Source organism: Typopeltis vanoorti, chromosome 3, assembly GCF_054136105.1.
Source record: "Typopeltis vanoorti isolate ZY-2024b chromosome 3, IOZ_Tvanoo_1.0, whole genome shotgun sequence".
Lineage (NCBI taxonomy): Eukaryota > Metazoa > Arthropoda > Arachnida > Uropygi > Thelyphonidae > Typopeltis > Typopeltis vanoorti.
Genome location: NC_143551.1, coordinates 166964646 through 167084307, shown reverse-complemented (window position 1 = coordinate 167084307; position 119662 = coordinate 166964646). Strand labels below are relative to the sequence as shown.

At 35.8% G+C, this 119662-nt stretch overlaps 1 protein-coding gene across 1 annotated transcript; it reads left to right on the top strand.

The window, feature by feature from the left end:
- The first annotated feature begins 5841 nt into the window (after window positions 1-5841).
- Window positions 5842-117619, top strand: LOC150108731 (protein CNPPD1). Its single transcript, XM_090416185.1, has 8 exons — window positions 5842-6049; window positions 8752-8848; window positions 34705-34789; window positions 65299-65419; window positions 82675-82803; window positions 92821-92882; window positions 101130-101247; window positions 116133-117619. Exons 1-8 carry the CDS (start codon window positions 5894-5896, stop codon window positions 116739-116741), a joined length of 1377 nt encoding a protein of 458 aa, XP_090272311.1. The 5' UTR covers window positions 5842-5893; the 3' UTR covers window positions 116742-117619.
- Window positions 117620-119662: the final 2043 nt, after the last annotated feature.

The following is a 119662-nucleotide window of genomic DNA, read 5'->3' as shown; positions in this document are numbered from 1 at the left end:
CATAAAAGAAATTAGAATTTCTCTCTGTAATACATCAAATAAATCCAAACAAATGAATTGATGGTATAAGACCTAAGAATATCAAGCAACACGCAACTAGCTTATGCCCTATCCTACTAAAATTAGTAAATAAAATATTTAAAACAGGACAGATACCAAGTATGCTAAAGACTGCCATAATCACACCCATATACAAGCATGGAAAAAGAAATTTAATCAGCAATTACAGACCCATAGCAACATTACCAATTATCAATCAAATTATGGAGCGGATCATACTGAATAAACTCACAGCATACACTGAGATCATTCATATTATCCCCAAAACACAATATGGTTTTCAGAAAAATAAGGGAACAACATCTCTCTTGGAAGACTTTACAGATAATTAATACTGCATTAGACAAAAACAAAATTGCCATGGTAGTCTTTATTGATCTAACTAAAGCATTTTATACACTCATACATCAAATCTTATTAGAAAACCTGAGACATGTTGGAATAGATGGGCCTCTGCACAGGTGGTTTACAAACTGCCTTCAAAATAGAAGGTATATCACAGGTGTCGGGTCAAATCGAAGTAGAGAGCTACCAGTAACCTGTGGAGTGCCACAGGGAGCTCTACTCTCCCCAACTCTATTCAGCATTTATACGCACGATATTAATCAACTTCCTCTCAAAGGTAAGATCTTCCAATACGCAGATGATACAGCTATAATATCCATCCATAATAACGCAAGCATAGCCCAAACAGATGTGCAACATTACATAAATCTGCTCATAGACTGGCTCACCAAAAACTCCATACACAGATAAGACAAAATTAATTATATTCAGAAATCCACTGACTCGACCAGTTGATAACATACACCATCCAACATCCACTCTCCAACATAAAAAACACACAGTACAATAAAACCACTAGACTCACTCAGGTTGACACAAAACGATACCTTGGAATTTACTTCAATGCAGATATGAACTGAAATAGCCACATAAACCATCTACAGAACAAACTCTGAACAATAACTGGCAAACTTTACAGGTTAAAAAACATAGGTCCCACATGCCTAAAAACACTAACATAAAAAATAAATAGATTAATGTCGTTACTGTACAAAATGATAAAATTGATCTTTTGGGAACAAAGAGACAATATCGACCTTAAATTACACTGCAATGTCAGAACACAAAATAGTGACAGTAAAATACTATGCAGCTTTGCTAAAACATTATTTCGATGCCAACTACAGGACAGTCAGAAATACATACCGTATAACAAGACTGTGTGTGTGTGTGTGTGTGCGCGTGCGTGCGCGCGCGCGCGCGCGCGAATTTCTCAATCAACGGCTGCAGTGGAAATCAAATCTATTAAACATCAGCCTACTTCCCTACTTCCCAATAAATTGCTCACCAATTTATTGGTCAGCAAACTGACCAATAAATAATAACTAACTGGTGTCATCCTCAGATAAGTTTAACAAATAAACTTCAAGGATAAAAGCTGAGAAATTACATCTCATCCACGATCAATAAAAAAAAGGGAGGGAGAGGAATCCATATATCACATTTACGTACTGTAGTTACAGCGCTTAAATACATTAAAATCAAAATTGTAAACATATATAACTCATAGTTAAATGAATAAATGCTGTATTATTATTATTATTAATACATTATGCATAAAAAAAAGAAAAGAAAGAAAAAAAGAATTAAATCTGTTCTAAATATGTAATCACAATATGTAATCATAATTTTAATAATAAAAAAAGATTGAATTTAAAAAAATGTAATCAATATATGTATCATATGTATTCAAATGCATGTAATGTATGTATCATATTATTACTATTATGTAAGGTGCCTCCATGGAGTCAAAAGACTCATCGCGGGAGACCCAACATTGACATACTAACCGTTATTCACACAATACCTGCCATACTTCCCCTTAAACTCATTCACAGATGAAGCATTCACAACCACCTCTGGCAACGCATTCCACCCATTTACAACCCTCCAAGCAAAAAATCTAGTCCTAACACCCTTGTTAACCACACTCTTACACAATCTCTAGGGATGACTCCTCGTCTCTCCTTTCCTTCACTGGTCTTAAAAAGGTTATCAGTATCAATCCTATAAAACCCTTTTAATAATTTATATGCATCTATCATACTCCTCTTATACGTCTATCAACTAGTTTTTAAAGCCCACAGACCTTCAATCTATCCTCGTAGGAGACATCCCACCGTCCTGCAACAATTTTCGTAACCCGCCTCTGAATTCTCTCCACCATTTCCACATCACCAAGAAATCCAGGTGACCAGATTTGTGCATAATAGTCCAAATAAGGTCTTATTAATGCTTTATAAAGTGGGACAATCACTTCCTTATCCCTGCTTGTCGGTGTGTTCCTCAATAATCATATAATCTGATGTGAAATTTTCGCAACCTTTGCACTGTGCCCTCGAAACGTAAGTTCTCTGTCCACAATTACTCCCAAGTCCCTAAACTCATCAACCTCCTGCAGTTCATTCCATTAATATAGTAAACAGCATGTGATCTCATCCTTCCGAACTGCATCATCTTACACTTGGCCACATTAAACTGGCAGCGATTTAGTTTAGCCCAAACCACCAGCCTATTTAAGTCATCCTGTAAGACATCCACAACTCTTCTCAGTTTTGCATCATCAGCAAACAAGTGGATATCACCTTTCAAACTATTCCCATTGTCATTGATGTACAAATTAAATAACAGAGAACCAAGCACTGAGCCCTGAGGCACACCACTAGTCACCTGCCTTCTACTGGACTGCGGTCCACCATGAACCACTCTTTGATATCTATCCATAAGCCACCCTCTAATCCAAATCACTAGTCTGGGATCCATACTCATTTGTTCCAATTTATGCAACAGAGTTCCATCTGGAATCTTGTGGAATGCCTTTGCAAAGTCCAAGATGATCACTGAAAAAGGATTTCCTTTATCCAACTCCATTGTTACTTCATTATAGAAAGTGAGCATAACCAAATATATGTGAGTATCACATGTAATTTAAATACGTTATCATAAATTTTAAGAAAAAAAAATTATTGTTATTTACTACCATCTGCTACAATCTGATGCAAAAGTATTGTCTGTATCCCTTGAAAAAATGAATAAAACTGAGTATGGTGCGGTTATAAAATTCTTTGTAAAAGAAGGTTTAATGATGCCAAAAGGCCAGACAGCCTTAAAGATGATTCACGTGAAGGATGTCCAAAAAGTGTAATAGCACCAGAAATCATTGATCAAGTGCACGATATGATATTGGAAGGCTGGCGAGTCAAAGTTATGCTTGAGTTGTCGATAGAGAAAAAAATCAAGAAATTAAATTAAATAAGAGAAATATATAATTATTGTTTACTTAAGTTAAATATATCATGAAGATTAGACAACACATTCACCCATGTTTCTGTCTGTTGCATATCAGATGCTGTTAAAAGTATCAGATATTTTTACTGGCATTATGAATCTATTTATTTAATTATGCAGTGAGCTACTGTAGTGTGCATACTTTTTTGTATTATTATTATTGTTGTTGTTGATGTTGTTATTATTATTATTATTATCACTACAGGCAACTCCAAGGAGTGAGTCCTTTGATTCATTGTTTTGCACCCACAACAGACTCTGTCAGCTTATTCCACTCATCCACCACTCTCCCAGTAAATGACCTAGTTCTAACACCCTTATCAACTACTCTTGCTCAGTTTCCATGGATGGCCCCTAGTTGTCCCACCACCACCAGCAGGCTTGTTCTGAAAAATTTCCTCTGAATTAATCTAGTAAAAACCCCTCAGTTATTTGAATGTCTCAGTCATATCACCCCTTTTCTTCCTCTCAACCAATTTCTGTAACCCACAGGTCTTCAACCTGTTCTTATGAGATTCATTCCATAGACCAGCTATCATCTTTGTCACTCGCCTCTGGATCCTTTCTACCTCCTCCCCATCAAGAAGAAACCCTGGCGCCCAGATCTGGGCACAGTAGTCAAGATGGGGTCTTATCAAGGCTCGATAATGAGTCACAATATCTACTAGTCTCTGCTCGTCAACGTATTCTTCAAACCAAGTGATCTGATGAGCTGATTTATCCACTTTTGCTATGCACCACTTAAACTTCAACTCCCTCTTCACCAATACTCCCAAATCTCTGCTTTGTCAATTTCGTGGAGTACAGTTCCACCAATGTGATATACTGCAACTAATCTTTTCACCCCAAAATGCATAACCTTACATTTTGTTACATTAAACTGACATCCATTTTCCTTAGCCAAGTCTGCCAATCTATCCAAATCATCCTCCAAAATTTTGACACGATGTGTATTCACTATTGCTCTACCCAACTTTGCATCATCGGCAAATAAATGAAAAGTTCCTCTCAGATCCTTTCCTATATCATTAATGAACAAATTAAACACCAGTAGTCCAAGAACTCTCTGGCACACCACTAATCACAGGCCTTCTTTTGGTCTCTACTCCTGAATTAACTACTCTCTGATATCTCTCCATCAACACCTTCCTATCCATCTCACCAACCCTATATCCATCCCCACGTGCTGCAGTTTACTGATTAGAATTCCATGTGTATCCTGTGAAAGGCCTTTGCAAAGTCCTTTTTGCTAAGGCCTTTGACAGTATACTTTTTCTAAGGTCTTCCGGCAGAATCACTGTAAAACCAATTTATAACACGAGCAACCTCTGCCTGATATCCATTTTCTGTTCACCTGCTAGCCTGCTACTCCGAATCATCTTTTATTTCTTCTATCTCTGTTCTCTGGAATTACCTTCTCCATAAAGTATGAGTTGTCGATAGAGAAAAAAAAATCGAGAAATAAAATTAAATGAGAGAAATGTGTAATTATTGTATACGTGATGGTTGCAAATTATACTTGAAAAACTGGTCCGCACTATGTAAAATTTAAGAAACGGTGTTGTAGTTCAGTCCAAATTGGAATGCTCATAAAGAGTTAGTCAACTTTCTGGAAGATCTTGAGTAGTATCAATATCATGAGTGTTGTAAATGGATATCCCTCCTTTGCCCAAGATAATGCATAAGGCGACAACATTTTTAGTAAAGAGCCCTGATCTTTAGTAGCACTTTTACGACGGCCCTCACGAATATATCCTTTCTCCTCGTCTTACCAGATTAGTGGTAGGATTCAAAGCCGCACGAGATTCTAGCTGATGCCCTGAAAAATAAGGCCAGTTTAAGGACTACAAACAATAATGAAGAGGCCTCGGAGCTTTCTATCCCTTGGGCTCGTCCTCCTCCGGAAAAGTGTACGTACGGCCATGGTAGTAGTAGTCAAACCACAACCAAGATATATGAAGAATGTAACAAGTAGTTTTTCCTTTGTCTGCGAAAATCTTATAATTCTTAAGAACATTAAGAATTATAAGAGTCGATTAATTACCTAAATGGTGTCTAAATTTGATGAACTATATTTTTCCTCTTGTCGCTTTCAGATTTGTGATGGTATTATCCAAGTTGATGCTCTCCTATAATCATTGGAAGAACTCTTGGCGGGGAACAATGGAATGTTCTATTTCCTTCTCTATTTATTTAGTTAGTTATTTGAAAGCAGGACGGAGCTTTTAATTATCAAATAAATAGGCTTACGGAAAATGACGTTTTAAAAAACAGTGTACTCTCGAAGAGAAGGGAATTTGTATGTTTTGTGCTTTTATGTGTTATAGGCTTTTGGTTTTTTTTTTCGTGTGTCGAGTATATAGGAACGTAGGTTGTAAGGTATTCGAATTGGTGGGATGTTTGTTGAAAGCATACCGTTAAATAGCATTTTATGTGTATGAAATAGGCGTAACACGTTTTTTTTTTTCCGTGACAGAATATGGATGTCTATAAATTTACTGAAATCAACGGCACTGATAACGAAAGTGATTCTTTAAGCGTTGAAAGTATTTGCGCAGAAACTTCAGACAAGTTGTCTAACTATAAACTTCAAACTTTTGATCCTGATAATTGCAATATACTAACAGATTTTCAAGTAAGTAACGACATTTTAATAAATATATATATATATCGAGAAAGATATGTATTGCCCCTCAATGAATGCTGTACAAGAATAATTGGACCATTAACATAAATGTCACGAATAATAATAATAAATCCGTAAACTATTTACATTTAATGTCTGTGTACTTCATTGGTTAGAAAACTAGCAATTGCATGCCCAAACTTGCAATTTTATGATTAATAAGCCTTTTCACACAGGGCGAAGCACGCATTGTGGGAGGTCTTGCCTTTTGGTCCTGCTTAAATTAGTATTGCCGGATGACTTTTTTGAGACATCGCAACGGCAATCTGAGTGCACTTTCATACATCAGTGAGTCATCGAGTATCGGGATTTAAACCTGTTGATTCCTATCTTATGAGAATTTCGCTAAATTCATCTAGTCCCTGTCATTTGTAAATTATGGACATTTATGAAATTTCAAGAAAACTTACGTAAAACCTATTATGATTATTGACTTTAAATAAACTGGCAGTATATACAGAAGATAATGTATGTCAGCTCAATGTGGAAAAGTGTAAAGTTATGCATTTTGGGATTAAAAGATTACAAGCAGTGTACCACATTGATGGAATTGAGCTGCAGATTGGTGAGGCTAAGGACTTGGGTTGTTGGTGGATAGAGAGTTGAAGTTCAGAGGGCATATTTTGAAGGTGTTCAAGATAGCTCATAGGATTACTTAGTTATTGAAGAACACACCAACATGCAGAGATAAAGAAGTTATTATTTCTCTTTATAAGGTGTTGATGCATCCACATCTGGATTACTGTGCTCAGGTCTGGTCACCTGGATTCCTTGGAGATGAAGTGGTAGAAATGATTCAGAGTTGAGTGACCAAATTGTTTAGTAGTGTAAGATATGCACCCTGCATTGATAGATGAAGAGTTTGTGGGTTACAGAAGTTAGTTGATAGGCTGAAAAAAGGGAATATGATCGAAACATTTAAGTTACTAAAAGGATTTTATAGGATTGATGCAGAGGAAATATTTCAGCAGTGAGCTAGTGGTAGAAGAACAAGAGGTCATCCCTGGAAATTAAGTGTGTAGTTAACAAGGGTGTGAGGACTAGATTTTTTTGTTTGGAGAATGGTGAATGAATGGAATGTGTTGCCTGACTCAGTTGTGTGTGCTTCATTTGTCAATGAGTTCAAGAAGAGGTATGATAGTTTAACTTGTGTGGATAGTTTGGGTTTCCTACAATGGAGATAGATGCCTTTATAATAATTATAAAATTTATATGAAACTCATTATGCGAGCAGTGTTTAAGTTAATTTGATGCCACTTAACATAATGAATTATTTTCTCTCATCTTTGTGATCATAAAAAAAAATATTAGTTTAGTTAATTAGTTGATGTACCTGTGTCATGACTGACATTGCTGAAAGTCTTGTCACCAAACACTATACACATAAGAAAAGAGTATTGGGCTTCAGAAGACACTAAAATAAATAAAATACATTATTTGAAAGTAAAAAAAAAAAAAAAAAAAAGAAGATAACTTGTCAGTCATGTCTATCCACAAATGTCAGGAGCAAAATATTTAAAGAAAATGCATAATGTTATGCACGTCTAGAAGGAAGTGTGCTTTACATTATGGTCTACTAAGGCAATTGATGTAAATTCAATAGTTTCTATATACAAGTAGCCTAGTTGTGAAGATACTTCACTCACAAATTTTGCTTTCATGGTTGTGAGGCCTGGACTTTATTGAAGGAAGATGAGAGGAGACTCCTGTCTTTCGAAATGAAAACTTACAGAAGACTTTTGAGAATTCCCTATACCGCTCACGAAACCAATGAAAATGTCCGAAAACTGATTGACTCAATAGATGGGAGAAAAAGGGAAAATATTCTGACAGTCATCAGAAGAAGACAGATGAAATGGTTCGGACATGTGGAGAGGGCTAATGGCATTCCAAAGCAAACCTTAGAAGGAATCATTCTGGGATCAAGGGTTAGAGGCCGACCTCGATTAAAATGGACTGATAACATCAAAAAATGGACAAATTCCTCCCTTTCTCAACTGACATCAAGAACGAGACCAAGACGACTGGAGGAGGAGGCTAGCAAAGAGTATCACCTACCAGCCATGAATGACCCAATGGTTCATTTAGGACTATGGGAGAAGAAGAACACTTAGATTATACAATTACAACACTGCATTACCAAATTATCCTGATGAGTACTAAACTAGTAATCATTATGGGTGAGTTGAATTATCCAAACATGGATTAGGTAGAAGAGAAAAACTCATGACAAGAATGAAAGAGAATCTATAGAGCAACCATGAGACATCTTTCTCTAATAGTGTGTGAAAGAAAAAATTCAATGTTAAGGAGTGTCATATTTGATGATAGTGTCAGGAGTATCTTTATTAAGAATGTGACTTTTGCGACCAGTTGGTGACTGTTATCATGCCATTCTAAGAGGGGGAAGTAGCTAAGTATATGGATACTCCATTTTTGGAAAGTTGCTTGCTGAGCTACAAAGCTGGAAATTATGACATTCTAACTCAAGCTTTGGTTGGCTCTGTAGTATCAGTGGTATGTCATGCTTGAATTTACAGAAGTAATTTATGCTTCACCATAGTAAATGATATGCTTGGTTCACTGTTCTTTATAGCATAAAAAGTAGATGTATTTATGCTTGTAATTAATTCAGCCTATTTTAATTTCAGATTTTTAAAGATCATTTGGAATTGACAGATCGCTTGACAAAAACTTTATACTATGGAAAATTGCCAAACACTGAACGTCCATCACTTCCTCTAACGGGTAATTTTTTTATTGCTTTGTCTATTTATTTTAATGGAAACTTATTATTAATTTATATATTCATATTAAAAATTAAGATCCATTAAAAGTTTGAATGTTAATTTGATGTTGCAGATTGTCTTATTTTAAATTATATAAAATTAGGAAACAATAATGAGAAATACTGGCTCCTTTAAAAAGTTGCAGATAATACATTAAACACTTTGTTTATTCAGCTTTTATGGTATCTGAAGTTATCAGTTCACTGCTGTTTCATAGATTTTGATTAACCATTCTGTGTTAACAAAAAGAAAAGCTTAGGTGATTATTCATAATAATGCTTCACGGTATATGCAACATTAAGAAAGGAAAAAAACACTTATTAAGCTCACTGTTATTTTGCTGTTTTTTTTACCCAGCATCATCAGATCACAATTATAACTGTGATAGGCACACAGCATTCAAGTAAGTAATTGTGGAAAACAATTTAAATTGTAACTGAAAACAGAACTAAGGTTCATACATGTCACCTCTATCGGGTGGATATAAAGCTAATTTAGAGAATTCAGTCCGTCAGGTCTTAAAATGATGATTTCCCAGATCTTTGATAAATTAATTCAACTATACCTGAGGTTTGGAGAGGGCTTCATAGCTGATGCTAATTTGAAAAACTGTCTCTCAGACTTCTGTGTAATATAGATGTTTTCCTCCATCCAATCTATGTGAGGGATTGCCCAGGAATGTCTGCCAATTTCAACTTGCCATACAGATGATCACAGATGTAATTTTTGTGTTCCTTCAAGGCAGATGTTAATTAATCTACTAGTCCAAAAGTTAAAATTTAAATTGTTTTCCACAAGTACTTAGTTCAATGCTGTGTGTGCACCTATCGCAGTAATAATTGTGCTTTGATTGTGTTGGGTAGAAAATCAGCAAACTGTTAGTGAGTTTAATAAATGTACTTTTTCCTCTTAGTGTTGTGTATGCCACGAAGCATTATTATGAACATTCTTTGTTAAACAGTCATTCACATAAGTGCAGTTTTCTTTTATGATTCTGAAAGCATCTAGCAGGTATAGTTAAATTAATATTACTCTTTCATTCTAAAAAATTCTAATTATCATTCTAGAGGATGAAATATCCTCCAGAATGTTACCATGAAAGATGCAGACTAGAAAAGTTAAACCTGTTCTATTAACTTAAGAATACAAACTTGAAATAATTAAAACATAAATATTAAATAATTCCTTTTTATCATTTTTTTTATTATTTTTGCGTTATTTATAACTTGTGATTGTTTAAGGGTCAAGGGATCTGTGTGGAGATCTCTACCATAGTAATGCAGAGAATTGGCTGGGACTTGTGATATATCTGGTTTCTAGATATCTCTGCTTAGATGCCAAATGTGTGTGTAGACAACATTATTAAGGAAAGTGACTTAATCCTTTGATCTTTGATAAAATTGATATAACTGATATGAAAATAAAAAAAATATATAAAAAATTGTGAAAACAGCTGCATTCTCATTAAGAATAAGAATTCAGGCTAAATTCTTAGAGAATCTTTAAAAAAAAATATGGAAAAAAATAATAGAAGTAAAGATGTAGTATGTTTAGGAAGTCAAGGGAGAGAGAGAGTTGAGTTAGAAATAACGTCAAAGTAGCTGTGCATTGAAGAACATGCTGAAAGAATGTGCTCTTTAAAGTTAGAGTAATAAAAGAGATATGATTGAAACATATACACTAGTTAGGGGAAGGGCGATCTTAATAGTATAAACATAAGTGAGATTTTTAATACTCATGGAATCTGAGTAAGGGTGTTGAGAAGTATGTAAGTTCCAGGTTCTTATGTTCTCTGATGATAGTGTGCAACAGGCTTCCAGTGAATGTTTTGAAAGGATCTTCAGTGAAGGTTTCAGAGAAAGATATGATAGGTTTTGGGCATTTTATAACCTGTTAGATGCCCTCCCTCTGACTCATGGATGAACCTATATAATATATCATCATTATCAAATTCCTGACATGTACCCTCAAGGAGTGCACAGGATATGATAGTACTACATGAAAAATTTACATCATTACTAACTTCCTATCTACAATTTTCCTCCAAATCAGTCTGTTACTTGTCAAGACTCCAACATTATCAGATCTTATATTTCTATATCGTCTAAGGCACTTTGTACCATATCAATCCACCTATATCTTGGTCTTCCTTTGGGTTGTTTTCTTGCCAACATGGCAGAGAACACTTGTTTTCCTAATCTTTCCTTGCATATTCTGTTTAAGTGACCATACCACCTCAGATTAGCTCTGCTAACACATTCCTGGATGCTGACAATGTCTAGTTCTTTCCTAATATCCTTGTTTTTAATATGATATTGCCATTGATGTCATCTGTTCATGCCTATAATCTTTCTCAGGACTCTCGTATCTGCGGACTCTAGTCTTTGGTCAAGTGTTTTACTTCTGACCCACCCAGCTCTCAGATCCATAAGTTAAAACTGGTTTGAACACTGTCTTGTATAGAGTTAATTTAGTGTTCTGACTAATTTCTCTCTTATTCCATATATGAATTTATTCAGTTGACTTCCTATTGTTACCAGCTTTGTTGATTCTGTTGTCTATTTCCATATTTAATTTACCATCTTCACTAAAAATCGTGCCTAAGTAGTTGAAATGTTTTACTTGTTCCACAGGTTTTCCATTCACAACACAGTTACATTTTCAATGATTCTGCCTATTTTCATTGTCTTTGTCTTTTTATTGCTGACCTTCTAACCATATCTATTACAAGAGTTATTTAATTTAGTCAGAGAATCATGCAGACTTGTAGCGGATTTATTTAGAAGTATGACATTGTCCGCATAAAGCAAAGAACATACATTAACATCTCCAATTTTGATATCATGTTTAATACCACTTTCCTTCATAATGTGATCCATATAGATAATGAATAACAGAGGGGATAATGTACATCCTTGTCTCACATCAGATTTAACATTAAAACATCTTCCTGTACTTCCTTCAAATCTAACTGCTGACTTGCAACTCAAATAAAGACTAAGTAATGCTTGATATAATGCCCCATTGACACCATATAACATTTCTCAAGTATACTTGCATAGATCTTGCCAGGAACACTCAGTAGGAAAATACCTCTAATTCTCACATTCAGTTTTATTTCCCTTTTTATATATGGGTACTATTAGAGCTCTACTCCAATCATCAGGAATTCGTGTCTCTGTCCAGGCCTTCTGAACTATGCAGTGCAGCCACTGTAAGACTTTTATACCTCCATGCTTTAGCATTTCTGTCGAATATCATCTACTCCTGCTGCCTTTCCTCATTTCAACCCTTTGATAGCTTTTTCTACTTCAAGTATGGATATGTATTCCTGACTGTATGCCTATTGAGTGTGTTTTACCACTGTGCTCTCACTGCTTGTTTCATTTAGCAATTTTTCGAAGTAATTACTCCATACTTCAATGATATCTTTTTCTCCTGTTTTCATGTCACCTTTATCATTCTAACTCCTTTTACAGCACTCTTTCCTCCATTTCTAAGCTTCTTCAACAACCTCCATAATGTCTTACCTCTATTTATTTTCTGTGTTCTTGCCAAAGTCCTCCCATGACTTTTGTTTAGCTAGTTTTACATAGTGTTTAGCTTTCTTACATTCGTCTCTGTATTCTCTAAGAGCACAAGCTGACTTATTTGCCAGAAACTTTTGATATGCTTTCTTCTTTTCCTTCATTGCCTCTTTAACTTCCTGTGTCCACTATGCAGTTCTAATTTTTATATCCTTGCAGACTACTTCACCACATGCCTCTCTAGCTGAATCAATCAGGGCTTTCTTCAAGGCTTGCCACTGAATCTCCAAGGTTTGAATCCTGTTCTCAAACTCTTTCATTTTTCCTTCAATAATCTTTGTGTACGTTAGTCTACAGTTCACATGAAAGCTGCTCATCTTTAATTTGCTTTAAAACTTTCTTACATGTTATTCTTTTCAATATGAAATTCAATTTTTATCCTGCTCAAGACTAAAATAGTGATCACTTCCAATTTCAGATCCTCTGTACACTCTGGTGTCCTGCACCAGGGAGAAAACATCACTATCAACAATAACATAGTTAATGAGACTTTTCTTATTCTTTGCCTCTTCTCTCCATGTGAATTTGTGCACATTTTTATGTTGGAACATGGTGTTAGTAATAACCAGTCCATGTCCTGAGCATAAATCCAATAGATATATGCCATTATTATTAGCTTTGCTCTTTTCTCCAAATTTTCCCAAAATATATTTGTATGTCTGATAATCATTTCCTACTCTGCTATTTAGATCCCCAACAAGGAACAACTTTTCCTTTTTGATTGTGTCAGTTACTTTTTGTAAAGCCTCAAAAAATTCCTCCACTTCTACCTTAGTAGAACCTTCTGTGGTACCATAGGTAAAAATAAGTCTCATTGTCCAGTTCTCCATTCTCATATTTGCCCACATTACTCTACTTGAGACTGCCTGCCATTCAAGAAGATTAGCCGTATGGTATTTGGTTGTTGATATTTGGATGATAAACTATCCAAATATTAACAACAAAGAAGGCATGAAAATTCCAAGGATCTGGATCGCACCCATCAGCCTACCTAATATATAAGATCCAGCATAAGTCAGGACTCTAGCCAATCTACAACTATTATTAGAAGCCATTCCATACCAACTGGCTGGAATGTACAGGTATAACATGTTGTTATTATATGTTTATAGATAGTTACTTGTTGTTGCATCCAATGTAATTCTGCAACCAACAGATAACATCAATAATAGGACTCTAAACGTTGATGTATAATTTTTTATTTTATTTTATTTATTTATATATATATTTTATTTTATAATAATTATTATTTTTTATTTATTTTTTTAAATTTTTTATTTTTATTTTTATTTTTTTCACCAGAGGTCAGGCCAACAATTGTTGTAGCAGTTGGTCGGTATCTTTAACAAACCCGTTTGATTGTAGTGTAGCTTGTTTTCTGTGTATAGTTGTATGCTCCAGAAGATGACCTTGAAATAAAGGTTGAAACGTCGAATTGTAGATTTTAGTTATATTAAACTACAGTTTTCATTCAAACGGTAGTTGTCTCCATAATTTCAAAAATACATGCAAGATTAGCCTTGTATTTTATGTTGAATGCTATGGCTACTCCTTTTCTTTGATTGTTATTCCCTGAATATAACATTTTCTATTTATTGCTCAGAAAGATCTCACCAGCTTTTGTCTTGTTTGTTTCAGTCACCCCTATTATGTCGATCTGGTACTTATCTAATTCCTCAGCTAGCTTCATTTCTTTGCCATTCGGGCTTCTTATGTTGATGGTACCGATCTTTAACTCTGGTGATATTGAGTTGGGGTGTGCTTTCAGATATATATATATACACATACACACAGGTAACCCTCATGTAATGCAGTATTTATACAACGCGGTTTCGATATAACGCGATCTACAAATTGTAGTAACCCTTGTTCAATTCTGTACTTATATAACTTGGTAGGAACCCTTTAACTTTTCATATATTTTTCACCGCGTGACTTAAAAATCAAATTTATCTTCTTTAAATTTGTGTCTGTCCGTATCGCCTATGTAGTTATAAGTAGCGAATATATATTAGGGGAAAATACCTTTTAGCACGCATGTATGTCAATTGTTTACCATATAAAGTGTTTATTGTTGAAAATTGTCTTTGTTTTGCCTGGAAAGCACATTGAAAATCATAAGTCTTAATCTCAAGCTGAGCACTTTATTTTCTAGTGAGTTACATAGATATAATTAATATGTATCTCACAAATATTTTTATGTAAAAAATTTATTTTTATAGTAATAGCCACTAAATCTGCAAAGAAAAGGGAAAAAACCTTGAAATGAATATTAATTTCTCTCAAAGATAAAATTAAAATCTTGCATCTGTTGAATGATGGAGAAAACATAGGAGTTGTTGCAAGAACTTTGGAATTTAAGCGAATCAGTATGACTCGGCTCGGCATCCACTGCAGGTGGATGCCGAGATGAGTCATATAATAAACATCGCACACATTTTTGCGATATGGTTGAAAATGAAATTAGTGAATTAATTGATGGGGAACAGATTTAAATGAAGAAGAACTGATACACTTAATAGATGACTTCAAATCAAGTGGCGGGGAAAGTTCTGCCGAAAATTCTGATTGTGATGAATCCGTTTAAAGAAATTCGCAGAAAGATTGGACTTGGCAAGAAAGTTAGCGAAGTTATTTTACGGATAATGATCCCTCAATGGAGCACTCCGGAAAATTAACGAGACAATTGGATATTTGTCCCCCTCCATATTATGAACTTAATAAAAAAAAAGTGCATCATAGTGGTAAGCAAGGTCTTATTACTTACTTCTTGACAACTAAACCAGCCAAAGTATGCAGTGAAAATTATACAAATGATATCCAACAGATTTTAAGTGATTGACGACGTCCAGCCACTTGTAAATAAAGAACATCTACGAAATGTTATTTTTGAGAGGGTGGTGATGATTAAAATATGCACTTCATTTTATTTTGCATAAAACATTTATGCATTATGTGCAATGAAGTTTACATACAATTTGTAATTTTATAGTTTTTTTATACTATGTATTTGTTTCATAGTTTATTTGTGTTCTTAACTTACACCTTCTGTCCAAAAAGAAACTGAACTTTTGATAGATAATAAAACCCAGGTCAATTATAATTATTCAAATTATTTATGAGAATCAATATACTCTCCCTCAGCTTCGATACAGCGTTTGGCGTAGTCAATTAATTCGTTAAGTGAGTTTTTTTATATCGGTTTTTGAGATACTGTTGAGGGTCTTGGTTACTGCCGCTTGAATGTTTTCAGTGGTGTTGTATCGCTTTCCTTTCATCGGCAGATGAAGTCGGGGGGAATAGAAAGAAGTGACAGGGTGCTAAATCAGGTGAATACGGCAAGTGATCCAACACACAAACTTGGTTTTCACTCAAAAACTTTCTCACAATGTTCGAATGATGAGATGGTGCATTATTGTACAAAAGTGACCGGCTGCCTGCATCATGATATTCATGCCATATGCAACGAATTCTTCCTTTCAGTTGCTTCAAAACTTTGAGATAAAACTCACCATTGACCGTTTGGCCAGGCGGAACAAATTCTTTGTGGATAATGCACTTTGTTTCAGGCTCATACTCAAAACATTACGTTTCATAACCAGTAACGATTGTTTCAAGGAAGTTTGAGTCCTTATGAGCTGTTTTAATGTGGTCCTTACGGTGTTCAAGTGATACATTTTTTGGTCGTCGGTCAACTTGTGGGGAACAAATCGTGAATTCAATTTACGAAGGCCCAAACTCTTGGTAAAAATGTTGTGCACAATTGATTTTGGAATCCCCAATTCATCTTCAATCAATCTCACAGACAATTTCGGGTTTTCTTTGATGAAATCATTCCTTTTTGAATGTTAACTTTGCTCAGTCCAGTTTTTGGACGACCCTGCTTTTCATAATTTTCAAACGTCTCATGACCACTTTTGAAATCGCTTACACCACTCGTAAACTTGAGTGTGGGATAAACATTCATCACTGTATGCTTTTTTAAGCATTTGATTTATGCATTTCATTAAAACTTTTACCAAGTTTAACACAAAAGTTGATCGCTGCTCTCTGTTTGAAACTCATTTTCTGACCGTTCGTCAAAACACTGTCACTCTTGGCACTATAACTCGGCTTCTAATGAAACAAATGTCATAAACAGTTGACACAACATAGGAAGTATTTTTACCTTGGGTATAAATATGTTAAAGATACCAAGTAATTTTAAACCTGGTTTTACTCCATTTCCCAAGTAAACAAACAGACTAAAAGTCAAGTTTGCACCTGCAATTGATGCAAGTCTAACTGATCCCACAGGTAGTGCAGGACCAGGGCAACTCGTGGCAAAGGTGGAACAAGCTCCGATCACTAATCTTAATATTTACACTTAATGCCAAAACACATCTCCAAGAAGGGGATATATGATGTTTTGTATTAAAGGCAAGGGGCCACTACCCAGACCGGTTTCGACCTTTATTGAGGTCTCGTCAGTGGGAGCTAGGCTAGAAATACCAAGATTTAGTCATACCGAGCTTGTAAGTATTTCGCCAAAACAAGTTAAAATAAGGTGTTTTAACCTTATTAAATAAAAATCTCTGGAGGAGATATAAATGTAGGAAGTATTTTTACCTTGGGTATAAATATGTTAAAGATACCAAGTAATTTTAAACCTGGTTTTACTCCATTTCCCAAGTAAACAAACAGACTAAAAGTCAAGTTTGCGCCTGCAATTGATGCAAGTCTAACTGATCCCACAGGTAGTGCAGGACCAGGGCAACTCGTGGCAAAGGTGGAACAAGCTCCGATCACTAATCTTAATATTTACCCTTAATGCCAAAACACATCTCCAAGAAGGGGATATATGATGTTTTGTATTAAAGGCAAGGGGCCACTACCCACACCGGTTTCGACCTTTATTGAGGTCTCGTCAGTGGGAGCTAGGCTAGAAATACCAAGATTTAGTCATACCGAGCTTCTAAGTATTTTGCCAAAACAAGTTACCATAAGGTGTTTTAACCTTATTAAATAAAAATCTCTGGAGGAGATATAAATGTAGGAAGTATTTTTACCTTGGGTATAAATATGTTAAAGATACCAAGTAATTTTAAACCTGGTTTTACTCCATTTCCCAAGTAAACAAACAGACTAAAAGTCAAGTTTGCGCCTGCAATTGATGCAAGTCTAACTGATCCCACAAGTAGTGCAGGACCAGGGCAACTCGTGGCAAAGGTGGAACAAGCTCCGATCACTAATCTTAATATTTACCCTTAATGCCAAAACACATCTCCAAGAAGGGGATATATGATGTTTTGTATTAAAGGCAAGGGGCCACTACCCAGGAGTAAAACCAGGTTTAAAATTACTTGGTATCTTTAACATATTTATACCCAAGGTAAAAATACTTCCTACATTTATATCTCCTCCAGAGATTTTTATTTAATAAGGTTAAAACACCTTATGGTAACTTGTTTTGGCGAAATACTTACAAGCTCGGTATGACTAAATCTTGGTATTTCTAGCCTAGCTCCCACTGACGAGACCTTAAACTCCAACCACATTTCTGGCCTACTAATTAGATATTTTATAGGACTTTTCCTCCCCCTCTTTGGGATCACGGATTATGCTGGACCCCGCGCAAGAGGGGTGCCCAAGTGGTACCGTACAGTAGTGAAATCGATCACAACACTCAGAGACAGAGGAATAGCAATCCTCACACACAAACCCAAAGCAGTATACTGGGATTTCTTCCAACTTTCCAGGCGTGATACACCCAATCTTAGTACAAATAATGAAATTCTCTTCAGAAACATCAAAAATAGTTGGGGACAGCCTTTTCATCGGGATCTAGCCTGGAGAATAGCCTACGGGCGGCTCCCGGTGAAACAGGTGAAATCCCGGTATGTACCTAACCCATGCGACCCATTCTGCGATGTCTGCCGGGACGTGGAAACGGTGGACCACTTCTTTTATTTTTGCCCACCAGCCCAACGCATCTGGCGGAGACTCAGCACAGCATTGGGAATCCCCATGCTGACAGTAGAAGAGGTAGTACGACTACAATTCCCGCCACCAGTCCAAAAAACCCAAAAGTTCACTATCTTCCTAATCAATGTACTAAAATATCACATCTGGAAAGTACGGAAAAAATCCCAGGTACGAGACGCAAATTTAATGTATGCAAGAATAAGAAAAGGTTTCTTTTTCTACTTACACAAATTTCTTGCACAAGAAAGGCACTTACTAGGAGACTTTAAATTTGTGAATCAATACTGCAAACCACCGATAATATGCTTTCTTATACAGGGACGCATCAAGCCCTGTATATCTCTTTAGAACCCAAAAAAAACCCACCATCCCCCCCCACCCCAGGAAAAAGAATAACCACTCTGTTTCCCCTAGCCAGAAAGCTTTCGCTGGCACGGTTTCTTTACTCCAAACAAGGGGGGGAGAGCTGAGAACCCAGGCGGCGAAGGCTTACTGCGAGGCGGTGCCGCTCCTCGTGAGCGGCATCTCCCGGGCCAGTCTCTTCCCCATTCTAAGTCCCAGTGGTACCAGGTATACAAGTTCCTCAGTAAGTTCCTATTCATTCCTACTTACCGGACCTTAAGTCCCGTTATTTTAGATTTAAAATAAATATTTAAACAAGTCCTATTATTTATATCCTGTTTTAAAAAAAAAAAAAAAAAAAAAAAAAAAAATTATATATATTATTTACCTGGAATAAAAATAAGGATATTATATCTAGTAACATAAAAAGAACCTCCATTAATACTGGAGTAAATCATTACTTTAGATAAAATAATATGAGAACTAGAGACAAAAGTCTATGTTTAACTTTCTGAACAGGTAAATTGAGATTATATGTTACAGACCAATTAGCCAATAAGGCTAAACAGGTTGACTGAGGCCTCTTTTTACCTCCTACTATCCTACTCTATCTTATATCATACTCCTCTTTTACTGTCTGCTGATCCTCAGCATGCTTTATTCTCCAAAGGCCAATGATGAGAGACATGAACTCCCATTCTACCTCAATAAAGGTCGAAACCGGTGTGGGTAGTGGCCCCTTGCCTTTAATACAAAACATCATATATCCCCTTCTTGGAGATGTGTTTTGGCATTAAGGGTAAATATTAAGATTAGTGATCGGAGCTTGTTCCACCTTTGCCACGAGTTGCCCTGGTCCTGCACTACCTGTGGGATCAGTTAGACTTGCATCAATTGCAGGCGCAAACTTGACTTTTAGTCTGTTTGTTTACTTGGGAAATGGAGTAAAACCAGGTTTAAAATTACTTGGTATCTTTAACATAGTTGACACAACACTAATAAAGGTTGCCGCTTTTGACAACAAAAAAGATACGACAGGTGGCGCCACTAGTTTCTTCTATTTTCGAAAAGTTCGGTTTCTTTTTGGACAGAGGGTATACATGAATTGAAATAAAAATATTTTTTTGTTGGATATGTCATTGTTGTTTATATAATTTGTAAAATAAACGATTTTCTAACCTAACCCTACTTTTTTCTGTATGATCTGAGTGTCGCATAACATGATTTATATAAAGCCCCATTTCTATGGAACCTAAACATTCACATTATATGAGGGTTACCTGTGTATATATATATATATATTATATAAGAGTTCTGAGAAAATTAGGGAAGTGAGCAGATGACCTCATTGGCTGAACCATAAATGACATTTATCAGAAAAGAACGTAATTACTAATATTTGATATTGTGTGGGATATTTGATCTAGGAGTACATTGCAATTTTATAATACAGATTTAATCTAAGATTATAACTAACACACCATTTAAATATAATTGGAAATATTATCAAATTAGATGTTTGAAGCAAAAATACTCAACCCATCCTAATTATCTAATTCTTCCTAATCTAATGGCTGGTGGTTTTGCAGGGCATCTGATGGTTTTCATACCGAATTTGTTATAGCATTTGATGCAGTTAGCCATGACTTTAGAAGAAAGAAAGAAAAGAAGGGATCATAACAGGTGGTGACTAATAATAGACCAGTTTGGAAGAAAATTGTTAATAGGAAACTAGTAATATTATTTTGGATTATCATAGTATCTAGTTAAATTGTGTATCATATACAGTATTTAACTCCTTTTGACCCAAGGGTGGCATCTGTGCATATATCTGTTCTGACATACCTTGCCAGAGAGCACCTAACCTTGAATTGCGCAACTTCGACCTTCTTTGGCTGAAGATATCCCTCCCCCACTCAGTCAAATTCATCTACTGTCTCTATTGCTCTCCTAATACCATCAGTCACTCTAAGCTCTTTCATTTCCTCTCCTTAAAAGTTGATTTTCTCCAGTCCCACTTTTCTAATAGTGAAATCATCCTTCTGGGTGATTTTAATGTCCATAACACCAATTGGCTTTCCTCTTTCAGTTATACAGCTGCAGGCAGAGATGCTGGAACATTTGCCATTGCTAACAACCTTACACAAATTGTTCATAAACCGACCAGAATACCAGATAACTCCAGCCAATCCCTAAATACCCTAGATCTTCCTTACTAATGACTCCTCCTAATATGCAATGAATGTAGTGAGCACCCTGGGTAATTCTTACCACAACCTAGTGCTCATCTCCTCCCCCATGCTACAATGCTTACACAGTCTCTCCCACAAGAGTAGCTTGAAATTATAACAGTACCAAATGGGACAGTCTCCGAGACTACTATGCTTCATTCCCATGGTTGGGAATGAAGCATAGTAGGGAACCACCACTGCCCAGTTCAAACATATGCATTGAATGTATCACCAAAGTAATCCTTACTGGCATGAAAACATACATTCCTCACATTACTCGCAACTGCCATCCTCTAACTAAACCCTGGTTCTCCAAAAGATGTGCCAAGGCTGTACAAATGAAAAATCAGGCATACCACAACTATCTCAAATCAAGAACCCCATCCTCCTTTAATGCCTATACTGAAGCCCGAAACAGATGCAAGAAAATTATCAATGCTTCTAAAACAGAATTTGAACTGGCAAATAAGCAGGAACCTTGAAGCCTGTCCTACAAATGACAGCCATGCCTTTTGGTCTCTTGCTAAGGCAATTGGCCATAACTTTTTCTCTACGCTATTCCCACTTCCCTCATACCCAGATGGCTTAACTGCATCATCACCCATAGAAAAAGCTAACTTCCTGGCTTCACACTTTGCCTCCAATGCACACATAACTGACAACACAAATGCCCTCCAGTCATTCCAACTGCCCAACATACAATGCCCCCTATATCCTTTTGCTAAAAAGATATCATAAACCTGTTGTCTAAATTAGACACAAAAAAATCTCCTGACCCTGATGGCATTCCTCCAATTGTCCTGAAGGTCTGTGCCAGAACTGACGCCTATCCTATGCCATCTGTACACACTTTCTTACTCCACTGATATATATCCCAAAGCCTGGAAACTGACCTATATTCAACCCATTCCTAAAAAGGGTGACAAATCATTGCCATCTAACTATCGCCCTATCTCACTCACTTCAATCCTATCTAAAGTGATGGAGGAAACCATCAACTCGTAATCTACCTCAAAGGTACTCGGCTATTAAGCTACCACCAGTACGGATTCCATGGAAGCCGATCAACAGGAGATCTACTCTCATGCATCACCTATCGCTGGATAAATGCCATGGAGAAATTCGGCGAATCCTAAGTAGTTGCACTTTATCTCTAAAGCCTTTTGACTGAGTCTGGCACAAAGGCTTACTAAGCAAACACCCATCATTTGGACTGTCTCAGGACTTCTGGATTGCCAGCTTCTTGACTGGACACACACTATGTATGATGGTAGATGGCTCCCTATCCTCTCACCACCCAACTAATGCTGGAGTCCCACAAGGTTCAGTTCTCTCACTGACCCTCTTCCTTCTATATCAATGACCTTCTTCAGTTGACCTTTAATGCAATACACAGTTTTGCACATTACACTCCTCCCTTTCATTTGACAAACCCTACTCTACACAAATCACTTCAACCCACAGAACATCAACCACCACTGCCCCTTAATTCCAACCTCCAAGCCATCCTCCAATGGGGCTCAGATAACCTCATCAACTTCAACGCTAGTAAAACCCAGTTCTGTTTTATTTCTCACAAAAAAGAACCATTTTCCCCCCACCATTGTTTTTGATGACACTCAAATTTCCAGACAAAATGAGATTTCTCTTCTTGGAATTTCCCTGACATCAAGCCTCTCCTGGCATAAACACATCACAACCATGCATCCTCAGCTTCCAAAAAACTAGGTTTTCTCTTTCGCTCAAGACACTGCTTCACCTCTAAACAGCTGTTAACATTATACAAATCATAAATCTGCCCAGCTATTGAGTGCTGCTCCCATGTTTGGAGTGGGACTCCTAAACGCTGCCTCAAAATGCTTGACTCAATACAGAGGAGAGCAATTAGACTGATAAATGACCCATCTCACTAGCTCGCTCCTCTGACTTTCACATAGACTTGGTCTCTGATATTCTATAAATATTTCCATGGGAAAAGCCCATTGGAACACGTTATAGCTGCCGCCCAACATCCTTTCATAGTACACCTTGAAACCCACAGAACAAGTTTCTTTTCCTCCTCCTTCATCCCTGCTACTGCAGTACTGTGGAATAGTCTTTCCCCTGATGTATTTCCCAAGGAATACAACATACAGGCTTTTAAATCAAATGTAAACAAGTTTCTCCTTTCCCAACCCACCACCCATATATGGTACTAACATACTATATTTTGACCAGCCAACCTCTTGTATATGGTCCCAACATTAAAAAAAATCTGGTGCAGCCCTTGAATGTTGATGATGATGATATCTGGATAATAAAGATGTAAAGAAAGAATTTTAAAATCAGAATGTATATTCTGATATATGGGATTCATATGAGTATTTATCACCTTTATAAGCATACTCATCATCATCATCAAATTCCTGCCATGTACCCTCAAGGGGTGTACAGGATATGACAGTACTACATGAAAAAATTACATCATTACTAACTACAAATATAACATTACTACAAATAAAAAATGATGGTACAACATGACAAAAAAATTATAAGCATACTTACTTTCTCTATTTGTAAGAAATACAAACTAGACTCCTAGGTGGTAAAGGACTTGTCAGTTTATGAGAGGTCAGCAGTGCTTATTGCTTCCTGTGGTTTCTAGTGCAGGATCTCTTGGTTTTGTATCCCATCACCTCTTGTTATGTATTCAGTATGCATCACACCATGTATAGGCATACTCAACACATCTTGTATAATTTATCACATCCTAATCTAATTCATCCTGATTTCAGGATAGCATTAGTAGTTTTGGATGCAAGCTGCTGATTTTCATACCAAATTTTTTACAGCAGTAATTCAATTTATTTATGGAATCCTACAGACTGGCTTTATGCAGATGCTATATTCTTAAATAAAGTAAATAGTCAAGATGAATATCTCCAATTTTGATATCATACCTAATATTTCCTTCATAATGTTGAGGAACTACTATTCATCTATATGTGCATTCATATGGATGAATAGTAGTATGCATCCTTTCCTCACACGTGATTCAACATCAAACTCTCTTCCTGTACCTCCCCCATTCTAACTGCTGACTTACAATCCAGTTTCATTTAGCAATCTTTCATCATCAATTTTCTGATATGTACCCTCAAGGATTGTTCACGCTACTAATGACAGTATCAGACAGTATCAGAATCACAACAGAAACTAGGAGACCACACCTGTGCACAATATTCCAAGTGAGGTCTAATCAAGGCCTTGTAAAGAGGCAAAACGACATCCTTATCTTTACATGTGAAAGTTCTTTTTTTGGCATTGCAATTATCTTTTCAGTTTTATTTGCAATCTTTGCTACATGGCCCCTGAACTTCAACTTGATATCTACTAACACTCTTAAGATCCCTGGCCTGATCAGTTTCTTCTAGCATAATCCCACCAATATAATATGACATTGGTTATCTATGTGGGCATACTTTTTCATGCCCACAATTCCAGCCTGTTCAAATCATTCTGCATGTACTACATATCAGCAGTATTCCTGATTACCCAACTTATCTTTGCATCATTAGCAAATAGCTGTATGTTGAGTGACAGATCCTTCCCAGTATCATTAATGTACAGATTGAATCACAGCGGACCAAGGACTGATCCCTGTGGTACATCACTGGTCACCTTAAATCTTGCAGACTCACATTCCCCGTATACCCCTTTTTGATATCTGTCAGTCAGCCCCCCTCTTATCCATGCTAATATTTTATTATCTAAACCTATGTTCTCCAATTTATGTAACAGTCTTCCATACTGTGTTGTCAAAAGTTTTAGCAAAATCGAAAAGAATCCTGGTGTATTCATTCTTCTTGTCTAGTTCAATGGTAACATTATTATAGAATGTGAGCAAGTTGCTGAAACATGACCTACCCTTAGTAAATTCATGCTATTCATTGCAAAGTAGAGATTCACTGTCAACCCATTTCTGAATGCAAGCCCTAACCAGTTTTTCTAAAATCTTCACCACCACTCCTGAGATACTGATTGTTTGATAGTTGGATACATTGGTCTTTGCACCACCCTTGTGCAATGGGATGGAATCTTCCCTGTTCTGAGACTCGAATTATATAGCCTGGTCAAAGGAATAGCCAATTCAGCTGAACATTCTTTTAGCACCTGTGCTGATATCCCATCAGTGTGTATTGCTGAATTCTTATTCAGTTTGTACAGCAGTTATAATAACTTCTCATACACCTGAGGTTCTTCATTCAGTGAGGAGGTAGCAGTGAACTCAATGTTGCATGTACCAGGTTGATAGCTTTTAGCAAATTGGGCACTAATTTGTTGAACAACCTCTTATGCATCTGTCACCTGTACATCTTCTGCATTCAGAAGAGTTATTCTTTCATATTCATTCTTTCTTTTACTTGTAGCTTGTCGATAGAATTCTTATGGGTTGTCTTTAGCATGCAGAGCCAGTTTCTTTTCATTCTCAGACTTTTGCTTCCCATACAACAATTGACTAGCCTGTTGCTTATAATTTTCATAACAGACATCATCCTTATGCTCATGGTATTCCTCCCACATCATCAGCTTCTTATGTGGATATGCGTCCATTTAACTCATACTCTATTTATCCTTGCACTCTTGGGACATATTCTGATATTTCATCATTTATGTATTTTTTTAAATGCTTCCCATGCACTGTCGGTATTCTTCCCACCCAGCAACTAATACCATTTCACCAAATTCTGGTTACTTCTCAGTTGGTCATAATTTCCTACTTTGTAGTTCAGCATGTAACTTTTTTTGAATGAAACATTCATAAACTTAGTCACTTCTCAAGTCAGTACCTCATGATCACTGTCACCAACCAGAGGCAGAATAGTTAAATCCTTAACTGAAACATCCTCTATGTAATCAAATCTAACACTCTCTGACCTCTAGTTCCTTCTATCACATGCTGCTTGAAGAAGTTGTCTTTTTAATTAAAATAAATTATAATACCTGAATAAACTCACTTAAAATATTATTTTATTAGTATAATTTTTGCCTAAGTATCAAAGGCATCTTCAGTACATGTAAAAAGCTAAATGCTATCAACACTAGACATAGAGTTCATTGGAACAAGATAAAAGTCCTTCACTCACATAACTTAAACAGATCCGATGGGATGGTCTATGTCTGTCCCCTTTGTGGGAGATAGGAATGATTAGCTGATTTAAGAACCACTATCTCCCACAAAGGGGACAGACATAGACTATCCCATCGGATCTGTTTAAGTTATGTGAGTGAAGGACTTTTATCTTGTTCCAATGAACTCTATGTCTAGTGTTGATAGCATTTAGCTTTTTACATGTACTGAAGATGCCTTTGATACTTAGGTGCAAATTATACTAATAAAATAATATTTTATGCAAGTTTATTCCAGTATAATAATTTATTTAAATATGCCTACTCATGTTATTTCCTTATTGTAACAAAAGAAATTGTCTCGCAACAGCCCAATAAATTCAGTTTCATTCTTCTCATGAGATTTTACTGATACCCAATCAATATTTGGATAATTAAAGTCTCTCATTATGATTACTCTTTTTGCACCCATTGTCTCTATTTGGTGATTCATTTCACTAGCAACCAATCCACAAGGTCTCTAACAACACTCCACTATGTAATTGATCTTGTTAGATTAGATTCCACTTAACACCATATGGCTTCATATTCATTGTCACGTGAAATACTGTTACTAGTAGTACAATCATATCTCAACACTAACTGGATTCAAGTCATCTAATATCATTAGCAGCATGCCCGCTCATGTCCAGGCAGACATGTCCTGTCTGCCCTTCCTAAAAAAAACTGTATCCTTTACACTCAATACCACTTAGTATGTCTGATTCTGATAGCCAGTTGTCATTAATGCCTACAATCTGAAGTCCCAACATATTGACCAAGGCAACAACTTGCAGATCTCTATTCTTCTCTATTGCCTTATACGTGTAAACATCTTTGCACACGTTTGATGGGTCCAAACTGGATGAACACAAAGCCAAAATCATTCCCTCCTGATAACCATTTCCATGATAACGCACATTCCTTATTAGCACAATTATATAACACTATTGCTCTTACACTCATATTCTCATTATTCCTTTATAATTTATTTTCCCTGACTCCGTGTTAGGTCTCATACCAATTATTAATTTTTCAAGACTCTTTTACCAAGTGTTTTCAAGACTCTTTTACTTTTTCAAGACTTATTACTAAGCTCATTCAGGTGCAGGGCATCCCTGTTATATAAATCTAATCTTCCCTCAAAATCATTCCACACATTCAAAGACTCGCATCCGTTCCTTCTACACAGTCTACGCATTGAATCTTTTGCCATTATAGTCCTTCATCTTAATTAATTTTTATCATATCGAGGTAATATACTTACTAATTTTATTTTCTCACTCTTCACTCTCGTCTCTTCCAACAACCTTTCATGTTCTCTCTCATACTGAACTTATCACTAGTTATGTTGTTAGTACTTATTACAATTACGATCTCGTTTACTTTAGTTTTCTGTTTTTGTATTGCTTGCAGATAATTTTGGAGGTAATTAATTTTTGCTCCTGGAAAACTCGAAGTTATAACCTGCTCATCAACAGCCACCACACCAAATAACATCCTTCTTTTTACAAAGAAGGATGTTTTTTACTGACTTACTTGATTCTGTGCTAGGTTGTTTCTTATTTTGAAGCTTAATTTTCTTTTCCTCCCTATTTTCATTAAAAGCCTCTAGACTTTCTGTAATTCCTGCATTGTCTCTCTGATAATTGGCTTTAATTTTTCTATTTTGGAGGTTAATTAATTTTCAATAACCTCCTTAGTGGGGCCTTCTTGTTCTTGATTTTACTGCTTTTCTTAGCGTTATGTTTCTCGTGCGTTTTTGTTGCCACTTTAAACTATATATATTACTGTAATATCTTAACAAAAATATGTTATAAAACACTAAATACACTATAAACAAATCTACACTAGTATCCAAAAAAACATTAATTTTCTAAGAGAAAAAAATAATACAACAGATAAAGATCACCAATTTTACATGAGCTCTAAATTCATTGACCAATCATAAGAGTTCAAGTATAAGGATATAAGGCCCAATCCTACAATATTATTTCGAATTTTTACCCGATTTTCATGATCACAGCTTTGCATTTTCACAACAATGATGCAAAACACAGGTACACAGAAACTGTATTCACAACTAAGCATGCAAAGCGATCAACTTGACACTCATTACATGACTGACAGATATGAGATTGTGATTCACTCATCTTTGCTTTCTTTCTCTTTCTCTCTCTCTCTCTCTCTCTCTCTCTCTCTCTGATAGATTGAGCACTGTGGCTACATTCACTGTACTTTTTGATCACGCTTTGTAGGATGACATGCAGTTTGTTCCACCTCACATAATACTATGCGTAATACCACAAATGTAATCATTTGTCTCTAATGAAGTTATTTCTATTCACATGTGTTCTTTCCCTCTCTTATGTGCCAGTCATTCTCATATGGTTCATGTCATTTCACATATTTACACCTCTCAGTAATTTAAATATATTTAAATTATTTATACCAACCAAATAGAAGATATAACTCACCTTTCAGGATTTATAGCATATCCTGAAACAAATGCATTCTTTTTACCCCTCTATGTAGTTTTGCTTTTAATCGAAGCATATGTTATAATTTTGGGCACATCCATCTGATATGCAAACAGGAAATAAGACAACAGATTTTTGTAATATCATTCTCTGAAGTCAAGTACAGCATGGCTTGAGCATTAAGAAATGATCCATAGAAAAATTGATGCAAGTTGCTAGTTAAATGTGGGATGTGAAAGTGGGTTATATCTGTTGGGAACCTTGGCTATGTTTTCTTATGTACCCTGAATATAAAGGATGGAAATAGTTTTGCTGTGTTCTTGTGTGCTTGTTGAAGGAGGGGTCCAGGACAAGGTATGCAGTATTTTATATACAAGGTAACCAAAAAAGTTTTTCATAATAAAAAATTAAACAACTGCAGAAATTTTCATAAAATGCTTTATTCGTTAAAATAAGCACCTTCACAATCCACAACTCTTTCCCGATGATATACAAGCTTGTAAATTCTGCTTTTATAAAATGTTTTGCCTTTAGACATAATAAACCTAGCAGCCTCTGCTTCAACCTTTGTTTTATTACAGAACTGTATTTTGTATGTGATTGTCTAGCACCAAAAAAGATAATTGCTTGGAGAAATGTCAGGAAAATATGGAGAATGAGGGAGTATTTCCCATCCTAAAGCACATCTTTTCACAGGCAAGTTTTCCGTTGTCCTCTAAGAATAGCACTTTCTTCCAGTTAACTAGTCTTGGCTGTTTCTGAAGTTACGCATCCTACACACGCTCGAGTTGCATGAGTAGATCTCAGCCACAATTGTTTGATCTGCAGTGAGAAACTCATAGTGGACAATACTGGCTCCAGTCTGCATAGTCTTCTGGGGAGGAAGTGGTGCCTTTGAAGTGTGCTGTACTGGACTGTTGGCTGACAACTAATGATAACTTCACTTCTTGTTAGAATACAAGATCCATTTTTCATCACGAGTGAGCAAGTAATCCAAAAATGGCTTGTTTTTTTATCTTGAAAGAAGTGAAGAACAAATTGATAGCCTTTGAAGTTTGTCATCTGATAATGCATGTGGGACCTATTTGCTTAGCTTCCATGATTTTCCCAGTTGATGCAATCATCTAAAGACATCTAAAGGTCTGTAAATATTGTTTCACCAGTCATGTTAAACATTTGTGAAAGTTTTTGGCATGTTAATGTAGAATTATTTTCAATAATGGCACGTAATTTTTCATTATCAGTGATGGAGAGTCTTCCTAAACGTGGTGCATCTTCAAGTGATTCATAACCAGAAACAAATTTTTTAACCATTTCTTTACAGTACGTTCTGCTACCATATGTTTTCCAAATGCCACACATGTTATTGGACACTTCTGAAGCCTTTGAACAGAGTTTAAGTTCATAAAGCAAACAAGCCTGAATTGCACCAGGTTCAACTGACATTTTAAAAGAGTTCAAAATAAATCACAGAAAAAGAATACCCATCAAGTTACAGTGCATCGATTGACTGCCACATATCTGTTTTTATGATGCACATAAAAAATTGCACTCTGCAAACCACTACAAAATTAAACAAGTCATTGCACTGAACTCGACCAAAAACCATACTACATTAGCTTTTTGGGTTACCTCATATTTTATAGAGGTTGTAGCCATCGGCTAAAATACTGTTGCAAAGATACATAAGTTCAGTAGCGCAAGGGCTTCATTTTGGAACAGACAAATTGCACTTACTTTTTGTTCCAATGGTTCAGCACTGTGTGTGTGTGTGTGTGTGTGTGTGTGTGTACACACTCGTGAGTGAATTGAGGATATTTTCCCTTTAAGATGGGTAATGGTCTGATTGCTTATGTCCAGTATGTGGACATAAGCAATCACGTCCAGTGAGTAAGAGTTTCTTAGAAACAAAGTGATAATGAACCACCATTTGGTAGTTGTATCTAGGTAGGAGAAAGTTAATTTCTTCCTCTATATTTTAGGACTACAAGGCCAGATAGCCAAACCCATGTAAATAATTATCTAAAACTGTTGGTTTATGAGCCTCTATAGCTCAGCCAGTTTAGATGAAGCCCTTTGGTTGGAAAGTCCTGGGTTCAATTCCTGTCCATGATATAAGGAATATTTATCTGGTCTCATATAGTAGGGTTTTTTTTTTTCACCCAGAAACTCGGGTTTTTCGTCCCCCAGAACAGGCAAACTGGCCCCATGAAGACACATGGATTTACAGTCATGAATATTCACGACAGTATGTGGAAGAGAAAGGATCCTCACCACGTGTCATAATGCCCATAGTTAACCATGAGTCAAATCATGGTAGTGAACCTCCTGGATAGGAGATGGCACTTGAATGGGTTGGTTTGTGTGTAGTTATGTTGTGTTCGATTTCTAGAAATATGCAGTAGCTCCAGTATCTCTTCCTCATACACCCGAGTTTCTTCATCCAATGAAGAGGGTAGCAGTGAGCTGAATGTTGCATACATCAGGTTGCTAGCTTTTAGCAAAATGAGCACGCTCGTTAGTTGAACAATTTCTACTGCATCTGTTTCTCTCCTACCATCTGCGTTCAGTAGTTACTCTGTCATCCACACTTTATTTCCAGCATAACAATAGAATTTTTTTGGGCTGTCTTTAGATTACAGAGCCTTTTTTTTTTCTTTTCATACTCAGACTTGTCTTTACTTATAGTAATTGCAAACTCTTTTGACCTGTTCCTTTTAATTTTCATAATTGATATCATCCTTATGCACATAGCATTCTTCCCATGTCATCTTTTTCACATCAGTTTAATAGGACTGCACATCCATCTCTCTCCTGCTCTATTTATTCTTCAAATTTGGACACGTTCCACCATTGTATCATTTAGATATTTAAGTGCTTTTCATGCTTCCCATTTAGCAACATACCATTAGACAGAACCTAGCATACTCTGCAGTTGGTCTTAGTTTCCTGCATTGTAGTTCACTATGTAACCTTTTTCTGAATAGAACATCCATAAACTGAGCCACTTCTCAAATCAGTACATCATAATCACTGTCACAAATTGTAATTAGAACAGTCACGTCTTTAACTGAGACCCCCCCCTGCACTGTAATCAGATCTAATGCTCTTTGACCTCCACTTTCTTCTGTCACATGCTGCCTGAAGAAGTTATCTCACATCAGCTCAATAAATTCAGTTTCATTCTTCTTGTGAGATATCCCCACTTCCCAATTAGTGTTTGGTTAAAGTCAGTCATGATGATTACTTGTTTTGCACCGATCATCTTTATTTGATAATGCATTTTTTGTCACTAGCAACTGATCCACTAGGTCTGTAACAACACTTCATTATTATGTATTTGATCTTGTTGGACTGCATACACCTGATGGCTGTAAACTGATAAACTCACTCACATGGAAAATTGTTACTGGTTATTGCAATCATAACTTTTCACCCTAACAACTGGTGAGAAAAGATGATGCCAACATCATTAGCAGCACTTCCCCTCCCCCCTTTACTCTTTACATTCAATACCAGTTAATTATCTGCACTGATAGCTAGTTCTCACTAATGCCCATAATCTGAGTACCAAAGTATTCACCAAGGCAACAAACTCTATCCCTTTTGTTTCTGGTACTCTTGGCATTCATGTACAGATGTAATAAGTTACCTGGATGCTTTTTTTTGTATACTCACTTCTGTAGTCTATATGACCTTGTTTGGACCACTTGCAGATCTCTATTCTTATGTAATGACTTATGATACATACATCCTTGTACATGCTTAAGTCTGAACTGGATAAACACAATTCTTTCCTTATAATAATCGAAGATAATCTTGAAAACAATATGGTTGCTTTAATGTATATTCTCATCATTTTCTCCCATCATTATCTAGTTTTCCTCCTACCAAATGCATTGAAGTATAGGCTGTCCCTCTTATATAAAGCCATTTTCCCTTCAAACCCACACAACCATCCAAAAATGTGCATCCATTCTGCACAGCCTACACATCAAATTGCTGGCCTTTCTCCTTAATTCATTTTTCTGTCATATTTAGATATACTAATAATTTTCACTTCTTCACTCTTGCTTCTGCCAGCAATCCTTTCATGTCTTCTCTTATGCTGAATTATTGCTAGTTAAATCATGCATGCCTTGGAGAACAGCCATCTCTTCTTTTCGGCTCTTCGACTGAGTTTTGTTATATTTTTCTTTTTTTTTCCTCTGGGAAAACTTTGTATTTCCTATGTTCCTTTTAAATGCCTTTTTGATTTTTTGTAATTCTTGTCATATGCCTAATAATCTGTTTTAATTTGGAAGGTTTATTCATTTTTATTAAACTCAAGTTTCTTTTCTGGAAAGCATGCTTTCTTCTTAACTTCACTATTTTTGTTAGTATTCTATTTTTTATGTATTTTTGGTGCCATTTTTCAACACTTTAATATTGCAATATCTCAAAATATATGTTATGAAAATGCCAGATACTATAAAAACAAAAAAAATGAGCACTGTTGTACTATGAAACACTAATTTTCTAATGATAAAAAAAAACACGATGAAAATTGCCAATTTTACAAGAATGCTAAATACACTGTCTCACAATGTAGCCTTGAACCCCATCATTTCATTTTATTTAATTGCATTAAAATTTGCATATCTACTGCCAGTCTGATTTATTTGTTAGTGACCATTATTTTGCTTTCTAATTCTTATTGTATAATTAAAATTATTTAAATTTGCTGTAGTTTAAAATAAACAAATTTATTTTAAACACTTGTTATTGCTTTATTCTTTTCAATATTTTACTTTGTATCAATTTTTTTCTATAATTTTTGATAATTTCTTCATTGAATCTACTATTAGTACTAAATATCATGTTTTAAATTCATACTTTTTTTCATTTGGTATTGATAAGTTTATGGATGGTAAGTGTATATTAAAAACATAAGGAGATGATGTAACCTCATTACACCATCATCTGGACCAGCTCTCTTTCTGTCTCTTTATTTGCTGTACCACTTTTATGTTGTTGTAGATTTTTTTCTTCTTTTTTTTCTCCCATCTTTTGGTAAGATTTGTATAATCTTTAATAGTTTTTGTCTGCTTATTGAATGCATTTTGAAATTTATAAAACAGTGTAATATTCTGTTTAAGTGTGAAAATTGGGTCAGTTTGCTTAGCCATCCAGGCTGCTTGTAAAAATTGTCATCCCCAGAGTGATGGCTCTGGAAGATATTCAGAACGAGGAACAGGCTGGATTTTATTATTATTATTATTAATATCTGACGTCCGTGGAGTCAGAGACTCATCATAGGAGGAGTTATACACTATTACACACAAAGCCCATCCATCTGTGCCTTAAACTGATTCAATATGTCTACATTCACAACTTTCTATGCAAAGAACCTGCTCCTCACACCTCTGCTCACAACCTCCTTATACAGTTTCTAGGGATGTCCTCTTGTTTATCCCCCCCCTCTCATTCTATGAAAAATGTCTTCCATGTTAACCCAATAACAATCCCCTGACTTGCTTATATGTCTCAATCATATCCCCTTTCCCACCTCCTCCTATTCCTGAGGCTTTACAATTTATCCATGATAATGCACATTCCTATCCTGAACACAATGTGGTTGTACGAAGGCATCACCGATGTGATGTCTTCGCAACTTGTGCAATGTGGCCCCTGAATTTCAGGTCCTTGTTCACCACCACTTCCAGATCCCTCATCTCCTCTACCTCCTTTAAAGTTTTCCCACCAGGTGTATACTTTGCATCCTATCGTTGCTTACCAAATTTCAAAGACTTGCACTTCGCAACCTTGAACTGATAGTTCCACTTATCTGCTAATTCATGCAATCTATTCAAGTCCTTCTTTAAGGCCATCGTTATCTTATTTTTATTGTTATTATCTCATCATTATCTTATTGGATTTATTATATTAAATTGTTTTGACATGTTTTGCATTGTACTTTTATAAACATTCTCAAGTACCTATTATTTCAAGCATTAATATGCAGTTACCTTTTTTTTTTTTTTCTGGTATGTATAATTTTTTTTTTTATTTGATGTATTTCAGGAGTCACAATTGAACTCTTTTCAAAAGCAGTGCCAAAAGGAGGTCTTGGTGTATTAGATGTACACTATGCTGCTTCTGTATCAAGGTGTGCAATTTCTATTATTTATTTATACAAAAATGATACTTTTTTAATTCATTTATAACTAGAATAAAAAAAAAAAGTTGACAGATATACAGTTTTGGTAATTATACAAAATTTTGTGTTTGCAAATACTTGAATATAATTTTAATAAAGTTTTTTATATGTGAATTCCATCCATGAAAGGTTGTAAATCTATAGTACATTACTGAAGTGGATGGGTTAGCTGATCTACAAACCTAAAGAACTTCCACTGCCCAGTAAGTATTTATGGTGCCCTTTAGTCAGCAAGACTTGAGTTCAAATCTCATCTATTCTTTTTTTCTTTCTTTCTTTTTTAAATTTCTTTCTTCTAACCTTTTTTAAATTTCACACTTATGTGCTATAGGCCACATTTTATTGTTGTTGTATTTTTAAAAAAAAAACTTTTTATAACCATCTGCTTTTCATCTTTATTTGCTTTGAAGCAAGGCACAGCCTTTAATGTTTTTAGTCTATTACTTTCATGCAGATTACAGAACTTTAGCATTTCTGTCATCTGTTTTTTTTTCTCATCTGTTACCTTTTTTTTAAATATCCTTTTTCGATTTTACTGGATTAGATGTTCTCCAAAATAAGTCTCAACCTTGCTATTAAAAAAAAAATTACCACTTCCTTAAATGAGTAATGTTGACTTCTTTATTGCAACTAAAGGTTCATACTACAAATATTAGTTTTACTTTCCAGTATCTAAAATCATTTGTTTAAAAAAAAAATTATATTTTAATTTCATATGTGTGGAAATTTTTTAAAATTTCCATGTGACCCCTCCCCCCATGTTATGGTCATTTCTTTTTTGTATGAACATCAGGTATGGTATTGGTACATTTCATGTTTGTATCACGATTTTAAAATGCAGTAAGAATTCAGTTAGGTAGAAAAAGCCATCAAAAAGTTAATTTTTGAAAGACAGCTAGAGTAGATGATATGCAGTTTGAAATGCAGAGATATGATATAAAATTTTGTAGTAGCTACAGTGCAAAACTTATATCAAATGCAGATGGTTGAAGTAGTACTATAGTCAAGAAGTCATGAGCTCAAGATGAAAAAGCACACAATAAAGTACTACAGGGAAAAAAAAAAACTCTTCAAAACATAAAATTTATACAGTGCAAACAAAAAAGTTCATACCTTTTACTGCAATTGTAAATTAGTCGTTTGAATTTAAGGATACAGGAAAATGGTTTGATGTTAAATTGGAAAGGCAGGAGTGTATGTGATCTATATGGATGATGTTACAGAAATATTAAATCTGATATTCAAGTGGTAGATATGAGGCTTAGAATTTTATTCTGTGACATTACTCTCTTAAATCAGTCTGCAGGTCTTGTTTTTTTAATTATTTATTTTGATTAAAACAATAAAAACACCTGGCAGGCACATTCTTAGCAGTAAACCTATAGAACAATTGGTACATTCAATCACAGTATACTGAAGATGACAAATGAAATATCGATATAGATAACTATTATTATTATTATGTGACACCGCCAAGGAGTCCAAAGACTCATCGAGGGGGGGGGGCACATATTCTACAATTCTCCATCTCCACCACTCAATCCACCAACTACAATGAACTGCATCATCTACTTCCCACCACCACTAGTATTTCACAGACAATCACAAACATCCATGCCCACGGTGGGGCTGGAGAGCGGATTCTCCTGATCCACTAGTCATTCTAATCCCTTCCACCAATTTTTTGGATGCTCATTTTCTTTCCCTTCAATTTTCTTACTAACAAAGCCATCTCTTAGCTTTTGGATTTTAATGTTCATAGTTCATACTGACTTTCCTTTTTCCATCTTCTCAGATCCAGTTAGTAGAGAGGTCAAGACATTTACTATCACCCAAAGCATTATACATGTCAGTAAGGATATGTGCTTTGCATTATGGGATACTAAGGCAAGTGATGTGCCAGCAAAGGTTGGTCGATTGGTAGAGTCTCTGCTACTAATGGCTCACGAAAGTTAAACAAGTCTGAGCGCGGTTAGTAGTTGGAAGGGGGTCCAATCGTTTGATGCTGTAGGCACTTTGCTGAAGACTGGCCATTCTCACAGGGTTAACTTTGGCCTATAAACTCACGTATGTCAGACCTCTGTACCCTCGAGTACAGAGCAGTTAGTAGATTTTTCCCACCAGACTTTGTGACTTTGGCTTTCATCATTAGGATTAGCCGAGAAAAGGATATGACTTGATACTGCACTGGCTCGTTGTCTCTTGTAAGTAATATCCCTTGTGTGTTCTTCCATATGCAATTCGTCACATTTGTCTGTCTGCCCAAAATAAGGAATATCACAATCACACAACATTTTATATACACTAGGGTATTTTAGATGATGATGATGACAAAGTTTTGGGTAGCTTATTAAGAAACTGATTTTTGGAAGTGGAGTGAACAAGGTTCTGATATTGTATTTTCTTAGAACTTTTGCTAATTTTTGTGAAACTGTACTTATGTAAGGAATAGAAATATTGCCTTTGAATCTATTTGTTTCTTCTGAGTGATAAAGAGCAGTACTATCAACATAAGAAGCCTGAATGGCAAAGAAATGGAGCTAGCGGAGGAATTAGATAAATACCAGATTGACATAATAGGGGTGACTGAAACAGAAAAGACAAAAGCTGGTGAGATCTTTCTGAGCAATAAATACAAAATGTTATATTCAGCCAATGACAATCAAGGAAAAGAAGGAGTAGCCATAGTATTCAACACAAAATACGAGGCTCATCTTCTTGAATGGCAGGCAGTGTCAAGTAGAGTGATTTAGGCAAATATCAGAATGGGAAACTGGACAATGAGACTTATTTGTGCAAATGGTCCCTCAGAAGGTTTTACTAAGGTAGAAGTGGAGGAATTTTTTGAGACTCTAGAGAAAGTTACTGACACAGTGAAAAAGGAAAAGTTGGTCCTTGTTGGGGATCTAAATAGCAGAGTAGGAAGTGATTGTCAGACATACAAAAATGTTTTGGGAAAATTTGGAGAAAAGAGCAAAGCTAATAATAATGGCAAATAACTGTTGGATTTCTGCTCAGGACATGGACTGGTTATTACTAACACCATGTTCCAACATAAAAATGTGCACAAATTCACATGGAGAGAAGAGGCAAGGAATAAGAAAAGTCTCATTGACTATGTTATTGTTGATAGTGATGTTTTCTCCCTGGTGCAGGACACCAGAGTGTACAGAGGATTTGAAATTGGAAGTGATCACTATTTATTATTATTATTATTATTACGGGCAACTCCAGGAATATCATCTACTCCTGCTGTCTTGATTTAGTTTTGATCAGGATAAAATTGAATTTCATATTGAAAAGAAGAAAATATAAGAAAGTTTTAAAGAGAATAAAAGTTGAGCAGCTCTCAGATGTAAACTGTAGACTATAATACACAAATATTATTGAAGGAAAAATGAAAGAGTTTGAGAACAGGAACCAAACCTTGGAGATTCAGTGGCAAGCCTTGAAGAAAACCCCGATTGATTCAGCTAGAGAGGCATGTGGTGAAGTTGTCTGCAAGGATAGAAAAATCAGAACTCCATGGTGGACACAGGAAGTTAAAAGGGGCAGTGAAGGAAAAGAAGACAGCATATCAAAAGTTCCTGGCAAATAAGTCAGCTTGTGCTCTTAGAGAATACAGAGACAAATGTAAGAAAGCTAAACACTATGTAAAACTAGCTAAACAAAAGTCATGGGAGGACTTTGGCAAGAACATAGAAAATAAATATCAAGAAGGTGGCAAAATATTCTGGAGGTTGTTGAAGAAGCTTAGGAATGGAGGAAAGAGTGCTGTAAAAGGAGTTAGAGATGATTACGGTGACAGGAAAACGTGAGAAAAAAATATCCTTGAAGAATGGAGTAATTACTTTGAAAATTTGCTAAATGAAATAAGCAGTAATGACAAGACAGTGATAAAAAAACACTGACCAGGCATGCAGTCAGGAATACATATCCATACTTGAAGTAGAAAAAGCCATCAAAGGTTTAAAATGTGGAAAGGCAGCAGGAGTAGATGATATTCGACCAGAAATGCTGAAGTATGGTGGTATAAAAGTTTTACAGTGGCTGCACTGCATAGTTCAGAATGCCTGGACAGAGTGACGAATTCCCGATGATTGGAGTAGAGCTCTCATAGTACCCATATATAAAAAGGGAAATAAAACTGAATGTGAGAATTACAGTGGTATATCCCTACTGAGTGTTCCTGGTAAGATATATGCAAGTATACTTGAGAAATGGTTGAGAAGAATTGTGTAAGAAAAACTTGGTGAAGAACAAGCTGGATTCAGGTCAAATAGAGGCTGTCAGGATCAGATCTTCACTTTACGACAGATAGTGGAGAAATCATGGGAATATAACAAAGATCTGTATTTAAGTTTTGTCGATCTGGAAAATGCATATGACAAGGTGCCAAGAGGGAAGCTATTCAATACGCTACAGTTATATGGTGTCAATGGGGCATTATATCAAGCAATACTTAGTCTTTATTTGAGTTGTAAGTCAGCAGTTAGAATTGAATGAAGTACAGGAAGATGGTTTAATGTTAAATGTGGTGTGAGACAAGGATGTACATTATTCCCTCTGTTATTTGTTATCTATATGGATCACATTATGAAGGAAAGTGGTATTAAACATGATATCAAAATTGGAGATGTTAATGTGTGTTCTTTGCTTTATGCGGACGATGTCATACTTTTAAATAAATCCGCTACAAGTCTGCATGATTCTCTGACTAAATTGAATAACTCTTGTAATAGATATGGTATGAAGGTCAGCAATAAAAAGACAATGAAAATAGGCAGAATCATTGAAAATATAAACTGTGTTGTGAATCGAGAACCTGTGGAACAAGTAAAACATTTCAACTACTTAGGCACGATTTTTAGTGAAGATGGTAAATTAAATATGGAAATAGACAACAGAATCAACAAAGCTGGTATGGTAGGAAATCAATTGAATAAATTCATATGGAATAAGAGAGAAATTAGTCAGAACACTAAATTAGCTGTATACAAGACAATGTTCAAACCAATTTTAACTTATGTATCTGAGAGCTGGGTCAGAAGTAAAACACTTGACCAAAGACTAGAGACTGCAGATATGACAGTCCTGAAAAGGATTAGAGGCATGAACAGATGCCATCAATGGCAATAGCATATTAAAAACGAGGATATTAGGAAAGAACTTTTCATTGTCGGCATCCAGGAATGTGTTAGCAGAGCTAATGTGAGGTGGTATGGTCACTTAAACAGAATGGGCGAAGAAAGATTAGCAAAACAAGTGTTCTCTGCCAGGTTGGCAGGAAAACGACCCAGAGGAAGGCCAAGATATAGGTGGATTGATATGGTACAATGTGCCTTAGACGGTAGAAATATAAGATCTGGTAATGCTGGAGTCTTGACAAGTAACAGACTGATTTGGAAGAAAATTGTAGATAGGAAGTTAGTAATGATGTAAATATTTCATGTAGTATTATCATGGCAGGAATTTGATGAGTGATGTCTAGGAGGATTAAGAAGGAATATTTCAGTGATTCTCTTGGAATATTCATTAATTGTTCATAAGTTCATTTGGGTCATCCAGAAGAGAATGGGCTCTATGTCCCAAGGTTTAAAATTATTCCAAGCTTATGAGGAGGGAGGTGATGGGACTGACTATGCAGATATCTGTTGGTATGCGTTGGCTTTCTATACATCGATATTTTATGTTTACCCGAGGAGCGTGTCAGTTTGACATCAAGAAAAGGCAGGGAATTATCCGTTTCAAGCTCGGCAGTAAACTTAATACTTTGATGTTGGCTATTGAGATGTTCGAGGAAAACCATAAGGTAATCAAAAAAAGTCCATGTCTCCAAATAATGAAGACATCATCTACATAGCGTTTCCAAACTTTAGGTGTTAAAATAAAGTAAGAGATAGCCTTGGTTTCAAAATCCTGTAAGTAAATATTTGTAAGTACAGGGGATAATGGATTACCCATAGCCAGTCCATGAGTTTGTTTGTATATAGTATCTTGAAATTTGAAGTAACTGGACTTGATGCAATGTGTAAGCAAGGCTAACATTTTTTTGGATAACTTATCCTTGAGTAATGTTAGGACTTTATCTGTTGGAACATCTGTTGGTGGTGGCACTAGTGTCCTTGGTAAATGTGGCGGTCGAGTTTAGCTAGTCTAGAAAACGTGTTTTTAAAGTTAAATATAGTGTGGCTTTTTGTCACAAATTGTGCTGCAATTGTGCATTGGTTAGAAACAAGTGTCCTTCAGTGGTATTATTGTTTAGAACTGTGTTGTATATATTGTGTTTTCACTGCCGTTTGTTTCACTATATCAACGTGTAAAGATGGCGTCCAACAAGAAACGTACGTCAGCAGCGCGCAGGACTTCTACTACTACACGAAAGGCTGGCTCAGCGTTAGATTTTTCGCAACGGATGCATTGCGGAAACTGCTATATGTATGCACCGAAAAATGTGAAGGATCTGTGGTTGGTCTGGCAAAATGAGAAGAACGAAAATGTCGACGTATGTGAGAAGTGTCGGGATAGGCTGGAGCGTTTAGGAATGGAAGCTGACATCGGGACCGTAGCGGAAGAACTTCGGCGGGAGTTTATGAAAATGAAAAATGACCTTCATCTTCTTCATGAGGAAGTGGAAGTGATCGGTAAGGAGATACTGGAAGTTAAAGCTGAGTTTAATGTGTTAAACAGAGAAATTAGGACTATAGAGATTACTTTAGCTGAAGTAACTAGAACAGGATTACATATGGGTGAGTCTTTGGTGAATGATTCAGTAATAAATAGTATGGGAGTGATTGGGAGTCAACATAATAAAACCACAAGTGGCCTAGAAGAAATGAGATGTAGTGAGAGTGGGGGGGGGTAAGTAATAGAGAGTTGAGTAATGAAGCTGGGAGAGTCATGCTGAATAGTGTAGAGAATGAGTCCATGAGTGTGGACTTGAATGAAGTTAAGAGTGGTAAAATATATGGTGATTCTATGATTAAGGGTATGGAGAGTGGTATGCATGAGGAGTGCTTGGCTGATGGGACAACAGAAAGAGTGGCTTTAGCAATAAAGAGAGGGCATGAAGCAGACAAGATGATAGTTATGGTGGGTACGAATGACCTGAGAGGTAGTATAAATCGGGTAGGAAAAGATTTAAGAACATTATTAGATATTGTGAAGAGGAAAAGTGTCAATGGGAGAATAGTGTGTGTGCTGCCTCGTTTTGACAATTACGAGTTAAGTAGACGAGCAATGATAATGAATGATATGATTGCAAGAATGTGCAGAAAAAAAGGTCTGGAGTTTGTTGATGTTTGGAGTGTGTTTGAAGGAAAAAGGCAGTTGTATGCTAGAGATGGACTGCATCTTAACATGGAAGGACATAAGCGATTGAAGAAGTTATTGTTTTCTGAACAGGTTGAAGTTATTGGGCAGGGAAACTAATATTGAAAAGGTTGAGTGTAAGAGTGAGAAACTTTAGCACTGATTGTGTATTTATTGATCCTTATAGGCTGAATAAATTGCAGAAGAGAGGGGATAAAAATCGGCATAGGACTACGGTAGTTAGTGACTTATATATCAGTTCTAAAGCCGGTACAAGATCTAGAGGGAATCTGCAATTTTTGTATACCAATGCTAGAAGCATTCGAAATAAGAGAGAAGAATTTTTGGCATTAGTCAGTGAAATCTCACCCATCACATTCAAAGTCAGTGTACCCATCACATTCAATTCCAGTGACCACAGAAGATGTGGTCACTGGAATTGAATGTGATGGGTACAGTATTTTCAGGGAGGATAGAGAAGATAGAACAGGAGGAGGAGTACTGTTGATGATAGCTGATGTGTTGCAGCCAAAGAAAGTAGTATATCATGATGATAGACATGTGAATGAGAGTTCATTTGAGGCAGTCGGGTGCGAAATAGTGACCAACGCAACCAAATATACAGTTGGATGCTGCTATAGGTCAGGGAGTATGGGGGGAGATATTGAATTCATGCATCAGCAACTTAGTGCAATGAGTGAAGGCTTGGTGATTATTATGGGAAATTTTAATTACGGTGATATCAATTGGAAGGAGGAAATATCACGTAGCAAAAAGGAAATGGAATTCATACATCTTCTACGAGATAATTACTTGAAACAGCACGTAACTGAAGGGACACGTGGTGTGAGAGTGTTGGACCTGGTTATTGGTTCAGAGGTTATATGCATAAGTAAGGTGTCCTCGTTACCTCCAGTTGGTGAAAGCGATCATGTGGTATTGACTTGGGAGGTTGCAAAATCTGTGTATTTTTCTATTAAGAAGGGGTATGTACGGAACTACAGGTTAGGCAATTATAACAAGCTTCGGAGTGAGCTTGCAGCCATCCCATGGCAGAACATATTGCAAGGGAAAGATGTTAGCAGTGCTTGGGATAAAATCAGCGGGTATCTGAGGAAAGCAATATCAGATTGTGTCCCCATGGTTAGGAGGTCAAACAAGGCAGGCATTAGATGGATGAGCAGTAGTATCAAGCTTGAACTGCAAAAAAAGAAAATGTTATGGAGAATTTACAAGGAGAAAGGCGATCAGGACACCCATGAGCAGTACAAGGCTCAAGCTAGGAAGGTTACCAGCATAGTAAGAAAAGCTAAATCAGATTATGAGAAGACCTTAGCCAAAGAGATCAAGGGTAATCCCAAAGAGTTCTTCCGCTATGTGGCAAGTAAGAGGAAGAATGACTTCGGAAGGATAACCTTAGTGGGTGCTGATGGTATTGAGGTGACAAAATCAGATGTAATAGTCGAGTTACTGAGTGATCACTTTTCAAAAGTCTATCACCCAAGTGAGGATATCTCTATACCTACAGCAATACCTAATGTGAGAATTGAAGCTAAAGAATCAGAGGTATTAAATATATTGCAAAACTTAAATGCAAACACTGCGGTAGGCTTAGATGGAATATCAGCTTGGGTGTTGCGTGAATGTGCAAATGAATTGTCAACCCCTCTCACCTGGATATTTAACTTAAGTTTGAACTCTGGTATGGTCCCTAGGGAGTGGAAGTTAGGCAAAGTGGTTCCTTTACATAAGGGTGGCTCTAAAACTGCAGTATTGAATTACAGACCAATCACCATCTCAGGAGTAGTGGTAAAAGTATTGGAAAAGTTGGTTAAAGACAAAATTCAAGAATGGGTGGATCAGGATATGATACTCTATAGAGGCCAACATGGTTTTGTTAAAGGTAGATCCTGCCTTAGCAATCTATTAACTATTCATAATAGAATAACATCTGAGTTGGACAAAGGAACTGGCTACACAGTGGTACTTCTGGATTTTGCTAAGGCTTTTGACAGGATACCCCATAGAACACTGTTACGCAAATTGGAGCAGATGGGAATGGATATTAAATTGGTGATATGGATAGGAGAATGGCTCAGGGAGAGATAGCATAAGGTGGTGTATGGAGGAGCCGAGTCCAGAATGAGGCAGGTGACCAGTGGTGTGCCTCAGGGCTCTGTGCTTGGGCCAATGTTGTTTAATTTGTATATAAATGATATAGGAAACGGCTTAAAGCGAGATATTCAGTTGTTTGCTGATGATGCAAAGTTGTGTAGTGCAATAAAAAATCAAGCTGATGTTGAAAGTTTGCAGGAGGATTTAAATAAGCTGGTAAAATGGGCAAAAGAAAACGGATGTCAGTTCAATGTGGAAAAGTGTAAAGTCATGCATTTTGGGATTAAAAGATTACCAGCTGTGTACTACATCGATGGAAAGGTACTCCAAGAGATTGATGAGGCTAGGGACTTAGGGGTATTGGTAGATAGGGAGATGAAGTTCAGAGGACACATTGCTAAGGTGTCCAAGATTGCACATAGGATTACTTGGTTGTTGAGGAACACACTGACATCCAGAGATAAAGAGGTTATTATTCCCCTTTATAAAGCATTGATACTTCCACATTTGGATTACTGTGCTCAGGTCTGGTCACCTGGATTCCTTGGAGATGAGGAGGCTGTGGAGAGGGTTCAGAGAAGAGTGACCAAGTTGGTGAGTGATATAAAAAATGCTCCCTACATTGATAGATTGAGAGCTTGTGGATTGCAGAGATTGGTTGATAGGCGAAGAAGAGGGGATATGATAGAAACATTCAAATTACTAAAAGGTTTTTATAGGATTGATGCAGGGGAAATGTTTCAGCTGTGTGATAGTGATGGAAGAACAAGAGGTCATCTCTGGAAATTAAAGAAGAGTGTGGTTAACAAAGGTGTCAGAACAAGGTTTTTTGCCTGGAGGGTGGTGAATGAGTGGAATTCATTGCCTGACTTAGTTGTGAGCTCTTCGTCTGTAAGTGAATTCAAGAAGAGATATGACAGATATTGTTTTGCTAGTTTGGGTCTCCCGCGATGAGTCTACTGACTCCATGGAGATACCCGTAATAATAATAATAATAACATTAGTGAACAAAAAAGTTATGTCCAAGCTAGCCATGATTTCATATTCATTAACTGTTATATCCTTGAATTATGTAATGAATTCTGTAGTGTTCTTGATAAAGGATGGTGACTTGCCTGAAAAACGTTTTAGGTATTTGGCAAGATATTTTGAAAGGTTGTACGTCGGAGAATTGATACTTTCTACAAAGGGGTGTAGTGGGGTGTTCTCTTCATGGATTTTAGGAACACCACATATGCGAGGAATTAATGGATGGAGAGAGCGTAGAGATAAGCGAAAGTTACAGAATAATTCAGTGGTTGTTTTTAATAAGTTGTTTGTACGATTTTGAAGTTCACGAGTTGGATCTCTCTCGAGTATTGAGTAGGTATCATTTTGTAGTAATTCAAGCATTTTATTCAGGTAATCTTCAGAGTTGAGGATCACTGTTGCATGGCCTTTATCTGCAGGAAGGATAATTATATATATCTGTTGTTTTTTAAACTTTTAATAGCTTTGCATTCTGTTAAAGTAATGTTATCTGCAGGTGGTTTTGCGTTATTGATAATAAAGATTGATTCAATACGTAGAAGTTTTGCATCTGGAGAGAGAAATGAAGTAGCTTTTTCTATTTTTGCAAGTAGTGTCTCCTTTGGTATAAATTTTGGGGAAGGAATAAAGTTTAGACCTTTACTAAGGATGCTTTTTTCTTCATCTGAAAGTATATAAGAAGATTTGTTGATAATGACTTTGTCAATATTGATGTGTGGGTTTGAGAAGCTCCTATTATTTTGTATTCTTTTTAATGTTTCAAATTTTCTTATAAAATTTACTTTGTTATTATATTGTATTGCAGCTGCTTGAGATTCACAGTTTATATTAAAGGTATGCCAACTTACATTATCTAGAGATTCTTCCAGTTTCTCCGCTAAAGTTCTTTTTTTATTGAAAGTTAGTATCCGAGATTCTTTCAGAATTCCCTGCCTTTTCTTGATATCAAACTGACATGCTCCTCTGGTAAACTCAAAAAAAATCTGTGTATAGAAAGCTGCATACCAACAGATATCTGCATAGTCAGTCCCATCACTTCCCTCCTCATAAGCGTGGAGTAATTTCCACCTTGGGACATAGAGCCCGTTCTTTTCTGGATGACCCAAATGAACTTACAGAAATAAACCACCTCAAAACTTCTTTCAAAGTTAATGGATATTCCAAGAGAATCATTGAAAAATTCCTTCTTAATCCTCCTAGACACTCGGAAGAAACGAATACATTCGAAGGCAATATTTCTATTATTTACATAAGTACAGTTTCACAAAAATTAGCAAAAGTTCTAAGAAAATACAATATCAGAACCTTGTTCACTCCACTTCCAAAAATCCGTTTCTTAATAAGCCACCCAAAACCTTGTCATCATCATCATCTAAAATACCCTGGTGTATATAAAATATTGTGTGATTGTGATATTCCTTATTTTGGGCAGACAGACAAATGTGACGAATTGCATATGGAAGAACACACAAGGGATATTACTTACAAGAGACAGCGAGCCAGTGCATTATCAAGTCATATCCTTTTCTCGGCTATTCCTAATAATGAAAGCCAAAGTCACAAAGTCTGCTGGGAAAAATCTACTAACATCTTCCGTTGCAATGATGAACTAGAGAGAAAAATCGTAGAATCTAGGTAAATCATCTTCAATCCTGTTCATCTAAATAATAACTTGAGCTACAACCTCCCAGATAGTTATTCAGCTGTAATCATGTATAGTTCGCCCACAGTTTGTAGCTCTCTCGTTGGCATTTTGCCAAGAATAGTCGATTCATGCTGAAGGGGAGAAAGAAATGAAGGATGTACGAATTGGTTGCCAACATGTGAAATCACGTGCTTTCTTGTCTGTCGCTGTTGTTAAACTGTGAATGAAACTATGTTGTGTATTTTGTTTTTTTATTATTGACATTTAACATTGCTTATTATATATTAATCATGACTTGTATAAAAGTTATTTATTACTCCTTATTTAAGTATTTATTCTGAACTTAATCAACTATTAATTTATTAAACAATAATATGTGTATAATTTATTATAACTTATATATACATTGTAACGTGAATATTATTATAGTTATCTGTATACGAAATGAAAGAGTTGATTAAGTTGCTCTAATATTCTATTTATTATGTTTTTATTAACTCAATGTAGTGGTATAGCCTTATGTAACATGAACGAAAATGTTTATGTTTATTTGTTGTCATGGAAACGCATGAAATAAACGAGCGCGAGTGGAACAGAGCGTGAGCTGGAGAAAGAATAATAAAGAAAAAAGGTAACAAGGAGAGAGTTGAGATGGAAATTTTGAAATGAAAGGAAGCAAGGGTATAAACTAGAGAAGTAGAAGTGATGAAAGGTTCTTAAGGGCAGAAGTTAAAAAGGATAATATTTATAAGTGAGCAAAGACGAAGTGAATCTTATAGTTAGCTGAAGGTGAAGTCAGCAGTAATAATAAAAGGAAATTAATGCCATAATCGGATAATATAAAATGCTGGACGTTCAGTGAAGAATTCTGAATAAACCCAGTTGGTCTAGAATTGCGACTTATTTCTAATTTGCCCTAAGGAGAACCGCACAGTGTTTAATTGGTTAATGAGTGGTAACAAGGATAATTAAAGTACCCTGCAGTTGATGTCTAGAGTTCTGAAGCGCGATTAATAATGTTTTAATTATAACTGTGGATAAGTCTTATAGATGTGTTCTTGAGTGAAATAAATATATTTTAAAAGTATACTCACAACGTAATTGATGTACTAGGAACTAATTCTGGTAAGGACTATCATATTGAATTATTTCAATGCATGAAGAATTGAGTGTTAATCACGCTACGTTTAACCTAACTTTAACTGTGGAAATTCTTCGAAATTGAGAATTGAAGATAAGAATTGCTTAATAGATATTTACAGCTATTAGTGCCTGCGATACTTTTGAGCTTATAGCATGGCTGAGAAATGTGTGGAAACTGATTAGATGGGAAGTTCTATTATGTTTAATTAAGTGTAGGAACTTCGTGACTCAGAAACTGAGGAAGTGTATGTGAAGGTTTGGAAGATTTAACTAATGTGATTGACTTGACCTAATGTTTAACTTGATTCTATTGTTTAAAATTAGAAGTAGAGTTTATGTATGTGTTATATAGCTTATATTAAATGTTTCATTTTGTTAATCTAATTATTGTTTGCCTGAATTCCTTTTTATTGCACCGTTCACAAAAATTCGAATCTTGCGGGAATGGGAATCCCAGGTAGAAAATAAATACTTCGGCCAGAATGAATGAGGAGACTGCTAACTAACTTTGAATTGATCCTGCTATTTTATATAGACTTATCTAAGGATAGAGTCGCAGTATAATAGAAATTTCTCTACCCTTGGATTGGTGATCAATTTGCAATTAGTTGCGTTTTATTTTATGAAAGTGACTTATAACAAGATGGCGGGTTCGAACATGAAGAGAACACGTCACGACACTGTACTAGTATTGGCTTGATTTTTGTTGTCGCTTTTTTGCATTATTTTTTATTATTAATTTGTGTGATGGATTCAGTACAGTCAACAAGTTCTGTTGTTAAACGTTTCAGTAGCTCTTGCAAAAGAATATTGAATAATGTGCTGACATTCTGCCAAAAAGAATCGTCTCCTTGTTCTCCTTTCTCAAGTCATAAAACGTGCAAGTGCAATTGTGGGGGTATCGGGGTCAACTGTTAAAAGAATTCGTAGGGAATCAAAAGGTGAAAGTAAGCCAAAATTTAAATCTCCTATAAAAAAAAAAAGCGCCAGAGTAAAGAAAACCATCGAAACCGTAGTTTTGAATGATTTTGTAGATGTTATAAGAAGAACTATTCACGAATTTTATGTGGTCGAGAAAAGAGTGCCAACTGTTCTGAAATTGATTCCTGTGCTTAAAGAAAAAAATTAATTTTCCTTGGAAAAGAGAAACTTTAAGTACAGTACTTCATGAAATCGGATTTTGTTTTAAAAAGTCCCAGAATAAAAGAAAACGTATCATGGAGTGAAGTGACATTGTTTTATCTAGAATGCAGTATTTGAGAGTAATAAGACGTTTCAGGGACGAGAAAAAACCGATTGTGTATTTAGATGAAACTTGGATTGATAGTAATTTAACTTATGGAAAATGTTGGCAGTCTAAAGAAGAATGTGGAGTGCTACAAACCAGAATGCCTTGCGGCACATAATAATTTTGTGTGTGGGTGGAGAAATGGTTTTTTTACTGAATTCAAACTTACTATACAAAGCCAATTACCATAGGCAAATGAATTCTACGATCTTCGAAAAGTGGGCAGAAGAAAAACTGATTCCAAACCTTCCTCAAAGTGCTGTTGTTATAATTGATAAAGCTTCATATCACTGTTCGATCAAACAAAGTTCCAAATTGGTCTAATAAGAAGCAAGTTCTTATGGTTTGGCTCTCTGCAAATAACATTTCTCATTCCCCAGATATGCGAAAAATTGAATTGCTTAATTTGGTCAAAAGAAACTCGCCCACAACTAAACTATTTAAACGAAGAAACGAAGAAAAAATGAAGAAAGATGTTTTTATTTAATAAGGTTAAAACACACCTTAGCAACTTGTTCTGGTAAAATACTTATAAGCTCTGTATTACTAAATCTTGGTATATTTCTAGCCTAGCTCCCACTGATGAGACCTCAATAAAGGTCGAAACTGGTCTGGGTAGTGGTCTCTTGCCTTTAATACAAAACATCATGCATCCCCTTCTTGGAGATGTGTTTTGGCATTAAGGGTAAATATTAAGATTAGTGATCAGAGCTTATGCCACCTTTACCATGATTTGCCTTGGTCTTGCACTACCTGTAGGATCAGCTAGACTTGCATCACTTGCAGGCGCAAACTTGACTTGTTTGTCTGTTTGCTTACTTGGGAAATGGAGTAAAACCAGGTTTAAAATTGCTTGGTATGTTTAACATTTACTATACCCAAGGTAAAATACTTTCTACATATATATATATATGAGAGAGAGAGAGAGAGAGAATATTAGAGGAAAGTAGAGAAATGGTAGAGGCAACTTATATTATACCAACACCTATAATGTGGCTTTTCTGGTCTTATTTGGTGAATGGATAGCCAAATTATCTACTTTCCAGTAGTCAGCAGGTCGCAGGTTGAAATCCTACCACAAGCATTGGATGTTTGTAAATTTGCTTAGGTGGAACATGAATATCATTGCTCAGTGTAAAATCGCTATTCTAGTTAATGAAGGCTTGAAGTGGTTTTGAAAAGTTCCATTTTTGGTCTGTAGACAGGATTAAAGTCTCTTGGTTTTACAAGAAATGTATTATTGCTGTAAAGCATATTGCAATTCCATCTTCCTTTTCTATTTATACCAAAGCCTGAAATAGCAGCAAGCAGATTATCAACAAATCTAAAACTGATTTTAAAATGGCTAAATGCAAGAAACCTGCATCATGTTCAAATGGCTGTAATTTTTCTAGTCTTTTGCTAAAGTTATTGGTTATAACTTTTTTTCCTGTTCTGATGGTTCTGTTGCATCATTACCCATAGAAAAAGAGTCAATCTCCTGACTTCTTACTTTTTGTTTGACTTTTGAGTACACAAAAGTGTATGCAAGAATTGGAGGGGAAATGTCCTTATCATTCCAGGCGAATCTTGTCCAAAATGTATTATGAAGCTTCTAGTCCAGGTGACATTTCTTTGATTGTTCTGAAGGTTTTTGCTATTGCAACTTTGAAATTGTCCATATTCACTCCATTCTAAGAAGGATATCCTTACCATCCAGTTTCTTTCACATCATTTTAAAGTAATGGAGAAAATGATTATCACAACTTTTGTACTTCTTGGAAAACCTCAAATAAATGATTGCTAGTGTGAGTTCTGCCACTGTCAATCAACAAGAATTTTCTTTGGTGTGTCTTCTGCCTTTAGACAAAATCCATGGAAAAGTTTGAAATACATCAAGTAGTTTCTCTTGATATATGTAAGGCATTTGATTGGTTTGTCACAAAGTTTGATGTAATGAGCTCTCTCCATATGGTCTGATTTCTGCACTTAGGTTGCCAGCTTTATCTCTTGTTCCACTTTATTTGTGATGGTGAATGGATCATTATCCTCAAACTTTGCAACTAATGTCTGTGTTCCACATGACTTTTCTATCACCTAAACTTTTTTCCATTTGACTGCAAATCTAATCTTCCTTCTGATTGATGATACTTACTTACTGCTCTTTCTCATTTGACAAACCTTGCACTACAGAAATCAACAAAACTTCCCTAAACAACTGTAAATTCTGTAATATTCAAACCATTCTTCACTGAAGTTCTGATAATGTTGTTAATTTTAATGCAAGTAAAACTTAATTCTGCAGTAAGACTGGAAGAAAATAGAAGCCTTTTTCTTTCAGTCTTACTTTTGACAATACCCTAATATCTCTATATGATGGATTTTCTTCTTGAGATAATTTTAAACACAAGGCTTTCTTGGTATGAACATATTATGAATAATGCCTCCCGAGCTTTCAAAAAAATTAGATTTTCCTTTTCACTGAAGTGGACAACTTTGTCTCTGAATAGTGGTAACTACAAACCACAGATCCATTTAATCATTGAATGCCGTTTTCAAATTTGGTGTCCCTACTCCCCCTCCCCGCCCAAAAAAATTCTTAATTCAGCATAGAAGCAGTTAGGTTGATTAATAATGCATCTTTCAACAATTCACTCTGCTCTTTCATTATTATTAGGTCATCATCAAACCTCGTGATGTCAAGTGACTCATCAAGGTCTCTCTCACACACAGTTTATCATAAATTTATTCGCTGTCTCTGCATTCACAACACTCTCAGGCAATGCATTCCAATCGCCCATTATTCTTTTTGCAAAAAATCTGCTGCTCTCATGCTCCTTATACAGCTTCCATGAATGATTTCTTGTTTTCCCTTTGTTCTTCCCCATTCTACGTAAAACATCATCCATATTAATCTAGTAACAGCCTCTTAATAACTTGTCTCAATCCTCCCCTCCTCCTCTCCACTAGTCTCCAATTTACATTTCCTCAACCTGTCTTCATACTCAACATTCCAAAGACCAGAAACCACCTTAGTCAATCATTTCTGGACATTTTCCAGTATCTCCTTGTCCTTTTGAAAACCAGATGATCAAATCTGTGCATAATTTGATTAGTCCACATGTGGCCTAATCAAAGCTTTATGTAGTGGAACCATAACATCCTGATTTCTACATTTTACTGTCCTCTGCATCATTGCCATAATCCGCTACCCTGTCTTTTCTGTGGCTTGCATTTTTTATGGATATTTCTATGGTAACTATTATTAATCACACATATTCACAATAATAAAGAATAACATTGCAAATATTTTGGCCAGAAACTTATAGACCATCATCAATGTATCAGCATAATCACAAGGTAAAGCTAGAACAAAGAATGTTAATCATATTTAACCCTTCAGAGGTCATGTGAAAATTTTTGGCATCAAGAGTTGCGCGCTGACTGTCATTCCGCACTCATTTTTAACAAAATTGAAGGTGTTTTGAATAATAATAAATAAGCATATTGTAGAAAAAAGATTATTTATTCAAATTACAACATATTTGTAAGAGAAAACAAAATAAAAAAAAATTAAATCTCTTAGAAATAGAACTGCATATGCTACATGTGCAATAAATGTGTAGAACTGGATTAACGTTCTTTTACTTAAGTTCTACACATTCATTGCACATGGTTGTAGCATTTTCTAGACACATAAATTTGTAACACATCTCTTTACAATAATATTTAGATGCACGTTTTTTTTTTTTTTTTTTCTATCACAATAATAGCATCTTCCTTTTTCTGGATGTGCAACTGCAGTTTCGTTCTCAATTCTGTTCTCGAGTGATCCACAAATTTCTGTGAGTCTTAGTTTTATATTTCTTGGCAAACTTTGAATTGATACCCTTTCTTGCAAATGTGCTTGTAGCAGAGAGAATTCAAGATCTTGCAGAAATTTACGTCGCAATATTTTTTTTGTCAATGTTATTCGTATGGTAAATAACTTGAGAATTAATTCCATCAATGTTGATGCAAGAGTAAAAAACTACCAGAGGCCATCTTCTTGTTGATCTACCACAATTGTATGTTGAACACAATGATCCACAACATCTACTTCTCCTTTTGTATGGTTATAGGTAGTCAGAATTTCAGGTTTGTATAAAGCTCCACTTCAATGTCATCATCGTCATGCAAACTTGATGCTAACAAAACAAATTTCTTTTTTTTGGGACAGTATGATACAAGTGTGCATTTATCTTGGAAAGCAAACATACTGGATTTTATAGGACGATTTGCTTGCAATAATTCGGGAGGTAGTTCTCTTGTATTTTTTCAAACTGTTCCTATTACAGTAAGTTTATATTTCTTTAGCAAGTTTTCAATCAAAGGAAAAGAAGTGAACCAATTATCTAAAGTAATATTTCTCCCAGAATTTTTGATTGGTTCTACTAGTCTCTCAACAATGTCACCTGGTGAATTGCTCATGAAGTACGGCCCTTCCGGTTGTCATCCAACATATACCTCATGATTAGCCGTATACTACATTTATCATCACACAATGCAAAAATTTTAATACCATATTTATTCGGTTTACTTGGTATGTATTGGCGAAATGAACATTTTCCTCAAAAACCTTTCAACTTTTCATCGATTGTAGCGAATGCACCTAGATTGTATCCAGTTTTGTACTTTGTAACAAATAGATTAAAAACTTCACAAATAGCTGCCAATTTGTCTAGCTTTTTTCTTTCTTCACGTGTACTCTTATCATCAAATCTCGAACACCTCAAAAGGAATTTGAATCGCCTCACCGACATTGTTAGTTGAAATATTTCAATGCGTTTACCATTACTTCCAAAAAGATCTTCTAAATTCAAATGGTTTGCTTTATATGTATCAGCAATATATTGAAGTCCAACTAAAGCCCATATTTCATTCAGAGTTGTAAACTTGGCGTCTCGTTCTCGAGTGTAATTACTAGCTAAACTTTCAATATACTTGTTCGTGTTTTCCAAAATAATCGATAAAATAGAATCGCCTATAAAATAATTCCAAATATCAAGAGGTGACTGCAAATTTTGATTGTCGTTTTTAGGGCCTGGTGATTCTTTGATTATATTGTATCTCTCAGTCCTAATACGTTTGTTAGTTCGTGGTACTGCTCTTCATAAAGTTCCGTCTTTTCCCTGATAAAATCTATCCTCCAAACTCTCCGGGTTATCTTCAGCTACTTCTAATGACACCTCATTGGCTTCTTACTCGGTTTTGCTGCCACTCATTTCTTCCACGTTGTCTTCCTCCTCTGAACTAACATCATTGTCTGAAACATTTCATCCTCATCATTAGCGAAGCATTCATTCATCAGCTTCTGTAATCGTTCTTGCTCCTTCTCATAGTCACCCATTTTATTTTACCTAAAGAGAATATAATTTACCATATTGCAATTATATATAAACATATATAAAATAGATATATATGTATATAAAAAATATATTTCCTGTGTAAATATATAAGCCTGTATGTAAAAATATAAATAATTTACAAGTACTTACCAATTTTAAAAATTTTGATAACTGCCTATTCTTATAACACTAAGGTCGCGTGGGATCTGTGACTGTGCAATGTCTCAGTGGGAACAATTATCGCATCAACGTAATATTCTATACTAACATATGTCCTGCCTATATACAAAGCTACATAAATGTACGACTGGATTTAACCAGCTGCTTTAGAAATATATGCAAAAAAGCAAATGCGCAGACTCCCAGTCTGCATGCAACCTCTGGAGGGTTAAATAAAGTATAATCTGTAGCCCTTAAAATCCAATATTAACAAGTTTCTTCTTTTTCCTCAACTTTCTGTCTATCCATGGTACAGTTTGCTAACCATTTTTGTTAGTGGGTATTGGGGTGGGGAAAAGGAATGAAAAAGGAGAAATGAATTAAGAGCCAATCTAAAAAAGAGATACAACTTCTTGACATTTTAAGTTCTTTAGAATTTCTTTTAATTTAACCCAGCTCTGGTGAAGTGGGAAAATGTAACAAAAGTGGTAAGGTGGGGGGGCCCACAGATCTACCCAAATAATGTAGTGTATTATAGAAATTCATATCTTTTTAATCAATATTAGATTACGTATTGTTTAAGTGTCCTGTAATTTTACAGAATAAAAATGAGATCTACAAAATTAAATTTTTATTACCCAAAAATACTGAACTAATTAAAAACCTTTATTTTTACTTTTAGCATCATATATATGTTATTATTATTACTTACACCTCCAGGGAGTCCAAGGACTCATCTGCTCTACAATGCTCCATCTTCACCACTCCACCAACCGCAACTACCTTCATCATCTACATCAATGGCATCTACCATAGACCACCACTAGTATTTTCACAGACAATTTCAAACATCCATGCCCAAGGAGGGATTCGAACACGCAGTCTTTTGGCTGTAGAGCAGATACACTAACCACTCGGCCTACAAGGCCGCCGTGAAGTTGACGTAACCTCTGTTCTTCCTGCTTGTAACTCATCCGGTAAAAAAAAAAGATATCATTCTCAAAATACCCTCTAATTATTTACGAAAACGTATTTGCTTATAGTTGGTATGTAAAAATATAGAAGACACAGCAGCAATGATAAAATTTTACTAAATATACATGAAAACAACTTGCGTTTCGGAAGTAAATATAGTCACACTTTTGGTAAGGTGGGGTCTGGTGGACCCCAGCATACTTTACACCTCTGTACACTAAACTTGCTTGCGCACAACAGCTTGTCGTCTATGGTGTCAAGTAGCAGGTTACGGGAGGGGAAGCTATACTGAGGCATGACTCACTGCCACTCGTTAAAAAGTTATAGTCAATTTAAAATCTTTGGGGTCTGTGACACCCTACCTTACTAACGCTGTGTTAAAGAAAGAAACTGTTCATTGTTAAGCTATATTTGGTCACTCAGTTAGATAATTTAAACTCAAATATATATTGAATTTTAATTGACCAATGATTTATAAATATACAATGCCAACAGGTTTTGCCAACGGAGCTGTTTGGCTTCTTCAGAGCTTCTAACTGTAAGAGTAAACTCTAAGTGGTTAGTACAGAGAAATTGGAGTAACACTATCGTATAAATTAAAAATTGAAACAGAATGTAACATTACATGCAGGGAGCGTGCTGTATTATTCACTGTTGGGTGAGCACGCTCTGTAGTTTGGAGTGAAAAGAAATTCTGGCAAAATAAGTGATCTTATTAATGTTTTCATATGTCAGCTATTATCATTCCCTGGTTTCTGTTCAGATTTTCTCCAGAACAGAGGCCTACTACGGCTTCCTTGAAGTTTCTACAATGGAAGTCTTTTTCTTGGTAAGACATGGAACTCCTATCCCAATCAATGGTGTTGTTTGTAATTGTGAAATGATGGGCTAGTCCTGAATTGTCTGTTCTGTTATTAACATCTCCTACATGTTCTTTTTTTTTTCGGATTTTGAGTCTTCTCAACATCTGCCCTATATAGTTTAGTCCACAATGCATGAGATGTTGTACACTCCAGTGTGTTTGAAGAAAGCATTAATGTCTTTTGGCGATCTTAAAACATGATGGAGGATCTTGACAGGTTAACCCGACTGATGTTGAAAGGTCTCAAAAGTTTTGCGATCTTTTTCGACACTGTACCTGCATATGGAATAACCGTGGACAATTTGTATTGAGTGCTGGTATATTGTTGTTGTGAGGGGTTCCTATGAAGAATTCTGTTGATTAAATTCCTTGTATAGCCATTGTTTATTAATGTCTCTGATATATGAATAAGTTCATTATAACTAAAATTAACACGTGAACCACAGTAGTAGGTTTTTTATCATGTAAATATTTCATCCTAGGGTATCTTAGGACATCATCAGTACAGTAGAACAATACTAGGAATGACACAAAGGATAGGGTGCGTACGTACAATGGATCCAAATTTGCGTGCAGTGGCGCATTGCTGCCTGAACTTAAATTAGATTAAATTGAATTAAATTAATTTAATTAAATTACAGTTAAGTTTTTTACACAATTTTGTATGACAATTTCCCATACTTTAGGGATGGTAAGAACATCATTGCGGTTTAGATTTGGTCTGTGAAGTAGGGCTTCAGCACTTTCTTTATATAAGCGTTCATATTTATATGAAGATCTGTGTAGGAGTTTTGTCTTTTTCCCGTGGATCTTGTGGTTTGGGTTTTCAACTCCGTGTTGAGTGAGGCCTGAATTTTGCAGTTTGATGAGGTGGATATGGTCTTGATGTTCCGAAATGCATTTAAAAACTGATCTGCCTGTCTATCCGTAATAAGACAATTTACAGAAGCATGGAACCTCATATACACCAGGTAGTAGCATAGGTGAAAGTTTGTCTTTGGGTGAAGGTAACAGGTTGTGGATCTGGTTGATGGGTTTGTAGGTAGCATGAAGATTGTATTTCTTCATAATTTTCGAGAGCGGTTCGGAGATGCCTTTGATATAAGGTATGGGAATCCTATGGACTTGTTCTTGTATTGGTTGATGTGTAGAGAAGTTGCTAATGATTTTTTTAGTTGTTTTGAGATTGTATCCATTTAGAGTGGCTGTGTTTTTGATTATTTCCAATTCTTGTTTTAGAGAATCCTCGGAGGAGCAAAATCTGTTTGCTCTGGTTACCAATGATTTAATGATGCCAAATTTTTGAGAGGGATGGTGAGCAGAAGTATGGTGAATGTAGCGACCTGAAAATGTTGGTTCACGTGTGTTAATTTTAGTCACGAATTCTCCACAGGTTTCCCTATATAATCAGTTTATTGTAGAGTTCTTTTTGTTCTGTGATGATGTTGGTGGTTCTATTTTTGAGCATATATTTTATGCTGAGCTTCTGGGAAATATGGTGAGTTGATTTGAAATGAAGGTAGCATCCAGTATGTGTTGGTTTGCAGTAGACTGTTAGCTTAATTTGTCCATCTGCTAGTTTCTTGATTATGGTATCCAGAAATGCCAGTTGAAAGAATTAATAAATGGAATAACATGATATATGAACAACTAAATGGCTGAGCTATGGGCAGTCCCCTTTCACTGTCCTGTGTAGATCTGTTCATGGAAAACCTAGAAACAGATATCCTTTCAAAATTAGACCCAAAGCCTTTAATGTGGTGGAGGTATGTAGATGGTCTTCATAATTTGGAGGGACATAACAACACCTCTTTTGGACTTTTTAACAAAAATTAATACTTTCCATCAAAAATACAATTCACTTTGGAACTAGAAAAAGATAATCAGCTACCATTTCTGGATACCCTGATAACGAAACTAGCAAATGGACAAATTAAGCTAACAGTCTGCTGCAAACCAACACACACACTGGATGCTACCTTCATTTCAAATCAACCCACCATATTTCCCAGAAGCTCAGCATAAAACATATGTGCAAAAATAGAGCCACCAACATCATCTCAGAAGAAAAAGAAATCTATAATGAACTTATTCATATATCAGAGACATTAATAAACAATGGCTATCCAAGGAATTTGATCAACAGAATTCTTCATAGGAACTCCTCACAACAACACATCTACCAGCACTCAATGCAAATCATCCATAGTTATTCCGCATGCAAGTACAATGTCAAAAAGATCGCAAAACTTCTGAGACCTTTCAACATCAGAGTTGCATTCAAACCTGTCAAGACTGTCCGGTACGTTTTAAGATCGCCAAAAGACATTAATGCTTTCTTCAAACATGCTGGAGCATACAACATCCCATCGTTAAATCTTGAACGAAAGAGAATTTATAATGTATTACCTTCATTCAGATTTAATAAGTATCTAAATTCTTGATGTAATGCTTGTATATTAATAAAAAGAAATTGAATGTAAATGAAATGATAATAACATCCTTGATTTGAAATTTGCTGAATATTGTATTGTCTTATGAAATGTCTTATGAAAAAAAAAAGGGGGGGGAGCAATTTAGGAATAGGTGAAGTATGTGTTAGTATGCGAACATTAGGTTAAAATCCCAGACAAAATAAGAAAATTAAATCATGACCTGAGGCCATCACGTAAGCAAAGATCTACGTTACATGTGGGGGGGGGGTTCTCCAAAAAACTATATACTCTCTCGATAACCGTGTGAAGGTTATCGAGAGAGTATATAGTTTTTTACGACACAAAAACGAGGCTTTTGCCTTTTGGTTTTTTGCCTCGGATCTGTTCCAGTCGTTCCCGGAGAAAGGAAGTTCCAGTAAGGTCGGGGTGAGATGAATGAGAGTGGCTATGTGTCCAAGTAGAATGCCAACATGCGTATAGGTCTTGGCATAGCAGAAAGTCAGCGTAGGCTGAGAAAGAAATGCGGAACCTCATGGACCAACATCGGCAGCTGTGCTTCGTGATCGTATTCGCATACCTACCTTCCAGAAGTAAGAACCTAAGGAACGTGGTAACCTCGTCGAAAAGAGACCAGATGAAGAAAACACAAGCCGTATAATTCCAATTGATGATCGCAAGTAGTAGTAGCCAATGATATCCCGACACCTAGGTAAAGTAAGAACTTTTCAATTCTTGTATACAACGAAAGTTAGATTGTGATGGTAAAAGGGACTAATTAGAATTGTGATTTATGAAGTGTTGTAGGACTTTAGGAGTTGAACCATGAACAGGGAATGATTGATCTGAGTCAGAAAACTTGGAAAAGTGTAGTGTGAAAATATTTTAGTTTGTCATTGTTGGATAGTTCTTGAACCATTAATTGTGTGAAAATAATCTAGGGGTATTAAGTAATTAGAAGGACATCCAATTTTAATACTATTGGATAATATTTCATGTTGTAAGGGAACTAGAATGTCCATGTTACATCGAGTTATCTTATTTACCTTTCATACCAACATTAGTTAAGTTAGTGTCTATAACAATAATTGTAACTTGCTTTATTAGTAATGAATAAATTTTTCTTTTCAACCAAATAACTCTAATCTCAATGCACCACTCATAAAGAGAACCTATGCGTTAAAATATTGGGGATAGTCATGACTGCAGTGCGAAATAAGAATATATTAGATTATTGTGTTTAGAAATAGAGAAGGAAAGGATACAGGATCATGTGCCATACTAGGTGTTTGCTCTTAGATAAAGAAATTTCTCTTATCTATAGAATTTTGGTGGCGCAGCGTGAACAAATAAATTTTCTGAAATTTGAAACGGGGTTAACACTAGTATTCTAACAAAGAAATTGGTTCTGGCCAGCAGCATTTCCTTTATCTATAGAGTTTTGCACACGGGTTAGAGGTAATAATAAGGGTAGAGTCTGTAAGAATTGTATAGGACAAAATTTTAGACTTGAAGAAATAAGTAAAAATAATATAACATAAGCCAAGATTTAAGGAAAGGATATAAGATCATAGAGGAGTAAACACAATCAACAAATAAATTATATATACTCATTATACATCATCAAATTCCTGCCATGTACCCTTAAGGGGTGTACAAGATATGATAGTACTACATGAAAAATTTACATCATTACTAAATTCTTATCTACATTTTTCCTCCAAATCAGTCTGTTACTTGTCAAGACTCCAACATTACCAGACCTTATATTTCTATCGTCTAAGGCACTTTATACTGTATCAATCCACCTATATCTTGGTCTTCCTCTGGAGTCTTTTTCCTGCAAACTCGGCAGAGAACACTTGTTTTGGTAATCTTACCTCCCCCATTCTGTTTAAGTGACCATACCACCTGAGATTAGCTCTGCTAACGCATTCCTGGATGCTGACAATGTCAAGTTCTTTCCTAATATAATCATTTTTAATATGATATTGCCATTGATGCCATCTGTTCACTCATCTAATCTTCCTCCGGACTCTCATATCTGCGGTCTTTAGTCTTTGGTCAAGTGTTTTACTTATGACCCAGCTCTCAGATCCATAAGTTAAAACTGGTTTGAACACTGTCTTGTATACAGCTAATTTAGTGTTCCGACTAATTTCTCTCTTATTCCATATGAATTTATTCAATTGACTTCCTACCAGCTTTGTTGATTCTGTTGTCTATTTCCATGTTTAATTTACCATTTTCACTAAAAATCGTGCTTAAGTAGCTGAAATGTTTTACTTGTTCCACAGGTTCTCCATTCACAACACAGTTTACATTTTCAATGATTCTGCTTATTTTCATTGTCTTTGTCTTTTTATTGCTGACCTTCATACCATATCTATTACAACAGTTATTCATTTAGTCAGAAAATCTTGCAGACTTGTGGCAGATTTATTTAGAAGTATAACATCGTCCACGTAAAGCAAAGAGCTGACATTAACATCTCCAATTTTGATATCATGTTTAATACCACTTTCCTTCATAATGTGATCCATATGAATAACAGTGGGGATAACGTACATCCTTGTCTCACACCAGACTTCCTTCAATTCTAACTGCTGACTTACAACTCAAATAAAGAGTAAGTATTGCTTGATATAATGCCCCATTGACACCATATAACTGTAGCGTTTGGAATAACTTCTCTCTTGGCACCTTGTCATATGCCTTTTCCAAATCGACAAAACTTAAATACAGATCTTTGTTATACTCCCATGATTTCTCCACTATTTGTCGTAAATGAAAATCTGATCCTGACAGCCTCTATTTGACCTGAATCCAGCTTGTTCTTCACCAAGCTTTTCTTCCACAATTCTTCTGAACTGTTTCTCAAGTATACTTGCATATATCTTACCAGAAACACACAGTAGGGTACAATGAGAGCTCTACTCAAATCATCTGGAATTTGTCCCTCTGTCCAGGCATTCTGAACTATGCAGTGCAGCCACTGTAAGACTTTTATACCACCATTCTTCAGCATTTCTGGTCGAATATCATCTACTCCTGCTGCCTTTCCACATTTCAAGCATTTGATGGCTTTTTCTACTTCAAGTATGGTTATGTATTCCTGACTGCATGCCTGGTCAGTGTTTTTTTTATCACTTTATTTTTTATATTTTTTATCACTAATGTCATCACTACTTGTTTCATTTAGGAAATTTTCAAAGTAATTAGTCCATATTTCAAGGATATCTCTTTCTCCCGTTTTTATGTCACCTTTCTCTAACTCCTTTTACAGCACTCTTTCCTCCATTCCTAAGCTTCTTCAACAACTGCTAGAATATTTTGCCACCTTCTTGATATTTATTTTCTATGTTCTTGCCAAAGTCCTCCCATGACTCTTTTGTTTAGCTAGTTTTACACACTGTTTAGCTTTCTTACATTTGTCTCTGTATTCTCTAAGAGCACAAACTGACTTATTTGCCAGGAACTTTTGATATGCTTTCTTCTTTTCTTTCACTACCTCTTTAAATTCCTGTGTCGACCATGGAGTTCTGATATTTCTATCCTTGTAGACAAGTTCACCACATGCCTCTCTAGCTAAATCAATCAGGGTTTTCTTCAGAGTTTGCCACTGAATCTCCAAATTTCCTGTTCTCAAACTCTTTCATTATCTTTTCAATAATCTTTCTGTATTTTAGTCTACAGTTCACATCTGAGAGCTGCTCAACTTTTATTCGCTTTAAAACTTTCTTACATGTCATTCTTTACAATATGAATTTCAATTTTATCCTGCTCAAGACTAAATAGCGATCACTTCCAATTTCATATCCTCTGTACACTCTGGTGTCCTGCACCAGAGAGAAAACATCACTATCAACAATAACATAGTCAATGAGACTTTTCTTATTCCTTGCCTCTTCTCTCCATGTGAATTTGTGCACATTTTTATGTTGGAACATGGTGTTAGTAATAACCAGTCCATGTCTTGAGCAGAAATCCAACAGGTATTTGCCAGTATTATTATCGTTGCTCTTTTCTCCAAATTTTCCCAAAACATTTTTGTATGTCTGACAATCACTTCCTACTCTGCTATTTAGATCCCCAACAAGGACCAACTTGTTGGGGATCTAAATTCCTTTTTCATTGTGTCAGTAGCTTTCTCTAGAGCCTCAAAAATCCCTCCACTTCTACCTTAGTAGAACCTTCTGTGGGACCATAATCACAAATAAGTCTCATTGTCCAGTTCCCCATTCTGATATTTGTCCAAATCACTCTACTTGACACTGCCTGCCATTCAAGAAGATGAGCCTCGTATTTTGTGTTGAGTACTATGGCTACTCCTTCTTTCCCTTGATTGTCATTTCCTGAATATAACATTTTGTATTTATTGCTCAGAAAGATCTCACCAGTTTTGTCTTTTTTGTTTCAGTCATCACCCCTATTATGTCGATCTGGTACTTATCTAATTCCTCAGCTAGCTAAACGTTTCTTTGCCATTCAGGCTTCTTATGTTGATAGTACCGATCTTTAACTCTGGTGATGTTGAGTTGGGGTGTGTTTTCATATTTGATTTGTTCCAGTAGCTGACTTTTCGCTGTTTGTCCTGGTTTCCTGGCGAAAACAACGGAGGCCTTGTTTAACTGAGCGACGCCCCAGCTGGGATGAAATTTTGTCATGTTGTACCATCATTTTTGTATTTTGGTTTAACCAATAGGAATACAGTTTGGTCGGCTAAATCCCAGATTGCCAGCTCATCCTTGTTCGTTCAGTATCTAAGTAGATACCCAACAGGGTGCACCACGAGAAGGTAAGGATTGGACATTAGGTCAGAAGCCCTGGTTGGTTCTCCGCATTCCTTTAAAGGCTATGTGGAGGTCTCCTCTCAGTTATACAGCTTTGACCCTTAAGCACTCCTTATACATCATAAATATATATATGTAAAAAAATTTTACACCATGCTCTTGTGGACTAAACTATATAGGGCAGATGTCAAGAAGCCTCGAAATCAAAAGATAAAAAAAGAACGTGTAGGAGATGTTAATGACAACAGAACAGACAATTCAGGACTAGCCCATCATTTCCCAGTTATAAACCACACCATTGATTGGGATAGGAGTGCCATTCCTTATTCAGAAGAAGACTTCCTTTGTAGAAACTTCAAGGAAGCTGTAATAGTCCTCCATTCTGGAGAAAATCTGAACAGAAACCACGGAATGATAAATAATAGCTGACATATGGAAAACCTTAATAAGTCGCTCATTGTGCCAGAATTTCATTTCTCTCCAAACTATAGAGCTTGCTCACCCAACAGCGTAATACAATATGCTCCATGCATGTAATGTTGCGTTGTTTCAATTTTTAATTTATACGATAGTGTTAGTCCAATTTCTCTACTAGCCACTTTGAGTTTAACACTGAGTAAACTCAGAGTGACTAGTACAGAGAAATTGGAGATTCTTCAGGGCTTCTATGCCAAACAGTTTAGTTGGTGAAACTTGTTTGCGTTGTATGTTTATAAATCATTGGTCAATTAAAAATCAATATATATTTCAGTTTAAAGTTCGAAACTCTAGTTCCTGTCATCTTCCCTTTGTGCATTTCTTTATGCAATGCTGATTTTGGATTATTAATGGTCGGGTGTTGAATTATTAATGGTCGGGTAGAGAAATAAAGGTTTCTGATGGTGAGTTTGTTCTAATGGTATTTGTTATTATAAGAGTTGATCTCCCAATCTTTCACTAAATCATATTTTAATTGCAGTAAACAGGTAGTAATTCTTCATCATACTTTTAATACATATTGGGTGTTGAGGATATTTGTCCTCATCTTCATAGGATAAAAGGTGGTCATGTTATTCTGCAATCTCTTGTAGTTCTGAGAATGCATTTTAAGATCTGTTTGCAGGAAGAAAAATTTAAGTAGAATTAAACTTAAATTTCTCCCATCACAGATGGGATTTGAAACCCACTTACTCAGAAAAAAAAATCTTTATTGCAAGTTAATGTTTCTCTAAATTATATTAACATTTTTGTATATTAAGTAAACATATAAATATAAATTAATTTGCTTTTATGTCAGTTTACAGTATATAATATAATAGACATGATTTTTTTTTAAAATATTTATTTGGTTTTATTTTTAGGAGAGCATGTGTTTCACCTTGTTCAATGATACTGGCCATGGTTTATTTGGAGCAGCTTCGACACAAAAATCCAGAATATCTTCAGAGTGTATCATCTTGTGATCTCTTCCTGATTTCTATGGTAAACAGAACAGAATTTATGTAGGATTTCTGTGTAATTTATTTGCTAAAATCCCTTAAAAGTGTTGCCGAGGGAATTGCCAAATTCTTTCATTGTTGCTGAGTGATTTAAGAGCATTTTCTGAATTCCTTTGAAGCGTTGCTGAATTCATGCTAAAGCATATCCAGAAATTCTGTACAGGGAAGTGAAGATGTGTATAGATGACTACCCCAATAGTAAACATTGGGACGCACAAAAATAGTTGGATACTTTGCTGTAGTGTAATTCTTTTAAAATATGATTGTTCCTATGGGACTTCATTTGGGAATTTTGGTAGTTTGCAATGAGTCAGCAAGTTTTATTATTTAAGTAAAATTATCTTTTCTGCTTGATTTAAGTACTTAAATCATGAATAAGTTAGAATAAATTAGAATAAGTACATGCTATCCTATTTTTCTTTAGAATAAATCCCCTTAAACTACATCTTTTAACATAATATTGTTGCTGAACGATCTCAATTCCTATTTTTTTTTTAAGGTATATTTTGCATTTTTCAAAATACTCAGTCAAATTTGATATTTAACCTGCTTTGTTAAAATCTAGCAGAATGTTTTGAAATTGTACAAAAATCGAAACTAGTCCTGAATAGATAGAATTTAATAAAATTTGATATTTAGGGTAGCTGTTAAAATATTTGTATTAAACTAAAAGTTTGCTTCCCGTCCCTGTAGTGATTCTCAGTAAGATCTGCAAAATACCTCTCGACAGCTGCAATCACCTCTTGATTTGAAGAAAAACACTGACCAGCGAGGAAGAGTTTTAGTTTTGGAAAGAGATAGAAGCCAGAGGGAGCCAAATCTGGGGAATAGGATGGATGTTCCAACAATTCATAGTGCAAATCCCTTAATTTTCCCATTGCCAAAATACCTTTGTGGGCAGGTGCATTGTTCTGGTGAAAGATGATTTTTTCTTCTTCAAACCAGGTCTTTTCTCACGAATTTTTTCATCTGGTCTGGTTAAAAGATCAGAATAATATTTCTCATTTTTTTTTTTTTTTATCCTTTTCAAGAAAATTAATAAACAAAATGCCTTTAGCATCCCAAAACACCGATGCCATTACCATTCCTGCAATGGAACCGACTTTGTCTTCTTTGGCGCTGAACAGTTGGCTTCTGTCCACTGTTTGGATTCTGGTGGTAATGGTGAATCCAAGTCTCATCCATAGTAATAAATCTATGTACAAAATCAGTTTTATTCTTGTTAAAACACTCCAAGCACTGTTCAGAAATTTTCATGCAAGTGTGTTTTTGATCTGCTGTGAGCAAGCACAGTACCTATCTTGCACAAAGCTTTTTCATTTGCAATTCTTCGTGCAAAATATATCCTTACACACTCTTTTGAAATGCCTATAGTCTCAGCAATTTCATGCACTTTGACTTGCCGGTCATCCAATACCATATCGTGCACTTGATCAATGATTTCTAGTGGTGTTACACTTTTTGGACATCCTTCATATGGATCATCTTCAAGGCTCATACGGCAGCATTTAAACTTGGCAACCCATTTCTTAATTGTCGAAAATGAAGGAGAAGAGTGTCCATAAATTTTTAGGAAATTTTTTTGGCGTTAAACCTTCTTTTACAAAGAATTTCATAACCACACAATACTCAATTTTATCCATTTCAAGGTATACAGACAACATTTTTGCTTCAGACAGCTGTATAAAACAAACTACTTGATAGAATGACTTGCAATTTCACATGGTTGCTTATGACAGATGTATCAACTTAGAAAAAAAATCTTGCCGATAGTGTTGCCATCCATGGTCAAGGCTGAGGACTTTTCAGGCCACCCTCGTACAATCTCATTTTCCTTGATTTAATTAAATTCTTCTTTCTTTCTTCTTGCTTTATATTTTGTATTTCTGTGATGGCGAATATATTTTGTAAAGCAGTGATGGCGAACCTTTTTACCCAGGTGTGTCAAACATCTTTTTTTTTTAAATATGACATTGATGTGCCACTTGCATGCATTCATTATAAATTTAACTACATAATCATAGACGGTGACTTTTACATATCATATTAGGCTATTTATTTAATAGGACATTGATATAAAATCTATTATCCTTTTACCCATTCTGATATTTGCCTTTTACCCATTCTGATATTTGTCCACATCACTCTACTTGAAATTGCCTGCCATTCAATAAGATTAGCCTCGTATTTAGTGTAGAATATAGTGGCTACTCCTTCTTTTCCTTGATTGTCATTACCTGAATATAACATTTTGTATTTATTGCTCAGAAAGATCTCACCAGTTTTTGTCTTTTTTGATTCAGTCATCACCCCTATTATATCGATCTAGTACTTATCTAATTCCTCAGCTAGCTCCATTTCTTTGCCATTCAGGCTTCTTATGTTGATAGTACCGATCTTTAACTCTGGTGATGTTGAGTTGGGGTGTGTTTTCAGATTTGTTCCAGTAGCTGACTTTTCGCTGTTCGCCCTGGTTCCGTGGTGAAAACAACGGGGGGCCTTGTTTAACCGGACGACACCCCAGCAGGCATGAAATTTTGTCATGTTGTACCATCATTTTTTATTTTGGTTTAACCAATTAGAATACAATTTGGTCCGCTAAATCCCAAATTGTCAGCCCATCTTCGTTCGTTCAGTATCCAAGAACATACCCAACAGGGTGCACCATGAGAAGGTGAGGATTGGACATTAGGTCAGAAGCCCTGGTCAGTTCTCTGCATTCCTTTAAAGGCTATGTGGAGGTTTCCTCTCAGTTATACAGCTTTGACCCTTAAGCACCCCTATATGTAATGTAAGTTTTTAATTTCATTTTATTAAATTAATTGTATAATATGAATTCATAGATTTTATATCAACATCACCAGAGTTAAAGATCGGTACTATCAACATAAGAAGCCTGAAAGGCAAAGAAATGGAGCTAGCTGAGGAATTAGATAAGTACTAGATCGACATAATAGGGGTTATGACTGAAACAAAAAAGACAAAAACTGGTGAGATCTTTCTGAGCAATAAATACAAAATGTTATATTCAGGTAATGACAATCAAGGAAAAGAAGGAGTAGCCAAAATATTCTACACTAAATACGAGGCTAATCTTATTGAATGGCAGGCAATTTCAAGTAGAGTGATGTGGGCAAATATCAATGGGTAAAAGGACAATGAGACTTATTTGTGCTTATGGTCCCACAGAAGGTTCTCCTAAGGTAGAAGTGGAGGAATTTTTTGAGGGTTTAGAAAAAGCACTTGACAGAATGAAAAAGGAAAAGTTGGTCCTTGTTGGGGATCTAAATAGCAGAGTAGGAAATGATTGTCAGACATACAAAAATATTTTGGAAAAATTTGGAGAAAAGAGCAAAGCTGATAATAATGGCAAATATCTGTTGGATTTCTGCTCAGGACAGGGACTGGTTATTACTAACCATGTTCCAGCATAAAAATGTGCACAAATTCAAATGGAAAGAAGAGGCAAGGAATAAGAAAAGTCTCACTGACTATGTTATTGTTGATAGTGATGTTTTCTCTCTGGTGCAGGACACCAGAGTGTACAGAGGATTTGAAATTGGAAGTGATCACTATTTAGTCTTCAGCAGGATAAAATTGAATTTCATAGTGAAAAGAAGAACATGTAAGAAAGTTTTAAAATGAATAAAAGTTGAGTAGCTCACAGATTTGAACTGTAGACTAAAATATACAAACATTATTCAAGAAAAAATGAAAGAGTTTGAGAACAGGAATCAAACCCTTGGAGATTCAGTGGCAAGCTCTGAAGAAAACATCGATTGATTCTGCCAGAGAAGCATGTTGTGAGGTTATCTGGTAGGATAGAAAAATCAGAACTCCCTGGTGAACACAGGAAGTTAAAGAAGCAGCTAAGGAAAAGAAGAAAGCTTATCAAAAGTTCCTGGCAAATAAGTCAGCTTGAGCTCTTAGAGAATACAGAGACAAATGTAATAAAGCTAAACACTGTGTAAAACTAGCTAAACTAAAGTCATGGGGAGACTTTGGTAAGAACATAGAAAATAAATATCAAGAAGGTGGCAAAATATTCGGGAGATTGTTCAAGCAGCTCAGAAATGGAGGAAATAGTGCTGTAAAAGGAATTAGAGATGATAAAGGTGATATGAAAACTGGAAAAAAAGATGTCCTTGAAGTATGGAGTAATTACTTCAAAAAATTGCTAAATGAAACTAGCAGTGATGACAGCACAGTTGTAAAAAAACAATGACCAGGCATGCAACTAGGAATACATACCCGTGCTTGAAGTAGAAAAAGCCATCAAAAGTCTGAAATGTGGAAAGGCAGCTGGAGTAGATGATATTAGACCAGAAATGCTCAAGTATGGAGGTATAAAAGTTTTACAGTGGCTACACTGCATAGTTCAGAGGGCCTGGACAGAAGAACGAATTCTAGATGATTGGAATAGGGCTCTCATTGTACCCATATATAAAAAGGGAAATAAAACTGATTGTGAGAATTATAGAGGTATTTCTCTGAGTGTTCCTGGTAAGATTTATGCCAGTATACTTGAGAAGGATTATGGAAGAGAAGCTTGATGAGGAACAAGCTGGATTCAGGCCAAATAGAGGCTGTGAGGATCAGATATTCACTTTACAACAAATAGTTGAAAAGTCATGGGAATATAACAAAGATCTCTATTTAAGTTTTGTAGATCTGGAAAAAGCATGTGACAATGTGCCGAGAGAGAAGCTATTCAAAACACTACAGTTGTATGGTGTCAGTGGATCATTATATCAAGCAATACTTAGTCTTTATTTGAGTTGTAAGTCAGCAGTTAGAATTGAAGGAAGTACAGGGAGATGGTTTAATGTTAAATCTGGTGTGTGACAAGGATGTACATTATCCCCTTCTGTTATTCTTTATCTATATGGATTACATTATGAAGGAAAGTGGTATTAAACCTGATATCAAAATTGGAGATGTGAATGTCAGCTCCTTGCTTTATGCGGATGATGTTATACTTCTAAATATATCCACTACAAATCTACAAAATTCCCTGACTAAATTGAATAACTGTTGTGATAGATATGGTATGAAGGTCAGCAATAAAAAGACAAAGATAATGAAAATAGGCAGAATTGTTGAAAATGTCAACTGTGTTGTGAATGGAGAACCTGTGGAACAAGTAAAACATTTTAACTACTTAGGCACGATTTTTAGTGAAGATGGTAAATTAAATATGGAAATAGACAACAGAATCAACAAAGCTGGTATGGTAGGAAGTCAACTGAATAAATTTATATGGAATAAGAGAGAAATTAGCCAGAACACTAAATTAGCTGTATACAAGACGGTGTTCAAACCAATTTTAACTTATGGATCTGAGAGCTTGTTCAGAAGTAAAACACTTGACCAAAGACTAGAGAACACAGATATGAGAGTTCTGAGAAAGATTAGGGGCTTGAACAGATGGTATCAATGGCAATATCATAATAAAAATGAAGATATTAGGAAAGAACTTGACATTGTCAGCATCCAGGAATACGTTAGCAGAGCTAATCTCAGGTGGTATGGTCAGTTAGAATGGGCGAGGAAAGATTAGCCAAACAAGTGTTCTCTGCCATGGTGGCAGGAAAAAGACTCAGAGGAAGACCAAGATATAGGTGGATTGATATGGTAAAAAGTGCCTAAGAAGATAGATATATAAATATAAGATCTGACAATGTTGTAGCTTTGACAGGTAACAGATTGATTTGGCAGAAAATTGTAGGTAGGAAGTTAGTAATGATGTAAATTTTTCATGTAGTACTATCATATGTGTACACCGCTTGAGGGTAAATGTCAGGAATTTGATGACATTACATTTAATGACTTATCTGTTGCAGAGTACTGGTAGAAAGTTTCTTTATTATTATTATTTCGGGCTACTCCAGGGAGTCCTTAGACTCATCCGACATTCTCACAGTATCTATCATACCTTGCCTTGAACTCGCTCACTGTCATAGCACCCACAACAGACTCTGGCAGCTTATTCCACTCATTTACCACTCTAAAAGTAAAGAACCCAGCTCTAACACCCCTGCTAACCACACTCTTGCCCAGCTTCCATAGGTGTCCCCTAGTTCTCCCACCACCAGTCCTGATCTCAAAAATATCCTCTGAATTAATCCTATAGAATCCGTTTAGCAATTTGAATGTCTCAATCATATCTACCCTTTTCCGCCTATCAACTAGTTTCTGCAACCCACAAATCTTCATCCTGTTCTCATATGGTTCATTCCATAGACCTGCTATCATCTTAGTCACTCGCCTCTGGATCCTCTCCATCTCCTCCTCATCAAGAAGGAACCGAGGTGACCAAATCTGGGCACAATAGTCGAGATGAGGTCTTATCAGGGCTCAGTACAGAGATACAATAACTTGCTTGTCTCTGCTCGTCAAGGTATTTTTCAACAACCAAGTGAGTTGATGAGCTGGTTTAGCCACTTTTGCAATGTGCCCCCTAAACTTCATCTCCCTATCCACCAACACTCCTGAGTCTCTGGCCTCACAATCTCTTGGAGTACAGTTCCACCAATGTGGTATACTGCTGCTAATCTTTTCACCACAAAATGCATAACCTTACATTTTGTCACATTAAATTGACATCCATTCTCCTTAGCCCAGAACTCCAATCTATCTAAGTCATCCTGCAAGACTTTGACATCTTCTGCATTCATTATCGCCCTACCCAACTTTGCTTCATCAGTGAACAAATGAACTGTTCCACTTAGATCCTTCCGTATATCATTAATGAACAGATTAAACAGCAGTGGTCCAAGAACAGAACCCTGCGCCACTCCACTAGTCACAGGCCGTCTTTTGGACTCTACTCCTGAATAAACTACTCTTTGATATCTCTCCATCAACCACCCACCTATCCATCTCGCCAACCCTATATCCATTCCCATATGTTGTAGTTTACGGATTAGAATTCCATGTGGTATCCTGTCAATCGCTTTTGCCAGGTCCAGCAGTATCACTGTAAACCCATTTCCGTTATCCAGTTCTGCCGTCACCTTGTTATAAAACTTGAGCAAGTTACTGAGGCATGATCTACCCTTCACAAAGCCATGCTGTCCCCTGTACAGTATCTCATTTTCATCAATCCATTCCTGTATTTTTCCCTTGACTACTTTCTCCAAGACCTTGACAACGACTCCTGGTATGCTGATCGGTCGGTAATTTGCCACCATAGTCTTTGATCCTCCTTTATGCAGTGAAACTATTTTCCCCTCTTTCCACACCTTCGGGACTAAACCAGACCTGAGACTCGGATTAAACAACATGGTCAAGGGCACTGATAATTCCTTAGCCGCTTCACTCAAGACCCGTGCCGGTATACCATCCAATCCTTACCATCGTCATTCTTTAAAATTATTTTGCCATGTACAGTTTTTTTCTTGCTTGCAGCATATTGAAAGAACTGTTTGGGATTCTCTTTTGCTTGCATAGCTAGTTTCCTTTCATAATCGGCTTTTGCTGTTTTTACCACACCCTTCTGGCCTGCACTTTATACCGTTTGTGTGCCTGCAGGTCACCCCTTTCTTTAAATTCCCTCCACAGTTGTTTCTTTTTTTGCAGCTCAAGCTTAATGGTGTTATTCATCCATTTACCCCCTACTTGTTTTACTGTTCGGACCCTATGTATACCATTAGCCATAACCTCCTGTAAATGCTCCTTGACCACTTCCCATGCTCTATCGACGTCCAGCCCTTGCAGTTGTACATGCCATGGCACTGATCCAAGCAATCTCCTAAGCTTGTCAAACTTGCCAGCACGGTAATTCCACATATACCCTGTCTTAATCAAAAATTTCACACCTTTAGCCACCTCCCAGGTCAAGACCTTATGATCACTCTCACCAATAGGTGGCAACATGGTCATATTCATTACAGTCAAATTGTGAGATGCTATTACCAGGTAAAAAACACCCCTAGTATTTTCAATTACATGCTGTCTCAGATAGTTATCCCTTAATAATTGAATAAAATCCATTTCCTTCCTCACATGTGTCCTCTCCTCCTTCCAATCAATGTTACCATAGTTGAAATCTCCCATAATAATTACCCTCCTTCCACTCATTTCATCAATTTGTTTATGCATACTATCTTCACCATCTATTCCATCACCTGGTCTATAGCAGCACCCAACTGTATATTTTATTCTGCCAGTCTCAATCTCACACCAAATAGCCTCAAATTGAGCTCCTTTCACTATCCTGCAATACAACTTTAATTCTCCTTGGCTGCAGTTCATCAGCTATCATCAATAACACCCCTCTCCCCATTTTATTCTCTCTGTCCCTCCTAAACACACTATAACCTACACATTCTATCCCACTAACTATATCTTCTTCCGTCAGCCATGTTTCACTAATGCCAATAACCTGTGGCCAGGAAGAGCCAATCAAGGCCAAAAATTCTTCTTTCTTGTTCCTAATACTCCTGGCATTATTATACATGAAATGCAATGATCCCTTTGTCCCACCCCTATCTTAATGCGTTATTCTAAATGTCCCATTCCCATATTTTGTTCTTAGTGCTGGCTCGGGTACATTATATACATTTTTACACCCAACTGTCTCACTGAAGTTTGCATATCCACACTCCCCCCTCCTTGGTAGTTCTAGTTTCCCTGGTTCTGCACATCCATTTTCACTTCATTCAGCAACACTTTTTCCAGTTTCCGCACACCAAGTCCATTGAAATGCAGGCCATGCATCTTGTATAAGTCCTTTCACCCATCAAACTCATTCCACACGTCCATGAATTCCACACCACACCGTCTGCATAACCTGTGCATAATGTCATTTGAGATTATGGCCCTCCTTCTAAACTCCTCTCAAAACTTTATACAAAACTTCTTTATAGAAGTGCTATAGTGTGTACATTATAATGCTAAACAGGCAGCGCTCAATTGCTCAATCTATTTCTCCCTTTCGATTTGATATTATTTAAGGCAGAAAATAGAGTTTCACAAGAGTATGTAGAAGAACTTTAGCAAAGATTTTAAGAGCATGAAAGTTTTCGGGAAGGCTATGCCGCACACTTAGAATTTCACAGTCTGAATTTTTACACGCGGTATCATACAGATGTTCCCGCTCAAGTTCTTCTAATTCATTTCTAAGAGCAATAAACTTTCTTTTCCAAATAGGATTACACTGGAAGTCGGCTAGTTGCATTTCTAGATCTTTTAAATCCAACCACTCAAAGCCTAATTTAAGATCCATGAATTCTGTTTCATCTGGATACTTTATGAATGGGATTGTTTGTTCCAACATTCGAAATTGCTCAGATCTAGAAGAAAACTGCCCAGTTACTGATTTTAGAACGTCGATAGATTGGTTGATATGTTGTTCACAATTTTTGGGGCTGGTTTCGTTAAAAAAAAATTTTTCATTCTTGGGAAATACTTAAAATGATTACTTTCTAAATCATGTTGAAATAATTTGAGTTTATTCTCAAAGCTCTTGATCGTGCCAAACATAACATCGACAGATTTTCTGAAACCTTGCAATTGTATATTAAGTTCATTCAGGTGCAATGAAAAATCTGTGAAAAACATCAGCTTACTGAGCCAAGCAGAATTGTTCAACTGAGAAAATTCGTGCTTCATGCCCTTTGTATTTAAATATAATTTAATTTCATTTAAACATTCAACAAGCCGTTCAAGTACTTGGCTACGACTCAACCATCGAATATTATTGTACATTAATAGACCATTGTACACCGATTCAATTTCGCTTAAAAGTGAATTAAATTCTTGTTTGTTTAAAGCCCTGACAGCATTAAAATTAGTTACCTTTGTCACAATTTTCATCACATCATCCAGATCCTTTAAGCATGATTTTGCACACAGTGTCTCCTGATGTATAATGCAATGGAAACAAACCAGGGGATGACCAACATATTCTGTAAATTGTTTGATAAAACCAATGTTACGGCCAACCATATTAGGCGCACCATCAGTTGTAATTGAAAATATTTTCGATAAATCTGTTTCTCACGTAACACTTTAACAGCACAGTCGCATATGTCTTTACCTGTCGTGTTTCGAGGTAAATTTTCTGACTTTATCAATTCCTCATGCATAGAATCACCGTGAACATACCTTGCAATAATAGCCATTCAAGCTGATGACGTAATATATCTGTAGTTTCGTCGAGACAAATGGAAAAACAAGCATGAGTTCAAGTCTTTCTATTTGAATTTCTATACTAGCATTCATTGATATAACTCTGTCTTTAATAGTATTCCTACTTAATTGTAACTCTTTCATATGCTTTACAATAGCTTCCTTATTATGAAAGTCCTCAAATAAAAATGGTGCACACTTTACGAAAGCTTCTTTAACCCCTAACCGGCCACGACGTCTATAGACGTTCAGCGAAATCTGGATACGAAGCTCTAACACCCATTGAATAACATGGATGAGAAGTGCAATTTGGTGTCACTATTTCATTCACATCAGCTGGTAGGGAGGTTAATATAATCACCATCACTAAGTGGTTTCCCATGTTCAACAATAGTATATAAAATATAATATTTCACATACTATTGTTGTAGTAATTTGCGGCTACTAAATTTGAAGGTCCTGAAACAAATTTAATTAACGTCCTCCCTGATTGTGATTCTGCCAGTTTTAGATGTTGCGATATGTATTCTTTGCGTTCTTCAAAAGTTTTTTCTAGGAGCCATTTGTGCTTAGTTTCAAAATGTCTTCTTACATTCCAAGGTTTACTTAGATAGCTCACCACACAATTTACAGAGAACTTTATCGCATCTATCAATAACACCATATTGTTCAATCCAGGCATCTTGGAAATTTCTTCCACTTCCTTTCTGTGATAATTTTAGTTTTTTATTAGTGCTAGCTACCATTGTAAAAGGGTTCACAAATTAAAAAAGAGCACAATTACTGGAAATTAATTATACACCAGCAACTCAAATTACTTGAGTGGCAGACCATGCAAGACTACCACTACTTCTTTCAGCACGTTGCCAGATTTATTACCAGTATGTTCGTAGCAACCTTGTTACGTTTTACTCTCTATCATATAAATAGCTGCTACTAAATAGCAGCTATTTAGTAGGTTTTGTTGTGACGTCATCGTAAGTTGTTACTATTTGCATTATTTAACAAAATTTACTGAATTTATTGCAACTATAAAAATGTTTTCATTATGTACTCAGATAAATTCAGTATTTAATGCTGCGAATTATATTTTCTGTGGTTTTAAATATGTTTAGAACTTGTATTACTCAGTCGAGTGACTTGGAATGCATGCATGAACGAATTTCACACAGAAGTCAAATGAAAACTTATAAGTTTATAATAGATAAAGCACGCATTTATAAGTTTGTACGTATAATATTGATAATAATTTTTATAAGTTTGTATCGTATAATATTGATAATTTTTATAAGTTTTTATGATATCATATGACTATGCAGTAATTATAATGATTAAGAAAGAAAACGTAAACTTAAAACGCTCGTTCTTTATAGGCTAGTTATAAAATAGAAATAGGCTAACTGTAAAATATAATTCTTTCAGTGAACCGAAACCTACCTTCGTCTTAACTGAGAGTGATCTTACACGATTTATCGCAGTTTTTTCATCAGAATACCAATATCTTTCAACATCCAAGGTGTGTCAGTGCTGACACTTGTGTCATAGGTTCGCCATCACTGTTCTATGGTCTTCAATTTCTGCCTGTCTTATCCAAATTTACGAACTTGAATTAAATCTGATAGCTTCCCACCCCTTCTCTTAGCCCTTAATTTCAGTTTATACTTCAGTCAGTAATTCATTCTCTTCCATAATCTGCACCACTTAGCATTTTTGCAGCACTTTTTTGTCAACTTTCTATTGCCCCTCCCTGTGGGACACCTATTTGTGGTGGAGGGGACCTCCCTGTGGTGGCACTAGTGCTTTTCATTCTTCCTCTTTTTCTCTGATTTTGTTCCCTTATTCTTCACTCTACTTCTCCTGAGTCTTTTTTTTATAACGGCGTGTTTGCCTTGTGGAGTGACCCCCTGTACATCTGGAAAGAGGGGGATCCTGGTAGTCTTGCACTACTTTGGCCTCTGCTTTGGCAAGACAGGCAGTCCTGGATGGCCCAGTCAGGATCATTCAGGCTTGCCTGCTAGGGTCAGTGGTGGTGCAGTAAGTCTCTCACCACGAAGTCGGGACCCAAAGCCTGTTGTGGTGCTGGTATAGTGTCTAGAGTAGCCATGGTGTTCTACTTCCGAGCTCAGTCATTGCTTGCCAGTCCGTGTGTGGTTCTGTGGTGGGTGGGGAGCTCTGGCACTGAAAAAAAAAAAAAAAAAAAAAAAAAAAAACCCTTGAGCATAATCCTCAAATGTTTCAGGAGCACTAACAAGGTCCCAACAAAAGTATTGATACTGAAGATGCATCATTTGAACATGTAATACCAATATAAATGTACCCATTTTTCTAATCATCCATCCATCCATCCATGAGGACCAAACTTGAAAAGCCAATAGGGAAAATCGGCTTTCATTATTCAAGTATTTAGTACTGGTAGGTTCTCTGAAAAAAAGTTAAATTATCATCACACCATAACATATTTCTGGTGATATAATTTCACCTTACCTGAACTTTATGATTGTGAGTGCTTCTCTGTTGTGCTCATCAATCATATGACATATGGTCTCACTCCAGAAACAACTCCAAAAATGGTTTCATTCGACAAGAAATCACTTGTCAAAAAAATAATGGCAAGGATATCACTTAAAGATAAACCACCAGACACTCCCTCTGAAAAAATGGATACTTCGATATATGCACTGAAAGTAAATTAAACTTACCAACTGATCCTAACGCATCAGATGTATTATTTTTTTTTCCAGAGGAAGAGATGGACACTGGCCATCCATACTTCCCAAAATCAGTTGATAGATATAAATATGATAAAGAAAAGCCTTCAACCTCCTGGAAATCAGACAAGTCTACAAAGCCAAAACAATAGGAAAAATTTTACAATGGAACAACTGTTATGCATTTTGCTGGAATATTGATGATATTAAGATTTTGTTGCAGACACACAAGCCTCTCTATTTCTGTCTGCAGAAAACCTACTTAAAACCTAATGAGAACTCTACCTTAAGGAATTTTGCTGTTGTATGCAAGGACAGAACTGGAGATGGTCTTGCTCATGGAGTAGCTATCCTAGTTGGCAGTCATACTCCTTTTCATCATGTTCAGCTTAATACTGCTCTGGAAGCAGCAGTGATTCGCTTTTATGTGGGATTTCTTTTGTAGTTATGTTCAATTTATTACTGCCACGAGGTGGCATATTGTATGTGTTGCTGAAAGATGAGTAATTTTTTCATATTTTAGTTATTAATATTAGGCTAACTCATTGTGGTTTTTGTTTTATCTGGGTATGTGATTGATTGAGTTATTTAGCTTTTAAGTAAACCTTTTATTTTTTGTTTAAATACAATATTGTCGGTATGATGCCAGTGCGCAGTACAGCAATGGTGGCATGCTTCTGTACAATGCAGTGTGTGTGAGATTTATTCATTATGAAAGCTAAAGAATATATGGAAGGAGAGCGAAATTGGTGAGCAACTGTGTTAAGTGTTTGGAGAGAAGTGTTTAAGAGAAGCAAATGTTAGTACAGTAGGCAGTATCGACCATAGAATGAAAGATCTTAATGTTAGAATTAAAGTTGAATGTGTGTCACTGGAAATACAGGGGAAAGAAATATACCTTAAATAAGGAAATAGCATACTTGCAGCTTATCTTTCACAGGACAAAGCACAAAATTGAAAGTTGCAGAAATGGCTAGAGATTAGAAGGGCTGAGAAGTGAAAGAAACAGGTGGTCTAAGGTAAGAATCAAGAACATGAGAACAAACCAGAAAAACATGGTAAGGAGAAAATTATGTACAGAGACTCTGTGATCAGAGGAGTATTTGGTACAAAAATTAATGATATTAGTCATACCATGTGGATGTAGAAAGGTAAGGCAAAAGATTAATGATCTGAGAGGTAAAAAGTATTTTGTGAGGTAGCATGTGAAGGAGTTGTTGGATAAAGTAAAACAGAACATGAGAAGGTGAAGATTGTAAGTCTCCTGCCATGCTACAACAGAGATGAATTAAGGAGGAGGAGGGCATTCATAGCAAATGAATCAGTTCGCAGGTTGTGCAGAAGGAATAATGCAGATTTGTGGACTTCTGGGTTTGACAGAAAGAATGATTTATATAATACTGACAGACTGCACCTAAATGGTTTTGCTGTTAGGTTTCTAGAAAGAGCTTTGTTTTAAAGCACAAATTCAGGAAAAGTTAAGCAATTAGGGTGGATATAAAGACATCCACGAGGTAAGTGAGCGTGAGAATGACCAAGTGCAGTCTAGTTTTTCAAGCAGAAATATTGAATAGGCTAGTCACTTAGGAAGTAAAAGTGGTAAGGTGCCTAAAGGGATGCTGCATTTTCTGTATGCTAATGCCAAAAGTATCAGGAACAATATGGAGTTTTTGGCATTGGTTAGTGCACCCTTGCTTAAAAGTTATAGGCATTAGTATGATACTTGGCTAACAGCAGGCGTTGTTACAGGGATAGAATGTGAAGAGTTTAGTGGGTTTTTTTATTGTATTAGTTAGTTAGTTAGTATTTAGTGTTATTTCACAGAGGATAGAGAAGATAGGATGGAGAAGGGGTACGCTGATGATAGCAGATGAATTGCAGCCAGAAAGATTGAGAGATAGGCAGGGGTGGGGGGGGGCATTCATTTGAAGCAGTCTGGTCAATAAGTCCAAATAGATTGTTGGTTGCTGTTATAGGCCAGAGAATTCCAAGGATGATCTTGAAAACTTGCATCAGCAAATTAATAAAATGAGTGGACAGATATAAAAGAAATAGTTTGAGGAACAGAATCCAGGAGAAAGCAGGTGACTAATGGTGTGCTGGAGAAAGTTCAGTGCTAGGACCACTACTGTTTAATTTGTACATAAACGATATCGAAAATAATTTGAAAGGAAATATTCAGTTGTTTGCTGATAATGCAAAATTAGGTAGAGTAATAGTTAATCTCTACCTAACGGTCAGTCAAATCATGTGACAGATAGCAACAGACTCAATTCCAAAAACATCATCTTGATTCCCACTCTATCCAAAGCCTTGACAGCCAAAACAAAACCCAGGCAGCAAAAAAAAAAAAAAAAAAAAAAAAGATCAAAACAGAGCATGGAGTATATTTCATAGATATCCCATCACATCAATCTTAATAGCTTTTAAACGTGCTCATGCCAATGCATGTTATGTGAGATGTCAGAGTCAAAAACATTCTTGGGTCTATTTTACCTCTTCGATTACTCAATCAGTGGAAAAATTGTATGAGATAAAATCCGGAAAGTGAAGGGTAAATACGGAATCTACCATGTCTACCTTATTGCAGACATTTTGAGAGAAACTTACTAGAATCTCAGCAACAACTTCATATCCTCATGTGTTTTTAATAAATTCTTTAGTTTCTCCTGTTATGGAGGAACTTAAAAAAAAAAGCTGACATCCATTATGAAATGATAAAACATCTTCCATCATCTTTTATGGGTCTCCTTCTCTTAATATATAACTGAATACTTACAAAGAAAGAGTTTCCAGATTCTTGGCATAAATCAGTTGTTATCACTATCCAAAAATCAGGAAAGGAACCACCACAAGTAAACAATTATTGGCCTATTGCTCTGACAGCGTTCTTTATAAGATATTAGAGAAAATGGTTAATGCCAGTCTTCTCTCCAATACAGAATCTGGATTTCATAGACATCGTTCAACTCTGAACCATTTGGTCCATTTAGAAACTTGTATAAAAGATGCATTCCTGAAACAAGAACATCTGGTTTCAGTATTCTTTGACATGGGAAATGCTTATGACATAGCCCGGAAATATGGCATATTAAAAGACCTCAATAACCTAGGTCTCCGAGACATTTATTAAAAACTTCCTGTCTAGTCAAAGTGGAAAAAGTATGGTATCTGTGCAATATCATCAAGAACCGAGGGTTTCCCAAGGTTCTGTCTTATGACACTTTTTGCTGTCAGTTAACTCAGTCACTAAACAGCTTCCTCTCACTGTAGGCAATGCTCTATATGTTGATGGCTTCACAATTCACTGTCACACATAACAGGAGGGTAACTGAAAGACATCTTCAACAAGCAATCGATCATGTCTCTTTATCTCTTAGTAATGGGTTCAGGTTTTCAGCAGAAAAATCTGTGCATGCCTCACTCAGATCCTGTATTAAGAATGGGATTAACTATTATTTTAGTAGCATAGAAGCCAAGTTTTTGGGACCCATCTTTGACAGAAAACTTCCATTCCTTGCACACACATTTGTCAACTAATGCAAAAGAGCATTGAATTTTCTTTGCACTCTATTCTCTTCTGAATGGGGTGCTGATCGATCTTCATTGCTTTGCCTTTATCGTGCGCATATGTGTTCAATGCTTGATTATGGGTCACAGCCTGTGGTTCATAAAGACAATGATTGGATTCCGTCCATCATCAGGGTATACGAATAGCTACTGTTGCTTTTCACACAGCACTCGCTCGGAGGCTTTTTGTTGAAGTAAACGAACCAGCTCTATCACTTAGATAGAAACAGTTATCTCTTAACTGTGCACTAAAAATAGTCCCTCCCAGAACATTCAATGTGGACTAGCGTGTTTTCTTTACACTGGGAGGCTCAATATCACAGACTGCCATGCATCCTTTTGGTATGCATGTTAAAGAGATTACGGAAGCTATTGGCATGAATGTTGACAATATTAACTGCACCAAACATAACAGCATTCCTCCATGGTAGGTTTGCACTCCATCCTGCAACCTTTCACTTTGTCAACTACAGAAGTCTCATATACAATCATCTGTCTATCTTCGATTCTTTAATTTACAAAACCTCATTTAGAAGATAATTATTTCCTCCTGATCTCACCATATATTTAAATACAGTATCTAAAACAAAAATTTCCCATTAAAATAGATATTTAAATTAATAAAATAAATTGATACAGCATAGGAGTCATTTGTCTTTAAACAAGTATCCAATTATTGTATCAGGTTGATAAACTAGTTCTTTTTTATTATGAAAACATGTCGTAATAAAATTCTAGTAATGGTAAAATACATTTTAATCTTCTATATACAAATCAGTATTGTAACTTTAGTATGTGACTCAGTGAAATAAATTACATTTCCTAGATGGTGGCATCCAAATATCTATATGATGATGGTGAAGAAGATGAAGTCTTTAATAGTGAATGGGCCACCTCAGCTAATGTTGACATCAAAGATCTAAATCGACTGGAAAGAGAATTTCTTGCAGCAATTGTATGTATTATTTCTGGATAATATTATTTCCTATAGTAAATTATATTTTGTTTGAGAGTATTCTCATATAATCAATGTTGTACTTATCTTTAATTTATAAAGATTGCAAAGTGGATTGAATTTGTTGTCCACTGTAATTTCCTTGGTTAAATAAATAAGAAGGCTTATTTTTTACTGTTTATATTCATCATCTTTCTTGTATTTTTATTAATTTATATATATATATATATATATAATATATATATATATTTTTTTTTCACACTTGAGAAATTGCAGAAACTATCCATTTCCTTGTGTGGACATGAGAAGATAAGGACAGAAGAGATATGTTGATATTTTTCATAAACAGCTGCATGAATTCTATTGGAGGGGGGGGATGCTAATTTACTTAGTTTGAAGTTAAATACTGAATGTTTTTTGTGACTCCTACACATTTTTTTTTTTTTTTTTCACACTTGAGAAATTGCGGAAACTATCCATTTCCTTGTGTGGACATGAGAAGATAAGGACAGAAGAGATATGTTGATATTTTTCATAAACAGCTGCATGAATTCTATTGGAGGGGGGGGGATGCTAATTTACTTAGTTTGAAGTTAAATACTGAATGTTTTTTGTGACTCCTACACATTTTTTTTTTTTTTTTTCACACTTGAGAAATTGCGGAAACTATCCATTTCCTTGTGTGGACATGAGAAGATAAGGACAGAAGAGATATGTTGATATTTTTCATAAACAGCTGCATGAATTCTATTGGAGGGGGGGGATGCTAATTTACTTAGTTTGAAGTTAAATACTGAATGTTTTTTGTGACTCCTACACATTTTTTTTTTTTTTTTTTTCACACTTGAGAAATTGCGGAAACTATCCATTTCCTTGTGTGGACATGAGAAGATAAGGACAGAAGAGATATGTTGATATTTTTCATAAACAGCTGCATGAATTCTATTGGAGGGGGGGGGATGCTAATTTACTTAGTTTGAAGTTAAATACTGAATGTTTTTTGTGACTCCTACACATGAGAGGTTGTGAATCTAGAATATATTAGTACTTGTGTGGGTAAGGGCTGTTTATTTTTTATTTTATTTTTTTGTCTCTCTGTATATAATTTTATTTTATTTTAACAAATCCTGAAGCTCTGCTCTAGAGACCAAACATGGAACTTTCCAAGCCACTTCAGGCCTCCATTAAGCAGAGCAGTGGTCTCACACAAAGTACTTCCAATTCATCAACCTTTGTTTTTACATCAGTCCCTGTCACCTCTGCGACAGTAATATCCTCACTTTGATGATATATATATGCTTCTTAACTAAAAATTCCATGTTTTGCTACATCGCTATTCAAGACCTCATGATCACTCTCCCCAGTTAGAAGCAATGTGGCCATTTTAGTAATGGACAGGTCTTCTGATCCTGTAACCATATCCAAAGTCTTCCCCATTACATGCTGCTTAATGTAATTATTTCTCATTAAGTGTATAAATTTCATGTCCTTCCTATTATGTGATCTTTCCTCCTCCCCATCTGTCTCCAAAGTTGTACTAATCTGCTAATGCATGTCTTTCACATCAGCTCTGACCTATAGTAGCAATCAATTTTATATTTTGGCCTGTCTTACACCAGATTGCCTCAAAAGAACTGCCATCTTCCCAGTTGACTTCTTCTCTTGTTGGTTGCAGTTCATGTGCTCTCATCAGCAGTGATGGCATGTTGATGCCTGTGGAACTCCAAAACCACTATTTTTTTTTATTCAGCTTTCTGCTTTTTTTTTAAAGGTTGTTCATTTTTATTTTAATAATCATCCTCACTCCCATGTGAATTGGCAGTGTAATATTTATTTATTTGTATTGAGTTTCTCCCCCGTCCCTATTGGGGCGAGTTGAGCCCCCCTCATGGGGGGGTTTAAGTATTTATGGCTGTAGATCCGTGTGTGTTCACAGGTTTGCCTGCTTGCAGGATGAAAAACGCCAGGTAAACTGGCGGAAAAAACCCTACTGCCCGTGCCCAAGACCGACTAACTTGGCTCTGGCTGAGGAAGATCTTCAAATTCCTCACGTCTTCGATGGGAATCGAAACTGGGACACTCCTTCCCCAGTCATATGGTTGCGAAGCGCACAGCCACTGGCTAACCGCACGGACAGTGTAATATTAATAAGATCCTTATCTTTTTATATTATACGTGTATGTACTTTGATATTATTTTTTTTATAATTATTTATTATCAAATTTCGAACTGCGCCTTTATATTCCTTTTCTTATCAGTCGTAATTACTGAGTTTGTAGTCGTCGCTTGAGCTAGTTCAATCACTCTTAATCCTCTCTGGCTATAATTTAATTCCCTCCCCCCTTCTCAGGGTCATAAGTATGCTATTTTTCACATGTACGTAATCAAGATTCAGGAAGTGCTTCGGGCTGGAACCAATTTCCCTTGTCTACCCTGCTGACTTTCTCTTGCACTGATCTGTAAAATTTATTTGTTTTTTCGACTGCACCATTAAAGGTCGCGTAGAGGAATTGCATGTCTTTCCTGTATATGCAAGAGAAATATCCATCTCAACACGGAAATACTTCTAAAATTTATTTCTAATTCACGCAACGTTTAAACTTAATTTCAGTCAGTCATGGCTATTCTATCTTCAGGACACACAGGTTCTATATTTTATAAGACAGTGCATTGGTAAGGCAGAATCAGGCAAGCTATTAACAAACAGAACAGTTTATTCATTCTAAGTCAAGGCAATTACAAAGATTAAATCTACACACATCAAAATGTCTGTCTCTGATTAACTCAGCTACATAACATTGGAGACAAAGAAAAGCACATCTGGTTCTCCACTCGATTAGATTAGTATTTCTTGCTTAAGCTTAATGACAAGGACAATATGTATAAATTCATAACAATCAGACATGTGGATAGACTTTTACACATTCTAACTTGATTTAACTCAGGCTAAAAAACGAATTAGGCATAACTAAGCTTTACAATCTATTTCCCTTTCATCACATAACATTAGCAACTTTCTCTGAACTCTGTAAACAATTAGTTCACAGTTAATTAGTAGTGTGGCTTTCCGACTTCACAAATGTTCTTTATGCTAACTAACTATGGGATCGTCATTCTTAGCCTTAATTTTTCACAATCTAGGAAAGTTCTATAAAATTCTTACTTGCAACCTTGTCAGCTAGTTCAGTACACTAGATCCTAGAGATCAACAAACACGTTCCTCTTCCTTCAGGTGTAAACCACACTCGGGCACTAGTTCACGGCAATGATGATACAGCATACTCGGAAATCATCAAGAAACTTCGTGGTGGGACTTCTGGAATAGACCGTCACTGCTTTTATGAACCTCCTATTATCGTCGGACTTCTGCTGGCAGGACGTGGTTCTCCCATCCTTGGAATGGCTGGACACAGGAACCTCTGCGAAGCGAGAGCCAGGAACAGAGCACTTGGCCCCTTGATTTCTCCCTTTTATCCTACTCTCCCGACCTTGGAATGGCCTCAGATTAAGCTGCCCGGATTTTCTTGGGGAGGTTTTCTCTGCCACCCCACTGTTGCTGAGTTCTGGTGGGAAAACCCATAACTCATTGACCTTTGCGATTTTCGCTAGCCTCAGGTGTACATGTGTAATCCTGTCTGAGCTATTTCTTTGTTTGTACAATTTCAATGGTTCTTAAATATTTTAACAATTTAGGATAAATTGTTAAATATTTTAACTCTTCTTCTTCAAGTGTCATCCACTAGAAGGAGGTTGGCAACCATGTCACGGAACCTTTTATTTCTTTTGCTGCTCTGGAACATTTATGGTAATTCAGTCCAGTCCTATTCTCCTGGGTCTACCTCTCCCTCTTTTTCCATCCAATTTTCCTTCTAATATTAATTTCTGAATGCCTTCTTGTCTAGTTAGATGTCCAAAATATTTAAGTTTTCACTCTTTAATTATTTTCATTAATGTTCTTTTCATTTTTGCTTTCTTTAAAACATCTTTGTTTTTCATTTTCTCTGTCCATGGTATTTTCAACATTCTTCTGATGGTCCACATTTTGAAAGCTTCTAATTTTTTCTCTGCTTCTTTATTTAGATCCAAGTTTCACTGTTGTAGAGAAGGCTTGACCAGATATAGCATTTTATTAATCTTTTTCTTGTGTCTATATTAATGTCTCTGGATGTTAGAACAGTTTTCATATCAGTAAAGGCTTTTCTTGCTATCTCTATTCTTCTTTTTATTTCTTTAAGGGAATTTCCTCTGTCTGTATATATTTGTCCCAAATATATAAAAGACTGAACCTGTTCAATTTTCTTTTTGTTAACAGTTATGTTCAGTTTCTTATTTATTGGTTCTTTTGATATAATCATGCACTTTGTTTTCTTTAGGTTAATAATTAGTCCCATGTCTAAGCTTCTGTTGTAAATTTCTGTGATTAAGTTTTGAAGATCATCTTCAGATTCAGCTATAAGAACTGTGTCATCTGCATACCTGAAGTTGTTGAAGTTCCTACCTCTGACTTTTACACCTTCAGTTCTGAAATATTTTTAAAAACTTGCTCACTATATATATTGTACAGTAAGGGTGATAAGACACATCCTTGCCTTACTCCTTTTTTGATTTCAAAGTTGCAAGAATATGTATTTTTATATCTTATTGAGGCCATTTGATTCCAGTATATATTTTTAATTATACATCGACCTTTTCCTTTTAACTCATTATTCTGTAGGATATGTATTAATTTCTTGTGATCTATTGAATCAAATGCTTTGGTGTAATCAATAAAACAAAGATATATGCTTTTCTGGTTGTCAAGGCTTCTTTCACATAATGTTTTCAAATTGAAGATTCCTTCTCTTGTAGCTTTTGTCTTTTTGCAAACCTGATTGTCTTCTGTTTCTACTGACAGAAGTGCCTTTTATTCTTTCTAGGATTATTCTCAGTAGTAATTTTGTAGCATGGCTTGTTAAACTTATTAGTCTATATTCTGTACATTCAAACGTTCTTGGAATTTTGGGAATAGTCACAAAGATGGATTTCCTTAGATCATCAGGGATGTATTCTGTATCATAGATGTTATTAAAAATAACCTTAACGTCATTAAGTATGTTTTCATTTACTTTCTTTAACAATTCAATAGGGATCTGATCAGGGGCTGGTGTTTTACCTGTTTTCATTGGACTTAGAGCGTATTCTATTTCATCATCATCAAATTCCTGCCATATACCCTCAAGGGGTGTACAGGATATGAAAGTACTACATGAAAAAATTGCATCATTACTAACTTCCTATCTACAATTTTCCTCCAAATCAGTCTGTTACTTGTCAAGACTCCAACATTATCAGATCTTCTATTTCTATCGTCTAAGGCACTTTGTACCGTATCAATTCACCTATATCTTGGTCTTCCCCTGGGTCATTTTCCTGCCAACCTGGCAGAGAACACTTGTTTTGCTAATCTTTCCTCTCCCATTCTATTTAAGTGACCATACCACCTGAGATAAGCTCTGCTAATGCATTCCTGGATGCTGACAATGTCAAGTTCTTTCCTAATATCCTCATTTTTAATATGATATTGCCATTGATGCCATCTGTTCACGCCTCTTATCTTTCTCAGGACTCTCATATCTGCGGTCTCTAGTCTTTGGTCAAGTGTTTTACTTCTGACCCAGCTCTCAGATTAATAAGTTAAAAACTGGTTTGAACACTGTCTTGTATACAGCTAATTTAGTGTTCCGACTAATTTCTCTCTTATTCCATATGAATTTATTCAATTGACTTCCCACCATACCAGCTTTGCTGATTCTGTTGTCTATTTCTATATTTAATTTACCATCTTCAGTAAAAATCATGCCTAAGTAGCTGAAATGTTTTACTTGTTCCACAGGTTCTCCATTCACAACACAGTTGACATTTTCAATGATTCTGCCTATTTTCGTTGTCTTTGTCTTTTTATTGCTGACCTTCATACCATACCTATTACAACAGCTATTCAATTTAGTCAGAGAATCTTGCAGACTTGTAGCAGATTTATTTAGAAGTATAACATCATCTGCATAAAGCAAAGAGCTGACATTAACATCTCCAATTTTGATATCAGGTTTAATACCACTTTCCTTCATAATGTGATCCATATAGATAATGAATAATAGAGGGGATAACGTACATCCTTGTCTCACACCAGATTTAACATTAAACCATCTTCCTGTACTTCCTTCAATTCTAACTGCTGACTTACAACTCAAATAAAGACTAAGTATTGCTTGATATAATGCCCCATCAACACCATATAACTGCAGCGTATTGAATAGCTTCTCTCTTGGCACCTTGTCATATGCCTTTTCCAAATCGACAAAACTTAAATACAGATCTTTGTTATATTCCCATGCTTTCTCGACTATTTGTCGTAAAGTGAACATCTGATCCTGACAGCCTCTATTTGGCCTGAATCCAGCTTGTTCTTCACCCAGCTTTTCTTCCACAATTCTTCTCAACCGTTTCTCTCAAGTGTACTTGCATAGATCTTGCCAGGAACACTCAGTAGGGAAATAGCTCTGTAATTCTCACATTCAGTTTTATTTCCCTTTTTATATATGGGTACTATGAGAGCTCTACTCCAATCATCGGGAATTCGTCCCTCTGTCCAGGGCTTCTGAACTATGCAGTGCAGCCACTGTAAGACTTTTATACCACCATACTTCAGCATTTCTGGTCGAATATCATCTACTCCTGCTGCCTTTCCACATTTCAAGCCTTTGATGGCTTTTTCTACTTCGAGTATGGATATGTATTCCTGACTGCATGTCTGGTCAGTGTTTTTTACCACTGTGCTGTCATCACTGCTTGTTTCATTTAGCAGTTTTTCAAAGTAATTACTCCACACTTCAAGGATATCTTTTTCTCCTGTTTTCATGTCACCTTTATCATCTCTAACTCCTTTTACAGCACTCTTTCCTGCATTCCTAAGCTTCTTCAACAACCTCCAGAATATTTTGCCACCTTCTTGATATTTATTTTCTATATTCTTGCCAAAGTCCTCCCATGACTTTTGTTTAGCTAGTTTTACACAGTGTTTAGCTTTCTTACATTTGTCTCTGTGTTCTCTAAGAGCTCAAGCTGACTTATTTGCCAGGAACTTTTGATATGCTTTCTTCTTTTCCTTCACTGCCTCTTTAACTTCCTGTGTCCACCAGGGAGTTCTGATTTTTCTATCCTTACGCACAACCTCACCACATGCCTCTCTGGCTGAATCAATCAGGGTTTTCTTCAGAGTTTGCCACTGAATCTCCAAGGTTTGATTCTTGTTCTCAAACTCTTTCATTTTCTTTTCAATAATCTTTCTGTATTTTAGTCTACAGTTCACATCTGAGAGCTGCTCAACTTTTATTCGCTTTAAAACTTTCTTGCATGTTCTTCTTTTCAATATGAAATTCAATTTTATCCTGCTCAAGACTAAATAGTGATCACTTCCAATTTCAAATCCTCTGTACACTCTGGTGTCCTGCACCAGGGAGAAAACATCACTATCAACAATAACATAAGTCAATGAGACTTTTCTTATTCCTAGCCTCTTCTCTCCATGTGAATTTGTGCACATTTTTATGTTGGAACATTGTGTTAGTAATAACCATTCCATGTCCTGAGCAGAAATCCAACAGATATTTGCCATTATTATTAGCTTTGCTCTTTTCTCCAAATTTTCCCAAAATATTTTTGTATGTCTCACAATCATTTCCTACTCTGCTATTTAGATCCCCAACAAGGACCAACTTTTCCTTTTTCATTGTGTCAGTTGCTTTTGCTAAAGCATCAAAAAATTCCTCCACTTCTACCTTAGTAGAACCTTCTGTGGGACCATAGGCACAAATAAGTCTTTAACTCTGGTGATGTTGAGTTGGGGTTTGTTTTCATATTTGTTCCAGTAGCTGACTTTTCGCTGTTCTCACTGGTTCCCTGGCAACGCCCCAGCTGGCATGAAATTTTGTCATGTTGTACCATCATTTTTTATTTTGGTTTAACCAATAAGAATACAATTTGGTCGGCTAAATCCCAAATTGCCAGCCCATCCTCCTTCGTTCAGTATCAAAGTAGATACCCAACAGGGTGCACCACGAGAAGGTGAGGATTGGACATTAGGTCAGAAGCCCTGGTCGGTTCTCCGCATTCCTTTAAAGGCTATGTGGAGGTCTCCTCCACATAGCCTATACAGCTTTGACCCTTAAGCACCCCCTCTATTTATTTCTTCTATTTCTTCATATATAATCTAATTCTTCATATGTAATTGGTTCACCATCCATATTTTGTATATCTGGTGCGTCTGTGTGATCAGAGTCAGTTCTTTTCCATATTCTTTCCATCTTATTATGATATCTTGTGTGTCTAGTAACATTTTTCCATTTTGATCTTTTATACAAGGATTATGGTTGAAATTTTTCTTTTTATTTGTCAGGGCTCGGATTGATTTATGCATTTCTTTACTATTGTGTTTCTTGTCCAGTTCCTCTATTTCTTTACATTTTTCATTTAGCCACTTGTCTTTAGCCTTCCTGCATTCATTTTTTATAATTTTACTGAGTATTCTATACTGTTATGTATTTTTCTTTTTTCGTCTTTCATTCATAAGTTCTAGTATTGATTCAGTCATCCAGGGTTTTTTCTTATTGTATTTAATTTTTGGGATAACCTCATTAGCTGTCTTATATATTGCACTTCTAAAATTTGACCACCTGTTTTCAATTTCCTCTGTGTTACAAAGTATATTGTCTTATGTTTTATATCATACATGATCTAATTTCTTCCTAATTTCTGAGTTAAACACTATTATGTTGTCAGGTATATTCAGCGCTGTGAAGTCAAGTCTTTCAGTATGATTGTTTTTAGAAATGTTTTTTAGCTTAATTTTTAAAGTGGACATAATAGGGTTATGGTCTGAACCTATATCAGCACCTGGGTATGTTTTTTAACATACAGTTTAGAGTAAATTGTTAAATATTTTAACAATTTACTCTAATATTTTACCAGCTTTAATACAGCAAAAAAATGAGTTAAACGTTAATTCAATTACAAGTACTTTGTATAATTAGTTATTTCCAAGTAAAATCTGTATAGAAAAATTTTGTTCTAATTTTTCTTCGTACCAGATATTACAGTAGAAGAAAGAAGACAACTGAAAAGTATATAATATTTTTAATCTTCTAAATGTCATGCAAGTATGCAATATATTTTGTGCAGTTAGGCACTGTGGTTTTTCATCCATTTATTAAACAGTCATGTTCTCTTAATACAGAAAATAAGATTTCTTTTTTATGTTATGTAATTGCATTTTAAATTACAACTTAAAAGCTGCTAACACTTATATCCAAAAGATATAGGTAGGCAAGGTGATTTTTAGAAGAAAAGCCTAGTAGTTATACAGAGGTGGATGAGATTTGGAATTATGGTAGGTAGAATGAATTTCAGGGGATATGTACAAGTGTTTCAAAGGCTACATCATATTGCTGCTATGATAAGGAAAATACTGACAAGCAGGGATACGAAAGTGGCTTTGCCACTGTATAAAACATTAGCCAGTTTCTGGAAACAGTGTAATATCTTGTAGGGAGTTGATCTTTGAGTTTAATCCTCACACCTAATCATGACACTGACATAAGTGATGCAACTAGAGCTATAAATAATTAGTTATGTCTCACATAAGATAATTTATTTTCATGTATGCTAAATACCATATCTACTACTTCCTTTCCCTAATCTTTATTGACTGAATAAATCATCTTATTTATAAGTATCACGTTTAAATAAACTGAACAGGCTTATTTCCAAGTTGTTCATCTTTGTTCATTCATCATACTAGAAATATATTTACTAACATGGTGCACCACAGGATGATTGGGCCTAGAAACTATAGTTTATTTGATTCTATTTAGATTTTGTTTAATAAAATGTCTGAAAATAATTGCATTTAATTTAATGAGAATTGATGTGTATTTCAATTTTTTTTAATATTTTTTTTTATTTTTTTAAAATTTTTATAAGGATTGGGAAGTTTTTGTAAAGCCAGATGTTTTCTTTGAAGCTCTTCACAAAGTTGAAGTATCGTAAGTTTTATTTATTATTCTATAAATTCTTTGGAGATTCTGTTACTATTGAGCTTTTAATTTGCAGTGCTACAAAAGATTGTTTTATCATTAGACATTTTGCCAGAATAATAAGAATTCATCCCATAATGTTCCTCTCTTGCTCTATGTAGATAAAACATGCTATTATTATGAGAGGAATAACTGATGAATTGTTGTCTTATTATTTAAAAACCATTGGAAAGAGGAAGAAAATTAACTTCATTGATTTTTATAGTGTAAACTATCTTTATTCTTTAAAAGGCTGGTATGAACCACTGTCTATGGTATTTTGATGAAATGAAATGCACAAAACTGTCATAGCAAAAAAGAGAATTGTCATAATTTAATCGTGCTTTGTTTGGTAATCTAATACTGCAATATCAAGTAAAATACACAAAAATAAGTTATTGTTATGTATTATTATGAATATTCCTTCATATAGTACAAGGATTCATTGTTCTGTAAGATCTCTTTACTAATTTGTTTCTATCTTATCTCCACTCCTTCACTATTCCTCACACTCTGAAGATCACATTCCCTCAATCTGTTCTGATATCCACAATTCCTTTGACCATTTATCAGTTTGGTTAATCACTACTGAATCTTTTCAACTGTTGTCAGGACCATATGTGCATACAGCAGTCCAGATGTGGCCTTCCTTGTTCTTGCATATTAGTATTCTCTTTTAACAGTGCAATTATCCAATGACATGACTTTATTAGTGTGGTTCCTAAATTTTTCTACTTGCAACAACTTCTCATTCATATAACATATGCCTGTGAGTTTCTCCATCCACAATTTATGACCTCATCCTTGGCAATATCATCATCATTAAAAATTCCTGCCATGTACCCTCAAGGGGTGTACAGGATATGATAGTACTACATGAAAAATTTACATCATTACTAATTTCCTATCTACAATTTCCCTCCAGATTGGTATGTTACTTGTCAAGACTCCAATATTATCCTCGTAGACAGGCTTATACATTGGTTATGCATTTCTAAATCACTTAAGGAATTGAACAATGTAGATCCGAATATAAATTAAATTATACTTTAATAATAAATATTTCTGATATTTCGGCAACGTCACGTTGCCATTTTCAAAAGGAACTTACAAAAAGGCACGTGCACTCAGGTACTACAACACAGTAACTGAGAATGAAGATACGAAGCTATCGTTCTCCTAGAAGTCCTGATGGTGCCCTCTAGTGGGCTAAGTAGGTGTTCTTGGCCGTTGGGCTGAAGGTCTGCTGATGTATGCCTCCCAAATTTGGGGCAGTCGCATACAATCAAATTTGTTGAGGCTTGGAGAGTTTCTTAGGGATGAGGTTGATTCCATAAATAGTCTTTCAAATTTGTATTTGCTATGGTGTATTGCTGTAGCTTTCTTCCACCGTATCCTGTGTCGTGTATCCAGAGCATGATCTGCAAGACAAGAATGGCTGTACTTATTAAACCGGATGTAGTCCTTGTGTTCAGAAATTCTGATATTCGCTGTCCTGCAGGTTCATATCTTCATTCTCAGTTACTGTGTTGTAGTGCCTGCGTGCACGTGCCTTTTTGTAAGTTCCTTTTGAAAATGGCAATGTGACGTTGCCGAAATATCGGAAATATTTATTAAAGTATAATTTAATTTATATTCGGATCTATGTTGTTCAATTCCCCAAGTGATTTAGAAATCCAATATTATCAGATCTTATATTTCTATCGTCTAAGGCACTTTGTACCCTATCAAACCACCTATATCTTGGTTTTCCTCTGGGTCTTTTTCCTGCCAACCTGGCAGAGAACACTTGCTTTGCCAATCTTTCCTCGCCCATTCTGTTTAAATCACCATACCACACCACCTCAGATTAGCTCTGCTAATGCATTCCTGGATGCTGACAATGTCAAGTTCTTTCCTAATATCCTCGTTTTTAATATGATATTGCCATTGATACCACCTGTTCACGCCTCTAATTTTCTGAGGACTCTCATATCTGCGGTCTCTAGTCTTTGGTTAAGTGTTTTACTTCTGACCCAACTCTCAGATCTATAAGTTAAAACTGGTTTGAACACTGTCTTGTATACAGCTAATTTAGTGTTCTGGCTAATTTCTCTCTTATTCCATATGAATTTATTCAATTGACTTCCTACTATACCAGCTTTATTGATTCGGTTGTCTATTTCCATATTTAATTTACCATCTTCACTAAAAATCGTGCCTAATTAGGTGAAATGTTTTACTTGTTCCACAGGTTCTCCATTCACAATGCAGTTGACATTTTCAAAGATTCTGACTACTTTCATTGTCTTTGTCTTTTATTGCTGACCATCATACCATATCTATTACAACAGTTATTCAATTTAGTCAGAGAATCATGCAGACTCGTAGTGGATTTATTGTTAAGTATAACATTGTCCGCATAAAACAAAAAGCTGACATTAACATCTCCAATTTTGATATCATGTTTAGTACCACTTTCCTTCATAATGTGATCCATATAGATAATGGATAACAGAGGGGATAATGTACATCCTTGTCTCACACCAGATTTAACATTAAACCATCTTCCTGTACTTCCTTCAATTCTAACTGCTGACTTACAACTCAAATAAAGACTAAGCATTGTTTGATATAATGCTCCATTGACACCATATAACTGTAGCGTATTGAATAGCTTCTCTCTTGGCACCTTATCATATACCTTTTCCAGATCTACAAAACTCAAATAGAGATCTTTGTTATATTCCCATGATTTCTCCACTATTTGTCGTAAAGTTAAGATCTGATCCTGACATCCTCTATTTGGCCTGAATCCAGCTTGTTCTTCAAGCTTTTCTTCCACAATTCTTCTCAACCGTTTCTCAAGTATGATTGCACAGATCTTACCAGGAACACTCAGTAGGGAAATACCTTTGTAATTCTCACATTCAGTTTTATTTCCCTTTTTATGTATGGGTACCATGAGAGCTCTACTCCAATCATCGGGAAATCGTCCCTCTGAACTATGCGGTGCAGCCACTGCGAGACATTTATATGACCATACTTCAGCATTTCTGGCCGAATATCATCTACTCCTGCTGCCTTTCCACATTTTAAGCCTTTGATGGCTTTTTCTACTTCAAGAATGGATATGTATTCCTGACTGTATGCCTGTTGAGTGTTTTTTATTACTGTGCTATCACTGCTTGTTTCATTTAGCAATTTTTCGAAGTAATTACTCCATACTTCAAGGATATCTTTTTCTCCCGTTTTCATGTCACCTTTATCATCTCTAACTCCTTTTACAGCACTTTTTACTCCATTCCTAAGCTTCTTCAACAACCTCCAGAATATTTTGCCACCTTCTTGATATTTATTTTCTATATTCTTGCCAAAGTCCTCCCATGACTTTTGTTTGGCTAGTTTTACACACTGTTTAGCTTTCTTACATTTGTCTCTGTAGTCTCTAAGAGCACAAGCTGACTTATTTGTCAGGAACATTTGATATGCTTTCTTCTTTTCCTTCACTGCATCTTTAACTTCCTGTGTCCACCATGGAGTTCTGATTTTTCTATCCTTGCAGACAATCTCACCATATGCATCTCTGGCTTAATCAATCAAGATTTTCTTGAAGGCTTGCTACCGAATCTCCAAGGTTTGATTCCTGTTCTCAAACTCTTTCATTTTTTCTTCAATAATCTTTGTGATTTTAGTTCACATCTGTGAGATGCTCAATTTTAATTCACTTTAAAACTTTCTTACATGTTATTCTTTTCAATATGAAATTCAATTTTATCCTGCTCAAGACTAAATAGTGATCACTTTCAATTTCAAATCCTCTGTACACTCTGGTGTCCTGCACAAGGGAGAGAACATCACTATCAACAGTAACATAGTCTATGAGACTTTTCTTATTTCTTGCCTCTTCTCTCCATCTGAATTTATGCACATTTTTATGTTGGAACTGCACAGAAATTCACAAATATTTGCCATTATTATTAGCTTTGCTCTTTTCTCCAAATTTTTCCAATATAATTTTGGGAAAATTTTTATTATTTATATTAGGAAAATATAAATAATCCAAAATAGTAGGAAAATTATATAAAATATAATTTTCCTACTTTGCTATTTAGATCCCTAACAAGGACCAACTTTTCCTTTTTCATTGTGTCAGATGCGTTCTCTAAAGCATTAAAAAATTTCTGCACTTTTACCTTAGTAGAACCTTCTGTGGGACCATAGGCACACATAAGTCATTATCCAGTTCCCAATGTGATATTTGTCCACAGTTTTTGTCTTTTTTGTTTCAGTCACCCTTATTATGTCGATCTGGTACTTATCTAATTCCTCAGCTAACTCCATTTCTTTGCCATTCAGGCTTCTTATGTTGATAGTACTGATCTTTAACTCTGGTGATGTTGAGTTGGGGTGTGTTTTCAGATTTGTTCCAGTAGCTGACTTTTCGAAGTTCGCCCTGGAAAAAACAACAGGGGCCTTGTTTAACCGGGCTATGCCCCAGCCGGCATGAAATTTTGTCATGTTGTACCATCATTTTCTATATCGGTTTAAGCCAATAAGAATACAATTTGGTCGGTTAATCCCAAATTGCCAGACCATCCCCGTTCATTCAGTATCCAGGTAGATACCCAACAGGGTGCACCACGAGAAGGTGAGGATTGGACATTAGGTCAGAAGCCCTGGTCAGTTCTCTGCATTCCTTTAAAGGCGATGTGGAGGTCTCCTCTCAGTTATACAGCTTTGACCCTTAAGCACTCCTTGGCATAGAACTTGTATTCATTGTCATTTGCTGATATAACTGTGCATTATCTACATCTTTATGCTAAGATACATGAGCAGAAAAGTGCTTCTCTTGTTGCCATGCCATTTCTGAAACCAAACCCTTCACATTTTTAGTATATTCTGTTATAATTTTTAGGAATGTTTTGAGAGACCATTAGGCCTAATCAATCTAAAATCATCACAAGTTTTTGTATTAGGTTTTTTAGGCAATGTAATAAAGATTAAATTCATCCAGTCAGAGGGTTGTTTACCAGTGTCATAAATTCTGTTAAATAATTTTACAATTTTATCAGTATTGCTGTCATTGGTTAGTTTAATAATTACTGCTGGTCTGCATGATTTACCATAAAGGTCAAAGCTGTATAACTGTAATTACTCCATTCTTCAAGGATATTACTCCATACTTTTATTACTCCATACATTACTAACAGTAATCACTCCATACTTCAAGGATATGTTTTTCTCCTGTTTTCATGTCAGCTTTATCATCTAAGTCCTTTTACTGCACTCTTTCCTCCATTTCTAAGCTTCTTCAACAACCTCCAGAATATCTTACCACCTTCTTGATATTTATTATCCATGTTCTTACCAAAGTCCACCCATGACTTTTGTTTAGCTAGTTTTACACAGTGTTTAGCTTTCTTACATTTGTCTCTGTATTCTCTAAGAGCACAAGCAGACTTATTTGCCAGGAACTTTTGATATGCTGTCTTCTTTTCCTTCACTGCCTCTTTTAACTTCCTGTGTCCACCATGGAGTTCTGATTTTTCTATCCTTGCAGACAATCTCACACCAGATGCTTCTCTGGTGAATCAATCAGGGTTTTCTTCAAGGCTTGCCACTGAAACTCCAAGTTTTGGTTTCTGTTGTCAAACTCTTTTATTGTTTCTTCAATAATCTTTGCGTATTTTAGTCTACAGTTCACGTCTGAGAGCTGCTCAACTTTTATTCGTTTTAAAACTTTCTTACATGTTATTCTTTTCAATACGAAATTCAATTTTATCCTGCTCAAGACTAATTAGTGATCGCTTCCAATTTCAAATCCTCTGTACAACTCTGGTGTCCTGCACGAGGGAGAAAACATCACTATCAACAATAACATAGTCAATGAGACTTTTCTTATTCCTAGCCTCTTCTCTCCATGTGAATTTGTGCACATTTTTATGTTGGAACATGGTGTTAGTAATAACCAGTCCATGTCCTGAGCAGAAATCCAACAGATATTTGCCATTATTATTAGCTTTGCTCTTTTCTCCAAATTTTCCCAAAATATTTTTGTATGTCTCACAATCATTTCCTACTCTACTATTTAGATCCCCAACAAGGACCAACTTTTCCTTTTTCATTGTGTCAGTTGCTTTTTCTAAAGCCTCAAAAAATTCCTCCACTTCTACCTTAGTAGAACCTTCTGTGGGGCCATAGGCACAAATAAGTCTTATTGTCCAATTCCCCATTCTGATATTTGCCCACATCACTCTACTTGAGACTGCCTGCCATTCAAGATTAGCCTCGTATTTTGTGTTGAATACTATGGCTACTCCTTCTTTTCCTCGATTGTCATTTCCTGAATATAACATTTTGTATTTATTGTTCAGAAAGATCTCACCAGTTTTTGAATTGCTAAATGAAACAAGCAGTGATAGCACAGTGGTAAAAAACACTTAGCAGGCATACAGTCAGGAATACATATCCATACTTGAAGTAGAAAAAGCCATCAAAGGCTTGAAATGTGGAAAGGCAGCAGGAGTAGATAATATTCGACCAGAAATGCTGAAATATGGTGGTATAAAAGTCTTACAGCTGCACTGCATAGTTCAGAAAGCCTGGACAGAGGGACAAATTCTCGATGATTGGAGTAGAGCTCTAATAATACCCATGTATAAAAAGGGAAATAAAACTGAATGTGAGAATTATAGAGGTATTTCCGTACTGAGTGTTCCTGGCAAGATGTGTGCATTCATACTTGAGAAACGGTTGAGAAGAATTGTGGAAGAAAAGCTTGGTGAAGAACAAGCTGGATTCAGGCCAAATAGAGGCTGTCAGGATCAGATGTTCACTTTACGACAAATAGTTGAGAAAGCATGGGAATATAACAAATAGCTGTTATTTAAGTTTTGCCGATTTGGAAAAGGCATATGACAAGGTGCCAAGAGAGAGAAGCCATTCAATACGCTACAGTTATATGGTGTCAATGGTGCATTATATCAAGCAATGTTTAGTCTGTATTTGAGTTGTATGTCAGCAGTTAGAATTAAAAGAAGTACAAGAAGATAGTTTAATGTTAAATCTCGTTTCAGAGAAGGATGCACATTGTGACCTGTGTTATTCATTATCTATATGGATCACATAATGGAGGAAAGTGGTATTAAATATGATATCAAAATTGGAGATTGTAAGCTCTTTGCTTTATGTGGAAGATGTTATATTCTAAATAGATCTGCTATAAGTCTGCAAGATTCCTTGACTAAATTGTATAACCGTTGTAATAAATATGGTATGAAGGTCAGCAATATAAAGACAATGAAAATAGGCAGAATTGTTGAAAATGTCAACTGTGTTGTGAATGGAGAACCTGTGGAACAAGTAAAACATTTCAGCTATTTAGGCACGATTTTTAGTGAAGATGGTAAATTAAATATGGAAATAGACAACAGAATCAACATTGCTGGTATGGTAGGAAGTCAATTGAATAAATTCATATAGAATAAGAGAGAAATTAGTCAGAACACTAAATTAGCTCTATACAAGACAATGTTCAAACCAATTTTAACTTATGTATCTGAGAGCTGGGTCAGAAGTAAAACACTTGACGAAAGACTAGAGACCGCAGATATGAGAGTCCTGAGAAAGATTAGAGGCGTGAACAGATGCCATCAATGGCAATATCATATTAAAAACGAGGATATTAGAAAAGAACTTGACATTGTCAGCATCCAGGAATGCGTTAGCAGAGCTAATCTGAGGTGGTATGGTCACTTAAACAGAATGGGAGAGGAAAGATTAGCAAAACAAGTGTTCTCTGCCAGGTTGGCAGGAAAAAGACCCAGAGGAAGACAAAGATATAGGTGGATTAATATGGTTCAATGTGCCTTAGACGATAGAAATATAAGATCTGATGATGTTGGAGTCTTGACAAGTAACAGATTGATTTGGAGGAAAATTGTAGATAGGAAGTTAGTAATGATGTAAATTTTTCATGTTGTACTATCATATTCTGTACACCTCCTTGAGGGTACATGGCAGGAATTTGATGATGATGATGATTATGGTATGAAAACATATTACTACTGCAGGGGGACATTTTGCTTATATGGCAGTTTTGCTGAAAAGTGTTACTTTGTTGTTTTCATAATTTAAAAAAAAATATATATGTATTTATATTCTTGTAGATAGCTTTATAAATTTGCATCGTTACTTTTATTGTCAGATTATGTGACTAAACTGATTTACTTTTAGGATTGCGCAAGCAGAAGTGTTGAAACGTGGATGGTTAACATACACTGACCTGTGGGTTTTGTCACAAACACCATTATTCATGCAGTGTTGGTTATCACTCAGAGATAATGTTATTCAAGTAAGCATGCCATTTGTTTGGGAAAAATTTGTCATATGTGTATCATTAAAATTTTTGTAAATATACAGAATTAATATTGGCAATATATGGATGCCAATTATATTTCATGAAGTAATCAGAAATTTTTTTTATATCATATTGTTGGACTTATTCTAGCTAAATACAAACTATTTAAAATTTAGCCAATAACAGCATACTATACATGATATCTTTCATTTGTCTCATAGCAGTAATTGTTTAATCAGATTATTTTGTACATTTGGATGCATTTTTTCATGCAGCTTTTAGGTTTATATATCTTTACTTGTCGAAAAATAGGAAGACAATTAGTATGTGAAGTGATTTTTTTTTTAATTGGGTATTTATCTTTACTATAATTCATAAAAAAATTCATTTTAATTAGAAACAAATTTAGCTTTAGTTTGGAATATAGGGGCAACTCCAGGACCAAATAAACTTTATTTTCTACTTACTGTTTTCTTTTAAGAGTTCTACATGAAAAATATTTCAGGTAAATCCCAAGATGTTTTTTTGTGCATTCAATACCCTTTCCCCATATGCTATGAATAACTGTTTTTTTATATTATCTGAGACCTTTATGGAGTCAAAGACTCATTGAAGGAGACTATACATCACCCAAACCAGCTGTCATACTTTCCCTTAAATTCATACACACTAGATGCACTCACTGTCTTTAAAGGAAACTATTCCACTCACTCACTGTTGTGAGAGAGAAAAACCTAGCTCTTATTCCTTTATATACACATAAGACCACAACTATGAGTTTGCCATTCTCTTATATCGCTTTCATTAACCAGTGCAAACGACAATATACTACATGATTGTAAACAGAAAAAACTGCCTTTCTGTTTACTATAATACTTCTAAATATTTATATAACAGGCACACTAAGTAATATATATAACATTAAAACACATAAGGGTCAAAGCTGTATAACTGAGAGGAGACCTCCACATAGCCTTTAAAGGAATGCGGAGAACCGACCAGGGCTTCTGACCTAATGTCCAATCCTCACCTTCTCGTGGTGCACCCTGTTGGGTATCTACTTTGATACTGAACGAACGAGGATGGGCTGGCAATTTGGGATTTAGCCGACCAGATTGTATTCTTATTGGTTAAACCAAAATAAAAAATGATGGTACAACATGACAAAATTTCATGCCGGCTGGGGCGTCGCCCGGTTAAACAAGGCCCCCGTTGTTTTCGCCAGGGAACCAGGGCGAACAGCGAAAAGTCAGCTACTGGAACAAATCTGAAAACAAACCCCAACTCTACATCACCAGAGTTAAAGATCGGTACTATCAACGTAAGAAGCCTGAATGGCAAAGAAATGGAGCTAGCTGAGGAATTAGATAAGTACCAGATTGACATAATAGGGGTGACTGAAACAAAAAAGACCAAAACTGGTGAGATCTTTCTGAGCAATAAATACAAAATGTTATATTCAGGCAATGACAATCAAGGAAAAGAAGGAGTAGCCATAGTATTCAACGCAAAATACGAGGCTAATCTTCTTGAATGGCAGTCAGTCTCAAGTAGAGTAATGTGGGCAAATATGAGAATGGGGAACTGGACAATGAGACTTATTTGTGCCTATGGTCCCACAGAAGGTTCTACTAAGGTAGAAGTGGAGGAATTTTTTGACGCTCTAGAAAAAGCATTTGACACAATGAAAAAGGAAAAGTTGGTCCTTGTTGGGGATCTAAATAGCAGAGTAGGAAATGATTGTGAGACATACAAAAATATTTTGGGAAAATTTGGAGAAAAGAGCAAAGCTAATAATAATGGCAAATATCTGTTGGATTTCTGCTCAGGACATGGACTGGTTATTACTAACACCATGTTCCAACATAAAAATGTGCACAAATTCACATGGAGAGAAGAGGCTAGGAATAAGAAAAGTCTCATTGACTATGTTATTGTTGATAGTGATGTTTTCTCCCTGGGGCAGGACACCAGAGTGTATAGAGGATTTGAAATTGGAAGTGATCACTATTTAGTCTTGAGCAGGATAAAATTGAATTTCATATTGAAAAGAATAACATGTAAGAAAGTTTTAAAGCGAATAAAAGTTGAGCAGCTCTCAGATGTGAACTGTAGACTAAAATACACAAAGATTATTGAAGGAAAAATGAAAGAGTTTGAGAACAGGAATCAAACCTTGGAGATTCAGTGGCAAACTCTGAAGAAAACATTGATTGATTCTGCCAGAGCGGCATGTGGTGAGGTTGTGTGCAAGGATAAAAAAATCAGAACTCCCTAGTGGACACAGGAAGTTAAAGAGGCAGTGAAGGAAAAGAAGAAAGCATATCAAAAGTTCCTGGCAAATAAGTCAGCTTTTACTCTTACAGAATACAGAGACAAATGTAAGAAAGCTAAACAGTGTGTAAAACTAGCTAAACAAAAGTCATGGGAGGACTTTGGCAAGAATATAGAAAATAAATATCAAGAAGGTGGCAAAATATTCTGGAGGTTGTTGAAGAAAGTTAGGAATGGAGGAAAGAGTGCTGTAAAAGGAGTTAGAGATGATAAAGGTGACATGAAAACAGGAGAAAAAAAGATATCCTTGAAGTATGGAGTAATTACTTTGAAAAACTGCTAAATGAAACAAGCAGTGATGACAGCACAGTGGTAAAAAACACTGACCAGGCATGCAGTCAGGAGTACATATCCATACTTGAAGTAGAAAAAGCCATCAAAGGCTTGAAATGTGGAAAGGCAGCAGGAGTAGATGATATTCGACCAGAAATGCTGAAGTATGGTGGTATAAAAGTCTTACAGTGGCTGCACTGCATAGTTCAGAAAGCCTGGACAGAGGGACGAATTCCCGATGATTGGAGTAGAGCTCTCATAGTACCCATATATAAAAAGGGAAATAAAACTGAATGTGAGAATTACAGAGCTATTTCCCTACTGAGTGTTCCTGGCAAGATCTATGCCAGTATACTTGAGAAACGGTTGAGAAGAATTGTGGAAGAAAAGCTTGGTGAAGAACAAGCTGGATTCAGGCCAAATAGAGGCTGTCAGGATCAGATCTTCACTTTACGACAAATAGTCGAGAAAGCATGGGAATATAACAAAGATCTATATTTAAGTTTTGTTGATTTGGAAAAGGCATATGACAAGGTGCCAAGAGAGAAGCTATTCAATATGCTGCCGTTATATGGTGTCAATGGGGCATTATATCAAGCAATACTTAGTCTGCATTTGAGTTGCAAGTCAGCAGTTAGAATTGAAGGAAGTACAGGAAGATGGTTTAATGTTAAATCTGGTGTGAGACAAGGATGTACGTTATCCCCACTGTTATTCATATGGATCACATTATGAAGGAAAGTGGTATTAAACCTGATATCAAAATTGGAGATGTTAATGTCAGCTCTTTGCTTTATGTGGAAGATGTTATACTTCTAAATAAATCTGCTATAAGTCTGCAAGATTCTCTGACTAAATTGAATAGCTGTTGTAATAGATATGGTATGAAAGGTCAGCAATAAAAAGACAAAGACAATGAAAATAGGCAGAATCATTGAAAATGTCAACTGTGTTGTGAATGGAGAACCTGTGGAACAAGTAAAACATTTCAGCTACTTAGGCACGATTTTTACTGAAGATGGTAAATTAAATATAGAAATAGACAACAGAATCAGCAAAGCTGGTATGGTGGGAAGTCAATTGAATAAATTCATATGGAATAAGAGAGAAATTAGTCGGAACACTAAATTAGCTGTATACAAGACGGTGTTCAAACCAGTTTTAACTTATGGATCTGAGATCTGGGTCAGAAGTAAAACACTTGACCAAAGACTAGAGACCGCAGATATGAGAGTCCTGAGAAAGATTAGAGGCATGAACAGATGGCATCAATGGCAATATCATATTAAAAATGAGGATATTAGGAAAGAACTTGACATTGTCAGCATCCAGGAATGCATTAGCAGAGCTAATCTCAGGTGGTATGGTCACTTAAATAGAATGGGAGAGGAAAGATTAGCAAAACAAGTGTTCTCTGCCAGGTTGGCAGGAAAACGACCCAGAGGAAGACCAAGATATAGGTGGATTGATATGGTACAAAGTGCCTTAGACGATAGAAATATAAGATCTGATAATGTTGGAGTCTTGACAAGTAACAGACTGATTTGGAGGAAAATTGTAGATAGGAAGTTAGTAATGATGTAATTTTTTCATGTAGTACTGTCATATCCTGTACACTCCTGGATGGTACATAGCAGGAATTTGATGATGATAAGACACATAATATAACCATCAAAATAAAAATCATTTAGAACAGTGGCGTTGCTAGAGCTTTTGCCACCCCTCTCAGTACACACCAAAAATACTACAAAAAGTTAAAACGTATAGAGTAAGGTTCCGTCCAGGGCAGACTGCCCCCCCAGCTACTTCACTGATTTAAAACATCCTTTAGGCCCCAAGGAATGCCAGAATTTTTTGCCAAAAACTATTCCATCAGACATGTATTCACCTAATAGAGCAGTGTCATGATAAAAAAATAAACAATGGAATAATCGAAAAAATTTATCAACATTAACACAGACATCCCACCTTCCTTTGCCTGTTCCCTCCCCCCCACCCCCAAAAAAAAATACTTTTCAATTCCTCTGTATCCAAAACTAACAAGCATAGCATTTTTTGCTCATTTATAAATCTGTCCAGCTACACACTTTCTGTGAATGAAAGTGATTGAAGTGTTAAACAAAGGCTTAAATTTTGCAATTTTTGTTAAACACTTTCTTAGAAAAAAATACATTATCGAAACAGAAACCAAACTAAAAAAATTACTCCAACAAAAGTATCTGTTTTTTAAAAAGATATCATGAATAGCAAAAATTCCAAAACCAAATCTTTCCCTACATACTATAAAAATTAAGAAACTAAAAAAAGCTTAAAAAAACCATTATCATCATCATCAGTAAAACAAATAAAGGTGATATTACTATTATCAACAAATCCAGTTACCACAGTGTTACCAATACTTGTAAATTTATTACAGAGGATCTTATTCCCAATATTTAAAACAAATTGCAAAAACTTGTACATACACTTATAGAAGATGAAATAAATACACCATTATAAAAGAAAAATCACTCCACACACTGTCTTCCTACTTTTGGACAAGTAAAGTTATGTAAACCTAGCTATCTCTCCATAACTTCATACAAACATACAACTGTACTTTTCCATTATCAAAATTTATGATCAAAATAATGATGAATTTTTAAGCATATAAAATAAACCACCATATCACCTGATGGTGTTCTCTCTTCCTTTGATGCCTGTTCTATGCACTAATGTTGATTTGCCCAAAACTGTGAACATATACACATTTCTTAAGAATTACAGCCTAACAGAATGTAATAATCACAGCAGATTTCTTCAAATATGACTACACTTTTTACAAACAGATTTTTGGACCTTCGTGAGCCAAAATATTAGTGACTAATTTATTGCACTTTTCATTGCCCATATGGAAACATAATTCTTTTTTCCCCTTGACATCTCTTATTTTCGAAGTTTAGTTTTCTCTGAGGCACCCTCTCATTTGTTCTATATAATTAGTAAAAAATTCAGTAAAAATTTTAGCTAATATTAACTAAAACACTGGGTTAATAAGTCAACTATGCATCCATTTCAAATGAAATATGGACAACTATGCATCCATTTCAAATGAAATATGGACAACCTGTTGTGGTTGCTTGCCATCACCATATTCTTGAAATAGTTATGGAATTTGCAGTACTGCTCTCAATTGGACCTTTCACATGCCTAGAAATACTTTTGTTCAAGAGGTTTATAAAATCGTGCACTGCCTTGAACCTCCAGCCTTTCAAGCTGGTGTGATGGATGAAAAAGCCACAGCTGTTCTCACTGACATTGCCAGCAAGATGATTGCCTTTGCCATGAACCAGCTGCATCTATTTCAACCAAGAGATGATTACAGGGAACTCCTTAAGTTGAGTATTTTTCTTTGGGGAGGTTCCCTAAAGGTATAAGCTTTAAAGCTCCTGCCCAGACTTCATATCACCTATTGGAACGAATGCTATCTAAACTTTGAAAATCTGAATGTTAGGAGTCATTTCAATTAACAAAGAAGGAGCACGATGGAATCTTGAACATCTCTGTATTCACTATTAGGCTCTATGTTAAAGCCTGGTTCCAAGCTCCATCTGATATATCTGCCCCTAGGAATGACCTGCAGTTCTTGAAGGACATTTACCCATACAAGGATGTAAATGAAGCAATTGCAAATGCTGCACATCAAAAATTCCTAGGACACCTCTGATACCTTTGAGAGGAATTGATCACATATGCTATTTACTATGACAGTTTCTTTTGAGATGAAGCAAAAAATTGTCAAAGCTTTGAAGTCAGGAGAAGACAGTCCAATGAAATAAGCTACACATTTGCTACAGTAGACCCAACTGCAATTGGTTATATGCAACTGGAAGATTGTGACATCAAACACTCTGCAGTTGTTCTTTATCATTGGACTTCCCACTGATTTCCTGAAGAAAGATGCTTATTGGAATAAAGATAGGCATTCCAGTCAGTAAAAAAGACTGTTTAATGCATGAGCATTGTCAACAACATTGCAGAAAGAAGCCTGGTCCTGATGGACAAATACAACAAACTGCATACCAGCAATGAAGACCAGAAAGTTTCTTTTGTTAGTGATAAGTCACTGCAAGATAGCAAATACTGGTAAAATAACCATAACAAAACCAATAAATTTAAGAATTTGGAAACCTTGTATTAATCTGTTTCATTAGTGAAGTTTCATTTTGTCATTTCCTCTATAACTAAAGTTGATGTTCATTTGAAAAAATAAAAGTTAAAAATTGCTAATTAAATTTAAAAAAAAACTCACTTTGGGTGCTAAAGTAGATTTTTAAAATTAAAAAAAAAAGCAAATTTATATAATTTTACTGAGAGCAATATTAAAAACCAACCATAGTGACCCTTATCATTGAAGTTCACATCACACACCTGCTCATTGTGACAACAATTATTATTGTTATTATTGTTCTGGGAAACTCCAAGGAGTCGACAGAGGCAGGTGTGTGATGCGAAATTCAAAACATTTAAAATTTGCTGTTTTTAAGGAGCACCCTAGTATATATATATATATCTAGATAATGTTCTATATATCAATAATGAAAATACCATATATAAACTTTTGTTTCTCTGAATGCCTTTAGCCATATGTTAAAATTCTCTATTGAATATGAAGAAGATAAATATAACTTTAAATTTGACTTCAAATAGGTGAGAACTTCATATCAGTACAAAGGTATGCCATATATTACGTGCATTTCTTCTGTCACCCTTACTGCATCAAATGATCAATTATATTAACACAGTTTTCCTTAGTGCTTACAACTACTCATCTTGAATCACTACCTTGAACCAAGAAACCACATGCTTAAAGGATATCTTTCATTCTCGATAATATCCTTAACAACTAATAGATTGTGCTATCCATGCAGCATCATCTGCCTTCTTCCCAAAACAACTTTTATAAATCCCAGATTATCTTAAAAATATCTACAAAGCCATCAATTGCATCTTCAGTTATTCTATTATAAAATTGTCTTCACATTAAAAGCAAACTTCAATATTTATTAAAACATAAAACCAGAATATCTCAGACAAATGTTTTACTATCATATAATGTTGCATATATATTGAACTGTCAGCGTGCATTACCTGCTACATTGGATACACTATCCATTCTTCAAAGTTGCATTTAATTGAATGTAACTGAGATTGCAATATCCCCATACCCAACTACTTGCATTCCACCACCACAGAAAAAATGCAAACGCGCGCATACACACACACACACACATTAACATTATCAATGAAAATCCCACTGCTGAAATATTATTATATACAATATAGTCAGCACATTCCTGAAATTGAGAAGGTTACCATTATTTGTTTCCAAGAAAACAAAACTAAATTACATAATTTAGTTTCATTTTATTAGATATTCAGTGCCATATTATGTTGGTGGGATATTCTTGGAGTAAACACCAAATAAAACATTCTTCTTAATAATAAAATGGTTATTTTTGACCACGAGAACTATAGGAGAGAATGACTACTATTTGTGTTTTTTTGTCAAATATATTTATTTTAAACTAAGTTATACCAACTAGTTTTGCCGCTTCATCAAGGTTAAAATTATATAAATGTAAGAACACTTAAATACTAAAAAACTGTTTGCACTGAAACCATAAATGGACCGAATACAATTGCATTTTTATAAAAGCAGAAGAACGCGTATAGCACGTGTATGATCTACTAGTTATTATGTAGGAATGTTCTGTAGTTGGCAGCAAAATTTAAATCTGGCATGTTGAAAGATCTAATGAGAGTCTTCCAGATCTCGGGTAGAATTAATCCTTGGTTTCTATTTAGGTTTTACGGAGAACAGTTGTGACTTCTTTTATCATTCGGGAGCAGAAATCCTCTAAGTAGGGCATGGAGCTTTTATCCCATTCTATAATATGGTTAGTCCTAGCTATTTTTCTAACCAACTGTGAAACTTAATGTTTTGATTTACAAGGAAGGGAAGGTGTTCTGAAGCTAGGACATATTCACTCATAGGTAGAACAGATAACTTGCTATATGTTACAGGGCCATTCTGCTAGGCATTGCCTCTTTTGGTTATGGAAGTAAATATTTTATTGAAATAAAAATGGGTACTTTAACTTGATTCTGCAATTTTACACTTATTTTTCAGCAAAAATCACCTCTGTCGTCTGGTTTCCATCCATAAAAGAACCAATCATCTTGTTGATTGAACCATATTTTCACTATTATTGACTTTGTCATCTGACATACTCATACAATTTTTCTCCCACATGCATTCATATTGGAGAAAAAAGCTTTTGCACTAGTTTAATCTGTGTGCCTTCCGGTTTTCAGTGTTTGGGCATAGTACTTAATGGTGGTGCAGATAGGCAGGAATTTTGGAAGTACCATACCATTCATATCTCAGAAACCAATGCCAAGTATAGCCACTTCCATCCCATTGCCATTCAGTATTCACTACACTGTAGTCTTACAGTGTAGTGTAGCATAGATAATGTCTACACACATCCACATAAACAACTCTGATTCATCAGTGAATGTCCGTTAATGAAACATTTTCTTCAAGTCAGTGAACTCAGTTACTGCACGACTGTTTCATCTACACTGGCTTCATGGCCTAATTTAGAGATCTCAATTTCATCATGTTTCAGTAGTCTGATGCTCAGAAAAGCATGCTGTGCTGTTAGCAGTTCTGTTTCAGAGATAGGTTTTTGTTTAGGGGGACATAATCTGTATAGCTCTAGAAGATTACTCCATCCATCTGTTTATTGGACATAAAAAGATGCCATATGATCACTCAGATGCTCAGTGATGTGGTGACCAGTCTTTGCCATGTGGTCCTGTTGTATGCTTTTCTGGAAGCTTTGACTCTCTGAAGATTAGTCACTCCAGACATATCCATCCATCTCATTGACAGTCTGTCCGTGCGGTTAGCCTAGTGGCTGTGCGCTTCGCAACCATATGACTGGGGAAGGAGTATCCCAGGTTCGATTCCCGTCGAAGACGTGAGGAATTTGAGGATCTCCCTCAGCCTTAGCCAAGTTAGCCGGTCTTGGGCACGGGCAGTAGGGTTTTTTCCACCAGTTTATCTGCCGTTTTTCATCCTGCAAGCAGGCAAACCGGCCCTGTGACCACACACAGATCTACAGCCATAAATACCTAACCCCCCCATGAGGGGGCTCAATTTTCCCCAATAGGAATGGGGGAAGAAACTCCATACGAATAAATAAATTGACAATCTATCCCTTCCTCTTTTTTTCCAGGAACTTTTCCAGTTCTGATAAGTCCTTCTTCCATCCTTTCAATGTGTCCAAAGTATTTCAACTTTCTTCTGTCAATATCCAACAGCCTTCTGTAACACCACATCTCGAAAGCAGCTATCCTTTTTCTGTCAGATTTCTTTAGGTTCCAAGTCTCACATCCATAAGTCACTGTTGGAAAAACAGTTGTATCCAAAATCCCCAACATTGTTCCTGTGGAGATAGATCCGTCCTTCGATATTTTAGACGAGTTTCTGACTGTTGTTTTAGCTATTCTTAATCTTCTGATGTCTTCTGAACAGTAGTTCTTCAATTAATAATGAATTCCAGGTACTCAAACTTGCTGACTTCCTCAATTCTTTCTCCATTAAGGTACATTTGTTTCTCAGGACCTTCCCTGTTTATATTTCCTTTCAGAACCATAATCTTTGTCTTGCTAGGATTGAGTTGAATCATTTGTTCTTACTGATCTCATTAACTTTGTCCAGAATTTGTTTTAGTTCTTCCTTGTCATTACAGAGAAAGATTGTATTATCAGAATACCTCAGATTACTGATCAATCTGCCACCTATCTTAATTCCTGTATTGAGCTCATAGATACTAAACAAGTGAGGAGAAAGTAGGCATTCTTGCCTAACTCCCTTTCCAACCTGAAGCCAATCAGTTAATCCAACATCTGTTCTTACTGTGGCTTCTTGCTCCCTGTGTAAGTTAGCTATCAGCTTCATAGCGTGTTGAGCTAAACCCATTGTTTTCATTACTTCCCACAGTTTCACATGCTGAACACAATCAAAACTTTGGAGTAGTCTATGAAACATTACCATGTGGAATCTAAAGTCTTTATACTTTTCAATGATATGCCTAAGACAAAGGATATGTCATGTTGGAGGCTTAATGGATTGTATACAGCACTCAGAAAGGATTAAAACAGAATTTAATTCTTCCTATATTTCATCTCAGTCAATGAGACATCTTCAGGGATTACAAAAAAACTAATGTAACTTATATACAAATAACGAACAATACTAAGCCCAACCACGTGAGTGACACTAAAGTCCTATCTAGCTGGAGCACCCTCTAAGGGCGGTTGTAGGTGGCCTAGAATATAAAATGGGACCTCTGGTGATAAGCGGTTCCGAAATCTTAGGAAGCTTAATGCAACCATATTTGTTAAGATTTGGTTGATTCCTGAGAGCTGCTGCTGATTCTAAGAATAGTCTCTCTTTTTTGAATTTGCTGTGGTGGAGCATGGTGTTTTTTTTTTCATGAGATCCTGTGGGTTGTATCCTATGGTCAGCCAGGCCTGACTGACTATAGTTGTGGTTGCAGATGTATGACTTATGTTCCTCCAGGCAGATAGTAGCTGATCTGCCTGTCTGTCCAAAGTATGCCAGTTTACATGAACAGGGTACTTTATAGACTCCAGGCACTGAGAGAGGAGGGAGCTGATCTTTTGTAGAGCGGATAAGGGTAGCAAGTTTGCGGTGGGGCTTAAATGCTGTGTGTAGGTTGTACTTTTTTAAAATCTTGGCTATTTTTTCGGATGTGCCATAGATGTAGGGTATGGTGACGGTATTTCTAAACTCTTTCTGAAGAGAAGATCGGGGAATGGGGAGGACCTGATTATTTTTTTAATACTGTGATCACTGTAGCCATTGCAGAGGAAAGTGTTGTGTATGTGGTCAAGCTCAGTTGTAAGGGCAGTTCCACTGGAACAAAGATTGTGGGCTCTCTTGGTAAGAGTTTTAATAATGCCATATTGTTGAGTGGGGTGGTGGTGGGAGAGTGTGTGAATGTATCTGCCTGTGTGCGTGGGTTTTCTATATACAGTGAAGGAAAGTGTACCGTTGGGAAGGCGTGTAACTAAGGTGTCTAGAAAGGGTAAACAATTGTTCTTTTCCATCGTAAACTGGATTCTTGGATGTAGGCTGTTGAGGTGACTGAGGAAGGAGTCTAATGTGTCTGGGCCATGAGGCCAAATAGAGAACACATCATCTACATATCTTAGCCAGATAGAAGGTTTGAGAGGGACCGAGTCTATGGCTCATTTTTCAAAATCTTCCATATAAAAATTGGCAAGGGGGGGGGGAACCCATGTCAGTTCCCTCTATCTGCTTATAGATTTTGTTCTTCCAAGAAAAATAACCAGAATTGATGGCAAAGGAAAAGAGATCTAAGATGTCAGAAGGAAAAACGTTTTTTAAGAGTGTTAAGGGAATATCGGTAAACAATGAGGAGATGTCAAAGCTTACCAATATGTCTGTGTTATTTAAGGTTAAATTTTCTATGACGGTTTTGCAATGCGTAGAGTTTTTTATATAGGATGTGGAAAGTCCAGTGAGGGGGGTCAGAGAGTTGGCCAGCTGTTTTAACAGTTTGTAGCAGGGTGCGTTAGTGGCATCTACTATAGGTCTTAGTGGGGAAATGGGTTTGTGGATTTTTGGTAAACCGTATATTCGGGGGGGGGGGGGGGGGGGGGGGGAACAGAAAGATTTGATTTTTTTCGTGATTTCTGGGGGAAGATACTTTTTTAGGATATGATCCTAAAACAAAGGATATGATCTCTGGTATCCTTCCCTTTCCTAAAACCTTTTTGTTCCTCAGGAATCTCTGCTTCAATTTTGGCCTCAGTCCTGTTTAGAATGCGCTTTAATAAAATCTTGTTTGCACAAAAGATTAAACTAATAGTTCTTGCAATACTTCATATCTCCCTTCTTGTGCTGTGGTATGAAAACCAACTTCTTCTGGCTCTAAATCATTATCCTGTCTCCCATATCCTTGTAATCAATCAATGAAACACACTTATCCCTCCATTCCCTATTGCCTTAATTAACTCTGTTGGGATTCCATCTGCACTTGGAGCCTTGTTGTTCAGCTGTTTAATTGCTCTTTCAACCTGATGCCTAAGTGGAGGTTCCAAATAGAAATTTTCCTGGTCAGAGGACTTTTCCAAATTTTCTTTATCCTGTCTGTTGTACAGTTCCTCACTTTATTCTTTGCATTTGTTTTTGATTTTCATTCAGTTCTTCTGTTAATACTGTTAATTAAAAATCTTACTTAAAAAAGTAACCTCCTGGACCCTGACGTCACGAAAAAACTTAAACCTTTCCGCTCCCATCCCCCCCGAATATACGGTTTACCAAAAATCCACAAACCCAATTCCCCACTCAGACCTATAGTAGATGCCACCAATGCACCTTGTTACAGACAGTCTAAACAGCTGGCCAACTCTCTGTCCCCCCTCACTGGAAATTCAGCTTCCTATATAAAAAACTCGACCCACTTTAAAGCCCTCACAGAAAATTTAACCTTGAATAATACAGACATATTAGTAAGCTTTGATATCTCCTCTTTGTTTACCAATATTCCCTTAACTGACACTTTATCTCTCTTAGAAAACGTTTTCCCCTCTGACATCTCAGATCTCTTTTCCTTTGCCATCAACTCTGGGTATTTCTCTTGGAATAACAAAATCTACAAGCAGATAGAGGGAACCGCCATGGGTTCCCCCCCCTTGCCAATTTCTATATGGAAGATTTCGAAAAACGAGCCATAGACTCAGCCCCACTCAAACCTTCTATCTGGCTAAGATATGTAGATGATGTGTTCTCTGTTTGGCCTCATGGCCCAGACACGTTAGACTCCTTCCTCTGTCATCTCAATAGCCTACATCCAAGAATCCAGTTTACTATGGAAAAGGAAAATAACAATTGTTTACCCTTCCTAGATACCTTAGTCACGCACCTGCCTAATGATACACTTGCCTTCACTGTATACAGAAAACCCACACACACAGGCAGATACATTCACAAACTCTCCCACCACCACCCCTCACAACAATATGGCATCATTAAAACCCTTACCACGAGAGCCCACAATCTTTGTTCCAGTGGAACTGCCCTCACTACTGAGCTTAACCACATACACAGAACTTTCCTCTCCAATGGCTACAGCGAACACAGTATCAAAAAAATAATCAGGTCCTCCCCATTCCCCGATCTTCTCTTCAGAAAGAGTTTAGAAATGCCATCACCATACCCTACATCTGCGGCACTTCGGAAAAAATAGCCAAGATACTAAAACAAGTATAACCTACACACAGCATATAAGCCCTACTGCAAACTTGCTACCCTTATCCGTTCTACGAAAGATCAGCTCCCTCCTCGCTCTCTGCCTGGAGTTTACAAAGTACCCTGTTCCTGTAAGCTTGCGTACTTTGGCAGATCAGCATCCATCTGCCTGGAGGAACACAAGTCGTACATCGTTAAACACAACTATGGCCATTCAGGCTTGGCTGACCATGTTTTGGACACCACCCACAGAGTATCATGGAAGAAAACCACCATGCTCCACCACAACAAATTCAAGAAAGAGAGACTTTTCTTAGAAGCAGCAGCAGCTCTCAGAAACCAACCAAATCTTAATAAATACGGTTACATTAAGCTTCCGAAGATTTGGGAAACACTCATCACCAGAGGTCCCACCTTACATTCCAGGCCACCTACTACCGCCCTTAGAGGGCGCTCCACCTAGATAGGACTTTAGTGTCACCCACGTGGTTGGGCTTAGTATTGTAAGTTTTTGTGTGCATGTTACATTAATTGTTTTTGTAATCCCCGTCCTAGTGACTTGGACGAAATATAGGAAGTATTAAATTCTATTTTAATTCTTTTTGAGTGTTGTAAAAAAATCCATTAAACCTCCAACATAATGTCCTCACAGCACTTAAGCCTCTACACAAGGCATCTGGTTTATGTAATTCCCAGGATGTCAATTTTATACCTCCATCTCTTTATAGACAATATCAAGAGTATATACCCATCTGTAGACCCTGAACATCACTAGTCTATCCTTTCTAATTTTAATTGTTACACCTCTTGAAACATACTGGGTGATTTCAAGAGAGCATTATTTGTTAGCATGAGTTAGATTCATAATGCCATTATCCAAATGAATTTACTTATTAGTATATTTAATCCTTTATTTCAGGTTGTGGCTGTATCTACAGTAGCCTATATAGCTGCAGCTTTAACTTTGTTGGGTACTCTGCCAATGATACAACACTGTTATACTCCAGTCAGAGAAGTTCTTCAGACAGCATTACATAGTGCCAGTGCTAGGTGTATGTCATCAAAGCATGAACTAGCTTCATCGCTCTTTGAACCCCACTATCTTCAGACTACAGGTGATGATCTGATGGATTTCAAAGCTCTTGAAAGTTCTGCAGTCCCAGCTCAGGAAATAACAGAAACAACTGTCAGCTCACTTCTTGCTTGTGCCAATTCTTCCCACTTTTGCAAACAGTGTCACTCTTGTTCATCTTCTGGTCAAAAATCACATTTTCTTTATAAATATAGACCTCCATCGTGTAGCAGCTGCAGTAAAAATAATCATGGCATTTTCAAGAGTTCACTGCATGCAACAACAGTCAAGTTCTTACAGATGTTTAGCCTTGATTTTGAGAATTCTAAACAGCAGTTAATTGAAAGATGGCCTTTGAATACCATGGTTAATAATTGGCTAAGTAGTACATCTTCTAAGAGTTGGAATTCTATAGTGCCTTGGCAAAATTGCATTAAAATAGCCTTTAAAGTATAGAATTTGTGAATATGCTAAATTTTAAATGAGTCTAAATCTTTGTGAGTTTTTTTGATTACTAAATCACTGAAATATAGCATTTAGATAATTTTATTAACTTTGATTCCTCTCCTCGTGGTGGGGAGAAGATGTTGAGTCTCTTTTGATTTAAAATATATTTGATATTTAAAAATTGAGCAAAGAAAGTTGCATTAGTTTGCTTATTGTTTATTAGTTATGTGGTTCAACCAAAAAAAAATAATTAAAAAAAGACTATTCAAGATAGCTGTCAATCTTAAGCACAGTTTGTATTTTCTTGAAGTATTTGAACAGTCAGATAATATATTTTGTGCTTGTGTATAGACAGAGGAGATTATTCTGTGCCATGGGCATTGTATTAAGAGTTTTATGCTAAAATAAGTCATTTTTTTTTTTTTAGAAAATAAGAATAATCAGGTTAAGAAACAGAGTATGAATAGACAATCAGAATTATACATAGTTTTTTAGAGTTTGTAAAAATTTTCTGTATTTCCTTAAGGACAGTAACAGTGGTGCAAAAAAAAAAAAGTCTTCAAATGCCATTGAAATAAATTTATGGTAAGGTTAGCATGTGATATACATTGCAGTGATACATATTAAGCAGGCACTCTCATATTTTTTTTTCTTCTCTTCTATATGTTAGGCCTACTGGCCTGTTACAGGGCTGTCTTAAGCTCTTCTAAGTCATACCCGTCCCTATGTCTTCTGGTATATTCTATGGTAGCTGCCATGTGTTCACGGGGCCGGTTTGCCTGCTTGCAGGAGGAAAAACCCCAGATAAACTGGGGAGAAAAACACTGCTGTCCATGTCCAAGACCGGCTAACTTGGCTATGTCTGAGAAAGATCCTTAAGCTCCTCATGTTAGCGATGTGGAATCAAACCCAGGACACTCCTTTCCCAGGTTGTGAAGTGCATAGCCACTAGGCTAACCTCTCAGACCATATTTTTATTTATATATATATATATATATATATATATATATATATATATATTTTTTTTTTTTTTTTTTTTTTTTTTTTTTTTTTAACTTGGAGACATGATTCATTACATTAATGCACACATTATCAGGTTAAATCATTAGATGATAATTATATTATTTCAGACCTGTAGCCACTTAAATCACAGAACACTTTGTTTTCTGTGGACCTTGAGGGTCTCATTAGCAAACCATTAATATTAGAATTCTATATTATATTTTATTGTTAAGTTTGTCAATAATGAAACATTTTTAAATTGGTGGCATTGGTTTGCTTTTCAATTCGAATGCCACTTGAGAGATGAGTACATCATGTTTCAAGATAAGTGAACTTAAATCATAAATTGAATGATTTGAAGAAACACAAGAACATCAGTTTATTTAAAAAATAAGAACAGTTTTTCACTGATATTTCATTAGCATTAATTTTTTATATTATTTCTTACATTAAAATATAATATAAAAAATTAATGCTAATGAAATATCAATGAAAAACTGTTCTTATTTTTTTAAACAAATTGATGTTCTGATGTTTCTTCAAATCATTCAATTTATGATATAAGTCCACTTATCTTGAAACATGATGTACTCACGCCTCTCAAGTGGCATCTGAATTGAAAAGCAAACCAGTGCTGCCAATTTAAAAAAATAGCATTTTTTTTTTTCTTTATGCAGTATATGTAATGGTAAATATAGGAATAATCACACCAAATGGCTCAGCAAACTGTAGACTGAAGATGCCAAGTGCATAGTAAGACCATCAGGCTATAGTCATGTGAGAGGTGAATTAAGAAATCTTGAAAGATTTTTCTAACTAGGGAAGTGCAAAAGTTTTTCCTTGTATCAAAGTCGTTATAATTTTTTTTGTGTGATTTTATATATATTGCTAATCAAAATAAAGTACAGCCAGTCCATTAATGAAATTCTTATCATTTGGATTGGAAGTAGAAAATAAGTTTTACAACTCGACAATTGAATAATAATTATTCAATTGCCAATTCCATAAATATATATGCACAAGAATTATTAATACACTTTCTCATTCTTTTATTGAAAAAAAGTTAATTACAATGTAAACAGATTGACTGTATTTTTGAATATTTTCAAAATAATGGTGGCAGTTTTGTTGAGAGGCTAATCTTTTTATTTCACTTTTTTTTTTTTTTTTTTTTTTTTTTTTTTTTTTTTTTTTTTTTTGTTATTTAGTAGGTTCAAAACTGGTGGTGCAATTTAGGTCCTCAAATTTTTTTGCTGGTATCTATAGCTTTTTGACTTCATCTTTTAGAACTTTTAATACCAGCTTGATTAATCTGGAACACATAGTAGAGAAATCCCACTGTAATTCTCATAATTAGTTTTATTCCTTTATATATATATATATATATATAAAGGAAAATTTTTATATATATATATATATAATTGATTCTCTCAGCTGAGAGACATATTTTTGAAACAGATTAAATGACTGTAAGCCAGGAGATAAAAAGCAGAAACACTATTTTAATTTAAATAAACTGCACAACTAGTTTCATCTTCTTAGAAGACTTCTGGTGCATAACATGAGGTAACTACCAACAAACAGTGCGAGAGAATCTATACATCAAAGCAGTAATGTATTAACATTTGAATCTGTTCTGTATATCTCTTCATTGTTGGGCATGTGCACATGTTCAGTGTCTTGTGAATGCCAGAATTGGAGAGCAGCTCAATGACAGTCTGAGAGATTATAGCTGAGGTTAGTGTTGAGATGTACTGGATGGAGGATGATTTCTTTAGATTCTACAATTATTTTTTCCAGTTCATCATAGCATCGAAAGATATTTTCAGATTGTTCCACATGACTGGATGAATGATAGCTTTCTTCATTAGTGTCAGCAGAATTCAGGACATGGTTTGACAGAGCACTTGCTCTGGTTCTGCCATATA

What these genes read in the sequence shown, in the direction of transcription:
- LOC150108731 (XM_090416185.1), top strand. Translation starts at nt 5,894, where the DNA reads ATGGATGTCTATAAATTTACTGAAATCAACGGCACTGATAACGAAAGT. An exon ending in ATCTCTTCCTGATTTCTATG is followed by an intron (nt 65,420 to 82,674) that starts GTAAACAGAACA and finishes TACATTTCCTAG; the next exon opens with ATGGTGGCATCCAAATATCT. An exon ending in TCAGAGATAATGTTATTCAA is followed by an intron (nt 101,248 to 116,132) that starts GTAAGCATGCCA and finishes CCTTTATTTCAG; the next exon opens with GTTGTGGCTGTATCTACAGT.